At 47.5% G+C, this 144,179-nt stretch overlaps 1 protein-coding gene across 1 annotated transcript; it reads left to right on the top strand.

Annotated features, from left to right (window-relative positions):
• The first annotated feature begins 12,495 nt into the window (after nucleotides 1–12,495).
• Nucleotides 12,496–77,795, top strand: CRISPLD1 (cysteine rich secretory protein LCCL domain containing 1). Its single transcript, XM_038766704.1, has 14 exons — nucleotides 12,496–12,883; nucleotides 24,940–25,058; nucleotides 25,149–25,281; nucleotides 29,642–29,757; nucleotides 35,781–35,881; nucleotides 39,772–39,924; nucleotides 43,902–43,962; nucleotides 46,246–46,312; nucleotides 50,554–50,684; nucleotides 58,861–58,904; nucleotides 63,700–63,772; nucleotides 70,459–70,534; nucleotides 74,905–75,035; nucleotides 77,665–77,795. The coding sequence occupies exons 1-14, from the start codon at nucleotides 12,632–12,634 to the stop codon at nucleotides 77,714–77,716; spliced, it is 1,509 nt and encodes a 502-aa protein (XP_038622632.1). The 5' UTR covers nucleotides 12,496–12,631; the 3' UTR covers nucleotides 77,717–77,795.
• Nucleotides 77,796–144,179: the final 66,384 nt, after the last annotated feature.

Raw genomic sequence — 144,179 nt, forward strand, 5'->3', positions numbered from 1 at the left:
CAGTTCCCTCATCTGGAAAATGGGGATGAAGACTGTGAGCCCCCCGGGGGACAACCTGATCACCTTGTAACCACCCAAGCGCTTAGGACAGTGCTTTGCACATAGTAAGCGCTTAATAAATGCCATTATTATTAGTAGTAGTATTATAAATGGCATTATTAGCAGTATTATTATTATTTGAAAGACACTGTAAAAGGCGACCGAGGCGGTGTGCAATGTTAGGCTGCAGCCAGCAGAGGGCACCGTCCGTCAGCTAGTGACCATTCATTCATTCATTCATTCATTCATTCAATCAATTGAATCAATCAATCAATCAATCAATCGTATTTATTGAGCGCTTACTGTGTTCAGAGCACTGTACTAAGCGCTTGGGAAGTCCAAGTTGGCAACATATAGAGACAGTCCCTACCCAACAGTGGGCTCACAGTCTAAAAGAGGGAGACAGAGAACAAAACCAAACATACTAACAAAATAAAATAAATAGAATAGATAGGTACAAGTAAAATAAATAAATAAATAGAGTAATAAATACGTACAAACATGTATACATGTATACATTCATTCATTCAATTGTATTTATTGAGCGCTTATTGTGCGCAGAGCACTGGACTAAGCGCTTGGGAAGTCCAAGTTGGCAACATCTAGAGACAGTCCCTACCCAACAGTGGGCTCACAGTCTAAAAGCGGGAGACAGAGAACAAAACCAAACATACTAACAAAATAAAATAAATAGAATAGATAGGTACAAGTAAAATAAATAAATAGAGTAATAAATATGTACAAACATATATACATGTATACATTCATTCATTCAATTGTATTTATTGAGCGCTTATTGTGTGCAGAGCACTGGACTAAGCGCTTGGGAAAGGACAAATTGGGCAACAGATAGAGACAATCCCTATCTGTATATATACAATCACCTGTATATATGTATATCACCTGTATATATGTATATATGTTTGTACATATTCATTGCTCTATTTATTTATTTATTTATTTATTTTACTTGTACCTATCTATTCTATTTATTTTATTTTGTTAGTATGTTTTGTTTTGTTCTCTGTCTCCCCCCTTTAGACTGTGAGCCCACTCTCGGGTAGGGACCGTCTCTATATGTTGCCAACTTGGACTTCCCAAGCGCTTAGTCCAGTGCTCTGCACATAGTAAGCGTTCAATAAATACGATTGCAAAAAAAAATCCCTAATCAACAACGGACTCCCAGACTAGAATCTGTTTCCCACTCCCAAGACAACATATTGAGCTCCTTCTGTGTGCAGAGCACTGTACTGAACGCTTGCGCCATCACAACAAAGTTAATAGACTGAGGGCCCGTTGTTGAGTAGGGACCGTCCCTATGTGTTGCCAACTTGTACTTCCCAAGCGCTTAGTACAGTGGTCCGCACACAGTAAGCGCTCAATAAATACGATTGATTGAATGAATGAATGAATGAATGGACAAGATCCTTGCCCTGGAGGAGTCACTTGTACTTCCCAAGCGCTTAGTACAGTGCTCCGCGCACTGTAAGCGCTCAATAAATACGACTGATTGATTGAATGAATGAATATATGAATATATGAATATATGAATGAATATACCTGTATATATGTATATATGGTAGTACATATTTATTACTCTATTTATTTATTTATTTATTTATTTATTTATTTTACTTGTACATTTCTATCCTATTTATTTTATTTTGTTGGTATATTTGGTTCTGTTCTCTGTCTCCCCCTTTTAGACTGTGAGCCCACTGTTGGGTAGGGACTGTCTCTATGTGTTGCCAATTTGTACTTCCCAAGCGCTTAGTACAGTGCTCTGCACATAGTAAGCGCTCAATAAATACGATTGATTGATTGATTGATTAGTACAGTGCTCCGCCCATAGTAAGCGCTCAATAAATACGATTGATTGATTGATTGATTGAATAGACAAGATCCTTGCCCTGGAGGAGTCCATTCTGTGTGCGGAGCACTGTAGTAAGCGCTTAGGTGAGTACCATAGAGTTTGTAGCCGTCATTTTCCTCTCCAAGTGCTCAATCTGGTCAGAGAAACAGGAAGAAGAGTTCATCATCATCATCATCATCAATCGTATTTATTGAGCGCTTACTACGTGCAGAAAATAAAGATACATATAGAGTGCTGACAAGCGACTGCTACTTCTAGAAGAAGTATTGGCGGAGTGCTTATTACGTGCTGAGCACTGTGCTAAACGCTGGGGTAGATACAAAATAACCAGTTGGGACACGGTCCCCGTCCCAAATGGGAATCGCAGTCTAAGGCACAGTGCTTTGCGCATAGTAAGCGCTTAATACGTGCCCTCATTTAGACTGTGAGCCCACTGTTGGGTAGGGACCGTCTCTATATGTTGCCAATCTGTACTTCCCAAGCGCTTAGTACAGTGCTCTGCACATAGTAAGCGCTCAATAAATACGACTGATGATTAATGAGGATGATGATCATTAAGGAGGGAAAACAGGCAATGAATTCCCATTTTACAAACGAGGAAACTGAGGCACAGGGCTGGGAAGTGACTCAGCCAAGGTCACTAGCGGCGAGGCGGCAGAGTAGGATTAGAACTCAGACCCGTGATCTTTTTTTTCTTTTTAACGGTATTTGTTAAAAACTACGTGTCAGACACTGTAGAAGCAGCGTGGCTCAGTGGAAAGAGGCCGGGCTTTGGAGTCAGAGGTCATGGGTTCAAATCCCCACTCCACCACTTGTCAGCTGTGGGACTTTGGGCAAGTCACTTCTCTGGGCCTCAGTTCCCTCATCTGGAAAATGGGGATGAAGACTGTGAGCCCGGCGTGGGACAACCTGATCACCTTGTAACCTCCCCAGCGCTTAGAACAGTGCTTGGCACATAGTAAGCGCTTAACGTATACCATCATTATTATGAGAAGCAGCGTGGCTCGGTGGAAAGAGGCCGGGCTTGGGAGTCAGAGGTCATGGGTTCAAATCCCCCCTCCAGCACTTGTCAGCTGGGGGACTTTGGGCAAGTCACTTCACTTCTCTGGGCCTCAGTTCCCTCATCTGGAAAATGGGGATGAAGACTGTGAGCCCCCCGAGGGACAACCTCATCACCTTGTAACCTCCCCAGCGCTTAGAACAGTGCTTGGCACATAGTAAGCGCTTAACATATACCATCATTATTATGAGAAGCAGTGTGGCTCGGTGGAAAGAGGCCGGGCTTGGGAGTCAGAGGTCATGGGTTCAAATCCCGGCTCTGCCACTAATCAGCTGTGGGACTTTGGGCAAGTCGCTTCACTTCTCTGGGCCTCAGTGACCTCATCTGGAAAATGGGGATGAAGACTGGGAGCCCCACGTGGGACAACCTGATCACCTTGTAACCTCCCCAGCACTTAGAACGGTGCTTTGCACGTAGTAAGCGCTTAATAAATGCCATTATTATTGCTATTATTCTCCAGGCCTCAGTTCCCTCATCTGGAAAATGGGGATTGAGACTGTGTTGAGTCCACGTTGGACGGGGACTGTGTCCAACCTGGTTAACCCGATCACCGTGTAACCTCCCCGGCGCTTAGAAGCAGCGTGGCTCAGTGGAAAGAACCCGGGCTTGGGAGTCAGAGGTCATGGGTTCGAATCCCGCTTCAGGCTGTCGGCTGTGTGACCTTGGGCAAGTCACTCCACTTCTCTGAGCCTGTTACCTCGTCTGTAAAATGGGGATTAAGACTGGGAGCCCCCTGCGGAACAACCTGATCACCTCTCCAGCGCTTTGAACAGTGCTTAGCACATAGTAAGTGCTTAACAAATGCCATTTTTATTATTATTATTAGAACAGGGCTTTGCAGGAACTTGGAGGCGTGGCCTTAAGTGGCGAAGTCTGCGATGCTTGATGCAGCCTGTCTCAGTGGAAAGAGCACGGGCTTGAGAGTCAGAGGTCGTGGGTTCAAATCCCACCTCCGCCACTTATCAGCTGGGTGACTTTGGGCAACTCACTTGACTTCTCTGGGCCTCAGTGACCTCATCTGGAAAATGGGGACTAAGACTGTAAGCCCCCCGTGGGACAACCTGATCACCTTGCATCCTCCCCAGCGCTCAGAACAGTGCTTTGCCCATAGTAAGCGCTTAATAAGTGCCATTATTATTATTATTATTATTACCGGATCACTGTGTAATGGGCGTTATCTGCTGGCTGCAGCCTAAGATTGCACGTTGCCTTGGTTGCCTTTTACAGTGTCTTTCAGATAATAAAAATAATAATAATAAATGCTAATAATGGCATTTATAATAATGATAATAATAATAATGGCATTTATTAAGCGCTTACTATGGGCAAATAATAATAATAATAATGATGATAATAATAATAATAATAATAATAATAATAATAATAATAACCTGATCACTGTGTAATCTCCCCAGCGCATAGAACAGCGTTCTGGGGGAATGTGGGGGCGTGGCCTTAGAGGGGTGTGGCATTGGGGGCGTGGCCTCGGGCAATGACGTAGGCGCGAACTGGGGCGTGCCATTGGTCGGACGTCGCCTGGTGGGCGTGGTCTTGGAGGGCGTGACCTTAAATGGGCATGACGGTGGAGGGGCGCCGCCTTAAAGGGGCGTGGCCCTGGGGGGCGTGGCCTATGAGGGGCATGTCCTGTGATTGACCGGGCCACGCGCACGGCGATTGGCGGGAACTTGGGGGCGTGGCCTCTAAGAGGGCGTGGCCTCTGATGGACAGGGCCAGACGCGCGGTCATTAGCGGGGACTTGGGGGCGTGTCCTGTGATTGACCGGGCTACGCGCGCGGTCATTGGCGGGGATTTGGGGGCGTGGCCTCGGAGGGGGGCGTGTCCTGTGATTGACCGGGATACGCGCGCGGTCATTGGCGGGGACTTGGGGGCGTGTCTTGTAATTGACAGGACGGCGCGCACGGACATAGGCGGGTCCTTGGGGGCGTGGCATCGAAAGGGGCGTGGCCTGCGTTTGACAGGGCCACGCGCGCGGTCATTGGCGGGGACTTGGGGCGTGGCCGGCCTCGAAGCGGGGGCGTGTCCTGTGATTGACAGGGCCATGCACAGGGATTGACCGGTCCGTGGGGGCGTGGCCTGTGAGGGGAGCGTGTCCCGTGATTGACAGGGCCACGCGCGCGGTCACTGGCGGAGACTTGGGGGCGTGGCCTCGACGGGGGGGGCGTGTCCTGTGATTGACAGGGCCACGCGCCGGGTCATTGGTGGAGATGTGGGGGCGTGGCCTGGAAGTGGGCCTGTCCTGTGATTGACAGGTCTACGCGCGCGGTCATTGGCTGGTCCTTGGGGGCGTGTGCTCTAAGGGGGCGTGCCCTGTGTTTGACAGGTCTGCGCGCGCCCTCATTGGCGGGCCCTGGTGGGGCGTGCCTGTGATTGACAGGGCCACACGCGCGGTCATTGGCGGGTCCTTGGGGGCGTGTCCCGTGAGGGGGGCGTGTCCTGTGATGGACAGGACTAGGCGCGCTGTCATTGGCGGGAGCCTGGGGGGGTGGCCTCGAAGGGGGGCGTGTCTTGTGATTGACAGGGCTGCGCGCGCCCTCATTGGCGGGCCCTGGGGGGGGCGTGTCCTGTGATTGACAGGGCCACACGCGCGGTCATTGGCGGGGGCGTGGGAGCGTGGGAGCGTGGCCTGCGAGGGGGTGTGTGTCCTGTGATTGACAGGGCTAGGTGCGCGGACATTGGCGGGAGCCTGGGGGCGTGGCCTCGAAGGGGGCGTGGCCGGTGATTGACAGGGCCATGCGCACGGGCAATAGGCAGGTCCTTGGGGCGTGTCCTGTGATTGACCGGGCCACACGCACGGTCATTGGCGGGGACCTGGGGGCGTGTCCTGTAAGGGGGCGTGCCTGTGATGGACAGGGCTGCGCGCGCGTTGATTGGCCGGTCCTTGGGGGCGTGTCCCATGAGGGGGCGTGCCTGTGGTGGACAGGGCTGCGCGCGCGTTGATTGGCCGGTCCTTGGGGGCGTGCTCTGGGAGGGGGGCGTGCCCTGTGATGGACATCGCTGCGCGCGCGTTGATTGGCCGGTCCTTGTGGGCGTGTCCTGTGAGGGGGGCGTGCCTATGATGGACAGGGCTGCGCGCGCGTTGATTGGCGGGTCCTTGGGGGCGTGTCATATGAGGGGGGCGTGCCTGTGATGGACAGGGCTGCGCGCGCGTTGATTGGCCGGTCCTTGGGGGGCGTGTACCGTGAGGGGGCGTGGCCTGTGATGGACAGGGCTGCGCGCGCGTTGATTGGCGGGTCCTTGGGGGCGTGTCATATGAGGGGGGCGTGCCTGTGATGGACAGGGCTGCGCGCGCGTTGATTGGCCGGTCCTTGGGGGCGTGTCCCGGGAGGGGGGCGTGTCCTTGATGGACAGGGCTAGGCGTGCTGTGATTGGCGGAGACTTGGGGGGGCGTGTCCTGCGCTGGACACTTTTCGCCTTTCCCCTGTCCCGTCCCCGCTCCGCAGACGGGGTCGGACGGAGCCGGGAGGTGGACGGGACGCACCTGCACAGGTACGGGACACGGGACACCAGGGGACCAGCGGCCTGCGGACCATCAATCAATCAATCAATCAATCAATCAATCGTATTTCTTGAGCGCCTACTGTGTGCAGAGCACTGGACTAAGCGCTTGGGAAGTCCAAGTTGGCAACGTAAGGGAAGGGTGGGAATCCTGTGCATCTGCATGCATCATCGTCATCAATCTATCAATCAATCAATCGTATTTATTGAGCACCTACTGTGTGCAGAGCACTGGACTAAGCGCTTGGGAAGTCCAAGTTGGCAACGTAAGGGAAGGGTGGGAATCCTGTGCCTCTGCATCATCATCATCAGTCAATCAATCAATCGTATTTATTGAGCGCTTACTGTGTGCAGAGCACTGGACTAAGCGCTTGGGAAGGACAAGTTGGCAACTTAAGGGAAGGGTGGGAATCCTGTGCCTTTGCATGCATGCATCATCATCATGATCAATCAATCAATCGTATTTATTGAATGCTTAATGTGTGCAGAGCACTGGACTAAGCGCTTGGGAAGTCCAAGTTGGCAACTTAAGGGAAGGGTGGGAATCCTGTGCATCTGCATGCATCATCGTCATCAATCTATCAATCAATCAATCGTGTTTATTGAGCTCTTACTGTGTGCAGAGCACTGGACTAAGCGCTTGGGAAGTCCAAGTTGGCAACTTAAGGGAAGGGTGGGAATCCTGTGCATCTGCATGCATCATCGTCATCAATCTATCAATCAATCGTATTTATTGAGCACCTACTGTGTGCAGAGCACTGGACTAAGCGCTTGGGAAGTCCAAGTTGGCAACTAATGGGAAGGGTGGGAATCCTGTGCATCTGCATGCATCATCATCATCAATCAATCAGTCAATCAGTCGTATTTATTGAGTGCCTACTGTGTGCAGAGCACTGGACTAAGCGCTTGGGAAGTCCAAGTTGGCAACATAAGGGAAGGGTGGGAATCCTGTGCCTCTGCATGCATGCATCATCATCATCAATCAATCAATCAATCGTATTTATTGAGCGCCTACTGTGTGCAGAGCACTGGACTAAGCGCTTGGGAAGGACAAGTTGGCAACATAAGGGAAGGGTGGGAATGCTGTGCCTCTGCATCATCATCATCAATCAATCAATCAATCGTTTTTATTGAGCGCTTACAGTGTGCAGAGCACTGGACTAAGCGCTTGGGAAGGACAAGTTGGCGACATAAGGGAAGGGTGGGAATCCTGTGCCTCTGCATCATCATCATCATCAATCAATCAATCGTATTTATTGAGCACCTACTGTGTGCAGAGCACTGGACTAAGCGCTTGGGAAGTACAAGTTGGCAACTTAAGGGAAGGGTGGGAATCCTGTGCCTCTGCATCCATCATCATCATCAATCAATCAATCAATCGTATTTATTGAGCACTTACTGTGTGCAGAGCACTGGACTAAGCGCTTGGGAAGGACAAGACTTTTAGACTGTGAGCCCACTTGGGTAGGGACTGTCTCTATGTGTTGCCAATTTGTCCTTCCCAAGCGCTTAGTACAGTGCTCTGCACATAGTAAGCGCTCAATAAATACGATTGATTGATTGATTGACAAGTTGGCAACACAAGGGAAGGGTGGGAATGCTGTGCCTCTGCATGCATGCATCATCATCATCAATCAATCAATCAATCGTATTTATTGAGCGCCTACTGTGTGCAGAGCACTGGACTAAGCGCTTGGGAAGTCCAAGTTGGCAACATAAGGAAAGGGTGGGAATGCTGTGCCTCTGCATGCATGCATGCATCATCGTCATCAATCAATCAGTCAATCAATCAATCGTATTTATTGAGCGCCTACTGTGTGCAAAGCACTGTACTAAGCGCTTGGGAAGTACAAGTTGGCAAAATAAGGGAAGGGTGGGAATCCTGCACCTCTGCATGCATCATCATCATCATCATCAATCAATCAATCAATCGTATTTATTGAGCGCCTACTGTGTGCAAAGCACTGTACTAAGCGCTTGGGAAGTACAAGTTGGCAAAATAAGGGAAGGGTGGGAATCCTGCACCTCTGCATGCATCATCATCATCATCATCAATCAATCAATCAATCGTATTTATTGAGCGCCTACTGTGTGCAGAGCACTGGACTAAGCGCTTGGGAAGTCCAAGTTGGCAACGTAAGGGAAGGGTGGGAATCCTGTGCCTCTGCATGCATGCATCATCATCATGATCAATCAATCAATCAATGGTATTTATTGAATGCTTAATGTGTGCAGAGCACTGGACTAAGCGCTTGGGAAGGACAAGTTGGCAACATAAGGGAAGGGTGGGAATCCTGTGCATCTGCATGCATCATCATCATCATCAATCAATCAATCGTATTTATTGAGCGCCTACTGTGTGCAGAGCACTGGACTAAGCGCTTGGGAAGGACAAGTTGGCAACATAAGGGAAGGGTGGGAATCCTGTGCATCTGCATGCATCATCATCATCATCAATCAATCAATCGTATTTATTGAGCGCCTACTGTGTGCAGAGCACTGGACTAAGCGCTTGGGAAGGACAAGTTGGCAACATAAGGGAAGGGTGGGAATGCTGTGCCTCTGCATGCATGCATGCATCATCGTCATCAATCAATCAATCAATCGTATTTATTGAGCGCCTACTGTGTGCAGAGCACTGGACTGAGCACTTGGGAAGGACAAGTTGGCAACATAAGGGAAGGGTGGGAATGCTGTGCCTCTGCATCATCATCATCAATCAATCAATCAATCGTTTTTATTGAGCGCTTACAGTGTGCAGAGCACTGGACTAAGCGCTTGGGAAGGACAAGTTGGCGACATAAGGGAAGGGTGGGAATCCTGTGCCTCTGCATCATCATCATCATCAATCAATCAATCGTATTTATTGAGCACCTACTGTGTGCAGAGCACTGGACTAAGCGCTTGGGAAGTACAAGTTGGCAACTTAAGGGAAGGGTGGGAATCCTGTGCCTCTGCATCCATCATCATCATCAATCAATCAATCAATCGTATTTATTGAGCACTTACTGTGTGCAGAGCACTGGACTAAGCGCTTGGGAAGGACAAGACTTTTAGACTGTGAGCCCACTTGGGTAGGGACTGTCTCTATGTGTTGCCAATTTGTCCTTCCCAAGCGCTTAGTACAGTGCTCTGCACATAGTAAGCGCTCAATAAATACGATTGATTGATTGATTGACAAGTTGGCAACACAAGGGAAGGGTGGGAATGCTGTGCCTCTGCATGCATGCATCATCATCATCATCAATCAATCAATCAATCGTATTTATTGAACGCTTAGTGTGTGCAGAGCACTGGACTAAGCGCTTGGGATATCCAAATTGGCAACATAAGGGAAGGGTGGGAATGCTGTGCCTCTGCATGCATGCATCATCGTCATCAATCAATCAATCAATCGTATTTATTGAGCGCCTACTGTGTGCAGAGCACTGGACTAACCGCTTGGGAAGGACAAGTTGGCAACATAAGGGAAGGGTGGGAATCCTGTGCCTCTGCATGCATGCATGCATCATCATCATCATCATCAATCAATCAATCAATCGTATTTATTGAGCTCTTACTGTGTGCAGAACACTGGACTAAGCGCTTGGGAAGGACAAGTTGGCAACATAAGGGAAGGGTGGGAATCCTGTGCCTCTGCATGCATGCATCATCATCATCATAATGATGGTATTTGTTAAGCGCTTACTATGTGCCAAGCACTGTTCTAAGTGCTGGGGAGGTTGCAAGGTGATGAGGTTGTCCCCCGGGAGGCTCACAGTCTTCATCCCCATTTGATGGATGAGGGCACTGAGGCCCAGAGAATAATAATAATAATGATGGCATTTATTAAGCACTTACTATGTGCAAAACACTGTTCTAAGCACTCGGGGGGATACAGGGTAATCAGGTTGCCCCCCGTGGGGCTCACAGTCTTCATCCCCATTTGACAGATGAGGGAACTGAGGCCCAGAGAAGTGAAGTGACTTGCCCAAAGTCACCCAGCTGACAGTTGGCGGGGCCGGGATTAGAACCCACGACGTATGTTGCCAACTTGTACTTCCCAAGCGCTTAGTACAGTGCTCTGCACACAGTAAGCGCTCAATAAATAGGATTGATTGATTGATTGACCTCCGACTCCAAAGCCCGGGCTCTTTCCACCGAGCCACGCTACTTCTGAGCACTTCACGGTGTCCAGGGCACGGGACTAACACCTAATAATGATGACAATAATTACGGTGTTTGTTGAGAACTCACTATGTGCCAGGCACTGTACTAAGCGCTGCGGTGGATAGAAGCAAATCGGGTTGGACTCAGTCCCCGTCCCACCTGGGCCTCACAGTCTCCATCCTCATTTGACAGATGAGGGAACTGAGGCCCGGAGAAGTGAAGCGACTTGCCCAAGGTCAATCAATCAATCAATCAATCGTATTTATTGAGCGCTTACTGTGTGCAGAGCACTGTACTAAGCGCTTGGGAAGTCCAAGTTGGCAACATATAGAGACGGTCCCTACCCGACAGTGGGCTCACAGTGTAAAAGGGGGAGACAGAGAACAAAACCAGACATACTAACAAAATAAAATAAATAGAAGAGATATTGTAAGCACATTGTAAGCGCTCAATAAGTACGATTGATGATGATGATGAAGTCACTTCACTTCTCCGGGCCTCAGTTCCCTCATCTGGAAAATGGAGATTAAGATTGTAAGCCCCATGGGGGACAACTTGATCACCTTGTGTCTCCCCCAGCGCTTAGAACTGTGCTTGACACCTAGTAAGCGCCTAACAAATACCATCATTATTATTATTTATTAAGCGCCTACTGTGTGCCAAGTACTGGGGATGATGGAAGACATGAAAATAATCATAAGGATGGTATTTCATTCATTCATTCAATCATTCGTATTTATTGAACGCTTCCTGTGTGCAGAGCACTGGACTAAGCGCTTGGGAAGTCCAAGTTGGCAACATCTAGAGACGGCCCCTACCCAACAGTGGGCTCACAGTCTAGAAGATTATTATAATATTATAATTTTATATTAATAATCATACCATATTATATTATTATATTATAATAACATATACTATATTATATTATAAATGATATATATGTGATCTATATTATATTATAATATATAATGAATATATTATATAACTGTCTCTATATGTTGCCAACTTTAACTTCCCTAAGCGCTTGGGAAGTACTAGTTGGCAACATATAGACGGTCCCTACCCAACAGTGGGCTCACAGCCTAGAAGATTAATATAATATAATATAATATAATATAATATAATATAATATAATATAATATAATATAATATAATATAATATAATAATATAACATAATATAATATAATATAGTTATAGTATAATATGATATGATATATCATATGGTATACCATATCATATCATATTATATATTATATCACCTTATATATTATATTATATTATACTATATTATATTATATCACATATTACATCATATATTATATTATATTTATCATAGCATATCATATTTATTATATTATTTTATATTTATTATATTATATTATATCATATTATATTATATTATATTATCATATTATATCATATATTACATTATATTTTATATTACATTGTATTATGTTATATTATATCATATTATATGATATCAATCATATTATATATTATATCATATTGTTTTATATTATATCATATTATATTAATAACCATATTATTCTATGCCATATTATATCATGCTATATTAATAATCATATCATGTTAATACTTTACATTAATAATTTTATTATATTATAATATAATATATTATACATGATATGTAATATTATTATTTTAATATATAATGTATATATTATATAACCCTCTCTATGTTGCCAACTTGGACTTCCCAAGCGCTTAGTCCCGTGCCCTGCACACAGTAAGCGCTCAATAAATACGATTGACTGATTGATTGATGATTAGAGTGGATCCAGTCCCCGTCCCGCCTTGGGCCTCACCGTCTCCCCATTTTTCCAGATGGGGAAACCGAGGCCCGGAGACGCGAAGTGACTCGGCCATAGTCATACCCGAACCCAGGACCTCCCGAATCCCGGGCCCGGCCGATTCCCTGAGCGCGGCCGACGGACCGACGTGGGCCCCGTCGAGGGATCCGGGGCCTTCGGCCATGGGGTTCGGGGTTCGAGGGTGGCTCCCAGCCGCCTCCCTCCTCTTGCTGGCCACCCCTGCCCTGCCCCTCCTCAACGCCACGCTGCTGGACAGGCTGTTGGACAAGTACGCGGACGAGGCCGGAGCCTGGTGGACGGCCAAGCCCAGGGGGAAGAGGGCCATCGCCGACAGCGACCTACACGGCATCCTGGACCTCCACAATACCCTGCGAGGGCAGGTCTCCCCGCCGGCGGCCAATATGGAGCACATGGTAAGGCCCGAGCGCTTAGTACGGAGCTCCGCACGCGGTACGCGCTTCAGAAATGCCGTCATTTGTTCTCTCTATCTCCCCCTTCTAGACCGTGAGCCCGCCGTCGGGTAGGGACCGTCTCTATACGTTGCCAACTTGGACTTCCCAAGCGCTTAGTACAGTGCTCTGCACACAGTATGCACTTCTTAAATGCCATCATTTGTTCTCTATCTCCCCCTTCTAGACCGTGAGCCTGCCGTCGGGTAGGGACCGTCTCTAGATGTTGCCAACTTGGACTTCCCAAGCGCTTAGTACAGTGCTCTGCACACAGTAAGCGCTTCATAAATGCCATCATTTGTTCTCTATCTCCCCCTTCTCGACCGTGAGCCCACTGTCGGGTAAGGACCGTCTTTAGATGTTGCCAACTTGGACTTCCCAAGCGCTTAGTACAGTGCTCTGCACACAGTACACATCTGCATCTCCCCCTTCTAGACTGTGAGCCCGCCGTCGGGTAGGGACCGTCTCTAGATGTTGCCAACTTGGACTTCCCAAGCGCTTAGTACAGTGCTCTGCACAAATTGCATGCTTCATAAATGCCATCATTTGTTCTCTGTCTCCCCCTTCTAGACCGTGAGCCCACTGTCAGGTAGGGACCGGCTCTATATGTTGCCAACTTGGACTTCCCAAGCGCTTAGTACAGTGCTCTGCACACAGTAAGCACTCAATAAATACGATTGATGATGATAAATGCCATCATTTGTTCTCTATATCTCCCCCTTCTAGACCGTAAGCCCACTGTTGGGTAGGGACCGTCTCTGTATGTTGCCAACTTGGACTTCCCAAGCGCTTAGTACAGTGCTCTGCACACAGTATGCACTTCATAAATACCATCATTTCTTGTCTGTCTCCCCCTTCTAGACTGTGAGCCCGCTGTCGGGTAGGGATCGTCTCTATACGTTGCCAACTTGGACTTCCCAAGCGCTTAGTACAGTGCTCTGCACACAGTATGAACTTCTTAAATGCCATCATTTGTTCTCTATCTCCCCCTTCTAGACCGTGAGCCCGCCGTCGGGTAGGGACCGTCTCTAGATGTTGCCAACTTGGACTTCCCAAGCGCTTAGTGCAGTGCTCTGCACACAGTGAGCGCTCAATAAATACGATTGATGATGATAAATGCCATCATTTGTTCTCTATATCTCCCCCTTCTAGACCGTGAGCCCGCCGTCGGGTAGGGACCGGCTCTATATGTTGCCAACTTGGACTTCCCAAGTGCTTAGTGCAGTGCTCTGCACACAGTAAGCGCTCAATAAATACGATTGATGATGATAAATGCCATCATTTGTTCTCTATATCTCCCCCTTCTAGACTGTGAGCTCGTTGTCGGGTAGGGACCGTCTCTAGATGTTGCCAACTTGGACTTCCCAAGCGCTTAGTACAGTGCTCTGCACACAGTAAGCGCCTCATAAATGCCATCATGTGTTCTCTGTATCTCCCCCTTCTAGACCATGAGCCCACCGTCGGGTAGGGGCCGTCTCTATATGTTGCCAACTTGGACTTCCCAAGCGCTTAGTGCAGTGCTCTGCACACAGTAAGCGCTCAATAAATACGATTGATGATGATAAATGCCATCATTTGTTCTCTATATCTCCCCCTTCTAGACCGTGAGCCCACTGTTGTGTAGGGACCGGCTCTATATGTTGCCAACTTGGACTTCCCAAGCGCTTAGTACAGTGCTCTGCACACAGTAAGCACTCAATAAATACGACTGATGATGATAAATGCCATCATTTGTTCTCTATATCTCCCCCTTCTAGACTGTGAGCTCGTTGTCGGGTAGGGACCGTCTCTAGATGTTGCCAACTTGGACTTCCCAAGCGCTTAGTACAGTGCTCTGCACACAGTAAGCGCTCAATAAATGCCATCATTTGTTCTCTATCTCCCCCTTCTAGACCGTGAGCCCACTGTTGGGTAGGGACCGTCTCTAGATGTTGCCAACTTGGACTTCCCAAGCGCTTAGTACAGTGCTCCTCACACAGTAAGCGCTCAATAAATTTCCATTGGATCAATAAATCGATAAACTGAATCAATAAATATGATTGAATGAATGAATGAATCATTATTATCATTTATGGGGCGCTTGCTGTGTGCAGAGCACCGTACTAAGTGCTGGGGCAGCAAGCGCCCCGTAAATGATAATAACGATGGCATTTATTAAGCGCTTATTATGTGCAGAGCACTGTTCTAAGCGCTGGGGAGGTTACAAGGTGATCAGGTTGTCCCACTTGGGGCTCCCAGTCTTCACCCCGATTTACAGATGAGGGAACTGAGGCCCAGAGAATAATAATAATAATAATAATAATAATAATGATGGCATTTATTAAGCGCTTACTATGTGCAAAGCACTGTTCTTAGCGCTGTGGAGGTTACAAGGTGATCAGGTGGTCCCACGGGGGGCTCCCAGTCTTCATCCCCATTTTCCAGATGAGGTCACTGAAGCCCAGAGAAGTGAAGTGACTCGCCCAAGGTCACACAGCTGACAAGTAGCAGAGCTGGGATTCGAACCTGTGACCTCTAACTCCCAAGCCCGGGCTCTTTCCACTGAGCCACCCTGCTTCTCTATTAATAATAATAATGATGATGGCATTTATTAAGCGCTTACTACGTGCAAAGCACCGTTGTAAGCGCTGGGGAGGTTACAAGGTGATCAAGTTGTCCCATTGGGGGCTCACAGTCTTCATCCCCATTTTCCAGATGAGGGAACTGAGGCCCAGAGAAGTGAAAATGACTCACCCAAGGTCACCCAGCTGACAGTTGGTGGAGCAGGGATTTGAACCCGTGGCCTCTGACTCCAAAGCCCGGGCTCTTTCCACTGAGCCACGCTGCTTCTCTGTTAATAATAATAATGATGATGATGGCATTTATTAAGCGCTTACTATGTGCAAAGCACTGTTCTAAGCGCTGGGGAGGTTACAAGGTGATGAGGTGGTCCCACGGGGGGCTCCCAGTCTTCATCCCCATTTTCCAGATGAGGGAACTGAGGCACAAAGAAGTGAAGTGTCGTGCTCAAAGTCCCCCAGCTGACAGTTGGCGGAGCCGGGATTTGAACCCGTGACCTCTGACTCCAAAGCCCGGGCTCTTTCCACTGAGCCACGCTGCTTCTCCAGGAAGCGCTCAATAAATACGATTGATTGATTGGGATGGTGGATTGATTCCCCCCTCGTAAGGCCTGCAGAAATATTGGATTAGTGGCCAATCGCTTCCCCCTCGGGGAGGGCTGGCACTGAGGCCTGCAGAAATAATCGGGAGAAGCAGCACGGCTTGGGAGTCAGAGGGCATGGGTTCTAATCCCGCCTCCGCCGCATGTCTGCCGGGTGACTTTGGGCAAGTCACTTCACTTCTCTGCGCCTCAGTTCCCTCATCTGGAAAATGGGGATGAAGACTGTGAGCCCCCCGTGGGACCAACTGATCACCTCATCACCTCCCCAGCGCTTAGAACGGTGCTTCACACGTAGTAAGCCTGTATATATGTATGTACGTTTGTACGTATTTATTACTCTTTTTATTTTTCTTGTACATATATATATTTATTTTATTTTGTTAATATGTTTTGTTTTGTTGTCTGTCTCCCCCTTCTCAACTGTGAGCCCACTGTCGGGTAGGGACCGTCTCTAGATGTTGCCAACTTGGACTTCCCAAGCGCTTAGTACAGTGCTCGGCACACAGTAAGCGCTCAATAAATACGATTGATTGATTGATATGTGAATATACTTTTGTACGTATTTATTATTCTATTTTACTTGTACATATTTATTTATTTTATTTTGTTAATATATTTGGTTTTGTTCTCTGTCTCCCCCTTTTAGACTGTGAGCCCGCTGTTGGGTAGGGACCGTCTCTAGATGTTGCCAACTTGGATTTCCCAAGCGCTTAGTACAGTGCTCGGCACACAGTAAGCGCTCAATAAATACGACTGACTGAATGAATTATAATAATATTTTTATAATAATTATAATAAAGATACTACATAATCATCACATATAAATATTAATATTATTGTTATATTATAATATAATAATAATTATATCATTATCATTAATTAATAATGATAATAATAAATTGGGGATTGAGATTGTGAGGCCTAGGAGGGACAAGGATTGGGTCCAGTGCTCTGCACACAGTAAGCACTCAATAAATATGATTGATTGATATATGAATATACGTTTGTACGTATTTATTACTCTATTTTACTTGGACATATTTATTCTATTTATTTTATTTTGTTAATATGTTTTGTTCCCTGTCTCCCCCTTCTAGACTGTAAGCCCGCTGTTGGGTAGGGACCGTCTCTAGATGTTGCCCACTTGGACTTCCCAAGCGCTTAGTACAGTGCTCTGCACACAGTAAGCACTCAATAAATACGATTGATTGATTGATAGATATATGAATATACATTTGTACGTATTTATTACTCTACTTATTTTACTTGTACATATTTATTCTATTTATTTTATTTTGTGAATATGTTTGGTTTTGTTCTCTGTCTCCCCCTTCTAGACTGTGAGCCCACTGCTGGGTAGGGACCGTCTCTAGATGTTGCCAACTTGGACTTCCCAAGCGCTTAGTACAGTGCTCTGCACACAGTAAGCGCTCAATAAATACGATTGATTGATTGATATATGTATATACGTTTGTATGTATTTATTACTCTACTTATTTTACTTGTACATATTTATTCTATTTATTTATTATTATTTTTTTTTGGCACGTAGTAAGGGCCTAACAGACACCCCCATTGTTATTATTATTATTTTGGCACATAGTAAGGGTCTAACAGACCCCCCCATTATTATTATTATTATTATTATTTTGGCACATAGTAAGGGCCTAACAGACACCCCCATTATTATTACTTTTTTTGGCACGTAGTACGGGCCTGACACCCCAATTATTATTATTATTTTTTGGCACGTAGTAAGGGCCTAAGAGACACCCCAATTATTATTATTATTTTTTGGCATGTAGTAAGGGCCTAACAGACACCCCAGTTATTATTATTATTGTTTTGGCACATAGTAAGGGCCTAACAGACCCCCCAATTATTATTATTATTGTTTTGGCACGTAGTAAGGGCCTAACAGACACCCCCATTATTATTATTATCATTTTTTTGGCACGTAGTAAGGGCCTAACAGACACCCCCATTATTATTATTATTGTTTTGGCACGTAGTAAGGGCCTGTCACCCCCATTATTATTATTATTTTTTGGCACGTAGTAAGGGCCTAACAGACACCCCATTATTTTTATTATTATTTTTTTGGCACGTAGTAAGGGGCAAACAGACACCCCAATTATTATTATTATTATTTTTGGCACATAGTAAGGGCCTAACAGACACCCCAATTATTATTATTATTATTTTGGCACATAGTAAGGGCCTAACAGACACCCCCATTATTATTATTATTATTGTTTTGACACGTAGTGAGGGCCTGACACCCCAATTATTATTATTATTGTTTTGGCACGTAGTAAGGGCCTAACAGACACCCCAGTTATTATTATTATTTTTTTAGCACATAGTAAGGGCCTAACAGACACCCCAATTATTATTATTATTATTTTGGCATGTAGTAAGGGCCTAACAGACACCCCCATTATTATTATTATTGTTTTGGCACGTAGTAAGGGCCTAACAGACACCCACATTATTATTATTTCTTTTGGCACGTAGTAAGGGCCTGACACCCCAATTATTATTATTATTTTTTTGGCACATAGTAAGGGCCTAGCAGACACCCCCATTATTATTATTATTTTTTGGCACGTAGTAAGGACCTAACAGACACCCCCATTATTATTATTATTTTTTGGCACGTAGTAAGGGCCTAACAGACACCCCAATCATTATTATTATTATTTTTAGTCCACCACGCCGGAGTGTTTGTCCAAACCCACTCTTCCCCTACGGCTTGTTTTTTTTTCCTCAAACGCACAAACCCTCACTAACAATCCGCTGTCAGAAATGGTGATTTTTTTCCAAGTCAGTCAACACCCTAATAGTCAACAGGAGAACCCTGGCTCCCTGGGGATCCTTTTCCCCCCCAAATCCGGAGGCTGGAAAATATATTTCAGGATGAAACCTGGAAGGCCCGGATCCGCTGCTAACGACATCTCCGGGCAACCCACGGAAAACCCATCTGGTTTCTCCGCGCTCGAAATGGATCCGAAAGGGAGGAGGAGGAGAGAGGACGGAGAAAATCCCAAATCCAGAGGCCCACAATAGCTGTTGTCCTTGGAAGGCGGGAAGGGAAAGAGAAATCCCGGCCTAAAACATGGACACACACTGGCTCCGTTCTTCTCCGAACCTCACACCGCTTCAGTCGCCAAATTCCACAATCCAGAATCTCCTTCCGTCCTTACCGACGCCAACGGGGCCTGAATATAATAATAATAATAATAATAATAATAACAACGGCACCTGTATATATGTATAGATGTTTGTGCATATTTGTTACTCTATTTATTTATTTATTTTACTTGTACATATCTATTCTATTTTATTTTGTTAGTATGTTTGGTTACTCTATTTATTTATTTTGCTTGTACATATCTATTCTATTTTATTTTGTTAGTATGTTTGGTTACTCTATTTCTTTATTTATTTATTTTACTTGTCCATATCTATTCTATTTATTTTATTTTGTTAGTATGTTTGGTTTTGTTCTCTGTCTCCCCCTTCTAGACTGTGAGCCTGCTGTCGGGTCGGGACCGTCTCTAGATGTTGCCAACTTGGACTTCCCAAGCGCTTAGTCCAGTGCTCTGCACACAGTAAGCGCTCAATAAATACGATTGATGATGATGATGATGATGATGATGGCATTTATTAAGCCCTTACTATGTGCCAAGCGCTGTTCTGAGCGCCGGGGAGGTTACAAGGTGATCAGGTTGTCCCACGGTGGGGCTCACAGTCTTCATCATCAATCGTATTTATTGAGCGCTTACTATGTGCAGAGCACTGTACTAAGCGCTTGGGAAGTACAAATTGGCAACATATAGAGACGGTCCCTACCCAACAGTGGGCTCACAGTCTAAAAGTCTTCATCCCCATTCTACAGATGAGGCCCAGAGAAGTGAAGCGACTTGCCCAAAGTCACCCAGCCGGCAAGGGGCGGAGCCGGGATTCGAACCCACGACCTCGGACTCCAAAGCCCGGGCTCTTTCCACTGAGCCACGCTGCCTCTCATCCACTTGCCAGCTGGGTGACTTTGGGCGAGACACTTCAGTTCGCTGGGCCTCAGTTCCCTCATCTGTCAAATGGGGATGAAGACTGGGAGCCCCCCGTGGGACAACCTGATCACCTTCCCAGCGCTTAGAACAGTGTTTGGCACATAGAGAAGCAGCGTGGCTCAGTAGAAAGAGCGCAGGCTTTGGAGTCAGAGGTCATGGGTTCAAATCCCGGCTCCGCCAACTGTTAGCTGTGTGACTTTGGGCAGGTCACTTAGCTTCTCTGGGCCTCACTTCTCTCATCTGTAAAATGGGGATTAAGACTGTGAGCCCCCCGGGGGACAACCTGATCACCTTGGAACCTCCCCAGTGCTTAGAACAGGGCTTTGCACATAGTAAGCGCTTAATAAATGCCATCATTATTATTATTCTCTGGGCCTCAGTTAACTCATCTGGAAAATGGGGATGAAGACTGTGAGCCCCCCGGGGGACAACCTGATCACCTTGTAACCTCCCCAGCGCTTAGAACAGGGCTTTGCACATAGTAAGCGCTTAATAAATGCCATCATTATTATTATTCTCTGTGCCTCAGTTACCTCATCTGTCAAATGGGGATGAAGACTGTGAGCCCCCTGGGGGACAACCTGATCACCTTGTAACCTCCCCAGCGCTTAGAACAGTGCTTGGCACATAGTAAGCGCTTAATAAATGCCATCATCATTATAGTAAGCACTGAACAAATACTATTATTATTACTCCAGCGCTCAGAACGGTGGTTTTTCATTCATTCATTCATTCATTCATTCAGTCGTATTTATTGAGCACTTACTGTGTGCAGAGCACTGTACTAAGCGCTTGGGAAGTCCAATTCGGCAACATCTAGAGACGGTCCCTACCCAGCAGCGGGCTCACAGTCTAGAAGGGGGAGACAGACAACAGAACAAAACATATTAACAAAATAAAATAAATAGTATAGTAAATATGTACAGGTAAAATAGAGTAATATTCATTCATTCATTCAATCGTATTTATTGAGCACTTGCTGTGTGCAGAGCACTGGACTAAGCGCTTGGGAAGTCCAAGTCGGCAACATCTAGAGACGGTCCCTACGCAACAGCGGGCTCACAGTCTAGAAGGGGGAGACAGGGAACAAAACAAAACATATTAACAAAATAAAATAAATAGAACAGTAAATATGTACAAGTAAAATGGAGTAATATATATTCATTTATTCAGTCGTCTGAGAAGCAGCGTGGCTCAGTGGAAAGAGCCCGGGTTTTGGAGTCAGAGGTCGTGGGTTCAAATCCCGGCTCCGCCAATTGTCAGCTGGGTGACTTTGGGCAAGTCACTTCACTTCTCTGGGCCTCAGTGACCTCATCCGGAAAATGGGGATGAAGACTGGGAGCCCCCCGTGGGACAACCTCATCACCCTGTAACCTCCCCAGCGCTTAGAACAGTGCTTGGCACATAGTAAGCGCTTAATAGACTGTGCCCGCCTTCTAGACTGTGAGCCCACTGTTGGGTAGGGACCGTCTCTCTATGTTGCCAATTTGTACTTCCCAAGCGCTTAGTACAGTGCTCTGCACATAGTAAGCGCTCAATAAATACGATTGATTGATTTACTATTCTGTTTAGTGCTCAATAAATAATAATAATGGCATTTATTAATCAATGCCATTCTTCTTATTATTATTTGATTTCCTATTCTATTTGTTTAGCGCTCAATAAATAATAATAATAATAATAATGGCATTTATTAATCAATCAATCAATCAATCGTATTTATTGAGCGCTCACTGTGTGCAGAGCACTGTACTAAGCGCTTGGGAAGTACAAGTTGGCAACATATAGAGACGGTCCCTACCCGACAGTGGGCTTACAGTCTAGAAGGGACTGTGAGAAGGGCTCACAGTCTAGTAAATATGTACAGTACATATTTATTTACATATATGTGGTTGGCACATAGTAAACGCTTAACATGTGCCATAATTGTTATTAAATTATTATTATTCTTCCCAGGCCCGGCTGTAGCCGCCGAGCCAAACCCGAGCACGTGTGTGTTTGTATGTTTTCACCGTAGCCGCCAAGCCAAACCCGAGCACGCGTGTGCTTGTATGTTTTCACTGTAGCCGCCAAGCCAAACCCGAGCACGCGTGTGCTTGTATGTTTTCACTGTAGCCGCCATACATATTTATACATAGTTACATATGTGCGGTTGGCACATAGTAAACGCTTAACAGGTGCCATAATTGTTATTAATTATTATTATTCCTCCCAGGCCTGGCTGTAGCCGCCAAGCCAAACCCGAGCACGTGTGTGCTTGTATGTTTGCACTGTAGCCGCCAAGCCAAACCCGAGCACGTGTGTGCTTGTATGTTTGCACTGTAGCCGCCAAGCCAAACCCGAGCACGCGTGTGCTTGTATGTTTTCACTGTAGCCACCATACATATTTATACATAGTTACATTTGTGCGGTTGGCACATAGTAAACGCTTAACAGGTGCCATAATTGTTATTAATTATTATTATTCCTCCCAGGCCCGACTGTAGCCGCCAAGCCAAACCCAAGCACGCATGTGCTTGTATGTTTTCACTATTGCCACCAAGCCAAACCCGAGCACGTGTGTGTTTGTATGTTTTCACTGTAGCCGCCAAGCCGAGCACGTGTGTTTGTATGTGTTCACTGTAGCCGCCAGGCCAAACCCGAGCACGTGTGTGTTTGTTTTCACTGTAGCCACCTAAGCCAAACCCGAGCATGTGTGTGCTTGTATGTTTTCACTGTAGCCGCCAAGCTGAGCACGTGTGTGTTTGTATGTTTTCACTGTAGCCGCCAAGCCAAACCTGAGCACGTGTGTGTTTGTCTGTTTTCACTGTAGCCGCCAAGCCAAACATGAGCACGCGTGTTTGTATGTTTTCACTGTAGCCGCCAAGCCGAGCGTGTGTGTGTTTGTATGTGTTCACTGTAGCCGCCAAGCCAACCCTGAGCATGCGTGTGCTTGTATGTTTTCACTGTAGCCACCAAGCCAAACCCGCGCCTGTGTGTGTTTGTCTGTTTTCACTGTAGCCACCAAGCCGAGCACGTGTGTGTTTGTCTGTTTTCACTGTAGCCGCCAAGCCAAACCCGAGCACGCGTGTGTTTGTCTGTTTTCACTGTAGCCGCCAAGCCAAACCTGAGCACGTGTGTGTTTGTCTGTTTTCACTGTAGCCGCCAAGCCAAACCCGAGCATGTGTGTGCTTGTCTGTTTTCACTGTAGCCGCCAAGCCGAGCACGTGTGTATTTGTATGTTTTCACTGTAGCCGCCAAGCCAAACCCGAGCACGTGTGTGTTTGTGTGTTTTCACTGTAGCCGCCAAGCCGAGCACACGTGTGCTTGTATGTTTTCACTGTAGCTGCGAAGCCGAGCATGCGTGTGTTTGTGTTTTCACTGTAGCTGCCAAGCCAAAGCTGAGCACATGTGTGTTTGTCTGTTTTCACTGTAGCCGCCAACCTGAGCACGTGTGTGTTTGTCTGTTTTCACTGTAGCCGCTAAGCCAAACCTGAGCACGTGTGTGTTTGTTTTCACTGTAGCCGCCAAGCAAAACCCCAGCACATGTGTGTTTGTTTTCACTGTAGCCACCAAGCCGAGCATGTGTGTGCTTGTATGTTTTCACCGTAGCCGCCAAGCCAAACATAAGCACGCGTGTTTGTATGTTTTCACTGTAGCCGCCAAGCCGAGCATGTGTGTGTTTTTCTGTTTTCACTGTAGCTGCCAAGCCAAACCTGAGCATGTGTGTGCTTGTATGTTCTCAATGTAGCCGCCAAGCCAAACCCGAGCATGTGTGTGCTTGTCTGTTTTCCCTGTAGCTGCCAAGCCGAGCACGCGTGTGTTTGTCTGTTTTCACTGTAGCCGCCAAGCCAAACCCGAGCACGCATGTGTTTATACGTTTTCACTGTAGCCGCCAAGCCGAGCATGTGTGTGTTTGTCTGTTTTCACTGTAGCCGCCAAGCCGAGCACGCGTGTGTTTGTCTGTTTTCACTGTAGCCGCCAAGCCAACCCGAGCACACATGTTTTTGTATGTTTTCACTGTAGCCTCCAAGCCAAACCCGAGCATGTGTGTGTTTGTCTGTTTTCACTGTAGCCGCCAAGCCAACCACGAGCACAAGTGTGTTTGTATGTTTTCACTGTAGCCGCCAAGCCGAGCACACGTGTGTGTGTCTGTTTTCACTGTAGCCGCCAACCCGAGCACGCGTGTTTGTCTGTTTTCACTGTAGCCGCCAAGCCGAGCGCGTGTGTGTTTGTGTTTTCACTGTAGCCGCCAAGCCAAACCTGAGCACACGTGTTTTTGTATGTTTTCACTGTAGCCGCCAAGTCAAACACGAGTACATGTGTTTGTATGTTTTCACTGTAGCCGCCAAGCCGAGCACGCGTGTGCTTGTATGTTTTCACTGTAGCCGCCAAGCCGAGCACGCGTGTGTTTGTCTGTTTTCACTGTAGCTGCCAAGCCAACCCCGAGCACGTGTGTGCTTGTATGTTTTCACTGTAGCCACCAAGCCAAACCTGAGCACACGTGTTTTTGTCTGTTTTCACTGTAGCTGCCAAGCCAAACCTGAGCACGCATGTGCTTGTCTGTTTTCACTGTAGCCTTCAAGCCAAACCCGAGCATGTGTGTGTTTGTCTGTTTTCACTGTAGCCGCCAAGCCAACCATGAGCACAAGTGTGTTTTTGTATGTTTTCACTGTAGCCGCCAAGCCGAGCACGCGTGTGCCTGCATGTTTTCACTGTAGCCGCCAACCCGAGCACGCGTGTGTGTGTCTGTTCTCACCGTAGCCGCCAAGCCAAAGCCGAGCACGCGTGTCCTTGTGTGTTTTCAGACGTGGGACCCGGAGCTGGAGCGGTCAGCGGCGGCGTGGGCGGCGGCGTGTCGCTGGGAGCACGGGCCCGCCGGCCTGTTGCCCTCCATCGGGCAGAACCTGGGCGCCCACTGGGGCAGGTAGGACGGGGTGTGTGTGTGTGTGTGTGTGTGTGGGTGTGGGTGGGTGTGTGGGGCCGGGAGGCGCTCAGCACAGTGTCCCCGGCGCAGGTACAGGCCGCTGACGTTCCACGTGCAGTCCTGGTACGACGAGGTGCGCCATTTCGCCTACCCTGACCCGCCCGACTGCGACCCCGACTGCCCTTTCCGCTGCTCGGGGCCCGTCTGCACACACTACACCCAGGTAATCCCGCCCGCCGCATTAACCAAATAGAATAAATATTCATTCAGTTGTATTTATTGAGCGCCTACTGTGGGCAGAGCGCTGGGCTGAGCGCTCGGGATGTCCAAGTCGGCCACGTCTAGAGACGGTCCCTACCCGACGGCGGGCCCGCGGTCTAGAAGGGGGAGACGGGCAACGAAACCAAACGTATTAACCAACTAGAATAAATATTCATTCAGTTGTACTTATTGAGCGCCTACGGTGGGCAGAGCACTGGGCTAAGCGCTTGGGAAGTCCAAGTTGGCAACATCTAGAGACGGTCCCTACCCAACAGCGGGCTCACAGTCTAGAAGGGGGAGACAGATGACAAAACCAAACATATTAACCAAATAAAATAAGTAGAATAAATATTCATTCAATTGTATTTATTGAGCACCTACTGTGGGCAGAGCACTGTACTAAGCGCTTGGGAAGTCCAAGTTGGCAACGTCTAGAGACGGTCCCTACCCGACAGCGGGCTCACAGTCTAGAAGGGGGAGGCGGAGAACGAAACAAAACCACCCCGGCCTCTCCTCTCCCATAGAGAAGCAGCGTGGCTCAGTGGAAAGAGCCCGGGCTTTGGAGTCAGAGGTCATGGGTTCGAATCCCGGCTCCGCCACATGTCTGCTGTGTGACCTTGGGCAAGTCACTTCACTTCTCTGAGCCTCAGTTGCTTCATCTGTAAAATGGGGATGAAGACTGTGAGCCCCCCGTGGGACAACCTGATCACCTTGTAACCTCCCCAGTGCTTAGAACAGTGCTTGGCACATAGTAAGCGCTTAACAAATGCCGCCATCATCATCATCCCACCCTCAATTCAAGTGCTCAGTACAGTGCTCTGCACACAGTAAGTGCTCAATAAATACGACTGAATGAATGAATCCTGGGCCTTCCAGAACCTCCCTGGGCCAGCTCCCAGCGTGGCTCAGCGGAAAGAGCCCGGGCTTGGGAGTCAGAGGCCATGGGTTCAAATCCCGGCTCCACCACCTGTCAGCTGGGTGACCTTGGGCAAGTCACTTCACTTCTCTGGGCCTCATCTGTAGAATGGGGATGAAGACTGTGAGCCCCACGGGGGACAACCTGATCACCTTGTCTCCTCCCCAGCGCTTAGAACAGGGCTTGGCACATAGTGCCAGCAGAAGCAGCGTGGCTCAGTGGAAAGAGCCCGGGCTCTGGAGTCAGAGGTCAGGGGTTCGAATTCCAGCTCCGCCACATGTCTGCTGTGTGACCTTGGGCCAGTCACTTCACTTCTCTGAGCCTCAGTTCCCTCATCTGGAAAATGGGGATTAAGACTGTGAGTCCCCTGTGGGACAACCTGATCACCTTGTAACTTCCCCAGCGCTTAGAACAGTGCTTTGAACATAGTAAGTGCTTAATAAGTGCCATCATTGATTAATTAATTAATTTCCAGAGGTCGTAGGGTCTGCAGCTGAGGAGGAGGAGGGCCATTATAATAACAATACCATTATTATTATTATTATTATTATTATTGTATTATTATTATTCCCTGGGCCTCAGTTCCCTCATCTGTAAAATGGAGATTAAGACTGTGAGCCCTCCGTGGGACAACCTGATCACCTTGTAACCTCCCCAGTGCTTAGAACAGTGCTTGGCACATAGTAAGTGCTTAATAAATGCCATTATTATTATTATTCTTATTATTATTTTTCTCTGAGCCTCAGTGACCTCATCTGGAAAATGGGGATGAAGACTGTGAGCCCCACGTGGGACAGCCTGATCAACTTTTTACCTCCATAGTGCTTAGAACAGTGCTTTGCACATAGTAATCGCTTAACAAATAAGCACAACAGTGCTTGGCACATAGTAATCGCTAAATGCCCTTACTATGAGCCAAGCACTGTTCTAAGCGCTGAGGAGGTTACAAGGTGATCAGGTTGTCCCACGGGGGTCTCACAGTCCTCATTCCCATTTTACAGATGAGGTCACTGAGGCCCAGAGAATAATAATAATAATAATGATGGCATTTATTAAGCGATTACTATGTGCAAAGCACTGTTCTAAGCACTGGGGAGGTTACAAGGTGATCAGGTTGTCCCATGGGGGGCTCACAGTCTTCATCCCCATTTTACAGATGAGGACACTGAGGCCCAGAGAATAATAATAAAAATAATAATAATAATAATAATAATAATAATAATAATGATGGTATTTATTAAGCACTTACTATGTGCAAAGCACTGTTCTAAGCACTGGGGAGTTTACAAGGTGAACAGGTTGTTCCACATGGGGCTCACAGTCTTAATCCCCATTTTCCAGATGAGGTAACTGAGGCTCAGAGAAGAATAATAATAATAATGATGGCATTTGTTAAGCGCTCACTATGTGCCAAGCACTGTTCTAAGCACTGGGGAGGTTACAAGGTGATCAGGTTGGCCCACGGGGCGCTCACTGTCTTCATCCCCATTTTCCAGATGAGGTACCAGAGGCACAGAGAATAATAATAATGATAATGATGATGGCATTTATTAAGCACTTACTATGTGCAAAGCACTGTTCTAAGCGCTGGGGAGGTTACAAGGCGATCAGGTTGTCCCCCATGGGGCTCGCAGTCTTCATCCCCATTTTCCAGATGAGGTAACCGAGGCCCAGAGAAGTGAAGTGACTTGCCCAGAGTCACCCAGCTGACAAGTGGCGGAGCCGGGACTCGAACCCACGACCTCTGACTCCAAAGCCCAGCCTCTTTCCACTGAGCCACGCTGCTCCTCTGTGTGTGTTGAGCACTTAGGTGCCAAGCACTGTAATAATAGTAAGCACTTAACAAATGCCATCATTATTATTATTATTATCATCCTTATCAATCAATCAATCGTATTTATTGAGCGCTTACTGTGAGCAGAGCACTGTACTGAGCGCTTGGGAAGTCCAAGTTGGCAACATCTAGAGACAGTCCCTACCCAACAGTGGGCTCACAGTCTAAAAGGACTTATCAGGCGACTCCCACGTGCCAGACGCTGTACTGAACGCCCGGGAGGGTACAGGAGTGGAGCGGGATGATGCTTCCTTTCGGCCCTGGGATTCCAATCAATCAATCGTATTTATTGAGCGCTTACTGTGTGCAGAGCGCTGTACTGAGCGCTTGGGAAGTCCAAGTCGGCAACATATAGAGACAGTCCCTACCCAACAGTGGGCTCACAGTCTGAAAGGACGTACCAGGTGACTCCCACGTGCGAAACGCTGTACTGAACGCCCGGGAGGGTACAGGAGTGGAGCGGGATGATGCTTCCTTTCGGCCCTGGGATTCCAATCAATCAATCGTATTTATTGAGCGCTTACTGTGTGCAGAGCGCTGTACTGAGCGCTTGGGAAGTCCAAGTCGGCAACATCTAGAGACAGTCCCTACCCAACAGTGGGCTCACAGTCTGAAAGGACTTATCAGGCGACTCCCACGTGCCAGACGCCGTACTGAACGCCCGGGAGGGTACAGGAGTGGAGCGGGATGATGCTTCTTTTCGGCCCTGGGATTCCAATCAATCAATCGTATTTATTGAGCGCTTACTGTGTGCAGAGCGCTGTACTGAGCGCTTGGGAAGTCCAAGTTGGCAACATCTAGAGACAGTCCCTACCCAACAGTGGGCTCACAGTCTGAAAGGACTTATCAGGCGACTCCCACGTGCCAGACGCTGTACTGAACGCCCGGGAGGGTACAGGAGTGGAGCCGGATGATGCTTCCTTTCGGCCCTGGCATTCCAATCAATCAATCGTATTTATTGAGCGCTTACTGTGTGCAGAGCGCTGTACTGAGCGCTTGGGAAGTCCAAGTCGGCAACATCTAGAGACAGTCCCTACCCAACAGTGGGCTCACAGTCTGAAAGGACTTATCAGGCGACTCCCACGTGCCAGACGCTGTACTGAACGCCCGGGAGGGTACAGGAGTGGAGCGGGATGACGCTTCCTTTCGGCCCTGAGATTCCAGTCTTCCAAGGCTCCGATCTCCCCCTTTTAGACTGCGAGCCCACTGTTGGGTAGGGACCGTCTCTCTATGTTGCCAATTTGGACTTCCCAAGCGCTTAGTCCAGTTCTCTGCACACAGTAAGCGCTCAATAAATCCGATTGATGATGATGATGATGATGACTGTCTCTGTATGTTGCCAACTTGGACTTCCCAAGCGCTTAGTCCAGTGCTCTGCACACAGGAAGCACTCAATAAATACGATTGATGATGATGATGATGATGATGACTGTCTCTGTATGTTGCCAACTTGGACTTCCCAAGCGCTTAGTCCAGTGCTCTGCCCACAGGAAGCGCTCAATCAATACGATTGATTGATTGATTGATTGATTGATTTTGACCGGCCTTTTTGTCCCTTCCCTTGCCCACCAGATGGTCTGGGCTACCAGTAGCCGCATAGGCTGTGCCGTGAACCTGTGCCACAACATGAACATCTGGGGACAAATCTGGCCCAAAGCCGTCTACTTGGTGTGCAATTACTCCCCCAAGTAAGTGCCGGGGCCCCGGGGGGCAAACCCCTCCGGAGGGGCTGGGGCAAGCGTGGCTTAGAGGCTTGGGAGTCATTCATCAATCAATCAATCAATCAATCGTATTTATTGAGCGCTTACTGTGTGCAGAGCACTGGACTACGCGCTTGGAAAGTCCAAGTTGGCAACATCTAGAGCCAGTCCCTACCCAACAGTGGGCTCACAGTCTGAAAGGGGGAGACGGAGAACAAAACCAAACACTAACAAAAGAAAATAAATAGAATAAATATGTACAGGTAAAATAAATAGAGTAATAAATCTGTACAAACATATATCCATATATACAGGTGCTGTGGGGAAGGGAAGGAGGTAAGATGGGGGGGATGGAGAGGGGGTCGAGGGGGAGAGGAAGGAAGGGGCTCAGTCTGGGAAGGCCTCCTGGAGGAGGCCTTCATCATTCATTCATTCACTCAATCCTATTTATTGAGCGCTTCCTGTGTGCAGAGCACTGGACTAAGCGCTTGGGAAGTCCAAGTCGGCCACATCTAGAGACGGTCCTACCCGACAGCGGGCTCACAGTCTAGACGGGGGAGACGGACACCGGAGCAAAACATATTCACTAAATAAAAGAAATAGAATAGTAAATACGTACAAGTAAAATAGAGGAATAAATAGTCATTCATTCATTCAGTCGTATTTATTGAGCGCTTCCTGTGTGCAGAGCACTGGACTAAGCGCTTGGGAAGTCCAAGTTGTTCACATCTAGAGCCGGCCCCAACCCGACAGCGGGCTCACAGTCTAGAAGGGGGAGGCGGACACCAAAACAAAACATATTCACAAAATAAAAGAAATAGAATAGTAAATACGTACAAGTAAAATAGAGTAATAAATATTCATTCATTCATTCAGTCGTATTTATTGAGCGCTTCCTGTGTGCAGAGCACTGGACTAAGCGCTTGGGAAGTCCAAGTCGGCCACATCTAGAGACGGCCCCTAACCGACAGCGGGCTCACAGTCTAGAAGGGGGAGGTGGCCACCAAAACAAAACATATTCACAAAATAAAAGAAATAGAATAGTAAATACGTACAAGTAAAATAGAGTAATTAATATTCAATCATTCATTCATTCAATCGTATTTACTGAGCGCTTACTGTGTGCAGAGCACTGGACTAAGCGTTTGGGAAGTACAAGTTGGCAACATTCATTCATTCAATCGTATTTATTGAATGCTTACTGTGTGCAGAGCACTGGACTAAGTGCTTGGGAAGTGCAAGTTGGCAACATTCATTCATTCAGTCGTATTTATTGAGCACTTCCTGTGCGCAGAGCACTGGACTAAGCGCTTGGGAAGTCCAAGTCGGCCACATCTAGAGACGGCCCCTACCCGACAGCGGGCTCACGGTCTAGAAGGGGGAGGCGGACACCGGAACAAAACATATTCACTAAATGAAAGAAATAGAATAGTAAATACGTACAAGTAAAATAGAGGAATAAATATTCATTCATTCATTCATTCAATAGTATTTATTGAGCGCTTCCTGTGTGCAGAGCACTGGACTAAGCGCTTGGGAAGTCCAAGTCGGCCACATCTAGAGACAGTCCCTAACCGACAGCGGGCTCACAGTCTAGAAGGGGGAGGCGGACACCAAAACAAAACATATTCACAAAATAAAAGAAATAGAATAGTAAATATGTACAAGTAAAATAGAGGAATAAATATTCATTCATTCATTCAGTCGTATTTATTGAGCGCTTCCTGTGTGCAGAGCACTGGACTAAGCGCTTGGGAAGTCCAAGTCGGCCACATCTAGAGACGGTCCCTACCCAACAGCAGGCTCACAGTCTAGAAGGGGGAGATGGGCAACAGAACACAACATATTAACAAAATAAAAGAAATGGAATAGTAAATACCTACAAGTAAAATAATCAATCGTATTTATTGAGCGCTTACTGTGTGCAGAGGACTGTACTAAGCGCTTGGGAAGTACAAGTCGGCAACATCTAGAGACAGTCCCTACCCAACAGCGGGCTCACAGTCTAGAAGGGGGAGACGGACGACAAAACTAAGCATGTTCACAAAATAAAAGACGATTGAATGAATGGATGAAAATATCATCCTCATCGTTATTATTATTACAACCTGATCACCTTGTAACCTCCCCAGCGCTTAGAACAGTGCTTTGCACATAGTAAGCGCTTAATAAATGCCATTATTATTATTATTATTATTATTAGTCAGAGGTCACGGGTTCAAATCCCGTCTCCGCTGCTTGTCAGCTGGGTGACTTTGGGCGAGTCGCTTCTCTGTGCCTCAGTTCCCTCATCTGTAAAATGGGATTAAGATTGTGAGCCCCACGTGGGCCAACCATGTATCCTCCTCAGCGCTTAGAACAGTGCTTTGCTCATAGTAAGCGCTTAACAAATACCAAATTTATTATTATTATCTTAACTCCGAAGCGAGCCCGATCGCCATCTCCCAGGGGCGTGAAAGCAGTGAAAATGAGGTCAGGCAATCGTATATAGAGAGCGATTACTGTGTGCAGAGCGCTGTACTGAGCGCTAGGATAGGGTTCGTTCAGTCATTCGACTGTATTTCATTTGTTCTTTCTGTTGTACTGATTGAGCACTTACCGTGGGCAGAGGACTGGACTAAGCGCTTGGGAGAGGACAATACAACAGTCAAGGGTCACATTCCCTGCCCACAGTGAGCTGACCGTCCAAAGGGGGAGATATTAATTCTGTTGTATTTATTGAGCACTTACCGTGGGCAGAGGACTGGACTAAGCGCTTGGGAGAGGACCATACAACAGTCAAGAGTCACATTCCCTGCCCACAGCGAGCTGACTGTCTAGAGGGGGAGAGAGATATTAATTCTGTTGTATTTATTGAGCACTTACTGTGGGCGGAGGACTGGACTGAGCGCTTGGGAGAGGACAATACAACAGTCAAGAGTCACATTCCCTGCCCAGGGTGAGCTGACTGTCTAGAGGGGGAGATATTAATTCTGTTGTATTTATTGAGCACTTACTGTGGACGGAGGACTGGACTAAGCGCTTGGGAGAGGACAATACAACAGTCAAGAGTCACATTCCCTGCCCAGGGTGAGCTGACTGTCTAGAGGGAGAGAGAGATATTAATTCTGTTGTATTTATTGAGCACTTACCGTGGGCGGAGGACTGGACTAAGCGCTTGGGAGAGGACAATACAACAGTCAAGAGTCACATTCCCTGCCCACGGCGAGCTGACAGTCTAGAGGGAGAGAGAGATATTAATTCTGTTGTATTTATTGAGCACTTACCGTGGGCAGAGGACTGGACTAAGCGCTTGGGAGAGGACAACAGTCAAGAATCACATTCCCTGCCCACGGTGAGCTGACTATCTAGTGGGGGAGAGAGATATTAATTCTGTTGTATTTATTGAGCACTTACTGTGGGCAGAGGACTGGACTAAGTGCTTGGGAGAGGACAATACAACAGTCAAGAGTCACATTTCCTGCCCACGGCGAGCTGACCGTCTAGAGGGGGAGATATTAATTCTGTTGTATTTATTGAGCACTTACTGTGGGCGGAGGACTGGACTAAGCGCTTGGGAGAGGACAATACAACAGTCAAGAGTCACATTCCCTGCCCACGGCGAGCTGACAGTCTAGAGGGAGAGAGAGATATTAATTCTGTTGTATTTATTGAGCACTTACCGTGGGCAGAGGACTGGACTAAGCGCTTGGGAGAGGACAATACAACAGTCAAGAGTCACATTCCCTTCCCACGGCGAGCTGACCGTCTAGAGGGGGAGATATTAATTCTGTTGTATCTATTGAGCACTTACCGTGGGCAGAGGACTGGACTAAGCGCTTGGGAGAGGACAATACAACAGTCAGGAGTCACATTTCCTGCCCAGGGCGAGCTGACCGTCTAGAAGGGGAGAGAGATATTAATTCTGTTGTATTTATTGAGCACTTACCATGGGCAGAGGACTGGACTAAGCGCTTGGGAGAGGACAACAGTCAAGAGTCACATTCCCTGCCCACGGCGAGCTGACCGTCTAGAGGGGGAGATATTAATTCTGTTGTATTTATTGAGCACTTACTGTAGGCAGAGGACTGGACTAAGCGCTTGAGAGAGGACAATACAACAGTCAAGAGTCACATTCCCTGCCCACAGCGAGCTGACAGTCTAGAGGGAGAGAGAGATATTAATTCTGTTGTATTTATTGAGCACTTACTGTGGGCGGAGGACTGGACTAAGCGCTTGGGAGAGGACAATACAACAGTCAAGAGTCACATTCCCTGCCCACAGCGAGCTGACCGTCTAGAGGGGGAGAGGGATATTAATTCCGTTGTATTTATTGAGCACTTTCTGTGCTCAATATAATAATAATAATAATAATAATAATAATAATATAAAATATAATAATATTATTAATCAATCAATCAATCAGTCGTATTTATTGAGCGCTTACTGTGTGCAGAGCACCATACTAAGCGTTTGGGAAGTCCAAGTTGGCACCATATAGAGACAGTCCCTGCCCAACAGTGGGCTCACAGTCTAAAAGGGGGAGACAGAGCACCAAACCAAACATACTAACAAAATAAAATAAATAGAATCGATACCAACCAATCAATCAATCAATCAATCAATCGTATTTATTGAGCGCTTACTGTGTGCAGAGCACCGTACTAAGCGCTTGGGAAGTCCAAGTTGGCAACATATAGAGACAGTCCCTACCCAACAGTGGGCTCACAGTCTAAAAGGGGGAGACAGAGAACAACACCAAACATACTAACAAAATAAAAGAAATAGAATAGATATCAATCAATCAATCGTATTTATTGAGCGCCTACTGTGTGCAGAGCACCGTACTAAGCGCTTGGGAAGTCCAAGTTGGCAACATATAGAGACAGTCCCTACCCAACAGTGGGCTCCCAGTCTAAAAGGGGGAGACAGAGAACAAAACCGAACATACTAACAAAATAAAATAAATAGGACAGATAGGTACAAGTAAAATAAATACCCTTATTGCGTGCATAAATCCCTTCCCCACAGCACCTGTATATATGTATATATGTTTGTACATATTTATTACTCTATTTATTTATTTATTTTACTTGTACCTTCCTATTCTATTTATTTTATTCTATTAGTATGTTTGGTTTTGTTCTCGGTCTCCCCCTTCTATCAATCTAGACTGTGAGCCCACTGTTGGGTAGGGCCTGTCTCTATATAATAATAATAATAATAATGACATTTATTAAGTGCTTACTATGTGCAAAGCACTGTTCTAAGCGCTGGGTGGGGGGCTTATACGTTGCCAGCTTGTACTTCCCAAGCGCTTAGTCCAGTGCTCTGCCCACAGTAAGCGCTCAATAAACACGATTGATTGATTGATTGATAAATGAGTAATAAATATGTACAAACATCATCATCATCATCAATCGTATTTATTGAGCGCTTACTGTGGGCAGAGCACTGGACTAAGCGCTTGGGAAGTACAAATTGGCAACATCTAGAGACAGTCCTACCCAACAGTGGGCTCACAGTCTAAAAGGACAAACATATGTCCTAAGCGCTGAAAGAAACCGACTCTGGGGGGATGCGAACCCGCAACCGATGAATGGCTCTCTCGTCACTCGAGGTCCAATCATCATCATCATCATCATCATCAATCGTATTTATTGAGCGCTTACTGCGTGCAGAGCACTGTACTAAGCGCTTGGGAAGTCCAAGTTGGCGACATATAGAGACGGCCCCTACCCGACAGTGGGCTCACGGTTCTTATTATGTGCCAGGCACTGTACGAAGCGCTGGGATGGAGACAACAAATCAATCAATCGTATTTATTGAGCGCTCACTGTGTGCAGAGCACTGGACTGAGTGCTTGGGAAGTCCAAGTTGGCGCCATATAGAGACGGTCCCTACCCGACAGTGGGCTCACACGTGCCACAGAGCCACCTGCCCGGTGCCCGGGGGGTCCTGGGGGTCGGGGAAGGGGCGATTTTGGGGGTGGCGAAGGGGAGGGTCTCAATGGAGGCCGTTTTCTCTCGCAGGGGCAACTGGTGGGGGCACGTGCCCTACAAATCCGGACCACCTTGCTCCGCTTGCCCGCCCAGCTTCGGCGGGAGCTGCAGAGACAACCTGTGCTACCGAGGTAGGTGGGCACCGGGCCGCGGCCCAGCCCGTGCCACCCTGCCCCGTGCCCGGGGCATCCCCAGCGTGGCCCAGTGGAAAGAGCCCGGGCTTTGGAGTCAGAGGTCACTCATTCAATTCACTCAATCGTATTTATTGAGCGCTTACTGTGGGCAGAGCGCTGGACTGAGCCAATTTTTTTTTTATAATGGCATTTATTAAGCGCTTACTATGTGCCAAGCCCTGTTCTAAGCGCCGGGGAGGTTACAAGGTGATCAGGTTGTCCCACCGGGGGCTCTCAGTCTTCATCCCCATTTTACAGATGAGGGAACTGAGGCCCGGAGAAGTCAAGTGACTTGCCCAAAGTCACACAGCTGACAACTGGGGAGCCGGGATTTGAACCCCTAACCTCTGACTCCAAAACCCAGGCTCTTTCCACTGAGCCACGCTGCTTCCCCGAGTTGGCAACATAGACGGTCCCTCTCACAGGGCTCACAGGGTTCTGGGTGTAGCAGCGTGGCTCGGTGGAAAGAGTGGCTTTGGAGTCAGAGGTCTTGGGTTCAAATCCCCGGCTCGGCCTGTTCATTCGTTCAGTCGTATTTATTGAGCGCTTACTGTGGGCAGAGCGCTGGACTGGGCGTGTGGGAAGGCCAAGTTGGCAACGTAGAGAGACGGTCCCTACCCAGAAGCGGGCTCACAGGGTTCTGGGTGTAGCAGCGTGGCTCGGTGGAAAGAGTGGCTTTGGAGTCAGAGGTCTTGGGTTCAAATCCCCGGCTCGGCCTGTTCATTTGTTCAGTCGTATTTATTGAGCGCTTACTGTGGGCAGAGCGCTGGACTGGGCGCGTGGGAAGGCCAAGTTGGCAACATAGAGAGACGGTCCCTACCCAAAAGCGGGCTCACAGTCTAGAAGGCTCTTTTTTCCGAGCCAGACTCTCGACGCATTTGAGCAGAACCTGGGATAATAGTAATGATGGCATTTATTAATAATAATAATAATGATAGCATTTAATAATAATAATAATAATGATAACATATAATAATAATAATAATAATAATAATAGTAATAATGATGGCATTCATTAAGCGCTTACTATGTGCAAAGCACTGTTCTAAGCCCTGGGGAGTTTACAAAGTGATCCAGTTGTCCCACATGGGGCTCACAGTCTTCATCCCCATTTTCCAGATGAGGGACCTGAGGCACAGAGAAGTGAATTGGCTTGCCCAAGGTCACCCAGCTGACAGCTGGCAGCGATGTGATTGGAACCCATGACCTCTGACTCCAAAGCCCGGGCTCTTTCCGCTGAGCCACGAAGCACTTACTGGGTGCAAAGCGCTGTTCTAAGCGCTGGAAGCCCTTACTATGTGCAAAGCACTGTTCTAAGCACTGCCGGGATCGGTGTTTCCCCATTTGGGCAAGTCACTTCACTTCTCTGTGCCTCAGTGACCTCATCTGTAAAGTGGGGATGAAGACTGTGAGCCCCCTTTGGGACAACCTGATCACCTTGTAACCTCCCCAGCGCTCAGAGCAGTGCTTTGCACACAGTAAGCACTTAATACATGCCATTATTATTATTATTTTTATGGGTTCAAATCCTGGCTCCACCAACTGTCAGCTGTGTGACTTTGGGCAACTCACTTGACTTCTCTGGGCCTCAAGTTCCCTCATCTGGAAAATGGGGATTAAGACTATGAGCCCCCCGTGGGACAAACTGATCACCTTGTAACCTCCCCAGCGCTTAGAACAGTGCTTTGCACACAGTAAGCGCTTAATAAATGCTATTATTATTATTATTATTATTATGGGTTCAAATCCCGGCTCCACCAACTGTCAGCTGTGTGACTCTGGGCAACTCACTTGACTTCTCTGGGCCTCAAGTTCCCTCATCTGTAAAATGGGGATTAAAGATTGTGAGCCCCCTGTGGGACAACCTGATCACCTTGTAACCTCCCCAGCGCTTAGAACAGTGCTTGGCACACAGTAAGTGCTTAATAAATGCTATTATTATTATTATTATTATTATTATTATTATTATTATTATGGGTTCAAATCCCGGCTCCGCCAACTGTCAGCTGTGTGACTTTGGGCAAGTCACTTCACTTCTCTGGGCCTCAAGTTCCCTCATCTGTAAAATGGGGATTAAGATTATGAGCCCCCCCATGGGACAACCTGATCACCTTGGGACCTCCCCAACGCTTAGAGCAGTGCTTTGCACACAGTAAGCACTTACTAAATGCCATTATTATTATTATTATTATTATTATTATTATTATTATTATTATTATTATTATTATTATTATTATTATTATTATTATGGGTTCAAATCGTGGCTCTGCCAACTGTCACCTGTGTGACTTTGGGCAACTCACTTCACTTCTCCGGGCCTCAGTTCCCTCATCTGTAAAATGGGGATGAAGACTGTGAGCCCCCCCGTGGTACAACCCGATCACCTTGGAACCTCCCCAGCGCTTAGAACAGTGCTTTGCACATAGTAAGCGCTTAATAAATGCCATTATTATTATTATTATTATGGGTTCAAATCGTGGCTCCGCCAACTGTCATCTGTGTGACTTTGGGCAACTCACGTCACTTCTCCGGGCCTCAATTACCTCACCTGTAAAATGGGGATGAAGATTGTGAGCCCCCCCGTGGGACAACCTGATCACCTTGGAACCTCCCCAGCGCTTAGAACAGTGCTTTGCACATAGTAAGCACTTAATAAATGCCATTATTATTATTATTATTATGGGTTCAAATCGTGGCTCTGCCAACTGTCACCTGTGTGACTTTGGGCAACTCACTTCACTTCTCCGGGCCTCAGTTGCCTCATCTGTAAAATGGGGATGAAGACTGTGAGCCCCCCCGTGGGACAACCTGATCACCTTGGAACCTCCCCAACGCTTAGAACAGTGCTTTGCACATAGTAAGTGCTTAATAAATGCCATCATTATTATTATTGTTATTATGGGTTCAAATCGTGGCTCTGCCAACTGTCAGCTGTGTGACTTTGGGCAACTCACGTCACTTCTCCGGGCCTCAGTTGCCTCATCTGTAAAATGGGGATGAAGACTGTGAGCCCCCCCGTGGGACAACCTGATCACCTTGGAACCTCCCCAACGCTTAGAACAGTGCTTTGCACATAGTAAGCGCTTAATAAATGCCATTATTATTATTATTATGGGTTCAAATCGTGGCTCCGCCAACTGTCATCTGTGTGACTTTGGGCAACTCACGTCACTTCTCCGGGCCTCAATTGCCTCACCTGTAAAATGGGGATGAGGACTGTGAGCCCCCCCGTGGGACAACCTGATCACCTTGGAACCTCCCCAGCGCTTAGAACAGTGCTTGGCACGTAGTAAGCGCTTAATAAATGCCATCATTATTATTATTGTTATTATGGGTTCAAATCGTGGCTCTGCCAACTGTCAGCTGTGTGACTTTGGGCAATTCACGTCGCTTCTCCGGGCCTCAGTTACCTCACCTATAAAATGGGGATGAAGACTGTGAGCCCCCCGTGGGACAACCCGATCACCTTGGAACCTCCCCAGCGCTTAGAACAGTGCTTTGCACATAGTAAGCGCTTAATAAATGCCATTATTATTATTATTATGGGTTCAAATCGTGGCTCCGCCAACTGTCATCTGTGTGACTTTGGGCAACTCACGTCACTTCTCCGGGCCTCAATTGCCTCACCTGTAAAATGGGGATGAGGACTGTGAGCCCCCCCGTGGGACAACCCGATCACCTTGGAACCTCCCCAGCGCTTAGAACAGTGCTTGGCACGTAGTAAGCGCTTAATAAATGCCATCATCATTATTATTTGGGGGTTTGGATGGGCAGGAGGTGACCCTCCCCGGGCCGGCGGGCTTTTGGGGGGACCCTGATGGGTGAGGTTGCCCTTTTTGCCCCCCCAGAAGGGCCACAGCCGGGGCCCGCTCTCCGGGAGCCAGAAGAGGAAACCAACGAGATCGAGAGGCCCCAAAGCCCGAGGACCACCTGGCGGGACCGCCCCGGCTCTCAATTGGACGCCCCCGGCGGGAACGACGTCGTGAGCACCCAGCAGATGTGTGAGCCTCCTTCTGTGCCCACCCCCGGTGCCCGTCCACCCCCCGGCAGACGTGGCTTACATACCCAAGTCCGCCCGTGCTATGTAGTGAGCGCTTACTGCGTGCGGAGCGCTCTCCTAAAGGTCATGGGTTCAAATCCCGGCTTAACAAATACCATTATTATTATTATTATTATTATTCCCAGAGCTTACGGGGAGTGGTTTGGTGGGGGGCATTCTGAGACGTGACCGGGTGTTTGATGGAGAAGCAGCGTGGCTCGATGCAAAGAGCGCGGGCTTGGGAGTCAGAGGTCGTGGGTTCGAATCCCCGCCCAGCCGCTTGTCAGCTGGGTGACCTCGGGCAAGCCACTTAGCTTCTCTGGGCCTCAGTCACCTCATCTGTAAAATGGGGGTTAAAAGACTGCGAGCCCCCCTTGGGACAACCTGATCACCTTGTATCCTCCCCAGCGCGTAGAACGGTGCTTTGCACATAGTAAGCGCTTAACAAATACCATTATCATTATTATTATTATTATTATTATTATTATTATTCCCAGAGCTTACGGGGAGTGGTTTGGTGGGGGGCATTCTGAGACGTGACCGGGTGTTTGATGGAGAAGCAGCGTGGCTCAATGCAAAGAGCGCGGGCTTGGGAGTCAGAGGTCGTGGGTTCGAATCCCCGCTCAGCCACTTGTCAGCTGGGTGACCTCGGGCAAGCCACTTAGCTTCTCTGGGCCTCAGTCACCTCATCTGTAAAATGGGGATTAAAAGACTGCGAGCCCCCCGTGGGACAACCTGATCACCTTGGATCCTCCCCAGCGCTTAGAACGGTGCTTTGCACATAGTAAGCGCTTAACAAATACCATTATTATTATTATTATTATTATTGTTATTATTATTATTATTATTCCCAGAGCTTACGGGGAGTGGTTTGGTGGGGGGCATTCTGAGACGTGACTGGGTGTTTTATGGAGAAGCAGCGTGGCTCAATACAAAGAGCGCAGGCTTGGGAGTCAGAGGTCGTGGGTTCGAATCCCCGCCCAGCCACTTGTCAGCTGGGTGACCTCGGGCAAGCCACTTAACTTCTCTGGGCCTCAGTGACCTCGTCTGTAAAATGAGGATTAAAAGACTGCGAGCCCCCCGTGGGACAACCTGATCACCTTGTATCCTCCCCAGCGCGTCGAAAGGTGCTTTGCACGTAGTAAGCGCTTAACAAATACTATTATTATTATTATTATTATTATTATTATTATTATTATTATTATTATTATTCCCAGAGCTTACGGGGAGTGGTTTGGTGGGGGGCATTCTGAGACGTGACCGGGTGTTTTATGGAGAAGCAGCGTGGCTCAATACAAAGAGCGCGGGCTTGGGAGTCAGAGGTCGTGGATTCGAATCCCCGCTCAGCCACTTGTCAGCTGGGTGACTTCGGGCAAGCCACTTAGCTTCTCTGGGCCTCAGTTCCCTCATCTGTAAAATCATCATCAGTCGTATTTACTGAGCGCTTACTGTGTGCAGAGCACTGTACTAGGCGCTTGGGAAGTCCCAGTTGGCAACATATAGAGACGGTCCCTACCCAACAGTGGGCTCCCAGTCTAAAATCTACAGTGGGGATTAAAAGACCGCGAGCCCCCCGTGGGCCAACCTGATCACCTTGGATCCTCCCCAGCGCTTAGAACGGTGCTTTGCACATAGTAAGCACTTAGTAAGTACCATTATTATTATTAGTATTATCAATCACTGGTATTTATTAAGCGCTTACCATGGGCCGAGCACTCAAATCCCCCGGCCGCCTCTGACCTCACGTCGTCGCTCTCCTCCTATGCCAACCGGGCCCGCACTCTCCGCCCCTCTGATGCCAACCTTCTCACCGGGCCTCCGTCTCGTCCGTCTCGCCACCAACCCCTCGCCCACGTCCCGCCTCTGAACTGGACGCCCTCCCTCCTCAAATCCCGCAGACCAGCGGTCTCTCCCCCGCTTCAAAGCCCTATGGAAGGCCCGTCTCCTCCAGGAGGCCTTTCTAGACTGTGAGCCCACTGTCGGGTAGGGACCGTCTCTATATGTTGCCAACTTGTACTTCCCAAGCGCTTAGTACAGTGCTCTGCACACAGTAAGCGCTCAATAAATACGATCGATGATGATGATGATGATGATTTACTTCCACGTCTAGCATCCCGTCTAGACCGCAAGCTCCTTGTGGGCAGGGAGCGTGTCTACCCTCTCGCGCTGTCCCAAGCGCTCAGCACAGCGCCGGGCACGCAGTAAGCGCTCGATCAGTACCATTTGTCGATCGCAGCTCCCCGAAGGGAGTTTTGGGGAGCAGACAGTTGAGTTTGTAGAGATGATTCATTCATCCATTCGTTCAGTCGTATTTGTTGAGCGCTTACTGTGCGCAGAGCGCTGTACTAAGCGCTTGGGAAGTACAAGTTGGCAACATTGCAGAGCAGTGTACTAAGCTCTTGGGAAGTACCAGTTGGCAACATATAGAGATGGTCCCTACGAGGAGCTTACAGTCTAGTTCATTCATTCATTCATTCATTCATTCAATGGTATTTATTGAGCGTTTACTGTGTGCAGAGCACTGTACTAAGCGCTTGGGAAGTACAAGTTGGCAACATATAGAGACGGTCCCTTCGAGGAGCTTACAGTCTAGTTCATTCATTCATTCATTCATTCATTCAATGGTATTTATTGAGCGTTTACTGTGTGCAGAGCACTGTACTAAGCGCTTGGGAAGTACAAGGTGGCAACATATAGAGACGGTCCCTTCGAGGAGCTTACAGTCTACGGTGTTTGTTAAGCAGCGTGGCTCAGTGGAAAGAACCCGGACTTTGGAGTCCGAGGTCATGGGTTCGAATCCCGGCCCCGCCACTTGGCAGCTGTGTGACTGTAGGCAAGTCACTTCACTTCTCTGGGCCTCAGTGACCTCATCTGGAAAATGGGGATTAAGACTGTGAGCCCCCCATGGGACAACCTGATCACCTTGTATCTAGCCCAGCGCTTAGAACAGTGCTTGGCATGTAGTAAGCGCTTAATAAATGCCGTTATTATTATTACTATGTGCGAAGCGCTTCCGATCCCCCTTTCCCTCAGGAGGGAATGGAGGCCCAGAGAGGGAAATAATAATAATAATAGTAATAATAATAATAATAATAAAATAATAATAATCTTCTAGACTGTGAGCCCACTCTTGGGTAGGGACTGTCTCTATATGTTGCCAACTTGTACTTCCCAAGCGCTTAGTACAATGCTCTGCACACAGTAAGCGCTCAATAAATATGATTGATTGATTGATGGCATTTATTAAGTGCTTACTATGTGCAAAGCACTGTTCTGAGTGCTGAGTTCTGTTGCCAACTTGTACTTCCCAAGCGCTTAGTACGGTGCTCTGCACACAGTAAGCGCTCAATAAATACGATTGATTGATTGATGGCATTTATTAAGAACTTACTATGTGCAAAGCACTGTTCTGATTGCTGAGTTCTGTTGCCAGCTTGTACTTCCCAAGCGCTTAGTACGGTGCTCTGCACACAGTAAGCGCTCAATAAATACGATTGATTGATTGATTGAACAGTGCTTTGCACATAGTAAGCGCTTATCAAATGCCATCATTATTATTATTACAAGGTGAGCAGGTTGCCCCACGTGGGGCTCCCAGTCCTCATCCCCGTTTTCCAGATGAGGGAACTGAGGCCCAGAGAAGTGAAGCGACTTGTCCAAAGTCACCCAGCTGACGGGTGGCGGAGCCGGGATTTGAACCCGTGACCTCGGACTCCAAAGCCCGGGCTCTTTTCCACCGAGCCACGCGACGGGTCCAGGGTGGCTGGGTGGGTGGGGGGCTCAGGCCGTGAGCCCTGGATCAATCAATCAATCAGTCAATCGTATTTATTGAGCGCTTACTGTGTGCAGAGCACTGTACTAAGCGCTTGGGAAGTACGAGTTGGACGTGTCCGGTGGGAAGGGGAGGTGGGCACGGGGTCAGCCTGGCTTCCTTTTCAGCCCAGATCGTGACGTGCGAAGTCAGGCTGCGGGACCGCTGCAAGGGGACAACCTGTAACAGGTGGGTGGCCCGCTCCAACCCCCCGGGGTAGCCACCGGGCCGGTGGAGGGGATGTGATGGACGCCTGGCGGGGCCCGGGTGAGGAGCTGCCCCCTTCCTCTAGCCCAAATCCCATCAGTCCATCCATCACTTGTATTTATTGAGCGCTTTCTTGGGAAGAACCCTGCTCTGAGCGCTTGGGAGAGGTCGACTTGTACTTCCCAAGCGCTTAGTACAGTGCTCTGCACACAGTAAGTGCTCAATAAATATTGAATGAATGAATGAACCTGTAACAGGTAGGTGGCCCACTCCAACCCCCCGGGGTAGCCACCGGGCCGGTGGAGGGGATGTGATGGACGTCTGGCGGGGCCCGGGTGAGGAGCTGCCCCCTTCCTCTAGCCCAAATCCCATCAGTCCATCCATCACTTGTATTTATTGAGCGCTTTCTTGGGAAGAACCCTGCTCTGAGCGCTTGGGAGAGGTCAACTTGTACTTCCCAAGCGCTTAGTACAGTGCCCTGTACACAGTAAGTGCTCAATAAATATGGATGAATGAATGAACCTGTAGCAGGTGGGTGGCCCGCTCCAACCCTCCGGGGTAGCCACCGGGCCAGTGGAGGGGATGTGATGGACGCCTGGCGGGGCCGGGGGGAGGAGCTGCCCTCTTCCTCTAGCCCAAATCCCATCAGTCCATCCATCACTTGTATTTATTAAGCGTTTTCTGTGGGCAGAGCCTTGCTCTGAGCGCTTGGGAGAGGTCAGCTTGTACTTTCCAAGCGCTTAGTACAGTGCTCTGCACACAGTAAGTGCTCAATAAATATGAATGAATGAACCTGTAACAGGTGGGTGGCCCGCTCCAACCCCCCGGGGTAGCCACCGGGCCAGTGAAGGGGATGTGATGGACATCTGGTGGGGCCCGGGTGAGGAGCTGCCCCCTTCCTCTAGCCCAAATCCCATCAGTCCATCCATCACTTGTATTTATTGAGCGCTTTCTGTGGGCAGAGCCCTGCTCTGAGTGCTTGGGAGAGGTCAACTTGTACTTCCCAAGCGCTTAGTACAGTGCCCTGCACACAGTAAGTGCTCAATAAATATGAATGAATGAACCTGTAGCAGGTGGGTGGCCCGCTCCAACCCCCCGGGGTAGCCACCGGGCCAGTGAAGGGGATGTGATGGACGTCTGGCGGGGCCGGGGGGAGAAGCTGCCCTCTTCATTCATTCATTCAATTGTATTTATTGAGCACTTACTGTGTGCAGAGCACTGTACTAAGCGCTTGGGAAGTACAAGTTGTCAACACATAGAGATGGCCCCTACCCAACACCCTCTTCCTCTAGCCCAAATCCCGTCAGTCCACCCATCACTTGTATTTACTGAGCGCTTTCTGTGGGCAGAGCCCTGCTCTGAGTGCTTGGGAGAGGTCAGCTTGTACTTCCCAAGCGCTTAGTACAGTGCCCTGTACACAGTAAGTGCTCAATAAATATGAATGAATGAACCTGTAACAGGTGGGTGGCCCGCTCCAACCCCCCGGGGTAGCCACCGGGCCAGTGGAGGGGATGTGATGGACGCCTGGCGGGGCCGCGGGGAGGAGCTGCCCTCTTCCTCTAGCCCAAATCCCATCAGTCCATCCATCACTTGTATTTATTGAGTGCTTTCTGTGGGCAGAGCCCTGCTCTGAGCGCTTGGGAGAGGTCAACTTGTACTTCCCAAGCGCTTAATACAGTGCTCTGCATACAGTAAGCGCTCAATAAATATGATTGAATGAATGAACGAACCTGTCAGTCCATCCATCACTTGTATTTATTGAGCACTTTCTGTGGGCAGAGCCCTGCTCCGAGCACTTGGGAGAGGTCAGCTTGTACTTCCCAAGCGCTTAGTCCAGTGCTCTGCACACAGTAAGCGCTCAATAAATACGATTGAATGAATGAAGGAGCGGCAACGTAAAAATAGAACGATATCCGCTTTTGACCCCCGTCTCCGCGGTGTGTTTTGTCGTCCGTCTCCCCCTTCTAGCCTGTGAGCCCACTGTCAGGTAGGGACCGTCTCTATACGACTTGGACTTCCCAAGCGCTCAGTCCAGTGCTCTGCCCGCAGTGAGCGCTCAATAAATACGACCGAAGGAATAAATCCGTATTTACTGAGCAGTACGCTCAGTTGGGAGAGTACAGTAGAACAGAATTGGTAGACCCAAGGGACCTGGGGCGGTCAGTCGGTCCCGTCGGTGGTGTTCACTGTGTGCAGAGCACTGTACTGAGCGCTTGGGAGAGTCGAGATGACAATATAACAGCCTTCCTCCCTTGGGTTGTGCAGGTATGAATGTCCGGCCGGTTGTTTGGACAGCAAAGCCCGGGTTATCGGCAGTGTACACTACGACATGGTAAGTCCTTGGCTGAGCACCCCCTTTTCCTCTCCTCTGTGTCGCCCCAACTTCATCCCCCCCCCTCCTCAGCCCCATTCATTCATCCAGTCCTATTTATTGAGCGCTTACTATGTGCCGAGCACTGTAAGCCCTTGGGAAGTACAATTCAGCAACAAACACAGCCCCACCCCGCTTACGTCCATACTGGTCATTTATTTATTTCTATTCATGTCCGTCTTCCCCCCAACTAATAATAATAATAATAGTATTTGTTAAGCGCTTACTACCAACTAATAATAATAATGGTATTTGTTAAGCGCTTACTATGTGCCAAGCACCCTGGGGAGGTTAAAAGGTAATCAGGTTGTCCCATGGGGGGCTCACAGTTTTGTACATATCTATTCTATTTATTTTATTTTGCTAGTATGTTTGGTTTTGTTCTCTGTCTCCCCCTTTTAGACTGTGAGCCCACTGTTGGGTAGGGGCCGTCTCTATATGTTGCCAATTTGGACTTCCCAAGCGCTCAGTACAGTGCTCTGCACATAGTAAGCGCTCAATAAATACGATTGATGATGATGATGATGATGATGACTCGACTAGAAGTCTAGACTAGAAGATTGTTGTGGGCAGGGAATGTGTCTGTTTATCGTTCTCTCGGACTCTCCCAGGCGCTCAGTACAGTGCTCTGCACGCCGTAAGCGCTCAATAAATAAGGATCGAATAATGGAGTGAAGTAATTCCCCACTGGCTTGTCCATGCTTTCGGGAGAAATTGAGAATTCCTTTCTTAAGGGAAAGTGACAGGGCTGCCCCTGGAAGCCTGGGGTTGGTGGGGAACTTGTACTTCCCAAGCGCTTAGTACAGTGCTCTGCACACTGTAAGCGCTCAATAAATACGATTGATGGTGATGATGATGATGTACTAAGCGACGGGGTGACTACAATATGAGAATCAACAGACATATTTCCTGTCCACAACGAGCTTACAGTCTAGAGCACGAGATGGATGTTAATAGATATCAATAAATAGTAATAATTAAAGTATCTAAGTGCTTACTATGTGCTTTCATTCATTCATTCAATCGTATTTATTGAGCACTTACCGTGTGCAGAGCACTGGACTAAGCGCTTGGGAAGTCCAAGTTGGCAACGGAAGCTTTGTGAGAAGCAGCGTGGCTTAGCAGGAAGAGCCGGGGTTTGGGAGTCAGGGGTGGTGGGTTCTAATCCCGCTCCGCCACTCGTCTGCTGTGTGACCTTGGACGAGTCACTTCTTCTAGACCGTGAGCTCACTGTTGGGTAGGGACCGTCTCTGTGTGTTGTTTGGAGTCGGAGGTCGTGGGTTCGAATCCCGGCTCCACCACATGTCTGCTGTGTGACCTTGGGCAAGTCACTTCACTTCTCTGCGCCTCAGTTCCCTCATCTGGAAAATGGGATTAAGACTGTGAGCCCCATGTGGGACAACTTGATCACCTTGTATCCTCCCCAGCGCTTAGAACAGTGCACTGCACATAGTAAGTGCTTAGCAAATGCCATCATTATTATTATTATTATTACTTCCCAAGCGCTCAGTACAGCGCTCTGCACACAGTAAGCGCTCAATAAATACCATTGATTGATCGACTGATTCCCTTCTCTGGGCCTCAGTTCCCTCATCTGCCAAATGGGGATGAAGACCGTGAGCCCCTCGTGGGACAACCCGATCACCTTGTGTTTCCCCCAGTGCTTAGGACATAGTAAGCGCTTAACAAATACCAACATTATTATTATTAGACATAGTAAGCGCTTAACTAGACTGTGAGCCCACTGTTGGGTAGGGCCCGTCTCTAGATGTTGCCAACTTGGACTTCCCAAGCGCTTAGTACAGCGCTCTGCGCACAGTAAGCGCTCAATAAATACCATCGATTGATCGACTGATTCCCTTCTCTGGGCCTCAGTTCCCTCATCTGTCAAATGGGGATGAAGACCGTGAGCCCCTCGTGGGACAACCTGATCACCTTGTGTTTCCCCCAGTGCTTAGGACATAGTAAGCGCTCAACAAATACCAACATTATTATTATTGGACATAGTAAGCGCTTAACTAGACTGTGAGCCCACTGTTGGGTAGGGACCGTCTCTAGATGTTGCCAACTTGGACTTCCCAAGCGCTTAGTACAGCGCTCTGTGCACAGTAAGCGCTCAATAAATACCATCGATTGATTGACTGATTCCCTTCTCTGGGCCTCAGTTCCCTCATCTGTCAAATGGGGATGAAGACCGTGAGCCCCTCGTGGGACAACCTGATCACCTTGTGTTTCCCCCAGTGCTTAGGACATAGTAAGCGCTTAACAAATACCAACATTATTATTATTGGACATAGCAAGTGCTTAACTATAGGGACCGTCTCTAGATGTTGCCAACTTGGACTTCCCAAGCGCTTAGTACAGCGCTCTGCACACAGTAAGCGCTCAATAAATACTATTGATTGATGATTGACTGATTCCCTTCTCTGGGCCTCAGTTCCCTAATCTGTCAAATGGGGATGAAGACCGTGAGCCCCTCGTGGGACAACCTGATCACCTTGTGTTTCCCCCAGTGCTTAGGACATAGTAAGCGCTTAACAAATACCAACATCATTATTATTATTGGACATAGTAAGCGCTTAACTAGACTGTGAGCCCACTGTTGGGTAGGGACTTTCTCTAGATGTTGCCAACTTGGACTTCCCAAGCGCTTAGTACAGCACTCTGCGCACAGTAAGCACTCAATAAATACCATTGATTGATTGACTGATTCCCTTCTCTGGGCCTCAGTTCCCTCATCTGCCAAATGGGGATGAAGACCGGGAGCCCCTCGTGGGACAACCTGATCACCTTGTGTTTCCCCCAGTGCTTAGGACATAGTAAGCGCTTAACAAATACCAACATTATTATTATTGGACATAGTAAGCGCTTAACTAGACTGTGAGCCCACTGTTGGGTAGGGCCCGTCTCTAGATGTTGCCAACTTGGACTTCCCAAGCGCTTAGTACAGCGCTCTGTGCACAGTAAGCGCTCAATAAATACCATCGATTGATTGACTGATTCCCTTCTCTGGGCCTCAGTTCCCTCATCTGTCAAATGGGGATGAAGACCGTGAGCCCCTCGTGGGACAACCTGATCACCTTGTGTTTCCCCCAGTGCTTAGGACATAGTAAGCGCTTAACAAATACCAACATTATTATTATTGGACATAGCAAGTGCTTAACTATAGGGACCGTCTCTAGATGTTGCCAACTTGGACTTCCCAAGCGCTTAGTACAGCGCTCTGCACACAGTAAGCGCTCAATAAATACTATTGATTGATGATTGACTGATTCCCTTCTCTGGGCCTCAGTTCCCTAATCTGTCAAATGGGGATGAAGACCGTGAGCCCCTCGTGGGACAACCTGATCACCTTGTGTTTCCCCCAGTGCTTAGGACATAGTAAGCGCTTAACAAATACCAACATCATTATTATTATTGGACATAGTAAGCGCTTAACTAGACTGTGAGCCCACTGTTGGGTAGGGACTTTCTCTAGATGTTGCCAACTTGGACTTCCCAAGCGCTTAGTACAGCACTCTGCGCACAGTAAGCACTCAATAAATACCATTGATTGATTGACTGATTCCCTTCTCTGGGCCTCAGTTCCCTCATCTGCCAAATGGGGATGAAGACCGGGAGCCCCTCGTAGGACAACCTGATCACCTTGTGTTTCCCCCAGTGCTTAGGACATAGTAAGCGCTTAACAAATACCAACATCACTATTATTATTGGACATAGTAAGCGCTTAACTAGACTCTGAGCCCACTGTTGGGTAGGGACCGTCTCTAGATGTTGCCAACTTGGACTTCCCAAGCGCTTAGTACAGCGCTCTGCACACAGTAAGCGCTCAATAAATACCATTGATTGATCGACCGATTCCCTTCTGTGGGCCTCAGTTCCCTCATCTGTCAAATGGGGATGAAGACCGGGAGCCCCTCGTGGGACAACCTGATCACTTTGTGTTTCCCCCAGTGCTTAGGACATAGTAAGCGCTTAACAAATACTAACATTATTATTATTGGACATAGTAAGTGCTTAACTATAGGGACCGTCTCTAGATGTTGCCAACTTGGACTTCCCAAGCGCTTAGTACAGCGCTCTGCACACAGTAAGCGCTCAATAAATACGATTGATTGATTGATTATTATTATTTCGTCTCCTCTCCTTCCCACCACCGGTCGGATTTCTCCCTTTTTCCCGCCCGCCGCTTTGTCCTTCAGCAATCCAGCATCTGCCGGGCGGCGCTCCATTACGGTGTGATGGACGACGATGGAGGCTGGGTGGATGTCACCAGGAGAGGCCGGAAGCCCTTCTTCGTCCAGTCTATCCGCAACGGGATCCGGTCCAGCGGGTGAGAGCTCGGACCCCGCGGCTCCTAAACCTCTCCATCATCATCATCGATCGTATTTATTGAGCGCTTACTGTGTGCAGAGCACTGGACTAAGCGCTTGGGAAGTACAAATTGGCAACATATAGAGACAGTCCCTACCCAATCCCCAATGTGTCGGAGGCGGGGGACCCTCACCCTTCCAACGGCTTGGCGGCGCGGCTCAGTGGAAAGAGCCCGGGCTTTGGAGTCCGAGGTCATGGGTTCAAATCCCGACTCCGCCACTGGTCAGCTGGGTGACTTTGGTCAAGTCGCTTCACTTCTCTGGGCCTCAGTCCCCTCATCTGTAAAATGGGGATGAAGACTGTGAGCACCCCCCCCGTGGGACAGCCTGATCATCTTGTCACCTCTCCCATAGTAAGCGCTTAATAAATGCCATTATTATTATCATTATTATTCTCTGGGCCTCAGTTCCCTCATCTGCAAAATGGGAGCCCCCCCCGTGGGACAACCTGATCATCATCATCATCATCAATCATTTATTGAGCGCTTACTATGTGCAGAGCACTGTACTAAGCGCTTGGGAAGTAGAAATTGGCAACATATAGAGACAGTCCCTACCCAACAGTGGGCTCACAGTCTAAAAGGGGGAGAACCTGATCACCTTGTCACCTCCCCAGCGCTTAGAACAGTGCTTTGCACATAGTAAGCGCTTAATAAATGCCATCATTATTATGTACCCGGGAAACCAGGCGAAGTTGCTAAGCCATGGCACTCGGCCCTGAAAATTAACACTGCCGGAAACGGCGGGAATGGTCAGTTGGGAACTCCTATTTATTGAGCACTTTCTGCCTGCAGAGCTGGGGAGATTAAGACCTTAATTAAGAGCTTTAATCTTAATTAAGATTGAGGTATTAAGAGCTGGGGAGAGGACAGTATGACACTATATTTCCTGCCCACAACGAGCTTGCAGTCTAGAGGGGGAGGTGGACATTAATAGAAATAAAATACATTCATTCATTCAATCGTATTGAGCACTTATTGTGTGCAGAGCACTGTACTAAGTGCTTGGGAAGTACATAATAATAAGTATAGTATTTTTCCAGCCCACAATGAGCTTGCAGTCTAGAGGGGGAGGCGGACATTAATAGAAATAAAATACATAATAATAAGTATAGTATATTTCCTGCCCACAATGAGCTTGCAGTCTAGAGGGGGAAGCAGACATTAATAGAAATTAAATACATTCATTCATTCAATCGTATTTATTGAGCACTTACTGTGTGCAGAGCACTGCATTTGGGAAGTACATAATAATGAGTATAGTATATTTCTAGCCCACAGCGAGCTTGCAGTCTAGAGGGGGAGGCAGACATTAATAGAAATCAAATGCATAATGATAAGTATAGTATATTTCCTGCCCACAACGAGCTTGCAGTCTAGAGGGGGAGGTGGACATTAGTAGAAATAAAATACAGAATAATAAGTATAATATATTTCCAGTCCACAACAAGCTTGCAGTCTAGAGGGGGAGGCAGACGTTAATAGAAATAAAATGCATAATAATAAGTATAGTATATTTCCAGCCCACAGCGAGCTTGCAGTCTAGAGGGGAAGGCGGACATTAATAGAAATAAAATAAATTCATTCATTCATTCAATCGTATTTATTGAGCACTTACTGTGTGCAGAGCACTGTACTAAGCGCTTGGGAAGTACATAATAATAAGTATAGTATATTTCTAGCCCACAACGAGCTTGCAGTCTAGAGGGGGAGGTGGACATTAGTAGAAATAAAGGACATAATAATAAGTATAATATATTTCCAGCCCACAGCTAGCTTGCTGTCTAGAGGGGGAGGCAGACATTGACAGAAATAAAATGCATAATAATAAGTATAGTATATTTCCAGCCCACAGTGAGCTTGCAGTCTAGAGGGGGAGGCAGACATTAATAGAAATAAAATGTATAATAATAAGTATAGTATTTTTCCAGCCCACAACGAGCTTGCAGTCTAGAGGGGGAGGCGGACATTAATAGAAATAAAATACATAATAATAAGTATAGTATACTTCCAGCCCACAACGAGCTTGCAGTCTAGAGGGGGAGGCGGACATTAATAGAAATAAAATACATTCATTCATTCAATCGTATTTATTGAGCACCTATTGTGTGCAGAGCACTGTACTAAGTGCTTGGGAAGTACACAATAATAAGTATAGTATATTTCCAGCGCACAAAGAGCTTGCAGTCTAGAGGGGGAGGTGGACATTAATAGAAATAAGATACATAATAATAAATATAGTATATTTCCAGCCCACAACGAGCTTGCAGTCTAGAGGGGGAGGCAGACATTAATAGAAATAAAATGCATAATAATAAGCATAGTATATTTCCAGCCCACAACGAGCTTGCAGTCTAGAGGGGGAGGCAGACATTAATAGAAATAAAATGCATAATAATAAGCATAGTATATTTCCAGCCCACAGCGAGCTTGCAGTCTAGAGGGGGAAGTGGACATTAATAGAAATAAAATACATAATAATAAGTATATTTCCTGCCCACAACGAGCTTGCAGTCTAGAGGGGGAGGCAGACATTAATAGAAATAAAATGCATAATAATAAGCATAGTATATTTCCAGCCCACAGCGAGCTTGCAGTCTAGAGGGGGAGGCAGACATTAATAGAAATAAAATGCATAATAATAAGCATAGTATATTTCCAGCCCACAACGAGCTTGCAGTCTAGAGGGGGAGGCAGACATTAATAGAAATAAAATGCATAATAATAAGCATAGTATATTTCCAGCCCACAGCGAGCTTGCAGTCTAGAGGGGGAAGTGGACATTAATAGAAATAAAATACATAATAATAAGTATATTTCCTGCCCACAACGAGCTTGCAGTCTAGAGGGGGAGGCAGACATTAATAGAAATAAAATGCATAATAATAAGTATAGTATATTTCCAGCCCATAACGAGCTTGCAGTCTAGAGGGGGAGGCAGACATTAATAGAAATAAAATGCATAATAATAAGCATAGTATATTTCCAGCCCACAGGGAGCTTGCAGTCTAGAGGGGGAGGCGGACATTAATAGAAATAAAATACATAATAATAAGCATAGTATATTTCCAGCCCACAGCGAGCTTGCAGTCTAGAGGGGGAGGAGGACATTAATAGAAATAAAATTCATTCATTCATTCATTCAATCGTATTTATTGAGCACTTACTATGTGCAGAGCACTGCATTTGGGAAGTACATAATAATAAGTATAGCATATTTCCAGCGCACAAAGAGCTGGCAGTCTAGAGGGGGAGGCGGACATTAATAGAAATCAAATACATAATGATAAGTATAGTATATTTCCAGCCCACAACGAGCTTGCAGTCTAGAGGGGGAGGCAGACATTAATAGAAATAAAATACATTTATTCATTCAATCGTATTTATTGAGCACTTACTGTGTGCAGAGCACTGGACTAAGCGCTTGGGAAGTACATAATAATAAGTATGGTATATTTCCAGCGCACAAAGAGCTTGCAGTCTAGAGGGGGAGGCAGACATTAATAGAAATCAAATACATAATAAGTATAGTATATTTCCAGCCCACAACGAGCTTGCAGTCTAGAGGAGGAGGCAGACATTAATAGAAATAAAATGCATAATGATAAGCATAGTATTTTTCCAGCCCACATTGAGCTTGCAGTGTAGAGGGGGAGGCAGACATTAATAGAAATCAAATACAGAATCATAAATATAGTATATTTCCAGCCCACAACGAGCTTGCAGTCTAGAGGGGGAGGCAGACATTAATAGAAATAAAATTCATTCATTCATTCATTCATTCAATCGTATTTATTGAGCACTTACTGTGTGCAGAACACTGGACTAAGCACTTGGGAAGTACATAATAATGAGTACAGTATATTTCCAGCCCACAGCGAGCTTGCAGTCTAGAGGGGGAGGCAGACAGTAATAGAAATAAAATGCATAATAATAAGTATAGTATATTTCCAGCCCACAACGAGCTTGCAGTCTAGAGGGGGAGGCGGACATTAATAGAAATAAAATACATAATCATCAGTATAGTATATTTCCAGCCCACAACGAGCTTGCAGTCCAGAGGGGAAGGCGGACATTAATAGAAATAAAATACATAATAATAAGTATAGTATATTTCCAGCCCACAACGAGCTTGCAGTCTAGAGGGGGAGGCAGACATTAATAGAAATAAAATGCATAATAATAAGCATAGTATATTTCCAGCCCACAATGAGCTTGCGGTCTAGAGGGGGAGGCGGACATTAATAGAAATAAAATACATAATAATATGTATAGTATATTTCCAGCGCACAAAGAGCTTGCAGTCTAGAGGGGGAGGCAGACATTAATAGAAATAAAATGCATAATAATAAGTATAGTATATTTCCAGCTCACATCGAGCTTGCAGTCTGGAGGGGGAGGCAGACATTAATAGAAATAAAATACATAATAATAAGTATAGTATATTTCCAGCCCACAACGAGTTTGCAGTCTAGAGGGGGAGGTGGATATTAATAGAAATCAAATACATAATAAAACGTATAGTATATTTCCAGCCCACAATGAGCTTGCAGTCTAGAGGGGAAGGCGGACATTAATAGAAATCAAATACATAATAATAAGTATAGTATATTTCCAGCCCACATGAGCTTGCAGTCTAGAGGAGGAGGCGGACATTAATAGAAATAAAATGCATAATAATAAGTATAGTATATTTCCAGCCCACAACGAGCTTGCAGTCTAGAGGGGGAGGCAGACATTAATAGAAATAAAATGCATAATAATAAGTGTAGTATATTTCCAGCCTACAACGAGCTTGCAGTCCAGAGGGGGAGGCGGACATTAATAGAAAGAAAATACATAATAATAAGTATAGCATTTAAGTGCTTACTATGTTCATTCATTGCTTCATTCAGTCGTATTTATTGAGCACTTACTGTGTGCAGAGCACTGTACTAAGCGCTTGGGAAGTACAATTCGGCAACATGTCTCCCCCTTCTAGACTGTGAGCCCACTGTTGTGTAGGTACCGTTTCTATATGTTGCCAACTTGTACTTCCCAAGCGCTTAGTACAGTGTTCTGCACACAGTAAGCGCTCAATAAATACGATTGAATGAATGAATATAGAGCCGGTCCCTACCCAACAACGGGTATGTGCCAAGCACTGTCCTAAGCGCTGGGGTAGATACAAGGTGATCAGGTTGTCCCACGTGGGGCTCACAGTCTTCGTCCCCGAGGTCATTGAGGCCCAGAGAAGTCAAGTGACTTGTCCAAGGTCACGCAGCAGACAAGTGGCGGAGCCGGGATTAGAACCCATGTCCTCTGATTCCCAAGCCCGGGCTCTTCCCACAAGGTCGTGGATTTGGGAGCCGGGGATGAAGAAAGGGAGCGAGTCAGGGCAACGCGGAAGGGAGCGGGAGAAGAGGAAAGGAGGGTGCAGTCAGGGAAGGCCTCTGGGAGGAGAAGGGCCTTCAATAAGGCTTTGATAAGGCTTTGAATCGAGGAGAGACTGGTGGTCTGGGGGATTTGAGGAGGGAGGGCGTCCAGGCCAGAGGTGGGATTCATTCATTCCTTCAATCGTATTTATTGAGCGCTTACTGAGTGCAGAGCACTGGACTAAGCGCTTGGGAAGTCCAAGTTGGCAACATCTAGAGCCGGTCCCTACCCGACAGCGGGCTCACGGTCTAGAAGGGGGAGACAGACGGCAAAACAAAACATTATTATTATGATGGTATTTACTAAGCGCTTACTATGTGCAAATAATAATAATAATAATGATGGCATTTATTAAGCGCTTACTATGTGCAAAGCGCTGTTCTAAGCTCTGGGGAAGTTACAAGGTGATCAGGTTGTCTCACATGGGGCTCACGGTCTTCATCCCCATTTTACAGATGAGGTAACTGAGGCCCAGAGAATAATAATGATGGCATTTATTAAGCGCTTACTATGTTCAAAGCACTGTTCTAAGCTCTGGGGAAGTTACAAGGTGATGAGGTTGTCCCACATAGGGCTCACAGTCTTCATCCCCATTTTCCAGTTGAGGGAACTGAGGTCCAGAGAATAATAATAATAATAATGATGGCATTTATTAAGCGCTTACTATGTGCAAAGCACTGTTCTAAGCACTGGGGAAGTTACAAGGTGATGAGGTTGTCCCACATGGGGCTCACAGTCTTCATCCCCATTTTGCAGATGAGGGAACTGAGGCCCAGAGAATAATAATAATAGTAATAATGATGGCATTTATTAAGCGCTTACTATGTGCAAAGCACTGTTCTAAGCGCTGGGGAAGTTACAAGGTGATGAGGTTGTCCCACGTGGGGCTCACAGTCTTCGTCCCCATTTTACAGATGAGGTAACTGAGGCCCAGAGAATAATAATAATAGTAATAATGATGGCATTTATTAAGCGCTTACTATGTGCAAAGCACTGTTCTAAGCGCTGGGGAAGTTACAAGGTGATGAAGTTGTCCCACATGGGGCTCACGGTCTTCATCCCCATTTTCCAGATGAGGGAACTGAGGCCTAGATAATAATAATAATAATAATGATGGCATTTATAAAGCGCTAACTATGTGCAAAGCACTGTTCTAAGCGCTGGGGAAGTTACAAGGTGATCAGGTTGTCCCACATGGGGCTCACGGTCTTCATCCCCATTTTTCAGATGAGGGAACTGAGGCCTAGATAATAATAATAATAATAATGATGGCATTTATAAAGCACTAACTATGTGCAAAGCACTGTTCTAAGCGCTGGGGAAGTTACAAGGTGATGAGGTTGTCCCACATGGGGCTCACGGTCTTCATCCCCATTTTCCAGATGAGGGAACTGAGGCCCAGAGAATAATAATAATAATAATAATGATGGTACTTGCTAAGCGCTTACTATGTGCCAAGCACTGTTCTAAGCGCTGGGGAAGTTACAAGGTGATCAGGTTGTCCCATGTGGGGCTCACGGTCTTCATCCCCATTTTCCAGATGAGGGAACCGAGGCCCAGAGAAGTGAATTGACTGGCCCAAAGTCACCCAGCTGACAATTGGCGGAGCCGGGATTTGAACCCGTGACCTCTGACTCCAAAGCCCGGGCTCTTTCCACTGAGCCACGCTGCTTCTCTGACAAAACGTATTAACAGAATAAAATGAATAGAATAAATGTGTCCGAGTAAAATAAATAGAGGAATCAATCTGTACAAACGTGTAGACGGGGGCTGTGGGGAGGGGAAATAAATAGAGTAATGAATCTGCACAAACGTATATCGTGGCTCAGTGGAAAGAGCCCGGTCATGGGTTCAAATCCCGGCTCTGCCAATTATCGGCTGTGTGACTTTGGGCAAGTCACTTCATTTCTCTGGGCCTCAGTTCCCTCATCTGTAAAATGGGGGTGAAGACTGTGAGTCCCACGGGGGACAACCTGATTACCATGTAACCTCCCCAGCGCTTAGAACAGTGCTTTGCACATAGTAAGCGGTTAATAAATGCTACCATTATTATTATTATTATTATATACGGGGGCTGTGGGGAGGGGAAGGAGGGAGGGCGGAGGGGTTGGGGAGGAGGAGAGGAAAAAGGGGGCTCAATCAATCAATCAATCGTATTTATTGAGCGCTTACTGTGTGCAGAGCACTGTACTAAGCGCTTGGGAAGTCCAAGTTGGCAACATATAGAGACGGTCCCTACCCGACAGTGGGCTCACAGTCTAGAAGTGTGGGAAGGCTTCCTGGAGGAGGTGAGCGGGCAAGAGGTCGATGGCGAGATAGGCGAGATGGAGGGAAAGTGAGAAGGTCGGCGTTAGAGACGCCATCGCCGTCGCCAGACGGACCGATAGCCTCTCCTTTCCAGCCCCCTCCTCTTCCCCTTCTGCTTTCCGTCATCATCATCATCAATCGTATTTATTGAGCGCTTACTGTGTGCAGAGCACTGTACTAAGCGCTTGGGAAGTCCAAGTTGGCAACACATAGAGACAGTCCCTACCCAACAGCGGGCTCCCAGTCTAAAAGGGGGAGACAGAGAACAAAACCAAACGTACTAACAAAATAAAATAAATAGAATAGATAGGTCCAACCCCACCCGCCCCGCCGTGGGCACCCGGGAGGTGATTCGCACCCAGTGCCCGTCTGCGATTGCCCTCACGAGCTGTCGATGCCTTCCCTCCTTCTGCAGAAAATACCAGCCCTCCAACTCCTTCACGGTGGCCAAGGTGAGAGGTGAGTGTGGGCCGCGTCGCGCCCTCTCCCCACGGCCCCTCGGTTCATCCTGGCGTCCTATTTATTGAGCGCTCACCGTGTGCAGGGCACTGGGAGGGCGCAATGGAATAATAAACGGGCACGTTCCCTGCCCGCGACGAGCTGACAGTCTAGAGGGGGAGACGGACGGGGGTAGAAATCAGAAAATGAGAGAGAGGGGTGTAAGCGGTGCGGGGCTGGGAGGGGGGATAATAATAATAATAATAATAATAATAATAATAATGGCATTTATTAAGCGCTTACTATGTGCAAAGCACTGCTCTAAGAAGAAAGGGAGCGAGTCGGGGCGACGCACGAGGGATGGAGGGCGCAGTCAGGGAAGGCTTCTTGGCGGAGATGGGCCTTCAGTAAGGCCTTGAAGGGGGGGAAGAGTGGTGGTCTGAAGGATTTGAGGAGGGAGGGCGTCCAGTTCAGAGGCGGGATGTGGGTCGAAGGCGAGATGGACGAGACGGAGGCCCGGTGAGAAGGTTGGCATCGGAAGGGCGGAGCGCGTGGGCCCGGTTGGCGTAGTCTAGACTTCACAGTCTTCTAGACTGTGAGGCCGCTGTCGGGTAGGGACCGTCTCTAGATGTTGCCGACTTGGACTTCCCAAGCGCTTAGTACAGTGCTCGGCACACAGTAAGCGCCCAATAAATACTGTTGCATGAATGAATGAATGAATGAATGAAAGAAATAAATTGTAAGCTCCTCAAAGGGACCGTCTCTATATGTCACCAACTTGGACTTCCCAAGCGCTTAGTCCAGTGCTCTGCACACAGTAAGCGCTCAGTAAATATGATTGAATGAATGAATGAATGAATGAACTAGATTGTAAGCTCCTCAAAGGGACCATCTCTGTATGTTGCCAACTTGGACTTCTCAAGCGCTTAGTCAAGTGCTCTGTGCACAGTAAGCGCTCAATAAATACGATTGAATGAATGAATGATGAACTAGATTGTAAACTCCTCAAAGGGACTGTATATGTTGCCAACTTGTACTTCCCAAGAGCTTAGTCCAGTGCTCTGCACACAGTAAGCGCTCACTAAATACAATTGAATGAATGAATGAATGAACTAGATTGTAAGCTCCTCAGAGGGACCGTCTCTATGTGTTGCCAACTTGGACTTCCCAAGCGCTTAGTCCAGTGCTCTGCACACAGTAAGCGCTCAATAAATACGATTGAATGAATGAATGAATTAACTAGATTGTAAGCTCCTCAAAGGGACTGTCTCTATGTGTTGCCAACTTGGACTTCCCAAGCGCTTAGTCCAGTGCTCTGCACACAGTAAGCGCTCAATAAATATGATGGAATGAATGAATGAATGAACTAGATTGTAAGCTCCTCGAAGGGACCGTCTCTATATGTTGCCAACTTGGACTTCCCAAGCGCTTAGTCCAGTGCTCTGCACACAGTAAGCGCTCAATAAATACGATTGCATGAATGAATGAATGAATGAACTAGATTGTAAGCTCCTCAAAGGGACCGTCTCTAGATGTTGCCAACTTGGACTTCCCAAGCACTTAGTCCAGTGCTCTGCACACAGTAAGCGCTCAATAAATACGATTGAATGAACGAATGGATGAACTAGATTGTAAACTCCTCAAAGGGACCGTCTCTATGTGTTGCCAACTTGGACTTCCCAAGCGCTTAGTCCAGTGCTCTGCACACAGTAAGCGCTCAATAAATATGATGGAATGAATGAATGAATGAACTAGATTGTAAGCTCCTCAAAGGGACCGTCTCTAGATATTGCCAACTTGGGCTTCCCAAGCACTTAGTACAGTGCTCTGCACACAGTAAGCGCTCAATAAATACCATTGAATGAATGAATGAATGAATGAATGAACTAGATTGTAAGTTCCTCAAAGGGACCGTCTCTATATGTTGCCAACTTGGACTTCCCAAGCGCTTAGTACAGTGCTCTGCACACAGTAAGTGCTCAGTAAATACGATTGAATGAATGAATGAATGACTGAATGAATGAATGAACAAGATTGTAAGCTCCTCAAAGGGACCGTCTCTAGATGTTGCCAACTTGGACTTCCCAAGTGCTTAGTCCAGTGCTCTGCACACAGTAAGCGCTCAATAAATACGATTGAATGAATGAATGAATTAACTAGATTGTAAGCTCCTCAAAGGGACCGTCTCTAGATGTTGCCAACTTGGACTTCCCAAGCGCTTAGTCCAGTGCTCTGCACACAGTAAGCGCTCAATAAATACGATTGAGTGAATGAATGAGGGGGGCGAGGAGAGGTCGGAGTGGGCCGGGGGATGGACGGCTTTCAAGGTGATGGTGAGGAGTTTTTATTTGATGAGGAGGTGGTTGGGACGTCACTGGAGTTCCCCCTGCAAAGAAGGGGGACACAGAACGGTCAGCGTTGAGAACCCCTCCATTCATTCATTCCTTCATTCAGTAGTATTTATTGAGCACTTACTGTGTGCAGAGCACTGTACTAAACGCTTGGGAAGTCCAAGTTGGCAACATAGAGACGGTCCCTACCTGACAGCAGGTTCACAGTCTAGAAGGGGGAGATTCCCTCCCTGATGGCGGCCTGGCCTGGATCCGGGCCTGTTCATTCATTCAGTCGTATTTATTGAGTGCTTACTGTGTGCAGAGCACTATACTAAGCACTTGGGAAGTAGAAATTGGTAACATATAGAGACGGTCCCTACCTGACAGCGGGTTCACAGTCTAGAAGGGGGAGATTCCCTCCCTGACGGCGGCCTGGCCTGGATCTGGGCCTGTTCATTCATTCAGTTGTATTTATTGAGCGCTTACTGTGTGCAGAGCACTGTACTAAGCACTTGTCAATCGTATTTATTGAGCCCTTACTGTGTGCAGAGCACTGTACTAAGCACTTGGGAAGTCCAAGTTGGCAACATATAGAGACGGTCCCTACCCGACAGCGGGTTCACAGTCTAGAAGGGGGAGATTCCCTCCCTGACGGCGGGCCGGCCTGGATCTGGGCCTGTTCATTCATTCAGTCGTATTTATTGAGCGCTTACTGTGTGCAGAGCACTGTACTAAGCACTTGTCAATCGTATTTATTGAGCCCTTACTGTGTGCAGAGCACTGTACTAAGCGTTTGGGAAGTCCCAGTTGGCAACATAGAGACGGTCCCCACCCAGCAGCGGGTTCACAGTCTAGAAGGGGGAGATTCCCCCCACGACCGCAGCCCGGCCTGGATCGGGGCCTGTTCATTCAATCATATTTATTGAGCACTTACTGTGTGCAGAGCACTGTACTAAGCGCTTGGAAAGTCCAAGTTGGCAACATATAGAGACGGTCCCTACCCGACAGCGGGTTCACAGGCTAGAAGGGGGAGATTCCCTCCCTGACGGCGGCCTGGCCTGGACCTGGGCCTGTTCATTCATTCAATCGTACTTATTGAGCGCTTACTGTGTGCAGAGCACTGTACTAAGCACTTGTCAATCGTGTTTATTGAGAGCTTACTGTGTGCAGAGCACTGTACTAAGCGCTTGGGAAGTCCAAGTTGGCAACATATAGAGATGGTCCCTACCCAACAGTGGGTTCACAGTCTAGAAGGGGGAGATTCCCTCCCTGACGGCGGCCCGGCCTGCATCCGGGCCTGTTCATTCATTCAGTCGTACTTATTGAGCGCTTACTGTGTGCAGAGCACTGTACTAAGCGCTTGGGAAGTAGAAATTGGTAACATATAGAGACAGTCCCTACCCGACAGCAGGTTCACAGTCTAGAAGGGGGAGATTCCCTCCCTGACGGCGGCCTGGCCTGGACCTGGGCCTGTTCATTCATTCAATCATACTTATTGAGCGCTTACTGTGTGCAGAGCACTGTACTAAGCACTTGTCAATCGTGTTTATTGAGAGCTTACTGTGTGCAGAGCACTGTACTAAGCACTTGGGAAGTACAAATTGGTAACATATAGAGACGGTCCCTACCCGACAGCGGGTTCACAGTCTAGAAGGGGGAGATTCCCTCCCTGAAGGCGGCCCGGCCTGGATCTGGGCCTGTTCATTCATTCAATCATATTTATTGAGCACTTACTGTGTGCAGAGCACTGTACTAAGCGCTTGGGAAGTCCAAGTTGGCAACATATAGAGACTGTCCCTACCCGACAGCGAGTTCACAATCTAGAAGGGGGAGATTCCCTCCCTGACGTCGGCCTGGCCTATATCCGGGCCTATTCATTCATTCAATCGTATTTATTGAGCACTTACTGTGTGCAGAGCACTGTACTAAGCGCTTGGAAAGTCCAAATTGGTAACATATAGAGACGGTCCCTACCCAACAGGGGGTTCGCAGTCTAGAAGGGGGAGATTCCCCCCACGACCACAGCTCGGCCTGAATCGGGGCCTGTTCATTCATTCAATCGTATTTATTGAGCACTTACTGTGTGCAGAGCACTGTACTAAGCGCTTGGGAAGTCCAAGTTGGCAACATAGAGACGGTCCCTTCCCGACTGTGGGTTCACAGTCTAGAAGGGGGAGATTCCCTCCCTGACGGCGGCCCGGCCTGCATCCGTGCCTGTTCATTCATTCAATCGTACTTATTGAGCGCTTACTGTGTGCCGAGCACTGTACTAAGCGCTTGGGAAGTAGAAATTGGTAACATATAGAGACGGTCCCTACCCGACAGTGGGTTCACAGTCTAGAAGGGGGAGATTCCCCCCTGAAGGTGGCCCGGCCTGGATCCGGGCCTGTTCATTCATTCGATCGTATTTATTGAGCGCTTAGTATGTGTACGCCTGCATCGGGGCCTGTAGTGACTGACCGTTTCCCGTCCTCCGTCCCCAGTGCAGGCCATCACCTGCGAGACCACCGTGGAGCAGCTCTGTCCCTTCCGCAAACCGGCCTCCCACTGCCCGAGGTAAGGGGTCCCCCGAAGGGAGGGCCGCCCCGTCCCCCCCAAAGTGGACTCTGAGCCCCGTGAGCGCTCAGCACATAGCGAGCGCTCGACGGCAACCGAGCGTGAGAAGCAGCGTGGCTCGGTTGCAATAATAATAATAATAATGATGGCATTTATTAAGCGCTTACTACGTGCAAAGCACTGTTCTAAGCGCTAGGGAGGTTACAAGGCGATCAGGTTGTCCCACGGGGGGCTCACGGTCTTAACCCCCATTTTCCAGATGAGGGAACTGAGGCCCAGAGAAGTGAAGGGACTTGCCCAAAGTCACCCAGCTGAAAATCGGCGGAGCCGGGATTTGAACCCACGACCTCTGACTCCGAAGCCCGGGCTCTTTCCACTGAGCCTGGGCTTGAGGTCGTGGGTTCGAATCCGGGCTCCGCCACTCATCAGCTGGGGGACTTTGGGCGGGTCACTTCACTTCAGCGCTTAGAGCGGTGCTTTGCACATAGTAAGCGCTTAACAAATGCCATTATTATTATTATTATTCTGTGGGCCTCAGTTCCCTCATCTGTCAAGTGGGGATGAAGACTGTGAACCCCCCGTGGGACAACCTGATCACCTTGTAACCTCCCCAGCGCTTAGAACAGTGCTTGGCACATAGTAAGCGCATAACAAATACTATTATTATTATTATTATTATTATTATTATTATTATTATTATTATTATTATTATTATTATTATTATTGGGGTGATCCTTCAGTGTGGTGCTAGCGTGTCAGCCGACAAGCGGGGCACAGCATGGCCTCCGGGCAGTGGATTGGACTCCTAGACTGGGAGATGGGGCCTGGGAAAGCCCAGCAGGACAACCACAGTGTACTAGGCGCCCAGGGGTCACCGAGGCCACCACAGCTCGGTGGATTTATTTATTTATTTATTTATTTATCTTACTTGTACATATCTATTCTATTTATTTTATTTTGTTAATATGTTTGGTTTTGTTCTCTGTCTCCCCCTTCTAGACTGGGAGCCCACTCTTGGGTAGGGACTGTCTCTATACGTTGCCAACTTGGACTTCCCAAGCGCTTAGTACAGTGCTCTGCACACAGTAAGCGCTCAATAAATACGATTGATTGATTGGATGGGTCTCTGTGGCCTCCTCTCTCAGACATCTTAGTTCGTTCATTCAATCATATTTATTATTATTATTATTAATAATAATGATGGCATTTATTAAGCGCTTACTCTGTGCAAAGCACTGTTCTAAGCGCTGGGGAGAATACAAGGTGAGCAGGTTGTCTCACCGGGGGCTCCCAGTCCCAGTCCCCATTTTACAGATGAGGGAACTGAGGCCCAGAGAAGTGGAGTGACTTGCCCAAAGTCACACAGCTGACAAGTGGCGGAGCCGGGATTTGAACCCACGACCTCTGACTCCAAAGCCGGGGCTCTTTCCACTGAGCCACGCTGCTTCTCCTCTAAATAATAATGATGGCATTTATGAAGCGCATACTATGTGCAAAGCACTGTTCTAAGCGCTGGGGAGGCTACAGGGTGATCAGGTTGTCCCACGGGGGGCTCACACAGTTTTAATCCCCATTTTCCAGATGAGGGAACTGAGGCAGAGAGAAGTGAAGTGACTAGCCCAAAGTCACACAGCTGACAGTTGGCGGAGCCGGGATTTGAACCCATGACCTCTGACTCCAAAGCCTGTGATCTTTCCCACTGAGCCACGCTGCTTCTCTTTATTACTACTACTAATAATAATGATGATGGCATCTGTTAAGCGCTTACTATGTGCAAAGCACTGTTCTAAGCGCTGGGGAGGATGCAAGCTTTAATTCTATTTGTTCTGACGGTTTTGACACCTGTCTATATGTTTTGTTTTGTCGTCCGTCTCCCCCTTCTAGACTGTGAGCCCGTTGTTGGGCAGGGACCGTCTCTAGATGTTGCCAACTTGTACTTCCCAAGCGCTTAGTACAGTGCTCTGCACACAGTAAGCGCTCAATAAATACAATTGATTGATTGATTGATTGATTGGATGGGTCTCTGTGGCCTCCTCTCTCAGACATCTTCGTTCGTTCACTCAGTCGTGTTTATTATTATTATTACTACTAATAATAACGATGATGGCATCTGTTAAGCGCTTACTATGTGCAAAGCACTGTTCTAAGCGCTGGGGAGGATCCAAGCTTTCATTCCATTTGTTCTGACGATTTTGACACCTGTCTATATGTTTTGTTTTGTCGTCCGTCTCCCCCTTCTAGACTGTGAGCCCGTTGTTCGGTAGGGACCGTCTCTCTATGTTGCCAACTTGGACTTCCCAAGCGCTTAGTCCAGTGCTCTGCACACAGTAAGCGCTCAATAAATACGATTGAATGAATGAATGACACATAGTAAGCTCTTATCAGATTTGTTCTGACGATTTTGACACCGTCTCCATGTTTCGTTGTGTTGTCCGTCTCCCCCTTCTAGACTGTGAGCCCGCTGTCGGGTAGGGACCGTCTCTAGATGCTGCCAACTTGGACTTCCCAAGCGCTTAGTACAGTGCTCTGTGCACAGTAAGCGCCCAATAAATACGATTGAATGAATGAATGAATGAATATTTACTATTCTATTTATTTTATTTTGTTAATATGTTTTGTTTTCTTGTCTGTCTCCCCCTTCCAGACTGTGAGCCCGCTGTCGGGTAGGGGCCGTCTCTAGATGTTGCCGACTTGTACTTCCCAAGCGCTTAGTACAGTGCTCTGCGCACAGTAAGCGCTCAATAAATACAATTGAACGAATGAATGAATACAAGGCGATCAGGCTGTCCCCCGTGGGGCTCCCAGTCTTCATCCCCATTTTCCAGATGAGGGAACTGAGGCCCAGAGAAGCGAAGCGACTCCCCCAAAGTCACCCAGCTGACCAGCGGCGGAGCCGGGATTTGAACCCGTGACCTCTGCATCCCAAGCCCGGGCTCTTTCCCCCGAGCCACGCTGCTTCTTGATTCTCAGTCAATCAATCAATCGTATTTATTGAGCGCTTACTATGTGCAGAGCACTGTACTAAGCGCTTGGGAAGTACAAATTGGCAACACATAGAGACAGTCCCTACCCAGCAGTGGGCTCACAGTCTAAAAGATTCTCGATTTCATTGAGCGCCGACGGTGTGCCAAGCACTGTACTAAGCGCTTGGGAGAGGACAGGAGGACAAGAAAGAGACTCTTGGCCTGCCCACAGCGAGCTGACGGTCTAGAGGGGGAGACGGACGTGAGTAGAGATCAATAAATGACTGAGATGGACGTAAGCGGCATGGGGTTGGGAGAGGGGATGAAGGAAGGGAGCAAGTTGGGATGACGCGGAAGGGAGCGGGAGGAGAGGAAAGGAGACTGGGAGCCCACTGTTGGGTAGGGACCGTCTCTATATGTTGCCAATTTGTACTTCCCAAGCGCTTAGTACAGTGCTCTGCACACAGTAAGCGCTCAATAAATACGATTGACAATGATGATGAAAGGAGGGCGCAGTCAGGGAAGGCTTCCCGGAGGAGACGGGCCTTCAGTAAGGCCCATCTCTCCGGAGCGTACTGGCCACCTTGCGCCCGACTTCCCAACTCCTCAGACGGGGCCGGCGACGAGTCCGGCCACGTCCAGGGGACAACAGGAAAGAAAGCGACGCGGCTCAGCGGAAAGAGCCCCGGCTTTGGAGTCAGAGGTCACGGGTTCAGATCGCGACTCCGCCAACTGTCAGCTGGGTGACTTTGGGCAAGTCGCTTCCCTTCTCCGGGCCTCAGTTCCCTCATCTGGAAAATGGGGATGAAGACTGGGAGCCCCACGTGGGACAACCTGATCACCTTGTATCTTCCCAGCGCTTAGAACAGTGCTTTGCTCATAGTAAGTGCTTAATAAATGCCATAAAGGGCTGGGGCGTCTGGAGAGATCAGAGTTCGAATCCTGGCTGGGTGACCCCAGGGTGGGCTTTGGAGTCAGAGGTCACGGGTTCAAATCCCGGCTCCGCCAACTGTCAGCTGGGTGACTTTGGCCAAGTCACTTCACATCTCTGGGCCTCAGTTCCCTCACCTGTCAAATGGGGATGAAGACTGGGAGCCCCACGTGGGACAACCTAATCACCTTGTATCTTCCCAGCGCTTAGAACAGTGCTTTGCTCATAGTAAGCACTTAATAAATGCTATAAAAAAACCTGGGCTAGGGCATCTGGAGGGATAAGAGTTCGAATCCTGGCTGGGTGACCCCAGGGTGGGCTTTGGAGTCAGAGGTCATGGGTTCAAATTCCAGCCCCACCAACTGTCAGCTGGGTGACTTTGGGCAAGTCACTTCCCTTCTCCGGGCCTCAGTTCCCTCACCTGGAAAATGGGGATGAAGACTGGGAGCCCCACGCGGGACAACCTGATCACCTTGTATCTTCCCCAGCGCTTAGAACAGTGCTTTGCTCATAGTAAGTGCTTAATAAATGCCATAAAGGGCTGGGGTGTCCGGAGAGATCAGAGTTCGAATCCTGGCTGGGTGACGCGGGGGTGGGCTTTGGAGTCAGAGGTCATGGGTTCAAATCCCGGCTCCGCCAACTGTCAGCTGGGTGACTTTGGCCAAGTCACTTCCCTTCTCCGGGCCTCAGTTCCCTCACCTGTCAAATGGGGATGAAGACTGTGAGCCCCACATGGGACAACCTGATCACCTTGTATCTTCCCAGCGCTTAGAACAGTGCTTTGCACATAGTAAGCGCTTGGTAAATGCCATAAAGGGCTGGGGTGTCTGGAGAGATCAGAGTTCGAATCCTGGTTGAGTGACCCGGGGGTGGGATTTGGAGTCAGAGGTCACGGGTTCAAATCCCGGCTCCGCCAACTGTCAGCTGGGCGACTTTGGCCAAGTCACTTCCCTTCTCCAGGCCTCAGTTCCCTCACCTGTCAAATGGGGATGAAGACTGTGAGCCCCATGCAGGACAACCTGATCACCTTGTAACCTCCCCAGCGCTTAGAACGGTGCTTTGCACATAGTAAGCGCTTAATAAATGCCATAAAATAAAGCCTGGGATGGGGCGACTGGAGGGATCAGAGTTCAAATCCTGACTGGGTGACCCAGGGGTGGGCCTTGGAGTTAGACGTCACAGGTTCAAATCCCGGCCCCGCCAACTGTCAGCTGTGTCTGGGCAAGTCACTTCACTTCTCTGGGCCTCAGTTCCCTCATCTGGAAAATGGGGATTAAAACTGTGAGCCCCCCGTGGGACAATCTGATCACCTTGTAACCTCCCCAGCGCTTAGAGCGGTGCTTTGCACATAGTAAGTGCTTAATCAATGCCATAAAAAAAATCCTGGGCTGGGGCGTCTGGAGGGATCAGAGTTCGAATCCTGGTTGGTTGACACGGGGGTGGGCTTTGGAGTCAGAGGTCACGGGTTCAAATCCCGGCTCCGCCAACTGTCAGCTGGGTGACTTTGGCCAAGTCACTTCCTTTCTCCAGGCCTCAGTTCCCTCACCTGTCAAATGGGGATGAAGACTGGGAGCCCCGTGCAGGACAACCTGATCACCTTGTAACCTCCCCAGTGCTTAGAACGGTGCTTTGCACATAGTAAGTGCTTAATAAATGCCATAAAATAAAGCCTGGGATGGGGCGACTGGAGGGATTAGAGTTCGAATCCTGGCTGGGTGACCCCGGGGTGGGCTTTGGAGTCAGAGGTCACGGGTTCAAATCCCGGCTCCGCCAACTGTCAGCTGTGTGACTTTGGGCAAGTCACTTCCCTTCTCCGTGCCTCAGTTCCCTCATCTGTCAAATGGGGATGAAGACTGGGAGCCCCGTGCAGGACAACCTGATCACCTTGTAACCTCCCCAGTGCTTAGAACGGTGCTTTGCACATAGTAAGTGCTTAATAAATGCCATAAAATAAAGCCTGGGATGGGGCGACTGGAGGGATTAGAGTTCGAATCCTGGCTGGGTGACCCCGGGGTGGGCTTTGGAGTCAGAGGTCACGGGTTCAAATCCCGGCTCCGCCAACTGTCAGCTGTGTGACTTTGGGCAAGTCACTTCCCTTCTCCGTGCCTCAGTTCCCTCATCTGTCAAATGGGGATGAAGACTGTGAGCCCCACGCGGGACAGCCTGATCACCTTGTATCTTCCCAGCGCTTAGAACAGTGCTTTGCTCATAGTAAGTGCTTCATAAATGCAATAAAGGGCTGGGGTGTCTGGAGAGATCAGAGTTCGAATCCTGGCTGGGTGACGCGGGGGTGGGCCTTGGAGTCAGAGGTCACAGGTTCAAATCCCGGCTCCGCCAACTGTCAGCTGGGTGACTTTGGCCAAGTCACTTCCCTTCTCCGTGCCTCAGTTCCCTCATCTGTCAAATGGGGATGAAGACTGTGAGCCCCATGCAGGACAACCTGATCACCTTGTAACCTCCCCAGCGCTTAGAACGGTGCTTTGCACATAGTAAGCGCTTAATAAATGCCATAAAGGGCTGGGGCGACTGGAGAGATCAGAGTTCAAATCCTGACTGGGTGATCCAGGGGGTGGACGCAGCGTCTCTGGGCCTCTTATTTCCCGGATAGCCAGCCCCACGTCGGGGCGAGGATCGAGTCCGACCCGATTACTTTGAGGACGCCCCAGCCGTGGGATTGATGCAGGAGAGGTCGGGGGGTAGTGTAGTGGTGGCATCCTTGCTTTACGCTTGTTCGTGCGTATACATGCGTGTGCACACGTGTGTACACGCGTGTGCTGTCCTCTTCCCCTCAGGATATACTGCCCACCCAACTGTCTGCAGGCAAACGCCCACTACGCCAGAGTCATCGGGAGCCGGATTTATTCGGATGTAAGTAAGATAATAAGAAGGATCGTATTTTTTGAGCGCCGACAACGTGCCAAGCACTGCTCTAAGCACTGGGCAGGCCCGAGTTGATCAGGGTGGGCACCGCGGAGCCTTCTAGACGGTCAGCCCGCTGTGGGCTCTATACGTTGCCAATTTGTACTTCCCAAGCGCTTAGTACAGTGCTCTGCACATAGTATGCGCTCAATAAATATGATTGATGATGATGATGTGGGGTAGGGACCGTCTCTAGATGTTGCCAACTTGGACTGCCCCAGCGCTTAGTCCAGTGCTCTGCACACCGTGAGCGCTCAATAAATACGATTGAGTGAATGAATGAATGTTATGCACCCAGTAAGCGCTCAGTAAGTATGACCGGCGGACGGCTTTTCCGTGCCGCCCGTGACCGGAGAAGGTGGGAGACGGTAAAGGTGAGATGGTAAGCTCGACGTGGGCAGGGAGTGTATCTGTTTATTGCTCTGTTGTCCTCTCCCAGACGCTTAGTACAGTGCCCTGCACCCAGTAAGCGCTCAGTAAATATGACCGGCGGACGGCTTCTCCGTGCCGGAGAAGGTGGGAGAGGGTAAAGATGAGACGGTAAGCTCGACGTGGGCAGGGACTGTATCTGTTTATTGCTCTGTTGTCCTCTCCCAGGCGCTTAGTACAGTGCCCTGCACCCAGTAAGCGCTCAGTAAATATGACTGGCGGGCAGCTTCTCCCTGCCACCCCCGACTGGAGAAGGCGGGAGGGGGTGAGACGGTAAGCTCGTCGTGGGCAGGGACTGTATCTGTTTATTGCTCTGTTGTCCTCTCCCAGGCGCTTAGTACAGTGCCCTACACCCAGTAAGTGCTCAGTAAATATGACTGGCGGGCGGCTTCTCCGTGCCACCTCCGACTGGAGAAGGCGGGAGGGGGTGAGACGGTAAGTTCGTCGTGGGCAGGGACTGTATCTGTTTATTGCCCTGTTGTCCTCTCCCAGGCGCTTAGTACAGTGCTCTGCACCCAGTAAGCGCTCAGTAAATACGACTGGCAGACCGTAAGCTCATTGTGAACAGGGCATGTGCCCATTATATTGCCCAAGCGCTTAGTACAACGCTCTGCACACAGAAAGCACTCAATAAATACGATTGACTGACTGGAAGCTCACCGTGGACTGGGAATGTGTCCAGTTATATTCATTCATTCATTCAATCGTATTTATTTAGTGCTTACCGTGTGCAGAGCACTGTACTAAGCGCTTGGGAAATAGAAGTTTGCAACATATGGAGACGGTCCCTACCCAACGGCGGGCTATATTGTTGTCACACACTTCCAAGCGCTCAGTACAGTGCTCTGCACCCAGTAAGCGCTCAGTAAATACGACTGACGGACCGTAAGCTCGTTGTGAACAGGGCATGTGCCCTTTATATTGCCCAAGTGCTTAGTCCAGTGCTCTGTGCACAGAAAGCGCTCAATAAATACGACTGACTGACTGACTGTAAGCTCACTGTGGACTGGGAACGTGTCCAGTTATATTCATTCATTCATTCATTCGTATTTATTGAGCGCTTACTGTGCACAGAGCACTGGACTAAGCGCTTTGGCAATATAATGGGCACATGCCCTGTTTACAACAAGCTTACGTTCTGCCAGTTGTATTTACTGAGCGCTTACTGGGTGCAGAGCACTGTACTAAGCGCTCGGAAGCGTGTGACAACAATATAGCCCGCCGTTGCGTAGGGACCGTCTCTATATGTTGCCACTTGGACTTCCCAAGCGCTTAGTACAGCACTCTGCGCATAGTAAGCGCTCAATAAATACGGTTGAATAAATGAATGAATATAACTGGACACGTTCCCAGTCCACAGTGAGCTTCCAGTCAGTCAGTCGTATTTATTGAGTGCTTTCTGTGCGCAGAGCGCTGTACTAAGCGCTTGGGAAGTGCACGTTGGCAACATCTAGAGATGGTCCCTACCCAACGGCGGGCTATGTTGTTGTCACACGCTTCCAAGCGCTTAGTACAGTGCTCTGCACCCAGTAAGCGCTCAATAAATATGACTGACTGACTGGAAGCTCACTGTGGACTGGGAACGTGTCCAGTTATATTCATTCATTCATTCAATCGTATTTATTGTACTTGTCCTTCCCAAGCGCTTAGTACAGCGCTCTGCGCACGGTAAGCGCTCAATAAATACGGTTGAATAAATGAATGAATATAACTGGACACGTTCCCAGTCCGCAATGAGCTTCCAGTCAGTCAGTTGTATTTATTGAGCGCTTTCTGTGCGCAGAGCGCTGTACTAAGCACTCGGGAAGTACAAGTTGGCAACATATAGAGACAGTCCCTGCCCAACGGCGGGCTATCTTGTTGTCACGCGCTTCCAAGCGCTTAGTACAGCGCTCTGCACCCAGTAAGCGCTCAATAAATACGATTGACTGACTGGAAGCTCACTGTGGACTGGGAACGTGTCCAGTTATATTCATTCATTCATTCAATCGTATTTATTGTACTTGTCCTTCCCAAGCGCTTAGTACAGCGCTCTGCGCACAGTAAGCGCTCAATAAATGCGGTTGAATAAATGAATGACTATAACTGGACACGTTCCCAGTCCGCAATGAGCTTCCAGTCAGTCAGTCGTATTTATTGAGCGCTTTCTGTAAGCGGAGCGCTGTACTAAGCGCTCGGGAAGTACAAGTTGGCAACATCTAGAGACGGTCCTTACCCAACGGCGGGCTATCTTGTTGTCACACGCTTCCAAGCGCTTAGTACAGTGCTCTGCACCCAGTAAGCGCTCAATAAATATGACTGACTGACTGGAAGCTCACTGTGGACTGGGAACGTGTCCAGTTATATTCATTCATTCATTCAATCGTATTTATTGTACTTGTCCTTCCCAAGCGCTTAGTACAGCGCTCTGCGCACGGTAAGCGCTCAATAAATACGGTTGAATAAATGAATGAATATAACTGGACACGTTCCCAGACCGCAATGAGCTTCCAGTCAGTCAGTTGTATTTATTGAGCGCTTTCTGTGCGCAGAGCGCTGTACTAAGCACTCGGGAAGTACAAGTTGGCAACATATAGAGACAGTCCCTGCCCAACGGCGGGCTATCTTGTTGTCACGCGCTTCCAAGCGCTTAGTACAGCGCTCTGCACCCAGTAAGCGCTCAATAAATATGACTGACTGACTGGAAGCTCACTGTGGACTGGGAACGTGTCCAAGTTATATTCATTCATTCATTCAATCGTATTTATTGTACTTGTCCTTCCCAAGCGCTTAGTACAGCGCTCTGCGCACGGTAAGCGCTCAATAAATACGGTTGAATAAATGAATGAATATAACTGGACACGTTCCCAGTCCGCAATGAGCTTCCAGTCAGTCAGTTGTATTTATTGAGCGCTTTCTGTGCGCAGAGCGCTGTACTAAGCACTCGGGAAGTACAAGTTGGCAGCATATAGAGGCGGTCCCTACCCAACGGCGGGCTATCTTGTTGTCACGCGCTTCCGAGCGCTTAGTACAGTGCTCTGCACCCAGTAAGCGCTCAATAAATATGACTGACTGACTGGAAGCTCAGTGTGGACTGGGAACGTGTCCAGTTATATTCATTCATTCATTCAATCGTATTTATTGTACTTGTACTTCCCAAGCGCTTAGTACAGCGCTCTGCGCACGGTAAGCGCTCAATAAATACGGTGGAATAAATGAATGAATATAACTGGACACGTTCCCAGTCCGCAATGAGCTTCCAGTCAGTCAGTCGTATTTATTGAGCGCTTTCTGTGCGCAGAGCGCTGTACTAAGCGCTCGGGAAGTACAAGTTGGCAACATCTAGAGACGGTCCCTACCCAACGGCAGGCTATCTTGTTGTCACACGCTTCCAAGCGCTTAGTACAGTGCTCTGCACCCAGTAAGCGCTCAATAAATACGATTGACTGACTGGAAGCTCACTGTGGACTGGGAACGTGTCCAAGTTATATTCATTCATTCATTTAATCGTATTTATTGTACTTGTAATTCCCAAGCGCTTAGTACAGCGCTCTGCGCACAGTAAGCGCTCAATAAATACGGTTGAATAAATGAATGAATATAACTGGACACGTTCCCAGTCCGCAATGAGCTTCCAGTCAGTCAGTCGTATTTATTGAGCGCTTTCTGTGCGCAGAGCGCTGTACTAAGCGCTTGGGAAGTACAAGTTGGCAACATATAGAGACGGTCCCTACCCAACGGTGGGCTGTGTTGTTGTCACGCGCTTCCGAGCGCTCAGTACAGTGCTCTGAGCTCAGTAAGCGTTCAGTACATCCGCCGGGCTGACGGACCGACGGATGATGGACAGCGGGGCGGAGGTGGGCGTCTGACTCGGGCCTCCACCGTCTCCCCCATCCCCGCTCCGGCCGTAGTTGTCCAGTATCTGCCGGACGGCCGTCCACGCGGGCGTGGTGAAGAACCGGGGCGGCTACGTGGACGTCATGCCCACGGACAAGAGGAGCGTCTACACCGCCTCCTTCCAGAACGGGATCTTCTCGGAAAGGTATCCCGCTTCCCGGGCTTCCCCACCGATCCGTGGTGCCGATAAGCGCTCAATAAGTACGATTGATGGATCGATTGAGCCTCTTGGGCCCTCTTGGGAGTCGTCTACTAAGCAGCCACTCCTCTCCAGGACGGGGGAGTCGAGAGAAACCCGCTCTGCTCCGCCTGGGTGCTCAGTGCGGGACTCTACGCCCAGTAGGTGCCCAAGGCTTTGCACCCTGTAGGTGTCCAGTACAGTGCCTTCAACCTGCAGCTGTCCAGTACAGTGCTGTGCACTTGGTAGGCCCCCAGCACAGCGTTCTGCACCCGCTAAGCGTCCAGTACAGGTCTCTTTACCCAGTAAGCACCGACTTCACCCAGTAGACAGCCAGTCCTTGTAATAGGCCCCCAGTACAGCCCCAAATAATAAGCGCTTAGTACAGTGCCCATGCAGCCCCAGCCCCCAATACTAAGCGCTTAGTACAGTGCTCAAGCGCTTAGTACAGTGCTCTGCACACAGCGCTCAATAAATACGATTGAATGAATGAATAATAATAATAATACTAATTGTGGTATTTGTTGAGCACTCACAGAGTAAGCAGCGTGGCTCATCATCATCATCATCATCAGTCGTATTTATTGAGCGCTTACTATGTGCAGAGCACTGTACTAAGCGCTTGGGAAGTACAAATTGGTAACAAATAGAGACCGTCCCTACCCGACAGGGGGCTCACAGTCTAAAAGGGGGAGACAGAGAACAAAACCAAACGTACTAACAAAATAAAATCAATAGAATAGATATGGTCAAGTAAAATAAATAAATAAATAAATAAATGTTTATAAATATATTTATATAAATATCAGTGGAAAGAACACGGCCTTTGGAGTCAGAAGTCATGGGTTCAAATCCCGGCTCCGCCGCTTGTCAGCTGGGTGGCTTTGGGCGAGCCACTTCACTTCTCTGGGCCTCAGTGACCTCATCTGGAAAATGGGGATGAAGACTGTGGGACCACCTCATCACCTTGTAACCTCCCCAGCGCTCAGAACAGTGCTTTGCACATAATAAGCGCTTAACAAATGCCATTATTATTATTATTATTATTATTAACGAATACCATCATGATTATAAGCGCCTAACAAATACCGTAATTATTATTACGGGCCAAACACTGTTCTAAGCTCTGGGGTAGATACAAGGTGATCAGGTTGTCCCACGGGGGGCTCACAGGCTTCATCCCCATTTTACAGATGAGGGAACTGAGGCCCAGAGCAGGTAAGCGGCTTGCCCAAGGAGATGAGTGACGGGGCCGGGATTAGAACTCAGCTCCTCTGACTCCCAAGCCGAGGCTGTTGCCACTGAGCCAATGCTGCTTCTCCTAATATAATAATAATAATAATAGCATTTATTAAGCACTTACTATGTGCTTGATAGACTTAATAGTCGTCTAGACTGTGAGCCCACTGTTGGGTAGGGACCGTCTCTGTGTGTTGCCGACTTGTACTTCCCAAGCGCTTAGTACAGCGCTCTGCACACAGTAAGCGCTCAATAAATACGATCGATGTGCAGAGCACTGTTCTAAGCACCGGGGGGGGATACAAGGTGATCAGGTTGGCCCCCGTGGGGCTCCCAGTCTTCATCCCCATTTTCCAGATGAGGGAACCGAGGCACAGAGAATAATAATAATAATAATGATGGCATTTATTAAGCGCTTACTATGTGCCAAGCACTGTTCTAAGCGCCGCGGGGGGCGGGGGGGGATACAAGGTGATCAGGTTGTCCCCCGTGGGGCTCCCAGTCTTCATCCCCATTTTCCAGATGGGGGAACTGAGGCACAGAGAATAATAATAATAATAATGATGGCATTTATTAAGCGCTTACTATGTGCAAAGCACTGTTCTAAGCGCCCGGGGGGGATACAAGGTGATCAGGTTGTCCCCCGTGGGGCTCACAGTCTTCATCCCCATTTTCCAGATGAGGGAACTGAGGCACAGAGAATAATAATAATAATAATAATGGCATTTATTAAGCGCTTACTATGTGCAAAGCACTGTTCTAAGCGCCGGGGGGGATACAAGGTGATCAGATTGTCCCCCGTGGGGCTCACAGTCTTCATCCCCATTTTCCGGATGAGGGAACTGAGGCACAGAGAATAATAATAATAATAATAATGGCATTTATTAAGCAATTACTATGTGCCAAGCACTGTTCTAAGTGCCGCGGGGGGCGGGGGGGATACAAGGTGATCAGGTTGTCCCCCGTGGGGCTCCCAGTCTTCATCCCCATTTTCCAGATGAGGAAACTGAGGCCCAGAGAAGCGAAGTGACTCTCCCAAAGTCACCCAGCTGACAGTTGGCGGAGCCGGCATTTGAACCCGTGACCCCTGACTCCAAAGCCCGGCCTCTTTCCGCCGAGCCGGGCTGTAGATAAAGACGACGAATAAGAAGGAAACGCTTTCGCGGATTTAAGATCAATCAATCAATCGATCGTATTTATTGAGCGCTGACTGTGTGCAGAGCACTGTACTGAGCGCTTGGGAAGTCCAAGTTGGCGAAATATAGAGATGGTCCCTACCCGACAGTGGGCTCAGAGTCTTGTCAACGTTTTCCCGGTTGGTTTTTTTTTAAGGAATGTTTGTCCTCTCCTCTTGCAGCTTGCAGAATCCTCCGGGCGGAAAGGCTTTCCGAGTGTTTGCTGTCCTTTGAACGCCACCCCCTTCTCCTTCCCCAGACCCTCCCCCAGAAACTCACAGACACACACACACACACAACACACGGAAAAGTAGGCCCGAATATTTGGAAGGGGCCATTGGTGCCAGCTTAGAAGACCCTACTCCCTCCAGATCCCGCCGGGCTCGAAAACGACGCCGATCGGGTGTTTCAGGCCTTCCGGATTTTTCCATCCCCCCGGAGATCCGAGCGGATCCATCGTGCGAAACTCAAATCCGGGACGGAATCGTTGGGAAAAATGATCCCAGGCCCAGGGCCTTGAGGGAGAAGCCTGTGTTGGACGCCGCTATATTTTCTTAGCAGTGATTTCTGGGCATTCCCTCCAGGGCCGTGAGAGTTCTCCGACTCCGCGAAGGAATGGCGCTTTTTGATTTGGACTCTCCCGGGCGCTTAGTACAGTACAGCTACGCAGAGTGAGCGCTCTATAAATGCCGTCGAAAGAATGAATGCCACTCGATCCGTTTCAGAGGCCTTACCCTCGCGCCAACCCGGGCGGTCCAGAGAGACCGCCGATCGTGTGATCGTGGAGACGGAGCCCTCACCCTGCCAAAGGAAGTCAGGATTTTGCCGGTTTCCCGGCAAAAAGGCCGGAATTCCCCTGTTTCTGGGAGGCAGGAGGCCTGGGATCTAATCCACTCTCCGCCATTTGCTTGCTGTGTGACCTTGGGCCGGTCGCTTCTCTCTGCCTCCTTTTCCTCACCCGTAAAAATGGGGATTCGATCCCCGTTCCCCTCTCCCCCGCCCTCCGGACTGCGAGGCTCGTGTCCCTTCTGCTTGTGTTTTATCTACTCCGGCGCTTAGTACGGTGCCCGGCACCTCGTAAGCACCCTAGCAGATATCACGATGATTTCACGCTCCGTTTTCTGCCCTTTGTGCGATCGGATGGGTGGAAATGTTTCTGCTGCTCTGAGAGTGTCTTCACTTTTTCCGGTGAGCCAAGTGCCTAGGTGAACCGGCCCAAATTGATGAAAGGAATTGAATCCCGTGTGTGAGATTTAAGCCTGAGGTCCCTGGACCCCTTTCTCTCTTTCTCTCTCTGTGTCTCTCTTTCTCCTCCTCCTCTCTCTCTCTTCTTTCCCTCTTGCTCCATCTCTCTCCCGCTCCTCTCTCCATCTCTGTCCCTCGATTCCCCTCTCCCTCCCTCTCTCTCTTCCTCTCTCTCCCTCCTTTTCGCTCCCTCTCTATCTTGCTCTCGTTCCCTCTCCCCTTTTCCTTTCCCTCTTTCTCTTGCTCCTCCTCCCTTTCTCTCCATCTCTCTTTCCCTCTCCCTCTCTCCCTCCCTCTCCCTCTCTCCATCTCTCTGTCTCTCTCTTTCCCTCTCCCTTCCTTTCTCTCTTCCCCTCCCTCCTTTTCCCTCCCTCTCTATCTTGCTCTGTTTCCCTCTCTCCCCTTTTCCTTTCCCTCTTTCTCTTGCTCCCTCTCCCGTTTTCTCCATCTCTCTCTTTCCCTCTCCCTTCCTCTCTCCCTCCCTCTCCCTCTCTCCATCTCTGTCTCTCTCTTTCCCTCTCCTTTCCTTTCTCTCTTCCCCTCCCTCCTTTTCCCTCCCTCTCTATCTTGCTCTGTTTCCCTCTCTCCCCTTTTCCTTTCCCTGTTTCTCTTGCTCCCTCTCCCTTTCTCTCTATCTCTCTCTTTCCCTCTCCCATCCTCTCTCCCTCCCTCTCCCTCTCTCCATCTCTGTCTCTCTCTTGCCCTCTCCTTTCCTTTCTCTCTTCCCCTCCCTCCTTTTTGCTCCTCTATATCTTGCTCTCTTTCCCTCTCCCATCCTCTCTCCCTCCCTCTCCCTCTCTCCATCTCTGTCTCTCTCTTGCCCTCTCCTTTCCTTTCTCTCTTCCCCTCCCTCCTTTTTGCTCCTCTATATCTTGCTCTCTTTCCCTCTCTCCTCTTTTCCTTTCCCTCTTTCTCTTGCTCCCTCTCCCTTTTTCTCCATCTCTCTTTCCCTCTCCCTTCCTCTCTCCATCCCTCTCCCTCTCTCCATCTCTGTCTCTTTCCCTCTCCCTTTCTCTCTTCCCCTCCCTCCTTTTCCCTCCCTCTCTGTCTTCCCCTCCCTCCTTTTCCCTCCCTCTCTCTCTTCCCCTCCCTCCTTTTTGCTCCCTCTCTATTTTGCTCTCTTTCCCTCTCTCCCCTTTTCCTTTCCCTGTTTCTCTTGCTCCCTCTCCCTTTCTCTCCATCTCTCTCTTTCCCTCTCCCTTCCTCTCTCCCTCCCTCTCCCTCTCTCCATCTCTCTGTTTCTCCCTTTCCCTCTCCCTTCCTTTCTCTCTACCTCTCCCTCCTTTTCACTCCCTATCTTGCTCTCTTTTCCTCTCTCCCCTTTTCCTTTCCCTCTCTTCCCTTTGCCTTCCCCTCTTTCTCTTGCTCCCTCTCCCTTTCTCTCCATCTCTCTCCTTCCCTCTCCCTCTCTCCATCTCTGTCTCTTTCCCTCTCCCTTCCTTTCTCTCTTCCTCTCCCTCCTTTTCCCTCCCTCTCTCTTCCCCTCCCTCCTTTTCGCTCCCTCTCTATCTTGCTCTCTTTCCCTCTCTCCCCTTTTCCTTTCCCTCTGTCCCCTTTTCCTTTCCCTCTTTCTCTTGCTCCTCCTCCCTTTCTCTCCATCTCTCCCTCTCCCTTCCTCTCTCCCTCGCTCTCCCTCTCTCCATCTCTCTGTGTCTCTCCCTCCCTCACCCTCTCTGTCTCCCTCTCTTTCCATCTCTCCCCCTCTTACTCCCCCCTCCTTTTCTCCCCCCTCTATCTCTCCATCTCTCTTTCCCTCTCCCTTCCTCTCTCTCTGTCTCCTTCTATCTCCCTCTCTTTCCATCTCCCATTCTCTCCTTTCCATCTCCCTCTTGGTCCCTCTCTCCCTCTGCTTCTCTCCACCCTCTATCTCTCCATCTCTGTCTCTCTTTCCATCTCCCATTTGCTCCTTTCCATCTCCCTCTCCTTCTCTCCGCCCTCTATCTCTCCATCTCTGTCTCTCTTTCCCTCTCCCTTCCTCTTCCCTCCCTCTCCCTCTTTCCCTCTGTCCCTCTCCCTCACCCATCCTCAAACCAATCAGGGCCTACTGTCAGGCCGCGTCTTGTGTCTCCGGGCGGACACAAAGGAACAGGCTCTCGAAGAAGACCTTTTGGACTCCCGTCTCCCCGATGGTGCATTTTCTCTTCTGGGAGCAAGGTGGGCAGCCTCCGGCCCACGGAAAATAGGAGCGTGATGTTTATTCTCTGTAACAAACACATGGTGCTTGTAGACGAAAGACCGCTGCCACTTGGTTTTTCCGATACTGATTTTCTGCTGGCGAATTTACTGTTATCTCTTATAAACATGTGAACAGCCCGCACGTCTCCGAGTGTTTTTCATCCCTGTCCGAGCTCGGCTAGAGTTAGAACTTGATTCATTCGGTCAGTCGTATTTATTGGGAGCTTACCATGTGCCGAGCGCTGTCCTGAGCCCTCGGGAGAGGACAGCGCAACGATAAACAGACACGTTACCTGCCCACATTGAGCTTACAGTCTTCTATAAGACTATAGAGAAGCAGCGAGGCTCAGTGGGAAGAGCATGGGCTTTGGAGTCAGGGGTTATGGATTCGAATCCCGGCTCTGCCTATTAGTCAATCAATCAATCGTATTTATTGAGCGCTTACTGTGTGCAGAGCACTGGACTAAGTGCTTGGGAAGTCCAAGTTGGCAACATCTAGAGACAGTCCCTACCCAACAGTGGGCTCACAGTCTAAAAGGGGGAGACAGAGAACAAAACCAAACATACTAACAAAATAAAATGAATAGAATAGATATGTACAGGTAAAATAAATAAATAAATAGAGTAATAAATATGTACAAACATATATACATATATACAGGTGATATACATATATACAGGTGATATACATATGTACAGGTGCTCAAAGTCACACAATTGTCAGCTGTGTGACTTTGAGCAAGTCACTTCACTTCTCTGGGCCTCAGTTCCCTCATCTGGAAAATGGGGATGAAGACCGTGATCCCCCGAGCAAGTCACTTCACTTCTCTGGGCCTCAGTTCCCTCATCTGGAAAATGGGGATGAAGAACGTGATCCCCCAGTGGGACAACTGGATCGCCTTGTAACCTCCCCAGCGCTTAGAACGGTATTTAACGTAACGGTATTTAATGTAACAGTATCAGAACGGTATATTATAGAGAAGCAGCGTGGCTCAGTGGAAAGAGCCCGGGCTTTGGAGTCAGTGGTCATGGGTTCGAATCCCGTCTCCGCCACATGTCTGCTGTGTGACCTTGGACAAGTCACTTAGCTTCTCTGAGCCTCAGTTCCCTCATCTGTAAAATGGGGATGAAGACTGTGAACCCAGCGTGGGCCAACCTGATCATCTTGTATCCCCCCAGCGCTTAGAACAGTGCTTTGCACATAGTAAGTGCTTAATAAATGCCATCATTATTATTATTATTATTTTGCACATAGTAAGCGCTTAATAAATGCCATTGTCATTATTATCATTCTGAGTCAAAGGAGGCCGGGTGGTTGCAGTGAGAAGGGGAAGATTGGAGGGATTCTAGATTAGAAGCTCTTTGTGGGCAGGGAGCGTGTCGGCCTACTCCGTTCTTTCATAGGAAGCAGTGTGGCCCAGTGGATGGAGCACGGATTGGGAGTCAGAGGACCTGGGTTCTAATCCTGCTCCACCACCTGTCTGCTGCGTGACCAGTTCAAGGAATGTTGCCTCTTATAGGGCGATATTATTGATGTCTGTCTCGCTCCCTCTAGACTGTAAGCTCATTGTGGGCAGGGACTGTCACCGTTTTTTGTTGCGTTGTACTTTTCCAAGCGCTCTGCACACCGTAAGCGCTCATTAAATGCCATCGAAAGAGTGAAAGAATGGATTGTACTCTCCCAAGCGCTTGTGTCGTACTATGTGCTGGGCACTGTACTAAGAGAAGCAGTGTCACACAGTGGAAAAGATCACGGGCTCTGGAGTCAGGGGTCATGGGTTCAAATCCCGGCTCCGCCAACTGTCAGCTGGGTGACTCTGGGCGAGTCACTTCACTTCTCTCTGCCTCAGTTCCCTCATCTGGAAAATGGGGATTACAATTGTGTGAGCCCCCCGTGGGACAACCTGATCACCCTGTAACCTCCCCAGCGCTTAGACTAGTGCTGTGCATGCAGTAAGCGCTCAGTCTGACTTCTCTGTGCCTCGTCTGTAAAATGAGGGTTAAGACTGTGAGCCCCATGAGGGACAGGGACCGTGTCCAACCTGATTAGCTCGTATCTCCCCCAGCGCTTCGTAATAATAATAAATAATAATGAGGACATTTATTAAGCGCTTCCTATGTGCAAAGCACTGTTCTAAGCGCTGGGGAGGCTACAGGGTGATCAGGTTGTCCCACAGTTTTAATCCCCATTTTCCAGATGAGGGAACTGAGGCAGAGAGAAGTGAGGTGACTAGCCCAAAGTCATGTACTCCCCAAGCGCTCAGTACAGTGCTCTGCACAGAGTAAGCGCTCAATAAATACGATTGATGATGATGATGATGATGACAGTCGGCGGAGCCAGGATTTGAACCCGTGACCTCTGACTCCAGAGCCCGTGATCTTCCCCACTGAGCCACGCTGCTTCTCTTAGTACAGTGCCTGGCACATAGTAAGCACTTGAAGACTCTAAAGAAAGCAAATTCCTGTCCTCACGGGGTTCTCAATCTAATATTCCCCCCCCGAGGATGTACGTATTTGTTCTAGTTTGAGGATGGCGGGGTCTGGGTTTCCAAGGGATGTCGGCTACTTTAGCTTTGGGAACTGAAAGTGTCGCTTACTCATCATCATCATCATCATCATCAATCGTATTTATTGAGCGCTTACTATGTGCAGAGCACTGTACTAAGCGCTTGGGAAGTACAAATTGGCAACATCTAGAGACAGTCGCTACCCAACAGTGGGCTCACAGTCTAAAAGGGGGAGACAGAGAACAAAACCAAACATAGTAGCAAAATAAAATAAATAGAATAGATATGTACAAGTAAAATGAATCAATCAATCAATAAATAGAGTAATAAATATGTACAAATGTATATATATATATGTACAGGTGCTGTGGGGATGAGGCCAAATCAAAGCCAAATCAACCCTCACACCCGGACCTCACCAACATGAGCTCGGAAAACTCCCTCTGATATTTAGAGGTGAGCCGACTCACCGAGTGCTATTTATTGGGTGCCTCCTGGGTCCAATTTCGTTGTGGGCTGGAAAGGTGTCTGTTATATTCCAAGCGCTTAGTACCGTGTTCCGGAGACAGCGCCTCACAAATGCCGTAGAGGAGCCGGAGGTCATGGGTTCAAATCCCGGCTCCGCCAGTTGTCAGCTGGGTGACTTTGGGCGAGTCGCTTCACTTCTCTGGGCCTCAGTTACCTTCTCTGGGCCTCAGTGGAAAGAGCCCAGGCTTTGGAGCCGGAGGTCATGGGTTCAAATCCCGGCTCCGCCAGTTGTCAGCTGGGTGACTTTGGGCGAGTTGCTTCACTTCTCTGGGCCTCAGTTACCTTCTCTGGGCCTCAGTGGAAAGAGCCCAGGCTTTGGAGCCGGAGGTCATGGGTTCAAATCCCGGCTCCGCCAGTTGTCAGCTGGGTGACTTTGGGCGAGTCGCTTCACTTCTCTGGGCCTCAGTTACCTTCTCTGGGCCCAGAGAAGTGAAGCGATTCGCCCAAAGTCACACAGCTGACAACTGGCGGAGCCGGGATTCGAACCCATGACCTCACCTGTAAAATGGGGATTTAGACTGTGAGCCCCCCGGGGGACAACCTGATCACCTTGTAACCTCCCCAGCGCTTAGAACAGTGCCTGCACATAGTAAGCGCTTAATAAATGCCGTCATTATTATTATTAAATCATCATCATCAATCGTATTTATTGAGCGCTTACTATGTGCAGAGCACTGTACTAAGCGCTTGGGTAGTACAAATTGGCAACATATGGAGACAGTCCCTACCCAACAGTGGGCTCACAGTCTAAAAGGGGGAGACAGAGAACAAAACCAAACATACTAACAAAATAAAATAAATAGAATAGATATGTACAAATAAAATTAATAAAGAGTAATAAATATGTACAAACATATATACATATAAATGCCACAGTTATTATTATTACAGTACCCTGCACACAGAAAGTGCTCAGTAAATACGATCAATTGATGGCAGAGAGCTGATCCTTTCGGGCGAATGTTCCTCTGGAAAATCTGGACAATTCCGGGTCTGGCGGAATTCCCATCCCGCCGCCCCCGGTTCCGGTGGATTCCAGTGGAAATTCTCCCCAGTGCCCGCTTTGAAGGGGTGGAGTGGGATGAATCAGTCCATCGAGGGGGTTTATTTAGCGCTTACTGTGGGCAGAGCACTGTACTAAGCGCTTGGGGACAATAGAAGGGACACATTTCCTGCCCGCAACAGGATGAAGCGGGAAATGTGGTTTCCATAGAGGCGGAGAGCCAGTGGACACTGGCCCGTGTGCTGACCCTTGGCATGGACAGTTTTCTCTGCACATAGTAAGCGCTCAATAAATACGATTGATTGATTTTCTCCCTCGGTCCATGGTCACTGCAACCCGCCGCAGGGGAATGGCTACGCAGGTTTGGAGCCAGGGGTTAGTGGACTGTCATTTATGTTGCCGACCTGTAATAATAATAACCATCATCATCATCATCATCATCAATCAATCAATCAATCAATCAGTCGTATTTATTGAGCGCTTACTGTGTGCAGAGCACCGGACTAAGCGCTTGGGAAGTACAAGTTGGCAGCATATTATTATTATTATTATTATTATTATTAATCGTATTTATTGAGCACTTACTATGTGCAGAGCACTGGACTGAGCGCTTGGGAAGTCCAAGTTGGCAGCATCTAGAGACGGTCCCTACCCAACAGTGGGCTCACAGTCTAGAAAGGGGAGACAGAGAACAAAACCAAACATACTAACAAAATAAAATAAATAGAATAGATATGGACAAGTAAAATAAATAAATAAATAAATAAATAGAGAAATAAATATGTACAAACATATATACATATATATATACATATACATATTATTTATATATATATATAAATAATAGCATTTATTAAGCGCTTACTGCGTTCAAAGCACTGTTCTAAGCACTGGGGAGGTTACAAGGCGATCAGGTTTTCCCACAGGGGGCTCCCAGTAATAATAATAATAATAATGATGGCATTTATTAAGCGCTTACTATGTGCAAAGCCCTGTTCTAAGCACTGGGGAGGTTACAAGGCGATCAGGTTGTCCCACAGGGGGGTCACAGTAGTAATAATAATAATAATAATGATGGCATTTATTAAGCGCTTACTACGTGCAAAGCACTGTTCTAAGCGCTGGGGCAGTTACAAGGTGATCAGGTTGTCCCACAGGGGGCTCCCAGTAATAATAATAATAATAATGATGGTATTTATTAAGCGCTTACTATGTGCAAAACACTGTTCTAAGCACTGAGGAGGTTACAAGGCGATCAGGTCCCACAGGGGGCTCCCAGTAATAATAATAATAATAATAATAATAATAATGATGGCATTTATTAAGCGCTTACTATGTGCAGAGCACTGTTCTAAGCGCTGGGGTGGTTACAAGGTGATCAGGTTGTCCCACAGGAGGCTCACAGTCTTCATCCCCATTTTGCAGATGAGGTCACTGAGGTGCAGAGAAGTGAAGTGACTGGCCCAAAGTCACCCAGCTGACAATTGGCAGAGCCGGGATTCGAACCCATGACCTCTGACTCTAGACTGTGAGTCCACTATTGGGTAGGGACTGCATATGTTGCCAACTTGTACTTCCCAAGCGCTTAGTCCAGTGCTCTGCACACAGTAAGCGCTCAATAAATACGGTTGATGATGATGATGATGAAGCGACTTGCCCAAGGTCACACAGCAGACAGGAGCCGGGATTAGAACCCACGACCTCTGACGCCCAAGCCCGTGTTCCTGCCACTAAGCCACGCTGCTTCTCAGTACGACGCTCACCCCACTCCCAGCGCCACAGCCCGTGTTGTCCACATCCTTAAAGCTTGCGGTTTCCCCTACTTGTAATTTATTTTACCGTCTCTCCCCGACTAAACTATAAGCTCCCTGTGGTCAAGGATCGCGTCTACTTTATTTTTCTCTCCCGAACGCTCAGCACAGTTCCCAGCCCTTAGATTCCTCCCTCAGGATCCCACCTGGAGAATTTCCAGTCCTCAACCAGTCTCGATTATGGGAGGGAGAGTCAAGCGGAGGCCTACCCGTGCCATTCGTAGCTTGGGCAGTGGCTAGCGATTGGCAGCCCATATATTAATGACTTTTATTAAGCGCTTACTATGTGCCAAGCACTGTTCTAAGCGCTGCGGAGGTTACAAGGTGATCAGGTTGTCCCACGGGGGGCTCACAATCTTAATCCCTATTTTACAGATGAGGTAACTGAGGCCCAGAGAAGTGAAGCGACTTGCCCAGAGTCACACAGCTGACAGTCGGTAGAGCCGGGATTTGAACCCATGATCTCTGACTCCAAATCAATCAATCAATCAATCAATCAATCGTATTTATTGAGCGCTTACTGTGTGCAGAGCACTGTACTAAGCGCTTGGGAAGTCCAAGTCGGCAACACATAGAGCCGGTCCCTACCCAACAGCGGGCTCACAGTCTAGAAGGGGGAGACAGAGAACAAAACCAAACATACGCTGCTTCCCAAGTAATGATAATAATAATAATGATAGCATTTATTAAGCGCTTACTATGTGCAAAGCACTGTTCAAAGTGCTGGGGAGGTTACAAGGTGATCAGGTTGTCCCACAGGGGGCTCACAATCTTAATCCTCGTTTTACAGATGAGGAAACTGAGGCACAGAGAAGTGAAGCGACTTGCCCGGAGTCACCCAGCTGACAATTGGCAGAGCCGGGATTTGAACCCGTGATCTCTGACTCCAAAGCCCGGGCTCTTTCCACTGAGCCACGCTGCTTCCCAAGTAATGATAATAGTAATAATGATAGCATTTATTAAGCGCTTACTATGTGCAAAGCACTGTTCTAAGCACTGCAGAGGTTACAAGGTGATCAGGTTGTCCCACGGGGGGCTCACAATCTTCATCCCCGTTTTACAGATGAGGGAACTGAGGCCCAGAGAAGTGAAGTGACTTGCCCGAAGTCACACAGCTGACAGTTGGCAGAGCCGGGATTTGAACCCATATCTCTGACTCCAAAGCCCGGGCTCTTTCCACTGAGCCACGCTGCTTCCCTAGTAATAATAATAATAATAATGATAGCATTTTTAAAGCACTTACTATGTGCAAAGCACTGTTCTAAGCGCTGGGGAGGTTACAAGGTGATCAGGTTGTCCCTCAGGGGGCTCACAATCTTAATCCCCATTTTACAGATGAGGGAACTGAGGCCCAGAGAAGTGAAGTGACTTGCCCAAGTGTCTACCAATTCTTTTCTATGGTCTTTACCCAACTGCTTAGTAATAATAATAATAATGATGATGATACTGTATATACCTGTATATATGTTTGTACATATTTATTACTCTATTTTATTTGTACAAATTTATTCTATTTATTTTATTTTGTTAATATGTTTTGTTTTGTTCCCTGTCTCCCCCTTCTAGACTGTGAGCCCGCTGTTGGGTAGGGACCGTCTCTAGATGTTGCCAACTTGGACTTCCCAAGCGCTTAGTACAGTGCTTTGCACACAGTAAGCGCTCAATAAATACAATTGATTGATTGATTGATTTTACAGATGAGGGAACTGAGGCCTAGAGAAGTGAAGTGACTTGCCCAAGTGTCTACCAATTCTTTTCTATGGTCTTTTCCCAACTGCTTAGTAATAATAATAATAATAATAATGATACTGTATATACCTGTATATATGTATATATGTTTGTACGTATTTATTATTCTATTTATTTATTTATTTTACTTGTACATATTTATTCTATTTATTTTATTTTGTTAATATGTTTTCTTTTGTTGTCTGTCTCCCCCTTCTAGACTGTGAACCCGCTGTTGAGTAGGGACTGTCTCTATATGTTGCCAACTTGTACTTCCCAAGCGCTTAGTACAGTGCTCTGCACACAGTAAGCACTCAATAAATACGAATGAATGAACGAATGAATGAATGATGGCATTTATTAAGCACTTACTATGTGCAAAGCACCGTTCTGAGCGCTGGGGTAGATACAAAGTGATCAGATTGTCCCACATGGGGCTCACAGTCTTCATTCCCATTTGACAGATGAGGGAACTGAGGCCCAGAGAAGTGAAATGACTTGCCTAAGGTCACACAGCAGACAAGCAGCGTGGCTCAGTGGAGAGAGCCCGGGCTTTGGAGTCAGAGGTCGTGGGTTCAAATCCCGTCTGCCACTTGTCAGCTGTGTGACTTTGGGCAAGTCACTTCACTTCTCTGGGCCTCAGTTCCCTCATCTGCAAAATGGGGATGAAGACTGTGAGCCCCCCGTGGGACAACCTGATCACCTGGGAACCTCCCCAGCGTTTAGAAGAGTGATTTGCACATAGTAAGCACTTAATAAATGCCATCATTATTATTATTATTACACTCCATCAATCGCATTTATGAGGTACGTACCATGTGTGGTATTTGAAATATTTATTTCATTTTGTGAATATGTTTGGTTTTGTTCTCTGTCTCCCCCTTCTAGACTGTGAGCCCGCTGTTGGGTAGGGACCGTCTCTCTATGTTGCTAACTTGTACTTCCCAAGCGCTTAGTACAGTGCTCTGCACACAGTAAGCGCTCAATAAATATGATTGATTGATTGATTTATGAGGCACGTACCATGTGCGGTATTTAAAATATTTATTTTATTTCGTTAATGTTTTGTTTTGTTCTCTGTCTCCCCCTTCTAGACTGTGAGCCCACTGTCGGGTAGGGACCGTCTCTCTATGTTGCCAACTTGGACTTCCCAAGCGCTTAGTACAGTGCTCTGCACACAGTAATCGCTCAATAAATACGACTGATTGATTGATTTATGAGGCACGTACTGTGTGCAGTATTTAAAATATTTATTTTATTTCGTTAATGTTTCTTTTGTTCTCTGTTTCCCCCTTCTAGACTGTGAGCCCACTGTTGGGTAGGGACCGTCTCTCTATATTGCCAACTTGGACTTCCCAAGCGCTTAGTACAGTGCTCTGCACATAGTAAGCGCTCAATAAATACGATTGATTGATTGATTTATGAGGCACGTACCGTGGGCGGTATTTAAAATATTTATTTTATTTTGTTAATATGTTTTGTTTTGTTCTCTGTCTCCCCCTTCTAGACTGTGAGCCCACTGTCGGGTAGGGACCGTTTCTCGATGTTGCCAACTTGGACTTCCCAAGCGCTTAGTACAGTGCTCTGCACACTGATTGATTGATTGATTGATTGCGTAGCGCCGTACTAAGAGCTTGGGAGGGGACGTTATTGTAGAAGCAGCGTGGCGCAGTGGAAAGAACTCAGACTTTGGAGTCAGAAGTCATGGGTTCAAATCCCGGCTCCACCAATTGTCAGTTGGGGGACTTTGGGCAAGTCACCACTTCTCTGGGCCTCAGTTACCACATCTGTAAAATGGGGATTAATACTGTGAGCCCCCCCATGGGACAACCTGATCACCTTGTAACCTCCCCAGCGCTTATTACAGTGCTTTGCACATAGTAAGCGCTTAATAAATGCCATTATTATTATTATTATTCTTATAGAATCGCCCGTTGTTGGCGGAGCCGGGATTTGAACCCCTAACCTTTTGACTCCCGGGCCTAGCCCTATCCATTTCACCAAGCTGCTTCTCTCAGCGGGGCTCAATAAATGCCAATAAAGTTGATAATATTCGCCGCCAAGCAGCACAATGAGAGAGGCAGGAGGCCAGAGAAAGTGGGTTTATTCAGGAAGCGTGGTTTCCTGAAGCTTTCCTGGAGAAACGTTTATCCGGGGCTTCTCGGGTCAAGGGGAAAAGGAGAGGGAGTGGCTGGGGAATCAATCAATCAATCAATCAATCAATCAATCGTATTTATTGAGTGCTTTCTGTGTGCAGAGCACTGGACTAAGTGCTTGGGAAGAGACTTGGGAAGAGACTGTCCATGAGACAGTCCCTACCCAACAGTGGGCTCACAGTCTAAAAGACTGTGGAATTGTGGAATGGGCCGGGAATTGCAGAGGCCACCGGGAAGTGCACGCTGTTCCTCACACTCCAGCCCCCAAAGGGCCATCTCTGGAAAAGTTTTTCGACGCAGAGCGTTCCCCTCCCACCCCTGCCACAAAATGCTGGATTTGTCCTCCTCTAACGCTGACAAAAATCCGAAAGCAGAAACCATCATTCCGTCTCGCGCGTTTGTCTCCAAGACTGGTGCCCCCAAATTGTAATCATAATAATGATCAAGCAATCAATCAATCGTATTTATTGAGCGCTTACTGTGTGCAGAGCACTGGACTAAGCGCTTGGGAATGCCCATGTCTCTCCCATCCTAAAAAAACCCTCTCTTGACCCCACCTCACCTTCTAGTTATCGCCCCATATCCTTCCTACCATTCCTTTCCAAACTCCTTGAACGAGTTGTCTACACGCGCTGCCTAGAATTCCTCAACAACAACTCTCTCCTCGACCCCCTCCAGTCTGGCTTCCGTCCCCTACATTCCACAGAAACTGCCCTCTCAAAGGTCACCAATGACCTCCTGCTTGCCAAATCCAACGGCTCATATTCTGTCCTAATCCTCCTCGAACTCTCAGCCGCCTTTGACACTGTGGACCACCCCCTTCTCCTCAACACGCTATCCGACCTTGGCTTCACAGACTCCGTCCTCTCCTGGTTCTCCTCTTACCTCTCCGGTCGTTCATTCTCAATCTCTTTTGCAGGCTCCTCCTCCCCCTCCCATCCCCTTACTGTGGGGGTTCCCCAAGGTTCAGTTTTTGGTCCCCTTCTGTTCTCGATCTACACGCATTCCCTTGGTGACCTCATTTGCTCCCACGGCTTCAACTCTCATCTCTACGCTGATGACACCCAGATCTCCATCTCTGCCCCTGCTCTCTCCCCCTCTCTTCAGGCTCGCATCTCCTCCTGCCTTCAGGACATCTCCATCTGGATGTCTGCCCGCCACCTAAAACTCAACATGTCCAAGACTGAACTCCTTGTCTTCCCTCCCAAACCCTGCCCTCTCCCTGACTTTCCCATCTCTGTTGACGGCACTACCATCCTTCCCGTCTCACAAGCCCGCAACCTGGGTGTCATCCTTGACTCCGCTCTCTCATTCACCCCTCACATCCTAGCCGTCACCAAAACCTGCCGGTCTCAGCTCCACAACATTGCCAAGATCCGCCCTTTCCTCTCCATCCCTACCGCTACCCTGCTCATTCAAGCTCTCATCCTATCCCGTCTGGGCTACTGCATCAGCCTTCTCTCTGATCTCCCATCCATGTGTCTTTCCCCACTTCAATCCATACTTCATGCCGCTGCCCGGATTGTCTTTGTCCAGAAATGCTCTGGGCATGTTACTCCCCTCCTCAAAAATCTCCAGTGGCTACCAATCAATCTGCACATCAGGCAGAAACTCCTCACCCTGGGCTTCCAGGCTGTCCATCCATCCCCTCGCCGCCTCCTACCTCACCTCCCTTCTCTCCTTCTACTGCCCAGCCCGCAACCTCCGCTCCTCCACCGCTAATCTCCTCACCGTACCTCGTTCTCGCCTGTCCCGCCATCGACCCCCGGCCCCCGTCCTCCCCCGGAGCCTGGAATGCCCCCAATCCCTCTGCCCATCCGCCAAGCTCGCTCTCTTCCTCCCTTCAAGGCCCTACTGAGAGCTCCCCTCCTCCAGGAGGCCTTCCCAGACTGAGCCCCTTCCTTCCTCTCCCCCTCGTCCCCCTCTCCACTCCCCCATCTTACCTCCTTCCCTTCCCCACAGCACCTGTATATATGTTCGTACATATTTATTACTCTATTTATTTATTTTACTGGTACATATCTATTCTATATATTTTATTTTGTTAATATGTTTGGTTTTGTTCTCCGTCTCCCCCTTTTAGACTGTGAGCCCACTGTTGGGTAGGGACTGTCTCTATGTGTTGCCAACTTGTACTTCCCAAGCACTTAGTACAGTGCTCTGCAGTAAGCGCTCAAAAAATACGATTGATGATGATGATAATGATGATGATGGGAAGTCCAAGTTGGCAACATAGAGAGATGGTCCCTACCCAGCAGTGGGCTCACAGTCTAGAAGGGGGAGACAGAGAACAAAACCAAACATACTAACAAAATAAAATAAATAGAATAGATATGTACAAGTAAAATAAATAAATGCTTGGAGTAATAAATATGTACAAACATATATACATATATACAGGTGCTGTGGGGAAGCTCACCTCCTCCAGGAGGCCTTCCCAGACTGAGCCCCCTTTTTCCTCTCCTCCTCCTCATCCCCTCCACCCTACCTCCTTCCCCTCCCCACAGCACCTGTATAGATGTTAGTACAGATTAATTACTCTCTTTATTTTACTAGTCCATATTTACTATTCTATTTATTTTGTTAATGATCAATCAATCAATCAATCGTATTTATTGAGCGCTTACTGTGTGCAGAGCACTGGACTAAGCGCTTGGGAAGTACAAGTTGGAAACATGTAGAGACGGTCCCTACCCGACAGCGGGCTCACAGTCTAGAAGGGGGAGACAGAGAACAAAACCAAACATATTAACAAAATGAAATAAATAGAATAGATATGTACAAGTAAAATAACTAAATAATAATAATGTGCATCTAGCTTTATTTCTATTTGATGTGACGACTTAACACCCGTCCACATGTTTTGTTTTGTCGTCTGTCTCCCCCTTCTAGACTGTGAGCCCACTGTTGGGTAGGGACCGTCTCTATGTGTTGCCGACTTGTACTTCCCAAGCGCTTAGTACAGTGCTCTGCACACAGTAAGCGCTCAATAAATACGGTTGATTGATTCCCAAGCGCTTAGAACAGTGCTTTGCATTCATTCAGTCATTCAATCGTATTTATTGAGCGCTCACTGTGTGCAGAGCACTGGACTAAGCGCTTGGGAAGTCCAAGTTGGCAACATCTAGAGATGGTGACCATCTCTAGATGTTGCCAACTTGGACTTCCCAAGCGCTTAGAACAGTGCTTTGCATTCATTCATTCATTCATTCAATCGTATTTATTGAGCGCTTACTGTGTGCAGAGCACTGGACTAAGCGCTTGGGAAGTCCAAGTCGGCAACATATAGAGACGGTACCTACCCCACAGTGGGCTCACATAGTAAGCGCTTAATAAATGCCATCATTATTATTATTATTATAGTAAGTGCTCAATAAAAACGATTGATTGAATGAATGAACTGCTTGCTGGGTGACCTCGGGCGAGTCATTTCACTTCCCTGGGCCTCAGTTTCCCCACCTAGAAAATAGGGATTAAATCCTTGTCCCTTCCACCTAGATGTTGAGCCCCATATGGGGCAGGAGTTGTGTTCAAACGGATTGCCTTTGTATCTTAGAACAATGCTTGGCACATAGTAAGTACTTAACAAATATCTTCATTATCATTAAATCAAATAATCAGTGGTATTTATTGAGCTCTTACTGTGTGCAGAGCACTGTACTAAGCGCTTGGGAGAGTACAATATAACAGAGTTTGGTAGACACAGTCCCCACCCACAAGGAGATTACATTCTAGGAGCTTACAGTCTCAGTCTTATTATTATTATTACTAGAATTCATTCATTCATTCAATCGTATTTATTGAGCGCTTACTATGTGCAGAGCACTGTACTAAGCGCTCGGGAAGTCCAAGTTGGCAACATATAGAGACGGTACCTACCCCACAGCGGGCTCACATAGTAAGCGCTTAAGAAATACCATCATTATTGTTATTATAGTAAGTGCTCAATAAAAACAATTGAATGAATGAATGAACTGCTTGCTGGGTGACCTCGGGCGAGTCATTTCACTTCCCTGGGCCTCAGTTTCCCCATCTAGAAAATAGGGATTAAATCCTTGTCCCTTCCACCTAGATGTTGAGCCCCATATGGGGCAGGAGTTGTGTTTAAACGGATTGCCTTTGTATCTCAGAACGATGCTTGGCACATAGTAAGTACTTAACAAACATTTTGATTATTATTAAATCAAATAATCAGTGGTATTTATTGAGCTCTTACTATGTGCAGAGCACTGTACTAAGCGCTTGGGAGAGTGCAATATAACAGAGTTTGGTAGACACAGTCCCCGCCCACAAGGAGATTACATTCTAGGAGCTTACAGTCTCAGTCTTATTATTATTATTACTAGAATTCATTAATTCATTCAATCGTATTTATTGAGCGCTTACTATGTGCAGAGCACTGTACTAAGCGCTCGGGAAGTCCAAGTCGGCAACATATAGAGACGGTACCTACCCCACAGCGGGCTCACATAGTAAGTGCTTAAGAAATACCATCATTATTATTATTATAGTAAGCGCTCAATAAAAACAATTGAATGAATGAATGAACTCCTTGCTGGGTGACCTCGGGCGAGTCACTTCACTTCCCTGGGCCTCAGTTTCCCCATCTAGAAAATAAGGATTAAATCCTTGTCCCTTCCACCTAGATGTTGAGCCCCATATGGGGCAGGAGTTGTGTTTAAACGGATTGCCTTTGTATCTTAGAACAATGCTTGGCACATAGTAAGTACTTAACAAATATCTTGATTATTATTAGATCAAATAATCAGTGGCATTTATTGAGCTCTTACTGTGCGCAGAGCACTGTACTAAGCACTTGGGAGAGTACAATATAACAGAGTTTGGTAGACATAGTCCCTGCCCACAAGGAGATTACATTCCAGGAGCTTGCAGTCTCAGGCTTATTATTATTATTACTAGAATTCATTAATTCATTCAATCGTATTTATTGAGCGCTTACTGTGTGCAGAGCACTGGACTAAGCGCTTGGGGAGTCCAAGTTGGCAACATATAGAGACGGTCCCTACCCAACAGTGGGCTCACAGTCTAGAAGCATGGCTCAGTGGAAAAGAGCCCAGGCTTGGGAGTCAGAGGTCATGGGTTCTAATCCCGACTCTGCCACTTGTCAGTTGTGTGACCTTGGGCAAGTCACTTCACTTCTCTGGGCCTCAGTTCCCTCATCTGGAAAATGGGGATGAAGACTGTGAGCCCCACATGGGACCACCTGATCATCTGTATCTTCCCCAGCGCTTAGAACAGTGCTTGGCACATAGTAAGCGCTTAACAAATTCCATCATTATCATTATTATTATTATTGCATCCCCCAGCGCTTAGACCAGTGCTTCGCACGTAATAAGCGTTTAACAAATGCCATCATTATGAGCCCACTGTTGGGTAGGGACCGTCTCTATATGTTGCCAACTTGTACTTCCCAAGCGCTCGGTACAGTGCTCCGCACGCAGTAAGCACTCAATAAATACGATTGATTGATTGATTATTATTATTATTGTATCCCCCAGTGCTTCGCACATAATAAGCGTTTAACAAATGCCATCATTATTATTATTACGATTATTATTATTATAGTAAACGCTTAACAGACACCCCAGTAACTAAGATAGCAGGTGGCCTAGTGGACCTGGGATTCAGAGGACTTGGGTTCTAATTCTGCTTCTGCCGACCGGTTGCTACGTGATCTTGGACAGATCACTTAACTCAGCCTCAGTTTCCACAACGGCCAAATGGGGCTCCATCATCATCAATGGTATTTATTGAGCGCTTCCTGCGTGCAGAGCACTGTACTAAGCGCTTGGGAAGTACAAATTGGCAACATATAGAGACGGTCCCTACCCAACAGTGGGCTTACAGTCTAAAAGGGCTCCAGTACCTGCTCTCCCTCCTTTTAGATTGTGAGACGCGGGACAGGGACTGCGTCGGGCCTGATGAGCTTGTATCTACCCCGGCGTTCAATAAATAATATAATAGCAATAATAAGACTGAGGACGCAAATGGGCATTTTTGTTCACTCATTCATTCATTCAATCGCATTTATTGAGCGCTTACTGTGTGCAGAGCACTGGACTAAGCGCTTGGGAAGTCCAAATCGGCAACATATAGGGACAGTCCCTACCCAACAACGGGCTTACAGGCTAGAAGAGGGAGACAGACAACAAAACACCTACGCGAGCGCTCAGTAAATAGGACGATTTGACGGATTTATGAAAGCGTTCAGTAAATAGGCTGATTTTAGGGATTTATGAGACTGCTCAGTAAACGGGCTGATTTTAAAAAGTTACGAAAGTGCTCAGTCGTTACGGTTTTAGGGATTTACGAGCGCTCAGTAAATAGGACTTTCAGACTGCGAGCCCACTGTTGGGTAGGGACTGTCTCTATATGTTGCCCATTTGTACTTCCCAAGCGCTTAGTACAGTGCTCTGCACACAGGAAGCGCTCAATAAATACGATTGATGATGATGATGATAGGACGATCTGACAGATTTCTGAAAGAGGTCAGTAAACAGGAGGATCTCGCGGATTTAGGCGCGCTCAGTAAATAGCTTTTACAGATTGACGAAAGCGCTCAGGAAATAGGCCGATTTCCTGCTCAGTTCCAGTTCCTGCTCTGCCTCCTTTAAGGAGTCGCTTTCCTCCCATCCTCCTCCCCCGGTTTGGCCAAGCAGGGTAAACACCACTGGCCTCACCTCTGGAAAATCCTTTTCTCTTCCAGGAAATTATTCCACAAACCTTAAAAAACCCTGGAAATGAAACGCTTCGCTCCACTCTTTCGCTCCTGCACCAAGAGGGGAGTTTCTGTCTGAGAAGGAGATGAGAATTGGGGCTCGTCTTTCATGCATTCATTCAATCAATCGTATTTGTTGAGCGCTGAGGTACTTCCCAAGCGCTTAGTCCAGTGCTCTGCACACAGGAAGCGCTCAATAAATCATCATCAATCGTATTTATTGAGCGCTTGCTAGGTGCAGAGCGCTTGGGAAGTCCAAATTGGCAACATATAGAGACGGTCCCTACCCAACAGTGGGCTCACAGTCTAAAAGGGGGAGACAGAGAACAAAACCAAACATACTAACCAAATAAAATAAATAGAATAGAGATGTACAAGTAAAATAAATAGAGTAATAAATATGGACAAACATATATACATATATGCAGGTAAATGGGGATTAATAATAATAATATCATCATCAATCGTATTTATTGAGCGCTTACTATGTGCAGAGCACTGTACCAAGCGCTTGGGAAGTACAGATTGGCAACATATAGAGATGGTCCCTACCTAACAGCGGGCTCACAGCCTAAAATGGGGAGACAGAGAACAAAACCAAACATACTAACCAAATAAAATAAATAGAATAGAGATGTACAAGTAAAATAAATAAATAGAGCAATAAATATGGACAAACATATATACATATATACGGGTAAATGGGGATTAATAATAATAATAATATCATCATCAATCGTATTTATTGAGCGCTTACTATGTGCAGAGCACTGTACTAAGCGCTTGGGAAGTACAGATTGGCAACATCTAGAGACAGTCCCTACCCAACAGTGGGCTCACAGTCTAAAAGGGGGAGACAGAGAACAAAACCAAACATACTAACCAAATAAAATAAATAGAATAGAGATGTACAAGTAAAATAAATAGAGTAATAAATATGGACAAACATATATACATATATACAGGTAAATGCGGATTAATAATAATAATAATATCATCATCAATCGTATTTATTGAGCGCTTACTATGTGCAGAGCACTGTACTAAGCGCTTGGGGAGTACAGATTGGCAACATCTAGAGACAGTCCCTACCCAACAGTGGGCTCACAGTCTAAAAGGGGGAGACAGAGAACAAAACCAAACATACTAACAAAATAAAATAAATAGAACAGATATGTACAAATAAAATAAATAAATTAATAAATTAATAACAATAATAGCATTTATTAAGCGCTTACTGTGTGCAAAGCACCATTCCAAGCGCTGGGGAAGTTACAAGGCGATCAGGTTGTCCCACGGGGGGCTTCCAGTCATCATCCCCATTTTACAGATGAGGGAACTGAGGCCCAGAGAAGCGAGGTGACTTGCCCAAAGTCACACAGCTGGCAGATGGCAGAGCCGGGATTTGAACCCCTGACCTCAGACTCCAAAGCCCGGGCTCTTTCCACTGAGCCACGCTGCTTCTAATAAATACGATTGATTGATTAATTGATTGACTTTGTGCAGAGCACTGGACTAAGCGCTTGGGAAGGACAAGTCGGGAAGTAGAAGTCGTCTCCGAGTTAAGATATGTGTCTCTATACATTGCCAATTTGTACTTCCCAAGCGCTTAGTACAGTGCTCTGCACATAGTAAGCGCTCAATAAATACGATTGATGATGATGATGATGATGATATAAGGCCTTTACCATCGGCAACAGCGTAAGAGACAATTCCAGGAAGCCCAGTTCATTCGTTCGATCGTATTTATTGAGCGCTTACTGTGTGCAGAGCACTGTACTAAGCGCTTAGTGCTGCACTAAGCGATCAATAATCAATCCCCCTCTAGTGACGTAGCCATTTCCAACAACTTTGAAGGATGACTTGAAGTTTTTTGGGGTTTTTTTGTGGTGTTTATTGAGCTCTGGCCCTGTGCTGAGCACTGTACTAAGCGCTTCGCACAGTTCAAAAGAGCTGGTGGATACATTCCATGCCCACAAGGAGCTTACAGTTTAGGAGGGGAGACAGATATTAAAATTAATTGGGGATGAATACCATGACTTTGGCATTTGTTAAGTGCTTACTATGTGCCGGGCACTGTACTAGATACACGCGAATAGGGTTGGATCCCTGTCCCACACGGGGCTCGCACCCTTGATCCCCATTTTCCAGATGAGGTAACTGAGGCATGGAGAAGTGAAGTGACTTGTCCAGGGTCACACAGCAGACCCACGGAGAGCTGGGATCAGAAGCTCTGACCTTCTTAGAGAAGCAGCGTGACTCAGTGGAAAGAGCCCGGGCTTTGGAGTCAGAGGTCATGGGTTCGAATTCCGACTCCGCCCCATGTCAGCTGTGTGATCTTGGGCAAGTCACTTCACTTCTCTGGGCCTCGGTTACCTCATCTGTAAAATGGGGATTAAGACTGTGAGCCCCACGTGGGACAACCTGATCACCCTGTATCCTCCCCAGCGCTTAGAACAGTGCTTTGCACATAGTAAGCACTTAACAAATGCCAATTTTTCTTTTCTGATTCCCAGGCCCGGGCTCTACCCACTAAGCCACGCTGCTTCTCTGATTTTTGAGCTCTTACAATGTGCGGAGACTGTACTGGACACTCAGGAGAGTGCAGTACCATGGTTGAAAGAGCACAGGCTTGGGTGTCAGAAGGAGCTGAGTTCTAATCCTGACTCCTCCACTTGTCTGCCCTTCACTTCTCTGCGCCTCAGTTCCCTCATCTATAAAATGGGGATGAAGACTGTGAGCCCCACGTGGGACAACCTGATTACCTTGTATCTACCCCAGCGCTTAGTACAGCACCTGGCACATAGTAAGCGCTTAACAAATACCATCATTATTGTTATTACAATAGAGCTGGTAGATATGACCCCCTCCCCACAAGGAGTTTTACAGTCTAGATGGGGAGATAGACATGAAAATAAATGATAGATGGCTATAATAATCAATCAATCAATCGTATTTATTGAGCGCTTACTGTGTGCAGAGCACTGTACTAAGCGCTTGGGAAGTATAAATTGGCAACATATAGAGACAGTCCCTACCCAACAGTGGGCTCACTGTAGCATTTGTTAAGCGCTTACTATGTGCCAGGCACTGTACTAAGCACTAGGGTGAATACAAGCCAATCAGGTGGGACACAGTCCCTGACCCACATGGGGCTCACTGTCATAATCCCCATTTGAAAAAGCCCAGGCTTTAGAGTCCGAGGTCATGGGTTCAAATCCCTACTCCGCCACTTGTCAGCTGGGTGACTTTGAGCAAGTCACTTCCCTTCCCTGGGCCTCAGTGACCTCATCTGGAAAATGGGGATGAAGACTGGGAGCCCCCCCGTGGGACAACCTGATCACCTTGTATCCTCCCCAGCGCTTAGAACAGTGCTTGGCACATAGTAAGCGCTTAATAAATGCCATCATTATTATTATTTTGCAGGTGAGGTCACCGAGAGCCAGAGAAGGGAGGTGACTCGCTCAAGGTCACCCAGCAGGCAAGCGACGGAGTCAGGATTAGAACCCAAGTCCTTCTGACTCCCAGCACTGTGCTCTTTCCACTAGGCCAAGCTGCTTTTCTGTGTACGTAAGGGCTGCGGGGGCAATAGGAAAATCAAAGTGCTCTAGGGCTTCAAGTACAAAGGCAACATAGAATAATAATGATTGCGTTTGTTAGGCGCTTACTATGTGCCTTAGCACTTAGTACAAGCGCTTAGTACAGTGCTCTGCACACAGTAAGCGCTCAATAAATACGATTGATGATGATGATGTGCCAGGCACCGGACTAAGAGCCGGGGTGGGTACAAGCCAATGGAGTCGGACACAGTCCCTGTCCCACGTGGGGCTCCCAATCTCAATCCCCATTTTCCAGATGAGGTCACTGAGGCACGGAGAAGTGAAGAGACCTGCCCAAATTAAAACAGCGGACAAATGTCGGGTAGGGACCGTCTCTATAGGTTGCCAACTTGTACTTCCCAAGCACTTAGTACAGTGCTCTGCACACAGTAAGCGCTCAATAAATACAATTGAATGAAAATGGGAGAGGCGGGATTAGAACCCAGGTCCTTTTCATTTATTCATTCATTCAATCGTATTTATTGAGCGCTTACTGTGTGCAGAGCACTGGACTAAGCGCTTAGGGAAGTACAAGTTGGCGACATATAGAGACGGTCCCTACCCAACAGCAGGCTCACAGTCTAGAAGGGGGAGACGGACAACAAAACAAAACGTCAAAATAAATAGAAGTAAACTAGATGCACATCATGAATTGATAGATTGATTGATTCATTCATTCAATCGTCTTTATTGAGCGCTTACTGTGTGCAGAGGACTGTACTAAGCGCTTGAGAAGTACAAGTTGGCAACAGATAGAGACGGTTCCTACCCAACAGCGGGCTCACAGTCTAGAAGGCGGAGACGGACAACAAAACAAAACATTTCAAAATAAATAGAAGTAAACTAGATGCGCATCATGAATTGATTGATTCATTCATTCAATCGTATTTATTGAGTGCTTACTGTGTGCAGAGCACTGTACTAAGCGCTTGGGAAGTACAAGTTGGCAACATATAGAGATGGTCCCTACCCGACAGCGGGTTCGCAGTCTAGAAGGGGGAGACGGACACCAAAACAAAACATGTCAGAATAAATAGAAGTAAAGCTAGATGCACATCATGAATTGATTGATTGATTCATTCTTTCAATCGTATTTATTGAGCGCTTACTGTGTGCAGAGCACTGTACTAAGTGCTTGGGAAGTCCAAGTCGGCAACATATAGAGACGGGCCCCTACCCGACAGCGGGCTCACAGTCTAGAAGGGGGAGACGGACAACAAAACAAAACATTTCAAAATAAATAGAAGTAAACTAGATGCACATCATGAGTTGATTGATTCATTCATTCATTCATTCAATCGTATTTATTGAGTGCTTACTGTGTGCAGAGCACTGTACTAAGCGCTTGGGAAGTACAAGTTGGCAACATATAGAGACGGCCCCTACCCGACAGCGGGCTTACAGTCTAGAAGGGGGAGACGGACAACAAAATAAAACATTTCAAAATAAATAGAAATAAACTAGATGCGCATCATGAATTGATTGATTCATTCATTCAATCGTATTTATTGAGCGCTTACTGTGTGCAGAGCACTGTACTAAGCGCTTGGGAAGTACAAGTTGGCAACATATAGAGACGGTCCCTACCCAACAGCGGGCTTGCAGTCTAGAAGGGGGAGATGGACAGCAAAACCAAACATGTGGACAGGTGTGAAGTCGTCAGAATAAATAGTAGTAAAGCTAGATGCACATCATGAATTGATTGATTGACTGATTCATTCATTCAGTCGTATTTATTGAGCGCTTAAATGTGTGCAGAGCACTGTACTAAGCACTTGGGAAGTACGGTTCAGCAACAAAGAGAGACAATCCCTGCCCCCAACGGACTCACAGCCTAGAAGGGATTGTGCTACCTCTATTAGACTCTCCAAAGTGCTCAGTACAGTGTCTCCAGTAATAATAATAATAATAATAATAATAATAATAATGATGTTGGTATTTTTTAAGCGCTTACTATGTGCCAAGCACTGTTCTAAGCGCTGGGGTAGATACAAGCAGCGTGGCTCAGTGGAAAGAGCCCGAGATTTGGAGTCAGAGGTAATGGGTTCTAATCCCGGCTCTGCCCCATGTCTGCTGTGGGACCTTGGGCAAGTCACCCGACTTCTCTGAGCCTCAGTTACCTCATCTGCAAAATGGGGATGAAGACTGATTCCCAGCCCCGGCCCAAAAGGGAGGCCAAAGAGGGGAAGGGTTGTAGAGTACGGTGCCAGCCAAACAACTCCATGCTTTGCCAGTTGGGTTATAATACCAGCTCGACCACTTGCCTGCTGTGTGACCTCGGGCAAGTCATTTCACTTCTCTGGGCCTCAGTTCCCTCATCTGGAAAATGGGGATGAAGACTGTGAGCCCCATGTGGGGCAGGGACTCTGTCCAACCTGATTACCTTGGATCTACTCCAGCGCTTAGTACAGTGCCTGGCACACACCGGGCGCTTAAGAAACATCGGAAAAAAAAACAAAAACAGAAAAACCTCGAGTCATCCTTCAAAGTTGCTGGAGGCGGCTACACCTTTAAATTAGAGGGAGAATTTATTCCTTTTGGAAAATCACCGCTCCTCTTTTTCTTGCTTGGAACATTTCTAGAGAAAGCAGAGGACGGGCAACCGGGGGTCTTAATTAAAAGCACTAAATTGGGTCCGATCCGAAGTTGGGAATTCTCAGGGCCCAAATGGGTGGACAGTGGTCATTGTGAGAGACCACCGTGAGGATAATAATAATAATAATAACGTTGGTATTAAGCGCTTACTATGTGCCGAGCACTGTTCTAAGCACTGGGAGGATACAAGGTGATCAAGGTTGTCCCATGTGGGGCTCACAGTCTTCATCCCCATTTTCCAGATGAGGGAACAGAGAAGTGAAGTGACTTGCCCCAAGTCACCCAGCTGACAAGTGGCGGAGCCGGAATTTGAACCCACGACCTCTGAATCCCAAGCCCACCGAGCCACGCCGCCCCGGCGCTGAGTACAGTGCTTTGCACGTAGTGAAGTGCGGAACAAATACCATAAAAAAACTCCAATAAGATGAAAGCGCTTAGTACAGTGCTCTGCACACAGTAAGCACTCAACAAATACGATTGAATGAATGAATGAATGACAACCTGATCACCTTTTAACCTCCCCAGCGCTTAGAACAGTGCTTTGCAGATAGTAAGCGCTTAATAAATGCCATTATTATTATTATTATTATGAAAAATGGGTAGCGGGACTTTCACAATAGACGGGAGAAGGGGGTGGAAATTGAAAAATTTGATTTTGAAAATGCCCCTGGCTCCTTTTCTTCATCCAAGTTTCCTTTCCTCTTATTCAAGGTTTCTCTGTCCGGAAGGCCCTGTTTAGTTACGCTCCACGGTTTCCATCGGCTCGACCTGGAGCTTAGGAAAAATACTGGGAATGAATTACTGGAACCTCGGCCGGATTCTTAAAATAGGGAAGAGGCGCGGCTCCAAGACCTTTATGACGGCCTGGTTGGAGTTCTCTCTCCGCGGGCTCTGGGGGAGTGAATTCATTTTTAATTTATTAACGATCAGTAGAGATTACTATTTGTGTATTTATTAATGTCTGTCTCCCCTTCTAGACTGTAAGCTCATTTCGGGCAGGGAACGTGTCTGTTCAATTGTTCTATCGGATTCACCCCAGCCGTTCCACGGGGGGCTCACGGTCTTCATCCCCATTTTACAGATGAGGTAACTGAGGCATAGAGAAGTTCGGTAATAATAATAATAATGATGGCATTTATTAATTAATCAATCAATCAATCAATCAATCGTATTTATTGAGCCCTTACTGTGTGCAGAGCACTGTATTAAGCGCTTGGGAAGTACAAGTTGGCAACATATAGAGACAGTCCCTATCCAACAGTGGGCTCACAGTCTAAAAGGGGGAGACAGAACAAAACCAAACATACTAAAAAAATGAAATAAATAGAATAGATATCATCAATCGTATTTATCAATTGTATTTATTGAGTGCTTACTGTGTGCAGAGCACTGTACTAAGCGCTTGGGAAGTACAAGTTGGCAACATATACAGTCCCTACCCAACAGTGGGCTCACAGTCTAAAAGGGGGAGACAGAACAAAACCAAACATACTAACAAAATAAAATAAATAGAATAGATATCATCAATCGTATTTATCAATCGTATTTATTGAGCGCTTACTATGTGCAGAGCACTGTACTAAGCGCTTGGGAAGTACAAGTTGGCAACATATAGAGACAGTCCCTACCCAACAGTGGGCTCACAGTCTAAAAGATATGTACAAGTAAAATAAATAAATAGAGAAGTTAGGTAATAATAATAATAATAATGATGGCATTTATTAATCAATCAATCAATCAATCAATCAATCGTATTTATTGAGCGCTTACTGTGTGCAGAGCACTGTACTAAGCGCTTGGGAAGTCCAAGTTGGCAACATCTAGAGACAGTCCCTATCCAACAGTGGGCTCACAGTCTAAAAGGGGGAGACGGAGAACAAAACCAAACATACTAACAAAATAAAATAAATAGATAGAATAGATATTAAGCACTTACTATGTGCAGAGCACTGTTCTAAGCGTTGGGGAGGTTACAAGGTGATGAGGTGGTCCCACGGGGGGCTCACAGCCTTCATCCGCATTTTCCAGATGAGGGAACTGAGGCACAGAGAAGTGAAGTGACTCGCCTAAAGTCCCACAGCGGACAATTGGCGGAACTGGGATTTGAACCCATGACCTCTGACTCCAAAGCCCGGGCTCTTTCCGCCGAGCCACGCTGCTTCTCTATGAATCAATGCCTTGTCGGGAGAGTTGGCATACACGAGGTGATCAGGTTGTCCCACGGGAGGCTCCCAGTCTTCATCCCCATTTTCCAGATGAGGGAACTGAGGCCCAGAGAAGTGAAGTGACTCGCCCCAAGTCACCCAGCTGACAAGTGGCGGAGCTGGGATTTGAACCCATGACTTCGGACTCCAAAGCCCGGGCTCTTTCCACTGAGCCACGCTGCTTCTCCGGTAAAGATACGGAAGTGGTTTAACCATCGCCTGAGAAGCAGCGTGGCCCGGCGGAAAGAGCCCGGGCTTTGGAGTCAGAGGTCATGGGTTCGAATCCCGGCTCTGCCGCTTGTCCGCTGTGTGACTTTGGGCAAGTCACTTCACTTCTCTGGGCCTCAGTTCCCTCATCTGGAAAAGGGGGATTAAGATTGTGAGCCCCACCTGGGACAACCTTCGTATCCTCCCCAGCGCTTAGAACAGGGCTTCGCACATAATAAGCTCTTAACAAATACCAAAATTATTATTATTATTATTATTATTATTATTATTATTATGAAGTTTAGAAATACGCCGCGGAGAGATAGTCTCTCATCAGGGTTACCCAAGAATGGAAAGGTCTAAGCCGAAGCGTCGGACAAACTCCATTCGCCGTTGTCGGGCAGCAGAGGTTTGGGAAAGAGTCAAAGGCGGATGATGAAGTGATCAAAATGTTGATCGAAGACAATGGCAGATGCTCAAATTTTTACGTGGAGGGGGAATAATAATAATAATAATAATAATAATAATAATAATAGCATTTGTTAAGTGCTTACTATGTGCAAAGCACTGTTCTAAGCACTGGGGAGGATACAAGGTGATCAGGTTGTCCCACGCGGGGCTCACAGTCTTCATCCCCATTTTCCAGTTGAGGGAACTGAGGCCCCGAGAAGTGAAGTGACTCGCCCCAAATCACACAGCTGATAATTGGCAGAGCCGGGATTTGAACCCATGACCCCTGACTCTCCAGCCCAGGGTCTTTCCATTGATCACCTTGTAACCTCCCCAGCGCTTAGAACAGTGCTCTGCACAGCCCACTGTTGGGTAGGTACTGTCTCTATATGTTGCCAATTTGTACTTCCCAAGCGCTTAGTACAGTGCTCTGCACATAGTAAGCGCTCAATAAATACGATTGATGATGATAGTAAGCGCTTAATAAATGCCATTATTATTATCATTACTATTATTGAGCCACACTGCCTCTCTAGCCTGGGAGTCAGAAGGTCATGGGTTCTAATCCCGACTCCACCACCAGTCTGCTCGGAGGCCCTGGGCAAGTCACTTAACTTCTCTGGGCCTCAGTTATCTCATCTGTAAAATGGGGATGAAGACTGTGAGCCCCCTGTGGGGCAACCTGATCACCTTGTAACCTCCCCAGCGCTTAGAACAGTGCTTTGCACATAGTAAGTGCTTAATAAATGCCATTATTATTATTATTATTATTATTATTATCATTATTCTCCGGGCCTCAGTTTCCTCATCTGGAAAATGGGGATTGAGACCGTGAGCCCCACGGGGGCCAGGTACTGAACTCCCAAGCCTGTGCTCTTTCTGTTGAGCCACACTGCTTCTCAGGCGATGGTTAAACCACTTCCGTATCTTTAACGGAGAAGCAGCGTGGCTCAGTGGACAGAGCCCGGGCTTTGGAGTCCGAGGTCATGGGTTCAAATCCCGGCTCTGCCACTTAGCTCTGTGACTTGGGGCAAGTCACTTCACTTCTCTGGGCCTCAGTTCCCTCATTTGGAAAATGGGGATGAAGACTGGGAGCCTCCCGTGGGACAACCTGATCACCTCGTAACCTCCCCAGTGCTTAGAACAGTGCTTGGCACATAGTAAGCGCTTAATAAATGCCTTCATTATTATTATTACCGAGAAAACTCTACGGATAAACATACCGGAACGACTTTGGGGCAGAAGATTGGACTTTTAGAGAGGGTGCGTCCAATGGAGCTGCTATGGTTCGGAAGCGATTCGACAGCCTTTGGAGAAGGCTCTCCCAAGCGCTTAGCGCATACTCTGCACAGAGTAAGCGCTCAATAAGTACGACTGAGTGACGGACTGTCTGTTAGCCCTCAATAACGAGTCACCGAACCTCCCTGTGGGCCTCAGTTTCCTCATCTGTAAAAGATGGGGGCCGGATACCCAATCTCCCACCCCCTTAGACGGCGAATCCCCCTGATTGTTCCAGGATAACCTGACGGGGAAGGGGAGGATGCTCAGAAAGTATCAATAATAATAATAATAATCATGTATTTATAGAGCACTTACTATGCTCAATAAATACAATTGATGATAATGGTGATGATGTGCCAAGCAATGTTCTAAGCAGTGGAAGTGGTTGATGATTATCAGGTTGGACGCAGTCCCTATCCCACATTGGGGTTTACAATCTTAATCCCCGTTTTACAGATGAGGTAACTGAGGCCCAGAGAAGTGAAGTAATATTAATAATTGCGATATTTAATAATAATAATGGTATTTGTTAAGCGCTCACTACGTGCCAAGCACTGTTCTAAGCGCTGGGACTGATACAAAGTAATCAGGTTGTCCCACGTGGGGCTCACATCATCATCATCATCATCAATCGTATTTATTGAGTGCTTACTATGTGCAGAGCACTGTACTAAGCACTTGGGAAGTACAAATTGGCAACATCTAGAGACAGTCCCTACCCAACAGTGGGCTCACAGTCTAAAAGGGGGAGACAGAGAACAAAACCACACATACTAACAAAATAAAATAAATAGAATAGATATGTACAAGTAAAATAAATAATCCCCATTTTACAGATGAGGGAACTGAGGCACAGAGAAGTGAAGTGACTTGCCCTAAGTCACACAGCCGATAAGCGGCAGAGCCGGGATTCGAACCCACAACCTCTGACTCCCAAGCCCGGGCTCTTTCCACTAAACCACGCCGCTTCTCAGCACTCACTATGTGGTAAGCACTGGAGTGGATACAATAATAAAAATAGTACTAATGATGGTATTTGTTAAGCACTTACTATGTCCCAAGCACTGTTCTAAGCGCTGGGATTGATACAAGGTAATCAGGTTGACCCACGTGGGGCTCACAGTCTTAATCCCCATTTTCCAGACGAGGGAACTGAGGCCCAGAGAAGTGAAGTGACTTGCCCCAAGTCAGCCGATAAGCGGCAGAGCCGGGATTCGAACCCACAACCTCTGACTCCCAAGCCCGGGCTCTTTCCACTAAACCACGCCGCTTCTCAGCGCTTACTATGTGGTAAGCACTGGAGTGGATACAATAATAAAAATAGTACTAATGATGGTATTTGTTAAGCGCTTACTATGTGCCAAGCACTGTTCTAAGCGCTGGGATTGATACAAGGTAATCAGGTTGTCCCACGTGGGGCTCACAGTCTTAATCCCCATTTTCCAGATGAGGGAACTGAGGCACAGAGAGGTGAAGTGACTTGCCCTAAGTCACATAGCTGACTAGTGGCAGAGCCGGGATTCGAACCCACGACCTCTGACTCCCAAGCCCGAACTCTTTCCACTAAACCACGCCGCTTCTCAGCGCTTACTATGTGGTAAGCACTGGAGTGGATACAATAATAAAAATAGTACTAATGATGGTGTTTGTTAAGCGCTTACTATGTGCCAAGCACTGTTCTAAGCGCTGGGATTGATACAAGATAATTGGATTGAACACAATCCCTGTCCCACTGGGGACTCACAGTCTTAATTCCCATTTTACAGATGAGGGCACTGAGGCCCAGAGAAGTGATTTGCTCAAGGTCCCAGAGCAGACAAGTGAAAGAAGCAGAGAGAAGCAGCGTGGCTCAGTGGAAAGAGCCCGGGCTTTGGAGTCGGAGGTCACGGGTTCAAATCCTGCCTCCACCAACTGTCAGCTGTGGGACTTTGGGCGAATCACTTAACTTCTATATGCCTCAGTGACCTCATCTGTAAAATGGGGATGAAGACTGTGAGCCCCCTGTGGGACAACCTGATCACCTTGTAACCTCCCCAGTGCTTAGAACAGTGCTTTGCACATAGTAAATGCTCAATAAATGCCATCATCATTATTATTATTATTACTTAACTTCTCTATGCCTCAGTGACCTCATCTGTAAAATGGGGATGAAGACTGTGAGCCACCGTGGGACAACCTGATCACCCTGTAACCTCCCCAGTGCTTAGAACAGGGCTTGGCACATAGTAAGTGCTTAATAAATACCATCATCACTATTATTATTATTACTTAACTTCTCTATGCCTCAGTGACCTCATCTGAAAATGGGGATAAAGGCTGTGAGCCCCCGGTGGGACAACCTCATCACCTTGTAACCTCCCCAGCGCTTAGAACGGTGCTTTGCATGTAGTAAGCGCTTAATAAATGCTATCATTATTATTATTACTTAACTTTATGCCTCAGTTCCCTCATCTGTCAAATGGGGATGAAGACTGTGAGCCCCTGGTGGGACAACCTGATCACCTTGGAACCTCCCCAGCGCTTAGAACGGTGCTTGGCACGTAGTAAGCGCTTAATAAATGCCATCATTATCATTATTTTATTTTGTTAGTATGTTTGGTTTTGTTCTCTGTCTCCCCCTTTTAGACTGTGAGCCCACTGTTGGGCAGGGACTGTCTCTATACATTGCCAATTTGTACTTCCCAAGCGCTTAGTCCAGTGCTCTGCACACAGTAAGCGCTCAATAAATACGATTGATGATGATGATGATGATTACTTAACTTCTCTACGCCTCTGTGACCTCACTGTAAAATGGGGATGAAGACTGTGAGCGCTTAATAAATGCCATTATTATTATTATTATTATTATTATTATTATTTTTATTATAAGTGGCGGGGCCTTTCTGACTCTTAGGCCCAGGCTGTACCCCCAAGGCCACGCTGCTTCCCCACGGTTTCAGACGCGGCCCTCAATCCGACGTCCCAATGGACCCGGCCTTCCAGGAATGCCCGCCCGGCATTCAAAATCCAATGAAACGGAAAATCATTCTTTTCTACAATTCATATTCTCTGGAAACTTGTGCAAAAACAAGAAAACTAAAACCTGTGCGAGCCAGAGTTTCAAACTAAATAGATATGTATCGTGACACCTATTTACGTGTGAAACTAATGAGCATATCGATTTAATTTCCTACCATTTTTATTGCAAGTCATGACCACTATATTTTGGTTCTGGGGTATTACTTACAGAAAATAAAATAAATCTCCAAATGCGATCTATGTTTACCAGTTTAGTTTTAGGCGGTTTTTCTTACTGTCTTGAAATAAGACCTCAGGCTGCTGTTAGGTTGAACGAGGCGTTCCTGGCGGGCCTCGTCCGGCTCTCCGGCCTCGGTTGGGCCGGGGGGAGATCAATCGATCAATCCTATCTATTGAGCGCTTCCTGTGTGCAGAGCACTGTACTGAGCGCTTGGGAAGTCCAAGTTGGCAACGTCCCTACCCGAGAGCGGGCTCTCCCCTGGTGTCTGCGGGGGGACCGAGGGGGCCCGGGAGCTGTTTATAACCCGGCCTCGGCCTCCCGTGTTGTCCTTGGCCCCGCCGAGGGGCACAAAGGGGTTTTTGTTGCGCCCTCGGAGGGGGCGAAGGCTCGCCTCGGCTTCGTGCCCGGCCTCCAATTCCCCTCCTCCTCCTCCTCCTCCTCCCCGCTCAGAGAGGGGCCCTGACACAGGGACTGACTGGGTGACTTTGGGCATGTTACTTCGCTCCTTTGTGCCTCAGTTAGAGTCAGGGGTCGTGGGTTCTAATCCCGGCCCTGCCACTCACCAGCTGCGTGATTTTGGGCATGTTGCTTCGCTTCTTTGTGCCTCAGAGTCAGAGGTCGTGGGTTCTAATCCCGGCCCTGCCACTCGCCAGCTGGGTGACTTTGGGCATGTTACTTCGCTTCTTTGTGCCTCACTTAGAGTCAGAGGTTGTGGGTTCTAATCCCGGCCCTGCCACTTGCCAGCTGGGTGACTTTGGGCATGTTACTTCACTTCTTTGTGACTCAGAGTCAGAGGTCGTGGGTTCTAATCCCAGCTCTGCCACTCGCCAGCTGCGTGACTTTGGGCATGTTGCTTCGCTTCTTTGTGCCTCACTTAGGGTCAGAGGTCGTGGGTTCTAATCCTGGCCCTGCCACTCGCCAGCTGCGTGACTTTGGGCATGTTACTTCGCTCCTTTGTGCCTCAGTTAGAGTCAGAGGTCGTGGGTTCTAATCCCAGCTCTTCCACTCACCAGCTGTGTGACTTTGGGCATGTTACTTCACTTCTTTGTGACTCAGAGTCAGAGGTCGTGGGTTCTAATCCCGGCTCTGCCACTCGCCAGCTGCGTGACTTTGGGCATGTTGCTTCGCTTCTTTGTGCCTCACTTAGGGTCAGAGGTCGTGGGTTCTAATCCTGGCCCTGCCACTCGCCAGCTGCGTGACTTTGGGCATGTTACTTCGCTCCTTTGTGCCTCAGTTAGAGTCAGAGGTCGTGGGTTCTAATCCCAGCTCTTCCACTCACCAGCTGGGTGACTTTGGGCATGCTACTTCGCTTCTTTGTGCCTCAGAGTCAGAGGTCATGGGTTCTAATCCCAGCTCTGCCACTCGCCAGCTGCGTGACTTTGGGCATGTTGCTTCGCTTCTTTGTGCCTCAGTTAGAGTCAGAGGTCGTGGGTTCTAATCCCGCCACTCGCCAGCTGCGTGACTTTGGGCATGTTACTTCGCTTCTCTGTGCCTCAGTTAGAGTCAGAGGTCGTGGCTTCTAATCCCGGCTCTGCCACTCACCAGCTGGGTGACTTTGGGCATGTTGTTTCGCTCCTTTGTGCCTCACTTAGAGTCAGAGGTCGTGGGTTCTAATCCCGGCCCTGCCACTCGCCAGCTGCGTGACTTTGGGCATGTTACTTCGCTCCTTTGTGCCTCACTTAGGGTCAGAGGTCGTGGGTTCTAATCCCGGCCCTGCCACTCACCAGCTGGGTGACTTTGGGCATGTTACTTCGCTTCTTTGTGACTCAGAGTCAGAGGTCATGGGTTCTAATCCCGGCTCTGCCACTCGCCAGCTGCGTGACTTTGGGCATGTTGCTTCGCTTCTTTGTGCCTCAGTTAGAGTCAGAGGTCGTGGGTTCTAATCCCGGCCCTGCCACTCGCCAGCTGCGTGATTTTGGGCATGTTACTTCACTTCTTTGTGCCTCAGAGGCTGTGGGTTCTAATCCCGGCTCTTCCACTCACCAGCTGTGTGACTTTGGGCATGTTACCTCACTTCTTTGTGACTCAGAGTCAGAGGTCGTGGGTTCTAATCCCGGCTCTGCCACTCGCCAGCTGCGTGACTTTGGGCATGTTGCTTCACTTCTTTGTGCCTCAGTTAGAGTCAGAGGTCGTGGGTTCTAATCCCAGCCCTGCCACTAGCCAGCTGCATGACTTTGGGCATGTTATTTCAGCTGCATGACCGTCTCTATATGTTGCCAACTTGTACTTCCCAAGCGCTTAGTACAGTGCTCTGCACACAGTAAGCGCTCAATAAACATGATTGATTGATTGATTTGGGCATGTTACTTCGCTTCTTTGTGCCTCAGTTAGAGTCGGAGGTTGTGGGTTCTAATCCCGGCTCTGCCACTCGCCAGCTGCGTGACTTTGGGCATGTTACTTCACTTCTTTGTGCCTCAGTTAGAGTCAGAGGTGGTGGGTTCTAATCCTGACCCTGCCACTTACCAGCTGCGTGACTTTGGGCATGTTGCTTCACTTCTTTGTGCCTCAGTTAGAGTCAGAGGTGGTGGGTTCTAATCCCGCCACTCGCCAGCTGTGAGACTTTGAGCATGTTACTTCGCTTCTTTGTGCCTCAGTTAGAGTCAGAGGTCGTGGGTTCTAATTCCGGCCCTGCCACTTGCCAGCTGTGTTACTTTGGGCATGTTACTTCACTTCTTTGTGCCTCAGTTAGAGTCAGAGGTCATGGGTTCTAATCCCGGCTCTTCCACTCACCAGCTGTGTGACTTTGGGTAAGTCATTTCGCTTCTTTGTGCCTCAGTTGGTCAGAGTCAGAGGTCGTGGGTTCTAATTCCGGCTCTGCCACTTGTCAGCTGTGTGACTTTGAGCATGTCACTTCGCTTCTTTGTGCCTCAGAGTCAGAGGTCGTGGGTTCTAATCCCGGCTCCGCCACCTGTCAGCCGTGTGACCTTGGGCAAGTCGCTTCACTTCTCCGTGCCTCGGTTGCCTCATCTGTAAAATGGGGATGAAGACTGTGAGCCCCACGGGGGACAACCTGATTACCTTGCACCTCCCCCAACGCTTAGTACAGTGCTTGGCTCATAGTAAGCGCTTAACACATACTACCATCATTATTACTTTTATTAAAATGGGGATGAAGACTGTGAGCCCCACGTGGGACAACCTGATAACCTTGTGTCTACCCCAGCGCTTAGAACAGTGCTCAGCACATAGTAAGCGCTTAACAAATACCATCATCATTATTATTATTACTATTATTAAAAACTCAATAAATATGATTGACTCACTGGAAAAGACAGTGACTTTAATGATAATGATGGCATTTGTTAAGCGCTTACTATGTGCAAAGCACTGTTCTAAGCGCTGGGGGAGATACAAGGTGATCAGGCGGTCCCAAGGGGGGGGGCTCACAGTCTTCACCCCCATTTTACAGATGAGGGAAGGGAGGGTCATCGGGCCTCAGTGGGGCCTAGCAGATGCCCAGAACGGGTGGGCCGGCGGTGTGGCCCTGTGGCCTGGTGGTCAGAGGAGCCTGGGGTCATCCGAGGCCTCGCTGTCCATGCGGATGAGGTGGGCGCCTCTGGGCTTGTACTTCCCAAGCGCTTAGTACAGTGCTCTGCACACAGTAAGCGCTCAATAAATACCATTGAATGAATGAATGAATGAATGGACCCCCACCTCTGGATGGGAGTGGGCACCTCATCTCCCTCCCCCTTCAGTGGTCCGCTGGTCCACCCCTGCCGACTCCCTCCACGGCTACCGCTGCCCCGGGGGGGACTGCCAGGACGAGGGATGTGCCTCAGTTCCCTCATCTGTAAAATGGGGATCAATCAATCAATCGTATTTATTGAGCGCTTACTGTGTGCAGAGCACTGGACTGAGCGCTTGGGAAGTCCAAGTTGGCAACATTCATTCATTCATTCAATCGTATTTATTGAGCCCTTACTGTGTGCAGAGCACTGTACTAGCCCCCCTCAACTCTCACTGGAGCCCCCCATCTTACCTCCTTCCCTTCCCCACAGCACCTGTATATATGTATATATGTTTGTACATATTTATTACTCTATTTATTTTACTTGTACATATCTATTCTATTTATTTTATTTTGTTAGTATGTTTGTTTTTGTTTTTTTTCTCTGTCTCCCCCTTTTAGACTGTGAGCCCACTGTTGGGTAGGGATGTTGCCAACTTGTACTTCCCAAGCGCTTAGTACAGTGCTCTGCACATAGTAAGCGCTCAATAAATATGATTGATTGATTGATTGATTGTACTAAGCGCTTGGGAAGTCCAAGTTGGCAACATCTAGAGACGGTCCCTACCCGACAGCGGGCTCACGGTCTAGAACGGGAGCCCCACGCGGGACAGAGCGGCTCAGTGGGGGAAAGAGCCCGGGCTTTGGAGTCGGAGGTCGTGGGTTCGAATCCCGGCTCTGCCACAAGTCTGCTGTGTGACTTGGGCAAGTCACTTAACTTCTCTGTGCCTCAGTTACCTCATCTGTAAAAATGGGGATTAAGACTGTGAGCCCTACGTGGGACAACCTGATCACATTGTATCCCTCCAGCGCTTAGAACAGTGCTTTGCTCATAGTAAGCGCTTAACAAATGCCATCATTATTATTATTATCCCCTTGAATCCCCCCAGCGCTTAGAACAGTGCTTTGCACGTAGTGAGCGCTTAACAAATACCATTATTATTATTATTATGGGAGATGGGTTCGCTCTGTGAAGGTGGGAAGGGAACCCGGCCACCTTAGGTGACCGCCTAAACCCTGAAATGCGGATTAATCCATCCGTCCGGAATAGGCCGCTTGTATATTCCAGAAACAACTTGGCGGCGTTCACGGGCATCTCATCAATAGTTTCAGTGTGATGGGGTGGACCGTCCGGGCTAGGAATTCCGGACCCCCGGGAGGGTGGACTGGGAGATTAAGGAGCATTTAGGGAGATTTCCTTCCCTGAGACTAAAATCCCGCTCTCTCTCTCTCTCCACACTTGGAAATAAACCGCGTCCCGGAGGTGGGAAGACATTCCAGGCAGAGGATCGGCTTCCCGACTTAGGAAACAGAACCCGAACCAATCAATCAATCAATCAATCGTATTTATTGAGCGCTTACTGTGTTGCAGAGCACTGTACTGAGCGCTTGGGAAGTCCAAGTTGGCAACATATAGAGACGGTCCCTACCCGACAGTGGGATCCCAGTCGAGAAGGGGAATGTGCTAATCGACAAATGGGAGTGAGTTGCACAGCCTGGAGAGTGCTCATCATCAATCGTATTTATTGAGCGCTTACTGTGTGCAGAGCACTGTACTAAGCGCTTGGGAAGTACAAGTTGGCAACATATAGAGACGGTCCCTACCCAACAATGGGCTCACAGTCTAAAAGGGGGAATCCCCGTGCTCGGCATGCAGTAAACGCTCAATAAATACGATTGAATGACTGAATGGAGACTGCTTCAGTGCCTGATTGAAGACACGCTTCCTCCCGGAGGCCTTCCCTGATTGGGCCCTCATTTCCTCTTTCATTCTTTCATTTATTTGTATTTATTGAGCGCTTACTGTGTGCAGAGCACTGTACTAAGCGCTTGGAAAGTACAAGTTGGCAACATATAGAGACGGTCCCTACCCAACAGTGGGCTCACAGTCTAAAAGGGGGAATCCCCGTGCTCGGCACACAGTAAGCGCTCAGTAAATACGATTGAATGACTGAATGGAGAGCGCTTCAGTGCCTGATTGAAGACACGCTTCCTCCCGGAGGCCTTCCCTGATTGGGCCCTCATTTCCTCTTTCATTCTTTCATTTATTTGTATTTATTGAGCGCTTACTGTGTGCAGAGCACTGTACTAAGCGCTTGGGAAGTACAAGTCGGCAACATATAGAGACGGTCCCTACCCAACAACGGGCTCACTTCATCAATCATATTTATTGAGCGCTTACTATGTGCAGAGCACTGTACTAAGCGCTTGGGAAGTACAAGTTGGCAACATATAGAGACAGTCCCTACCCAATAGTGGGCTCACTTCTCCCTCTCCCTTCTGTGCCGCCCTAATTAGCTCTCTTTATTCGCCCCTCCCTCCATCCCACAGCTCTTAGATAACATAGACATATTTTATTTATTCATATTATTTTCTGTCTTCCTCTCCATTCATTCAGTCGTATTTATTGAGCGCTTACTGTGTGCAGAGCACTGGACTAAGCGCTTGGGAAGTACAAGTTGGCAACATGTAGAGACGGTCCCTACCCAACAGTGGGCTCACCGTCTAGAAAACTATAAGCTCACTGTGGGCAGGGACTAAAATAAATTAAAAAATAAGTAATGGCATTTATTAAGCGCTTACTATGTGCAAACACTGTTCTAAGCGCTGGGGGGGGAATACAAGGTAATCGGGTTGTCCCACGTGGGGTTCACAGTCTTAATCCCCATTTGACAGATGAGGGAACTGAGGCCCAGAGAAGTGAAGTGACTTGCCCAAAGTCACACAGCTAACAAGTGGCAGAGCCGGGTTTTGAACCTATGACCTCTGACTCCAAAGCCCGGGCTCTTTCCACTGAGCCATGCTGAATGTGTCTTTTATAATAATAATAATAATAATAATAACAATAATAATAACAATAATAATAATAATAATAATGTTGGTATTTGTTAAGCGCTTACTAAGTGCCAAGCACTGTTCTAAGCACTGGGGAGGTTACAAGGTGATCAGGTTGTCCCGCGGGGGGCTCACAGGCTTCATCCCCATTTTCCAGATGAGGTCACTGAGGCCCAGAGAAGTGAAGTGACTTGCCCAAAGTCACCCAGCTGACGAGCGGCGGAGCCGGGATTAGAACCCATAACCTCTGACTCCAAAGCCCGTGTTCTTTCCACTGAGCCACGCTGCTTCTTATGTTGTTGTGCTGTCCTCTCCCAAGCACTTAGTACAGTGCTCTGCACGCAGTAAGCGCTCAATAAATACGACTGGATGAATGAGTTCTGTTATGCCGTACTTTCGCAAGCTCTCTGTGCACGGTAGGCGCTCAATAAATAAGACCGATCCATTGACTCTCTTCTAAGCCCCGGAAAACAATTCTCTCTTTTTGATCAGTTTGGAGAAAACGGAAAGGTCCAGATCTTTGTCTCCCTTGGGATCCACGGAAGTGTAATTTCGAGAAAAGACTTGAAAACCTTAGTCCAGCGCTCTGCACACCGTAGGCGCTCAGTAAATACGCTTGAACGAATGAGTGAAAACCGCAACTTCAGGTTTACGGAATCGACAACGTTGAAACCCTCCTCGGTGGCCACGACGTTTTTTCTACTATCATCATCATCATCAATCGTATTTATTGAGCGCTTACTGTGTGCAGAGCACTGTACTAAGCGCTTGGGAAGTACAAATTGGCAACACATAGAGACAGTCCCTACCCAACAGTGGGCTCACAGTCTAAAAGGGGGAGACAGAGAACAAAACCAAACATACTAACAAAATAAAATAAATAGGATAGATATGTACGAGGAAATGTGTCCGTTTATTGTCATGTTGTCCGGTCCCAAGCCCTTAGTACAGTGCTCTGCACACAGAAAGCGTTCAATAAATAGGATCGAATGATCAGTCAATCAATCCACAGCATTTATTCAGCCCTGACTATGCGCAGAGCACTATACTCGGCATCTGGGAGTCTACAATCTGGGAGGTCATGGGTTCGAATCCCTACTCCGCCACATGTCATCATCATCAATCGTATTTATTGAGCTCTTACTGTGTGCAGAGCACTGTACTAAGCGCTTGGGAAGTACAAATCGGCAACATATAGAGACGGTCCCTACCTGACAGTGGGCTCACAGTCTAAAAGGGGGAAATTGATCTATCTCTGTTTCAAAGTGTATCCCCAGTATGCTAATAAAGGTCTTACTAAGATCTATGGCTGCTGTGTGACCTTGGACAAGTCACTTCACTTCTCTGAGCCTCAGTGACCTCATCTGTAAAATGGGGATGAAGACTGTGAGCCCCACGAGGGACAACCTGATCACTTTGTACCCCCCCTCAGCGCTTAGAACAGTGCTTTGCACATAGTAAGTGCCTAACAAACGCCATTATTATTATTTTTATTATTATTATTATTACAAGAGTTAATAAACACGATCCCTGCTCTGAAGGAGTTTACAATCAACGGCGAGCAGAGCGCTGTACTGAACGCTTGGGAGAGGACAGTAAAGTAAGGTTGATTGACACAATCCCTGAGGAGCTTATTTAGAGTCTACTGAGGGAGAGATTGACATTTAAATTAATTACAGGGAAGGGAAGAAAATGAATATTAAGCTGTATCCCTAAGTTCGGAGGGGGGGTGACTTTCTTAGAAAAGCAGCGTGGCTCAGTGGAAATCAATCAATCAATCAATCAATCGTATTTATTGAGCGCTTACTGTGTGCAGAGCACTGTACTAAGCGCTTGGGAAGTCCAAGTTGGCAACGTACAGAGACAGTCCCTACCCAACAGTGGGCTCACAGTCTAAAAGAGCCCGGGCTTTGGAGTCAGAGGTCATGGGTTCAAATCCCGGCTCTGCCACTCGTCAGCTGGGTGACTTTGGGCCAGTCACTTCACTTCTCTGGGCCTCAGTTTCCTCATCTGGAAAATGAGGATGAAGACTGTGAGCCCCATACGGGGCAACCTGATCACCATGCATCCTCCCCAGTGCTTAGAACAGTGCTTTGCACATAGTAAGCGCTTAACAAATTATTATTGTTAATGGTCAAGGATTTGGACTCATTCATTCTCTCCATTGTATTTCATTCAATCGTATTTATTGAGTGCTTACTGTGTGCAGACCACTGTACTAAGCCCTTGGAAAGTACAATTTGGCAATAATTGTGTATTTACTGAGCACTTACCACGCGCAAAGCCCTGTACTGAGCACTTGGGAGAGGACAATATCATCATCATCATCATCATCAGTTGTATTTATTGAGCGCTTACTATGTGCAGAGCACTGTACTAAGTGCTTGGGAAGTACAAATTGGCAACATATAGACACAGTCCCTACCCAACAGTGGGCTCACAGTCTAAAAGACTGTGACTTGCCCAAAGTGACTTGCCCAAAGTCACACAGCTGACAATTGGACTTCCCAAGCGCTTAGTACAGTGCTCTGCACACAGTAAGGGCTCAATAAATACGATTGAATGAATGAATGAAAGCATAGAGGGGGAGACAAACATTCAAGGGACTGTCACTATAAGTTGCCGACTTGTACTTCCCAAGCACTTAGTACAGTGCTCTGCACACAGTAAGTGCTCAATAAATACGATTGATTGATTGATTGATTCAAAGACTAGACCGTGAGCCCGCTGTTTGGTAGGGACTGTCTCTATATGTTGCCGACTTGTACTTCCCAAGCGCTTAGTACAGTGCTCCGCACACAGTAAGTGTTCAATAAATACTACTGAACGAATGAATGAATTCACAGCCTGTCTATTAATCCATCATCCATCAATCGTACTGATTGAGCGCTTACTGTGTGCACAGCACTGTACTAAGCGCTTGGGAAGTACAAGTTGGCAACATATTAATCTTAATACAAAGCCCTCGGGACATTCAGGATGGAAATAAACATATTTATTACTCTATTTATTTATTTATTTATTTTACTTGTACATTTCTATCCTATTTATTTTATTTTGTTGGTATGTTTGGTTCTGTTCTCTGTCTCCCCCTTTTAGACTGTGAGCCCACTGTTGGGTAGGGACTGTCTCTATGTGTTGCCAATTTGTACTTCCCAAGCGCTTACTACAGTGCTCTGCACATAGTAAGCGCTCAATAAATGCGATTGATTGATTGATTGATTGATTGAGAGGAGAGACAACCCCTGCCTCCGAGGAGCTTCCTCTCTCGCTCTCCGAGGCTCTCAACCCGACGCTCAGCACATAGCCAACTTGTACTTCCCAAGCGCTTAGTACAGTGCTCTGCACCTACTAAGCGCTCAATAAATACGATCGATGATGATGATAGCCCCGTGAAGCCGATTGGTGGCGAAGGTGGGAACGGTGAGATTTCTCGGGGAAAAATCCGGCCGGGGTGGTGTGGTTGGGGCAGAGGGAAGAGCGTGGTTTGGTTCGGAAGGGGATGAAAAGGGCGAGTATGCGAGCATGGGCCCATGGAACCACACTGGACGCCTTTCACGGTCCAAGGCCGTGAAGGGTGTGAGTGTCCCCCGCTCCTCCTCCACACACAGATGAGGTCTGGACCAGGGGCCCCGGTGGGTGGGGAGACCCTCTGGGTCCTCCCAGGGCTCACAGGCCTCTTTTTGATCCTCCCGAACCCCGGCTTGGCTCTCCTAAACAGCTTCCTTTGAGATGGGCTGGCTCCAAAGGCCCGCGGCGGGAGGATGCCTGTGTCCTAGATGCCAAAACGGGAGGTGGTAGAGGCCGCTGGCACCCCGGGCGGGCCCGCTTCGCTTCTCCCCGTTTGACCTCCCGGCTGGCCCTCAATCAATCAATCGTATTTATTGAGCGCTTACTGTGTGCTGGCTCCCCCCATCCCTTCCGTCTTCCCCCCGGCCACCGCTCTCCTTCCCCATCCTCAGATCCGGTCCCTGGAATAATACCGATGGCATTTGTTCATTCATTCAATCATATTTATTGAGCACTTACTGTGTGCAGAGCACTGGACTAAGCGCTTGGGAAGAACAGGTTGACAACATCTAGAGCCGGTCCCTACCCGACAGCGGGCTCACAGTCTAGAAGGGGGAGATTAACTACTATGTCTGCAGTTCAATCAATCAATCAATTGTATTTATTGAGCGCTTACTGTGTGCAGAGCACTGGACTAAGCGCTTGGGAAGCCCAAGTTGGCAACATCTAGAGACGGTCCCTACCTGACAGCGGGCTCACAGTTTAGAAGGGGGAGATTAACTTCTATATCTGCAGTTCAATCAATCAATCAATCGTATTTATTGAGCGATTACTGTGTGCAGAGCACTGGACTAAGCACTTGGGAAGAACAAGTTGGCAACATATAGAGACAGTCCTTACCCAACAGTGGGCTAGTTCAATCAATCAATCAATTGTATTTATTGAGCGCTTACTGTGTGCAGAGCACTGGACTAAGCGCTTGGGAATCCCAAGTTGGCAACATCTAGAGATGGTCCCTACCCGACAGCGGGCTCACAGTTTAGAAGGGGGAGATTAACTTCTATATCTGCAGTTCAATCAATCAATCAATCATATTTATTGAGCGCTTACTGTGTGCAGGGCACTGGACTAAGCGCTTGGGAAGTCCAAGTTGGCAACATCTAGAGATGGTCCCTACCCGACAGTGGGCTCACAGTCTAGAAGGGGGAGATTAACTACTATATCTGTAGTTCAATCAATCAATCAATCAATCGTATTTATTGAGCGCTTACTGTGTGCAGAGCACTGGACTAAGTGCTTGGGAAGTACTAGTTGGCAACATATAGAGACAATCTCTACCCAACAGTGGGCTAGTTCAATCAATCAATCAATTGTATTTATTGAGCGCTCACTGTGTGCAGAGCACTGGATTAAGCGCTTGGGAAGTCCAAGTTGGCAACATATAGAGAGGGTCCCTACCCAACAGCGGGCTCACAGTCTAGAAGGGGGAGATTAACTACTATATCTGTAGTTCAATCAATCAATTGTATTTATTGAGCACTTACTGTGTGCAGAGCACTGGACTAAGCATCATCATCATCATCAATCGTATTTATTGAGCGCTTACTGTGTGCAGAGCACTGGACTAAGCGCTTGGGAAGAACAAGTTGGCAACATCTAGAGACGGTCCCTACCCGGCAGTGGGCTCACAGTCTAGAAGGGGGAGATTAACTACTATATCTGTAGTTAATTGGGAAGCAGTGTTGCTCAATGGAAAGAGCCCGGGCTTTGGAGTCAGAGGTCATGGGTTCAAATCCCGGCTCTGCCAATTAATAATAATAATAATAATAATGGCATTTATTCAGCACTTACTATGTGAAAAGCACTGTTCTAAGCGCCGGGGAGGTTACAAGGTAATCAGGTTGTCCCACGGGGCGCTCACAGTCTTCATCCCCCCTTTTCCAGATGAGGCAACTGAGGCGCGGAGAATAATAATAATGATGGCATTTATTAAGCGCTTACTATGTGCAAAGCACTGTTCTAAGCGCCGGGGAGGTTACAAGGTGATCAGGTTGTCCCACGGGGGGCTCACAGTCTTCATCCCCATTTGACAGATGAGGTCACTGAGGGCAAGTGAAGTGACTTGCCCACAGTCACACAGCTGACAATTGGAGGAGCTGGGGCTTGAACCCAGGACCTCGGACTCCAAAATCACCAGAAAGACTCCAAAGTCTTTCCATTGAGCCACTCTGCTTCTCTAAGCCTCCTACCCCACTACTGCCGCCGCCTCCAGGAAGCCTAGCTACCTAAGAGACGTCAGTGTAAGCCCCTTGAGGGCGGGGATGTTTCTGTTCTACTGTTCTATTGTCCTCTCCCAAGGGCTTAGTACAGTGCTCGGCACACAGTAAGCGCTCATTAAATACAACTGACTGACCGATTGTGTCTTAATTGTGTTGTCTTATCCTCTCCCAGGCGCTTAGAAGCGGCGTGGCCTAGTGGAAAGAGCACAGAACTGGGAGTGGGAGGTTCTGGGTTCTGGGTTCTAATTCTGGCCCCACCACATGCCTGCTGGGTCACCTTGAGCAAGTCATTTCCCTTCTCTTGGGTGTCCTAAAATGTGGATTCAGGCGGTGAGGCCCCTGTGGGACAATGACCGTGTCCAACCCCGATTATAACGATGGCATTTATTAAGCGCTTACTATGTGCCAAGCACTGTTCTAAGCGCTGGGGAGGTTACAAGGTGATCAGGTTGTCCCACGGGGGGCTCCCAGTCTTCATCCCCATTTTACAGATGAGGTAGCTGAGGCCCAGAGAAGTGAAGTGACTTGCCCAAAGTTACCCAGCTGACAAGTGGCAGTGCTGGGATTTGAACCCACGACCTCTGACTCCAAAGCCTGGGCTCTTTCCGCTGAGCTACGCTGCTTCTCCAGCAGATAATCTCCAGGATAATCTCCTTTTCAAATTCCCCACTCATTTATTTATTCTTTCAGTCGTATTTATTGAGCGCTTACGGTGGGCAGAGCACTGTACTGAGCGTTTGGGAAGTACAATTCGGCAACGTATAGAGACGGTCCCTATCCAACAACGGGCTCACAGTCTAGAAGAGGGAGACCGACAACGAAACCAAACATCAATCAATCAATCAATCAATCAATCAATCGTATTTATTGAGCGCTTACTGTGTGCAGAGCACTGTACTAAGCGCTTGGGAAGTCCAAGTTGGCAACATCTAGAGCCGGTCCCTATCCAACAGTGGGCTCACAGTCTAGAAGGGGGAGACAGAGAACAAAACCAAACATATTAACAAAATAAAATAAATACAATAGATAAGTACAAGTAAAGTAGAGTAATAAATATGTACAAACATGACGTCTCCTCCACATGTCTGCTGTGTGACCTTGGGCAAGTCACTTAACTTCTCTGCACCTCAGTTCCCTCATCTGTAAAATGGGGATTAAGACTGTGAGCCCCACGTGGGACAACCTGATCACCTTGCATCCCCCCCAGCGCTTAGAACAGTGCTTTGCACATAGTAAGTGCTTAACAAATGCCATCATTATTATTATTCCCCCTTTTAGACTGTGAGCCCACTGTTGGGTAGGGACTGTCTCTATATGTTGACAACTTGTACTTCCTAAGCGCTTAGTACAGTGCTCTGCACACAGTAAGCGCTCAATAAATACGATTGATGATGATCAGCCACCAAGGCACTCAGGTGAGGCGTTAGCGGTTTCAAGACTGTAAGCTCGTAGTGGGCAGGGAACGTGCCTGTTTATTGGACTCTCCCAAGCGCTCAGTACAGTGCCCGGCACACAGTAAGCGCTCAATAAATATGATTGAATGAATTAGGGATTGAATCGGGTCCGAGCCGTTGGCCACGCTGAGGAAAAACATGGCCCAGTGAGAAGAGCAAGGGCTTGGAAGTCAGAGGACTTGTCAGCTGTGTGACCTTGGGCAAGTCACTTCACTTCTCTGTGCCTCAGTTTCCTCATCTGGAAAATGGGGGTGAAGACTGTGAGCCCCACGGGGGACAACCTGATTACCTGGTATCTACCCCAACGCTTAGAGCACTGCTTGATAAATAGAAAGCGCTTAACAAATACCATTATTATTATTATTCTCCGTGCCTCAGTTGTTCCACCTATAAAGTATGGATTAATAATAATAATAATAATAGTAATAATAATGATAATAATAACAATAATGGTATTTGTTAAGCAGTTACTTTGTTCTAAGCACTGGGGTAGATAGAAGTTAATCAGGTCGGACACAGTCCCTGTCCCACATGGGGCTCGCACTCTCATCCCCATTTTACAGAACTTACAGTACTTAACAGGGTGGCATAGCGGAAAGAGCCCGGGCTTGGGAGTCAGAGGTCGTGGGTTCTAATCCCGCCACTGATCAGCTGTGTGGCTCTGGGCAAGTCACTTGACTTCTCTGGGCCTCAGTTCCCTCATCTTTAAAATGGGGATTAAGACTGTGAGCCCCCCCGTGGGACAACCTGATTACCCTGTATCTACCCCAGTGCTTAGAACAGTGCTCAGCACATAGTAAGCGCTTAACAAATGCCATCATCATTATTATTATAACTATTATTATTAGCAGTACAGTATATTTTATATATTTCCCCCTCGTCCCCCTCTCCATCCCCCCATCTTACCTCCTTCCCTTCCCCACAGCACCTGTATATATGGATATATGGTTGTACATATTTATTACTCTATTTATTTATTATTTATTTATTTTACTTGTACATTTCTATCCTATTTATTTTATTTTGTTGGTATGTTTGGTTCTGTTCTCTGTCTCCCCCTTTTAGACTGTGAGCCCACTGTTGGGTAGGGACTGTCTCTATGTGTTGCCAATTTGTACTTCCCAAGCGCTTAGTACAGTGCTCTGCACATAGTAAGCGCTCAATAAATACGATTGATTGATTGATTGATTGAAGTCCCCAGTATTAAGCGCTTGGGTGGATACGGGCAAAATGCAATTCTTCTTCTTCTTCTACTTCTTCTTCTTCTTCTTCTTCTTCTTCTTCTTCTTCTTCTTCTTCTTCTTCTTCTTCTTCTTCTTCTTCTTCTCCTTCTCCTTCTCCTTCTCCTTCTTTTTTTTTTCTTCTTCTTCTTCTTCTTCTTCTTCTTCTTCTTCTTCTTCTTCTTCTTCTTCTTCTTCTTCTTTTTCTTCTTCTTCTTCTTCTTCTTCTTCTTCTTCCTCCTCTTCCTCTTCCTCTTCCTCTTCTTTTTTTTCTTCTTCTTCTTCTTCTTCTTCTTCTCTCTAATATTAAGTACTCAGGTGTATACAAGCAAAATGCAATCATCATCATCATTATTATTATTATTATTAACAGTACAGTATATTTTACAGTCCCCAGTATTAAGTGCTAGAGTGGATATAAGCAAAATGCAATCATCATTATTATTATTATTATTATTATTAACAGTACAGTATATTTTACAGTCTCTAATATTAAGCACTCAGGTGGATACAAGCAAAATGCAATCATCATCATTATCATTATTATTGTTATTATTAACAGTACAGTATATTTTACAGTCTAATATTAAGCGCTCAGGTGGATACAAGCAAAATGCAATCATTATTATTATTATTATTATTAACAGTACAGTATATTTTAAAGTCTCTAATATTAAGCACTCAGGTGAATACAAGCAAAATGCAATTATTATTATTATTATTATTATTACTATTATTATTATTATTATTATTATTATTAACAGTACAATATATTTTACAGTCCCCGGTATTAAGCACTGGGGTGGATGCAAGCAAATTGGGTTGGACACAGTCCCTGCCCCCCTGTAAGGCTCAGAGTCTCAATCCCCATTTTCCAGGGGAGGGAACTGAGGCCCAGAGAAGTGAAGTAATAAATAATAATAATGGCATTTATTAAGCGCTTACTATGTGCAAAGCACTGTTCTAAGCGCTGGGGAGGTTACAAAGTGATCAGGATGCCCCACGGGGGGCTCACGGTCTTCATCCCCATTTGATAGATGAGGGAACTGAGGCCCAGAGAAGTGAAGTGACTTGCCCAAGGTCACACAGCTGACAAGCGGTGAAGTAGAAATTAGAACCCATGACCTTCTGACTCTCAGGCCTGGGCTCTATCCATTTCGCCACGCTGCTTCTCCTACAGAGCAGTGCACTGAGCGCTTGGGAGAATCCAATACAACAATGTAACAGACACACTCATTCATTCATTCATTCCATTGTATTTATTGAGGGCTTACGTTGCCAACTTGGACTTCCCAAGCGCTTAGTCCAGTGCTCTGCACACAGTAAGCGCTCAATAAATACGATTGAATGAATGAATTTAGTTTTAATTCTATTTGTTTTGATGACTTGACACCCGTCCACATGTTGTGTTTTGTTGTCCGTCTCCCCCTTCTAGACTGTGAGCCCGTTGTCAGGTAGGGACTGTCTCTAGATGTTGCCGACTTGTACTTCCCAAGCGCTTAGTCCAGTGCTCTGCACACAGTAGGCGCTCAATAAATACAATTGAATGAATTAATTTAGTTTTAATTCTATTTGTTCTGACGACTTGACACCTGTCCACATGTGTTTTGTCGTCCGTCTCCCCCTTCTAGACTGTGAGCCCATTGTCCAGTAGGTACCGTCTATAGATGTTGCCAACTTGTACTTCCAAGCACTTAGTCCGGTGCTCTGCACACAGTAAGCGCTCAATAAATCCAACTGAATGAATGAATTTAGTTTTAATTCTATTTGTTCTGACGACTTGACACCTGTCCACATGTTTTGCTTTATTGTCCGTCTCCCCCTCCTAGACTGTGAGCCCGTTGTAGGGTAGGAACCATCTCTAGATGTTGCCGACTTGGACTTCCCAAGCGCTTAGTCCAGTGCTCTGCACACAGTAAGCGCTCAATAAATACGATTGAATGAATAAATGAACATAATAAGCGGGGCAGAGGAAGGGACTGGGGACAAGGGTGAGGAGCAGAGCTCATGGCGGGATTTTCTAGCCCGTGGCTTACCCTTCCCCATCCTCAGCATGGCCTAGTGGGCCCGAGGCCCGAGAGTCAGAAGGACCTGGGTTCTAATCCTGGCTCCGCCACCTGTCCACTGGGTGACCTTGGGCCAGTCACTTCTCTGAGCCTCAGTCCCCTCATCTGTAAAATGGGGATTAAGATGGTGAGCCCCACGCGGGACAGGGACAGACTCCAGGGGTTTCCCATCCACCTCCGCATCAAACAAAATTCCTGGCCATCGGCTTTAAAGCCGCCCATCCCCGGCTCCCTCCTACCTCACCTGGCTGCTCTCCCACTCCAACTCAACTCCAACACAGTAAGCGCTCAATAAATATGATTGAATGAATGAATGAATAAAAGAATGAATGAATGAATGAACCCGGCCCTCACACTTCACTCCTCTGATGCCAATCTTCTCAGCGGGGCCTCCATCTCACCCATCTCGCCGCCGACCCCTCGTCCACGTCTTGGCCTGGAATTTTCTCCCTCCTCAAATCCAACAATGACTCTTCCTCCCTTCAAATCCTTATCGAAGGCCCGTCTCCTCCCAGAAGCCTTCCCTGACTGCGTCCTCCTTTCCTCTTCTCCCATTCCCTTCCACGTCGCCCCAAATCGCTCCCTTTCTTCATCCCTTCTCCCAGCCCCACTCCACTACTGTCCACATCCCTCATTTATTGATTTCTGTTCACATCTGCCTTCCCCCAAGACTGTAATCTTACGGTGGGCAGGGAATGTATCTGTTTATTGTTTTATTGGACTCTCCCAAGCTCTTAGTACAGTGCCCTGCACACAGTAAGCGCTCAATAAATAAGATTGACTGAATAATAATAATAATAATGGCATTTGTTAAGCACTTACTATGTGCAGAGCACTGTCCTAAGCGTTGGGGGGGATACAAGGTGATCGAGTTGTCCCACGTGGGGCTCACAGTCTTAATCCCCATTTTACAGATGAGATAACTGAGGCTCAGAGAAGTTAAGTGACTTGCCCAAGGTCAGACAGCAGACATGTGGTGGAGCCGGGATTCGAACCCATGATCTCTGACTCCAAAGCCCGGGCTCTTTCCACTGAGCCACGCTGCTTCTCTAATTCTTCTTCTGAAGAATTCAGAAGAATTCTATTCATTCTTCTGAACGAATGACAGGGATGGTGTCCAACGTGATTACCTTGAATTCATTCGTTCATTCAGTCATATTTATTGAGCGCTTACTGTGTGCAGAGCACTGTACTAAGCGCTTGGGAAGTACAAGTCGGCGACATATGGAGAGGGTCCCTACCCAACAACGGGCTCGCAGTCTAGAAGGGGGAGACGGACAACAAAACAAAGCATGTGGACAGGTGTCAAGTCGTCAGAATAAATACAATTAAAGATAAATCAATCAATCATATTTATTGAGCACTTACTGTGTGCAGAGCACTGTACTAAGCGCTTGGGATGTACAAGTCGGCGACATATAGAGACGGTCCCTACCCGACGACGGGCTCGCAGTCTAGAAGGGGGAGACAGGCAACAAAACAAGACATGTGGACGGGTGTCAAGTCGTCAGAATAAATAGAATTAAAGCTAAATCAATCAATCAATCATATTTATTGAGTGCTTACTGTGTGCAGAGTACTGTACTAAGCGCTTGGGAAGTATAAGTCGGCAACATATAGAGACGGTCCCTACCAACAACGGGCTACCAGTCTAGAAGGGGGAGACAGGCAACAAAACAAGACATGTGGACCGGTGTCAAGTCGTCAGAATAAATAGAATTAAAGCTAAATCAATCAATCAATCATATTTATTGAGCGCTTACTGTGTGCAGAGCACTGTACTAAGCGCTTGGGAAGTACAAGTCAGCGACATATAGAGACTGTCCCTACCCAACAACGGGCTCGCAGTCTAGAAGGGGGAGACAGGCAACAAAACAAGACATGTGGACGGGTGTCAAGTCGTCAGAATAAATAGAATTAAAGCTAAATGCACATCATTAACAAAATAGAATAGTAAATAAGTACAAGTAAAATAAATAAATAGAATAATAAATCAGACTTTGAGCCCGCTGTTGGGTAGGGACCGTCTCCATACGTCGCCAACTTGGACTTCCCAAGCGCTTAGTCCAGTGCTCTGCACACAGTAAGCGCTCAATAAATACGATTGAATGAACGAATGAATATATACGGGTGCTGTGGGGAGGGGAAGGAGATTCCTTGAACCTACCCCAGTGCTTAGGACAGTGCTTGGCACATAGTAAGCGCTCACCAAGTACCTTCGCCCCCACGGCCAGCCTCAGAGAAAAAGCCAACCCCTCTTATGAGTTAACGTCCGGGGAAATCTCATCTGTTATTGCTGCGGAGTTTCGGTCCGGGATCCACTGCCAGGATAACTTGAGTCAAATCCCGGGCCCTCCAAAGGAAATATTTTTTCCTCCAGCGATTCCTTAGCCATTTTCGCCTGTGTTTGAGCTCGGCCTTTTAAATCGACGTGTGTTCCCCGCTGCATGAATAGGCGGGTCTGCCGCTTTTTCCCCCCTGTTTTCCAGCCCACTAGACAGTAAGGGGATTATTCGGAAATTCGCCCCGTCAGCGGGCTCTCCTCCTGCTAACTGGTAATTAAATTAATTATAACACTCCCTTCTCCCCCAAATTGCCGCCTGGATCCTCTCTCCTGGACCCCGATTCAGCTTTCTGTTGCGAGAGACGCCTGTGACCACCGATTCGGCCTCCGGGACGGGCCTAGTGGAAAAATCCCGGAGTCAGAGGACTTGGGTTCTAATCCTGGCTCCTCCACGTGTCTGCGGTGTGACCTTGGGCCGTTCGCTTCGCTCCTCTAGGCCTTGGTTCCCTCGTGTGTAAAATGGGGATTGAGATCGTGCGTCCAGCCCACTTGGCTTGTATCCACCCCAGTGCTAAAAATAATAATAATAACGATTCATTCATTCATTCAGTCGTATTTATTGAGCGCTTACTGTGTGCGGAGCACTGGACTAAGCGCTTGGGAAGTACAAGTTGATAATAATGATGCTTTTTCTTAAGCACTTGCCACGTGCAAAGCCCTGTTCTGAGCGCTGGGGTATATCCAAGTTAATCCGGTTGTCCCCCGTGGGGCTCCCAGTCTTCATCCCCATTTTACAGATGAGGTCACTGAGGCACAGAGAAATTAAGTGACTCGCCCAATGTCACACAGCTGAGAAGTGGCGGAGCCGGGATTAGAACCCATGACTTGTATGGGTTCCGTATATATGTATATCATCATCATCCATCGTATTTATTGAGCGCTTACTATGTGCAGAGCACTGTACTAAGCGCTTGGGAAGTACAAATTGGCAACATATAGAGACAGTCCCTACCCAACATATGTTTGTACATATTTATTACTCTTTATTTTACTTGTACATATCTATTCTATTTATTTTCTTTTGTCAGTATGTTTGGTTTTGTTCTCTGTCTCCCCCTTTCAGACTGTGAGCCCGCTGTTGGGTAGGGGCTGCCTCTAGATGTTGCCGACTTGTACTTTCCAAGCGCTTAGTACAGTGCTCTGCACACAGTAAGCGCTCAATAAATACAATTGATTGATTGATTGATTGACTTCTGAGTCCCAAACCCGGGCTCCTGCCACTAAGTCACGCTGCTTCTCCTCTTTATTATAGTACTTGGCACATAGTAAGCTCTTAACAAATACCACAGTTATTATTATTATTATTATTTGGGACAGGGACTGTGTCCAACTTAAATAGCTTGTATCTGCCCCAGTGCTTAGTACAGTGCCTGACATATATACCCTAAGAAATAGAGAGGTCATTCATTCATTCAATCGTATTTATTGAGCACTTACTGTGTGCAGAGCCCACTGTTGGGTAGGGACCGTCTCTAGATGTTGCCAACTTGTACTTCCCAAGCGCTTAGTCCAGTGTTCTGCACACAGTAAGCGCTCAATAAATACGATTGATTGAATGAATGAATGAATGCAGAGCACTTTACTAAGCACTTGAGAATTGCAAGTCGGCAACATCTAGAGACGGTCCCCACCCAACAACGGGCTCACAGTCTAGAAGGGGGAGACGGACAACAAAACAAAACATGTGGACAGGACCGTCTCTATATGTTGCCAACTTGGACTTCCCAAGCGCTTAGTACAGTGCTCTGCACACAGTAAGCGCTCAATAAATATGATTGATTGAACCAATGAATGGATGAAAGTCGTCAGAACAAATAGAAATAAAGCTAGTTAATAATGATAATAATAATGGCATTTATTAAGCACTTACTATGTGCAAAGCACTGTTCTAAGCGCTGGAGGGGGGGATACAAGGTGATCAGGTTGTTCCACGGGAGGCTCACAGTCTTCATCCCCATTTTCCAGATGAGGTCACTGAGGCCCAGAGAAGTGAAGTGACTTGCCCAAAGTCACACAGCTGACAAGCGGCGGAGCCGGGATTAGAACCCATGACATCTGACTCCCAATAATAATAACAATAATGGCATTTATTAAGCGCTTACTATGTGCAAAGCACTGTTCTAAGTTCTGGGGAGGTTCCAAGGTGATCAGGTTGTCCCACGCGGGGCTCACAGTCTTCATCCCCATTTTCCAGATGAGGGAACTGAGGCCCAGAGATGTGAAGTGACTTGCCCAAAGTCACATAGCTGACAAGTGGCGGAGCCGGGATTTGAACCCATGACCTCTGACTCCCAAGCCCGGGCTTTTTCCACTGAGCCACACAGGCGCCTATCATTAACAAAATAAATAGAATAATAAATAGGTGCGAGGAAAATAGAGTAATGAATCTGTCCAAACATCTATACAGGTGCTGTGGGGAGGGGACTTCTAGACTGTAAGCGCACTGTTGGGTGGGGACCGTCTCTAGATGTTGCCAACTTGGGCTTCCCAAGCGCTTAGTACAGTGCTCTGCACACAGTAAGCGCTCAATAAATACGATTGAATGAATGAATGAATTCCAGATCCCTGTCAGGCAGTGTCTGTGTCCAGCTTGATTTGCTTGTATAATAATGATAATCATGGCAGAGCCGGGATTAGAACCCATGACCTTCTGACCCCCCCCAGGCATGGGCTTTCTCCACACCACCATACTGCTACCCTGCAAGTAATCAGTAATAATAATAATAATAATAATAATAATAATAATAATAATAATAAAATAATAATAATACTGGCATTTGTTAAGCGCTTACTATATGCCAAGCACTGTTCTAAGCGCTGGGGGGATACAAGGTGATCAGGTTGTCCCACGCGGGGCTCATAGTCTTAATCCCCATTTGACAGATGAGGGAACTGAGGCTCAGAGAAGCGAATTGACTTGCCCAAAGGTCACACAGCAGGCACGTGGCGGGTATCCATCCCAGCGCTTAGTACAGTGCCTGGCACATAGTAAGCGCTTAGCAGTCCAGTGCTTTGCACACAGTAAGCGCTCAGTAAATATTATTGAATGAATGAACAAATACCACTATTATTATTGTTACGATAAGTAAGGTATAACTTGGAAAGCTGCTTCTCTATATGTTGCCAACTTGTACTTCCCAAGCGCTTAGTACAGTGCTCTGCACACAGTAAGCGCTCAATAAATACGATGGATTGAATGAATGAATGCTTCGCCCAGTGGCTAGAGCCCGGGCCCGGACGTCCGAAGGACCTGGGTTCTAGTCCCGGCTCTGCCACGTGTCTGCTCTGTGACCTTGGACAAGTCACTTCGCTTCTCTGGGTCTCAGTTCCCTCATCTGTAAAATATAATAACGATGGCATTTATTAAGCGCTTGCTATGTGCCAAGCACTGTTCTAAGCGCTGGGGAGGTTACAAGGTGATCAGGTTGTCCCACGTGGGGGGGCTCACAATCTTAATCCCCTTTTTACAGATGAGGGAACTGAGGCACAGAGAAGTGAAGCGACTTGCCCAGAGTCACACAGCTGACAATTGCCAGAGCCGGGATTTGAACCCGTGATCTCTGACTCGAAAGCCCGGGCTCTTTCCACTGAGCCACGCTGCTTCCCAAGTAACGATAATAATAATAATGATAGCATTTATTAAGCGCTTACTATGTGCAAAACACTGTTCTAAGCGCTGGGGAGGTTACAAGGTGATCAGGTTGTCCCATGGGGGGCTCACAGTCTTCATCCCCATTTTCCAGATGAGGGAACTGAGGCCCAGAGAAGTGAAGTGACTTGCCCAGAGTCACACAGCTGACAATTGGCAGAGCCAGGATTTGAACCCGTGATCTCTGACTCGAAAGCCCGGGCTCTTTCCACTGAGCCACGCTGCTTCCCAAGTAACGATAATAATAATAATGATAGCATTTATTAAGCGCTTACTATGTGCAAAACACTGTTCTAAGCGCTGGGGAGGTTACAAGGTGATCAGGTTGTCCCATGGGGGGCTCACAGTCTTCATCCCCATTTTCCAGATGAGGGAACTGAGGCCCAGAGAAGTGAAGTGACTTGCCCAAAGTCACCCAGCTGACAGGTGGTGGAGCCAGGATTTGAACCCATGACCTCGGACTCCAAAGCCCGGGCTCTTTCCACTGAGCCACGCTGCTTCTCCGAGCCATGCTGGGGATTGAGACTGTGAGCTCCACACGGGATAGGGACTGCATCCAACCTGATTTGCTCGTGTCCACCCCAGTGCTTTGTACAGTTTTTGGCATGTAGTAAGTACTAAACAAAAACTATTATTATTATTATTATTATTATTATTATTAATGATTGATCAATCTACCCCAGCGCTTAGTACAGTGCCTGGTCCAGAGCAGGTGCTACACTATTATTATTATTATTATTATTATTGTTATTAGAGAAGCAGCGTGGCTCAGTGGAAGGAGCCAGGGCTTTGGAGTCAGAGGTCATGGGTTCAAATCCCGGCTCCGCCAATTGTCAGCTGGGTGACTTTGGGCAAGTCACTTCACTTCTCTGGGCCTCAGTTCCCTCATCTGTCAAATGGGGATGAAGACTATGAGCCCCCCCGGTGGGACAACCTGATCACCTTGTAACCTCCCCAGTGCTTAGAACAGTGCTTTGCACATAGTAAGCGCTTAATAAATGCCAATATTATTATTATTATTACTGATTACTTGCAGGGAAGCAGTATGGTATAGTGGAGAAAGCCCATGCCTGGGGGGGGGGGGGGGGGGTCAGAAGGTCATGGGTTCTAATCCTGACTCTGCCACTTTGCTGTGTGACCTTGAGCAAGTCACTTCACTTCTCTGGGCCTCAGTTCCCTCATCTGGAAAATGGGGATGAAGACTGTGAGCCCCACATGGGACAACCTGATCACCCTGTATCTACCCCAGTGCTTAGAACAGTGCTTGGCATATAAAAATAATTATTATTATGGTATTTGCTAAGTGTTTAGTAGGTGCCAAGCACCGCTCTAAGCGCTGGGGAGGTTACAAGGTGATCAGGTTGTCCCACGGGGGGCTCGCAGTCTTCATCCCCATTTTACAGATGAGGGAACTGAGGCCCAGAGAAGTTAAGCGACTTGCCCAAAGTCACACAGCCGACAAGTGGAGGAGCCGGGATTGGAACACACACTTAGAGAAGCAGCGTGGCTCAGTGGAAAGAGCCCGGACTTGGGGGTCAGAGGTCATGGGTTCGAATCCCGGCTCCGCCACATGTCTGCTGTGTGACCTTGGGCAAGTCACTTCACTTCTCCGAGCCTCAGTTACCTCATCTGTAAAATGGGGATTAAGACTGTGAGCCCCACGTGGGACAACCTGATCACCTTGTATCCCCCCAGTGATGATGCTGATGATGATGGCATTTGTTAAGCGCTTACTATGTGCTAAGCACTGTTCTAAGCGCTGGGGGAGGTTACAAGGTGATCAAGTTGTCCCACAGGGTTCTCACAGTTTTAATCCCCATTTCACAGATGAGGTAACTGAGGCACAGAGAAGTGAAGTGACTTGCCCAAAGTCACACAGCTGACAGTTGGCAGAGCCGGAATTTGAACCCATGATCTCTGACTCCAAAGCCCGGGCTCTTTCCACTGAGCCACGCTGCTTCTCCAGTGCTTAGAACAGTGCTTCGCACATAGTAAGCGCTTAACAAATGCCTTCATTATTATTATTATTATTAACAAGTACCATAGTTATTATTATTCTTCTTATTGATCGAGCTACCCCAGCGCTTAGTACAATGCCTGGCCCAGGGTAGGCGCTTAACAAATAGCACAAAGACAAACACACAACAAGCCGAAACAGCCGCAGCCTCCGCCCTGACCACGATCCCTACAGATGAGGGAACTGAGGCCCAGAGAAGTGAAGTGACTTGCCCAAAGTCACCCAGCTGACAACTGGCGGAGTCGGGATTTGAACCCATGACCTCCGACTCCAAAACCCGAGCTCTTTCCCCTGAGCCACGCTGCTGCTCCTATTAAGCGCTTACTATTAGAGAAGTGGCATAGCTCAGGGGAAAGAGCATGGGCTTTGAAGTCAGAGGTCATGGGTTCAAATCCTGGCTCCGCCAATTGTCAGCTGGGTGACGTTGGGCAAGTCACTTCACTTCTCTGTACCTCAGTTACCTCATCTGTGAAATGGGGATTAAGACTGTGAGCCCCCCCGCATGGGACCACCTGATCACCTTGTCACCTCCCAGCGCCTAGAACGGTGCTTTGCTCATAGTAAGCGCTTAGTAAATGCCATTATTATTATTATTATTATTATGTTCTAAGCACTGGATATTGAATCCCCATTTTACGGATGAGGAAACTGAGGCCCAGAGAAGTGAAATGATGGAAAGAAGAATGGAGCCGCGTCCCGGGGACGCGAACTTCTTCTCGTTCTCCAACCTGGGATGTTGGGAAGAGGCCGGAGCCGAAAATAAAACCGGGTTCCTCAAAGGCGAGCTTTCTCCCGGCCTGGGTGGCGTCGGGAGCGAGAGGGATGACTTCTCCCGGCCAGAGGAACAAACAGGAGGCTGGAATTTTAATTGGAGGCTATATTTGGGATGTATTAAATCCGGATGGCCGAATGACGTCTCTCCCAGAGGAACTCCTGGCTCCCGGAGTGTTTTCTCAAATCGCCCGAGGAGAGGTGATTCGGGGCGAAGGAGGCCTCTCCCCGCGGCCTAGCGTTGGCTTCGCCCACCATGGTATCTATTGAGCGTTTGGACCCCGGGCCAAGCACTGTGCCGAGCACTGGGGTAGCTACACTAATAATAATAATAAAAATCATCATCATCAATCGTCTTGATTGAGCGCTTACTGTGTGCAGAGCACTGTACTAAGCGCTTGGGAAGTCCAAGTTGGCAACATATAGAGACAGGCCCTACCCAACAGTGGGCTCACGGTCTAAAAGATCAAGTCAATAAAAATGGTGGTATTCGTTAAGCGCTTACTATGGGGTAGCTACAATAACAATAATAATAATAATAATAATAATAATAATAATAAAGATGGTGGCATTTGTTAAGCGCTTACTATGTGCCAAGCCCTGGGGGAGATACAAGGTCATCAGGCTGTCCCACGCGGGGCTCCCAGTCTTAAACCCCATTTTGCAGATGCCGAAACTGAGGCCCGGAGAAGCGGAGTGGGCTTGCCCAAAGTCGCCCAGCTGACAAGCGGCGGAGCCGGGATTAGAAGAATCATCATAATGATGATGATGATGGCGTTTATTAAGTGCTTACTATGGGCGAAGCACTGTTCTGAGCGCTGGGGAGGTTACAGGGTGATCAGGTTGTCCCACACGGGGCTCACAGTCTTAGTCCCCATTTTGCAGATGCAGAAACTGAGGCATGGAGAAGTGGAGTGGGCTTGCCCAAAGTCACACAGCTGACAAGCGGCGGAGCCGGGATTAGAATAATAATCATAATGATGATGATGATGGCATTTATTAAGCGCTTACTATGTGAGAAGCACTGTTCTGAGCACTGGGGAGGTTACAGGGTGATCAGGTTGTCCCACGCGGGGCTCACAGTCTTAGTCCCCATTTGGCAGATGCCGAAACTGAGGCCCAGAGAGATAGAGTGGGCTTGCCCAAAGTCACACAGCTGACAAGCGGCAGAGCCGGGATTAGAGTAATAATCATAATGATGATGATGATGGCGTTTTATTAAGTGCTTACTATGTGCGAAGCACTGTTCTGAGCACTGGGGAGGTTACAGGGTGATCAGGTTGTCCCACGGGGGGCTCACAGTCTTCATCCCCATTTTACAGATAAGGGAACTGAGGCTCGGAGAAGTGAGGTGACTTGCCCAAAGTCACACTGCTGATAGGTGGTGGAGCCGGGATTTGAACCCATGGCCTCGGACTCCCAAGCCCAGGCTCTTTCCACTGAGCCACGTTGCTTCTCTAATGAGGGAAGTGACAGGGGAATCAATCATTCATTCAATCGTATTTATTGAGCGCTTACTGTGTACATATTTATTACTCTATTTATTTATTTTACTTATACATATCTATTCTATTTATTTTATTTTGTTAGTGTGCTTGGTTTTGTTCTCCATCTCCCCCTTTTAGACTGTGAGCCCACTGTTGGGTAGGGACTGTCTCTAGATGTTGCCAACTTGTAGTTCCCAAGCGCTTAGTACAGTGCTCTGCACACAGTAAGCGCTCAATAAATACGATTGATGATGCAGAGCACTGGACTAAGCGCTTGGGAAGTACAAGTTGGCAACGTAATTGATTGACTGAATCAATCAGTCAGCCCCACGAGGGGCTCACAGTCTTCACCCCCTTTTTACAGAAGAGGGAACTGAGGCACAGAGAAGTTAAGTGGCTTGCCCGAGGTCACACAGCAGACAGGTGGAAGAGCCGGGATTGGAACCCATGACCTCTGAATCCCATCATCATCAATCGTATTTATTGAGCGCTTACTATGTGCAGAGCACTGTACTAGGCGCTTAATCATCCCAGGCTCGGCTTCTTTTCGCTAGGCCATGCGGGTTTCCGCTCGAAGCAACGAATCGGTGAAGACAACTGAGTCGAAGGTGTCACCGACAAATCAATCAATCAATCAATCAATCGTATTTATTGAGCGCTTACTGTGTGCAGAGCACTGTACTAAGCGCCTAGGAGAGGACAAATAAATAAATAAATGCCATTATTATTATTATTATTCTCTGCACCTCAGTTGCCTCATCTGGAAAAGGGGACTGAAGACTGTAAGCCCCCTGTGGGACAACCTGCTCGCCTTGTAACCTCCCCAGCGCTTAGAACAGTACTTTGCACATAGTAAGCGCTTAATAAATGCCATCATTATTATTATTCTCTGCGTCTCAGTTGCCTCATCTGGAAAAGGGGGATGTAGACTGTGAGCCCCCCGTGGGGCAACCTGCTCACCTTGTAACCTCCCCAGCGCTTAGAACAGTGCTTTGCACATAGTAAGCTCTTAATAAATGTTATAATAACAATCATTATTTATTTATTATTATTTATTATTTATTTATTAATGATAATCTATTATTTATTAAGCGCTTATTATTATTATTACAGCGCCCATAAGGTCCCACGTCCCAAATCAGAAAGGTCAGGCCGCCATCTAGCGGCTGCCATGCGCACTACACCCCCGCCAATTTTTCATTTTGAGTTGGAGCTCAGGGGGTGGAAAGGAGAGAAGGGAATCTAATAATAATAAAATAACAATAATAATGATGATAATAATTATAATAAAAGAATAAAAATAGCTATAACGATAAGCAGCGTGGCTCAGCGGAAAGATCCCGGGCTTTGGAGTCGGAGGTCATGGGTTCAAATCCCGGCTCCGCCGCTTGTCAGCTGCGTGACTTTGGGCAGGTCACTTCACTGGGCCTCAGTTCCCTCATCTGTAAAATGGGGATTATTTATTTATTTATTTTACTTGTACATATCTATTCTATTTATTTTATTTTGTTAGTATGTTTGGTTTTGTTGTCTGTCTCCCCCTTCTAGACTGTGAGGCCACTGTTAGGTAGGGACTGTCTCTATATGTTGCCAATTTGTACTTCCCAAGCGCTTAGTACAGTGCTCTGCACATAGTAAGCGCTCAATAAATACGATTGATTGATTGATTGATTGATTTCCCCCTTCTAGACTGTGACTGTCTCTATATGTTGTCAACTTGTACTTCCCACGTGTTTAGTCCAGTGCTCTGCACACAGTAAGCGCTCAATAAATACGATTGAATGAATGAATGAATGAATGAATTGTCAGCTGTGTGACTTTGGGCAAGTCACTTCAATCAATCAATCAATCAATCGTATTTATTGAGCGCTTACTGTGTGCAGAGCACTGGACTAAGCGCTTGGGAAGTCCAAGTCGGCAACACATAGAGACGGTCCCTACCCACTTCACTTCTCTGGGCCTCAATGACCTCATCTGGAAAATGGGGATGAAGACTGTAAGCCCCCCTGTGGGACAACCTGATCACCTTGTAACCTCCCTAGCGATTAGAACAGTGCTTTGCACATAGTAAGCGCTTAATAAATGGCATTATTATTATTATTGCTTAATAATAATAATAATTTTGGTATTAAGTGCTTAGTATTTATTCATTCATTCAATCGTATTTATTGAGCGCTTACTGTGTGCAGAGCACTATACTAAGCGCTGGGGTAGATACAAGGTCATCAGGTTGTCACAGTCTTCATCCCCATTTTCCAGATGAGGGAACTGGGGCCCCGGGAAGTGAAAAGACTTGCCCCAGGTCACAAAGCAGACAAGGGGAAGAGCTGGGATTAGAACCCACGACCTCTGACTCCCAAGTCCGGGCTCTTTCCGCTGAGCCACGCTTAATAATAATAATAACAATAGCATTTATTAAGCGCTTACTATGTGCAAAGTACTGTTCTAAGCGCTGGGGAGGTTACAAGGTGATCAGGTTGTCCCACGGGCGGCTCACAATCTTAATCACCATTTTACAGATGAGGTAACTGAGGCCCAGAGAAGTGAAGTGACTTGCCCAAAGTCACACAGCTGACAACTGGCGGAGTCGGGATTTGAACCCATGACCTCTGACTCCAAAGCCCGTGCCTTTTCCACTGAGCCACGCTGCTTCTCACAAGCTTCTCTTAAGCGCTTACTATGTGCCAGGCACTGTCCTAAGCGCTGGGGTGGATACAAGATAATCACATTGGATTCAGTTCCTGCCCCCCGTGGGGCTTTCGGTCTCAATCCCCATTTTCCAGCGCTTAGAACAGTGCTTTGCACATAGTAAGCGCTTAATAAATGCCATTATTATTATTTTCCAGATGAGGAAACTGAGGCCCGGAGAAGGGAAGTGACTTGCCCAAGGCCACCGAGCAGACTGGTGGTGGAGTCGGGAAGCCGTGACCTCTGGCTTCCAAGTCCGTGCTCTTTCCACTGATCCAATAATAATAATAATAATAATAATAATAATAATAATAATAATAATAATAATAACGATACAACAACAATAATAACTATAAGAATAATACTTGTTAAACGCTCACCATGTGCCAAGTACTGTACCAAGTTCTGGGATATTATTATTCTTATTATTATTATTATCATATTAATAATTATGGTGTTTGTTAAGCACTCACTATGTGCCAAGTACTGTACTAAGCGCTGGGGGAGATACAAGGTGATCAGGTTGTCCCACGGGGGGCTCACAGTCTTAATCCTCATTTTCCAGATGAGGGAACTGAGGCCCAGAGAAGTGAAGTGACTTGCCCAAAGTCACCCAGCTGACAAGTGGCGGAGCAGGATTTGAACCCATGACCTCTGACGCCCAAGCCCGCGCTCTTTCCACTGAGCCACGCTGCTTCTCTTAAGCGTTCACTACGTGCCAGGTACTGTACCTGTATATATGTATATATGTTTGTACACATTTATTACTCTATTTTACTTGTACATATTGATTCTATTCATTTTATTTTGTTAATAGGCTTTGTTTTGTTCATTCATTCATTCATTCATTCAATCGTATTTATTGAGCGCTTACTGTGTGCAGAGCACTGTACTAAGCGCTTGGGAAGTACAAGTTGGCCACATATAGAGTCTGTCTCTCCCTTCTAGACTGTGAGCCCGCTGTTGGGTAGGGACCGTCTCTAGATGTATGTTTGTACATATTTATTACTCTATTAATTAATTTATTTATTTTACTTGTACATATCTATTCTATTTATTTTATTTTGTTAGTATGTTTGGTTTTGTTCTCCGTCTCCCCCTTTTAGACTGTGAGCCCACTGTTGGGTAGGGACTGTCTCTAGATGTTGCCACCTTGGACTTCCCAAGCGCTTAGTACAGGGCTCTGCACACAGTAAGCGCTCAATAAATACGATTGATTGATTGATTGATTGATTGACTGTCTCTATATGTTGCCACCTTGGACTTCCCAAGCGCTTAGTACAGGGCTCTGCACACAGTAAGCGCTCAAAAAATACGATTGATTGATTGATTGATTGATTAGTACAGTGCTCTGCACACAGTAAGCACTCAATAAATACGATTGAATGAATGAATGAATGAATGTACCAAATTCTGGGGTATGACTATTATTATTGTTATCATATTAATAATTATGGTGTTTGTTAAGCACTCACTATGTGCCAACTGCTGTACTAAGTGCTGGGGTATTATTATTATTATTATTATATTAATAATTATGATACTTGTTAAGCACTGACTTTAACACTGTTCGAAGCACTGGGGAAGATATAAGGTAATCAGGTTGTCCCGCGTGAGGCTCACAATCTTAATCTCCATTTTCCAGATGAGATAACTGAGGCCCGGAGAAGTGAAGTGACTTGCCCAAAGTCACCCAGCCGACAAGTGGCGGAGCCGGGATTTGAACCCATGACCTCTGAATCCCAAGCCCAGGCTCTTGCCCCTCCCTTCTTCCCTATTTAGAGAAGCAGCGTGGCTCAGTGGAAAGAGCCCGGGCTTGGGGGTCAGAGGTCGTGGGTTCAAATCCCGCTCCGCCACCTGTCAGCTGTGTGACTTTGGGCAAGTCGCTTCACTTCTCTGGGCCTCAGTCCCCTCATCTGTAAAATGGGGATGAAGACTGGGAGCCCCACCTGGGACAACCTGCTTACCTTGTATCTACCCCAGCGCTTAGAACAGCGCTTGGCACATAGTACTTAACAAATATTATTATTATCCATTCATTCGTTCAATCGTATTCATTGAGCGCTTACTGTGTGCAGAACACTGTACTAAGCGCTTGGGAAGTCCAAGTGGGCAACATCTAGAGACGGTCCCTACCCGACAACGGGCTCACAGTCTAGAAGGGGGAGGCAGACAACAAAAAACATGGAGACAGGTGTCAAAATCATCAGAACAAATAGCTCTATGCACATCATTAACAAAATAAATAGAATAGTAAAGACGTACAAGTAAAATAAATACAGTAATAAATCTGTACAAATATATACGGTCTTCTAGACTTCCCAAGCGCTTGGGAAGTATGTGAGTGAGTGAATGAGCGAGACTGTAGTGTGTGAGACACCCCAGGTTTAAGTTTTTCCGGGCAGGGAAAATAGCGCTGTTTTCCTGTTGGCTAGTCCGGGTTTTCTGGCACTTCCCAAGCGCTTAGTACAGTGCTCTGCACAGAGTAAGCGCTCAATAAATACGATTGAATGAGAGGCCTTCCCAGACTGAGCCCCTTCCTTCCTTTCCCCCTCGTCCCCCTCTCCATCCCCCCATCTTACCTCCTTCCCTTCCCCACAGCACCTGGATATATGGATATATGTTTGTACATATTTATTACTCTATTTATTTATTTTGCTTGTACATATCTATCCTATTTATTTTATTTTGTTAGTGTGTTTGGTTTTGTTATCTGTCTCCCCCTTTTAGACTGTAAGCCCAATGTTGGGCAGGGACTGTCTCTGTATGTTGCCAACTTGGACTTCCCAAGCGCTTAGTACAGTGCTCTGCACACAGTAAGCGCTCAATAAATACGATTGATTGATTAGTACAGTGCTCTGCACACAGTAAGCACTCAATAAATACGATTGAATGAGTGAATGAATGAATGTACCAAATTCTGGGGTATTACTACTATTATTGTTATCATATTAATAATTATGGTGTTTGTTAAGCACTCACTATGTGCCAACTGCTGTACTAAGTGCTGGGGTATTATTATTATTATTGTTATATTAATAATTATGATGCTTGTTAAGCACTGACTTTAACACTGTTCGAAGCACCGGGGAAGATACAAGGTAATCAGGTTGTCCCGCGTGAGGCTCACAGTCTTAATCTCCATTTTCCAGATGAGATAACTGAGGCCCGGAGAAGTGAAGTG

The sequence above is a fragment of the Tachyglossus aculeatus genome, chromosome 25 (assembly GCF_015852505.1).
Source record: "Tachyglossus aculeatus isolate mTacAcu1 chromosome 25, mTacAcu1.pri, whole genome shotgun sequence".
In the NCBI taxonomy this organism is placed as follows: Eukaryota; Metazoa; Chordata; class Mammalia; order Monotremata; family Tachyglossidae; genus Tachyglossus; species Tachyglossus aculeatus.

Coding starts and splice junctions, on each gene's coding strand:
- CRISPLD1 (XM_038766704.1), top strand. CDS start 12,632: ATGGGGTTCGGGGTTCGAGGGTGGCTCCCAGCCGCCTCCCTCCTCTTG. Junction 25,282..29,641: donor TCTGCACACACTACACCCAG/GTAATCCCGCCC, acceptor CTTGCCCACCAG/ATGGTCTGGGCTACCAGTAG. Junction 46,313..50,553: donor GCAGTGTACACTACGACATG/GTAAGTCCTTGG, acceptor TTTGTCCTTCAG/CAATCCAGCATCTGCCGGGC.